Source organism: Cervus elaphus, chromosome 17 (genome assembly GCF_910594005.1).
Source record: "Cervus elaphus chromosome 17, mCerEla1.1, whole genome shotgun sequence".
NCBI lineage: Eukaryota > Metazoa > Chordata > Mammalia > Artiodactyla > Cervidae > Cervus > Cervus elaphus.
Window position 1 is genome coordinate 17,302,144 of NC_057831.1, and position 144,179 is coordinate 17,446,322.

Consider the following 144,179-nt stretch of genomic DNA (forward strand, 5'->3'; position numbering starts at 1 on the left):
GTTGGAAATCAAGATTAACAGGAAGAACTGGAATCAAATGTTTCAAAAGAATTGAGTATACCACACCTTCTATTAGGTGCTAGAAAAGAAGGCAGAATGCTCACGTTATGTGTAGTAGGCGGTGTTGTTCAGTCACCAAGTCGTGTCCAACTCCGTGACCCTGCGGACTGCAGCATGCCAGGCTTCCCTGTCCCTCACCATCCTCCAGATGTCCTTCACATCTCCCAAGTCCATGTCCAATGAATTGGTGTGTCATCCAACCATCTCATCCTCTGTCACACTCTTCTCCTCTGCCGTCAATCTTTCCCAGCAATGTAGTAGGTGACATTTAGTCAAACAGAATCACAATCAGGCATTGTGCATGAGAGCATAAGATTTAGGAAATAAAAATATTCAGTCTGAAAAAGTGCAAATCAAATATCTTAGATGAAAATGCTCTTTTTAAAAAATAGATTTTTAAAGGAGGATATTTCTGATAGAGATGTGAAGCCTCAACAAAGGAAAAGAACTCTTCAGGGTGACTTGCTGACTAAGGACACAAAATGTGTTTTTTCTGTTTTGACCAGGGAGATAGTGTTAGAGCCTGATCAATGCCACAAGCTCCCATTTTATGAGGTATCAGAGTCACTGTCCAGCTTGAAGACAACAGTTCAAAGAAAATACTATGTTATGGGCTATTATAGTCTCATGTCATCTCTTTGGTTATCATTGGAATCCTAAAAGAGATGCTAAAACACTTACATGTAATCTAAACACTTACAGTTTTTAAAATGCCCACTTTTGGAAGAAGAAAAAATATTCACACTTGGTAATATAATTTTCACATAATTGGGAGAATTATAACTATAGTTTTTCTGAGGTCTATTCACTCATTAGAGATAAATGACAAGTCTTCTGATCCTCTAGATTATCAACTGTCATAGGAAAACCAAATGCAGAAAAATCTGAATTAACTAGAGAAAAGGGTCATGCTGAGTAACTAACTAATGTAAGTTATTCTTGCCCCACGAAATCTTTACCAAAACTTTTAAGAAGTATCTACTTGAGATGTGCTTCAACTGCTTTTCATGCTGACTTCTGGTATAATCAAAATTTAAGGAGTTCAAGAGAAAGGAAAGACAAGACAAGCAAAGGGACTAGTGTTAATGCATAAATTGAATAATCCAAAGCCCCAAATGATCCACAGATAACTGTATTAAGTTTTGTAATTTGTAATAACAATGTCTCCAAGAATAATCTTTAATTGGAATACCTCGTGAAATTTTATAACAGAAAGATTTCAAATATGTTTTGCTTAAAGTAACAATAGCAAGCTGGTCAAACCACTTTGCTTTAACTCTAACATCCCCTTTAACTATAATTTATTACTTAACCAGGTATGCAATAAGATGTTTATGTCATGCACTGGTTTTATTTAAAAATTGATTGCTGTCCAAAATAAAAATAAATCAGGCAATTTGCTTACAATCTCATATTTTGAAAATAAGTAAAAATTCTGTGCAAACATACAGAGGGGGCATTTACCATTTTCATTAGAAGAAAAAATTCTGTGGGGAAAATGATAGTAATGACAGAAACAGAGAAATCTCTTGGGTAATGGTTTAAAAGTTTTCCTTCAAAGATTTTAAAATAGAAAAAATAAACCATGTAATTTTGAAGAAATAAGGTTCTAAGTAGTAGATTTTTCATTAATTTATCAAAATTCATTCTGCAAAATTACCATCATGGACCATGCCAATGATAAGTTAAAGGACTACGATGTATTATAACAGTAATTTTAATATTCTAGCAACTTCATAAGATTGAGCTAAATGTTCTGTCCAAATAAAAGAAATTATAACTGACCAAACCAGTATGATTGATTGCTTTAACCCCAGATTGCTTCTGGGCAGGAAAAAAATTTGTATTGATTATTGAACACTTGAACACAATTTATAAAGCACTATTTTCCCTATTTTGGTGTCTAATGAGATACCAAATAATTCTGCAGGTTACTTTACTTGAAAGTCTGCAGTAAGACTACTTGAAGGAAGAAGCAAAAAGCAATATATATTTGCCTTCAACTCTGAGTAGGTGATTCGTTGTAGAGATTATAGATGGAAAATCTGTATTTTTCCTCTACTTTTAAAATGAAGTATTACTGCCCGTCAATACAGTTTATTCCTTATGATCTTACTTTTAATTCAAGTTTTCACTGTGTCAGCTCCATTTGGTGTGGAGACCTTTGTTGCCACAAAGGGTAAGCTGATGGGAGAGGACAGGATTTCTCAACCCCCTCAGCAATGGGCCGAGCCCTTTCGGAGATAAGATGAAAGCTACACTTCATCCCAGGGTCACCGGAGCCTTTATCGTTGGATGATGCAATGCAGCTTCCTTGTTCTGTGCCCACATACATCTGGGGCTCCATTCTCCACGATGACTGTTCCAAGGACGCTATACAACAGAAAAAAGACATTTCAGTATTCCCATCACTTACGGTGTCCAGCAAACAAGACCCCAACAGTGGTTGGAGAGTAGACCTGAAATATGAGATACAAATAAACCTATTTTCAAGCCATTCTGAACCCAATTTTTAAAAAATTAAAATAGTTTTGGTTAGTTAAGATGATTCAAAGGACTGTGCTACCTGACATTGCTATTTAGCTTTCTCTGTGAACTCTCTCTCTTTCCATTTGGCCCATAAATGACTTGAAAACAGAGCTTGGGTTTTAAATGCAGTTGCATTCCTATTCCCTGACATGGTATTCTACCCTAACCTGCACCAGTTGATGGTGGTTTAGGTCAGTGAATAAGTAACTTTGGAGGCACTACTAGTTTAGCTTGTGGTTTAATGGGTTTTCCAGGAGTAGAGAAAGAATTGGTTCAGAGCCAATCTTGAGCTTTTATTTCATTTTCCACTCTACCTCCCCATCTCCAATCTCTACGTGCTCTTTCATAACAGGTATTAAACACTTATGAGCAGGCTAGACATGATCGGGGATGTGATGACTCATATTGGGAGACAGGTATATGAGTGGGTTATACAGAATGGGTCAAACTGTTTGCAACAGAATGAGCAAAAAGAGAGAGACTCTAACTTATTCCTGAAAATACTCAGCTAACTGAGTCCTCAGTGTTTTCTGGGCTTAACCATACTCTTTCATTTGCAAAATTATATTATATGTACCTCTAAAGAAGATGACTTTCATACCAAAAAATTATTTGCTTTTAGCTCCTCAAGAAAAAGTACTATGTGGAGGTATTCCACTACTTTCAAAAATAACAAAACCCTAAGCAACTTTTGAAAATGCCAAATATTTTCATTATCCAGGTTTAACAACACATATTAAAACTACAATAAATATTATATATAGTATATAGTTTATATGTTATTAATATATGTGTATAATATGTAAAATATTGACTGCAGTTTTAATGTTCAATTCTGAAGTATACTTTAGTATCCAGAGCCTTCCTCAAATTAGGAAATAAAGTCACACTGAATCTGGGTTACATGGCAACATGAATAAGAGGGGGGTTTGGAGTGAGTTTTTCAAAACAAGAACCCAGTGTTCTCTCTACAAGGAAGTTCTAGGAGGAGAGAATGGTAATCAGTGTATTTATAAAGGGCAAATATCAGAAAACATAAGTGGGGCTGAAGTGCCTCTCATGAGCAGAGAAACTATTGTCTCAAAGTTTTTTCTGAACTTTCTAAAGGTTTATGATACAAAGTGTATTCAACCTTGTCCTGTGAGTTAGGAAATACGACTATGATATATATCTAAGACCCAAGCCCAAGAAGCTTATCATAATGCAACTCTTGGTAAAAGTATTATGTCAAATCATATCTAACTCCATTTCTACCTGAAGCAGATTGAACTCCACAACAGCCTAAAAATGTGAGTTGATTTTATGGCCCTTCTTCTAGGGGTCTGACTGGATTTCACAGATGGCCAGGCATCTGGCTAAGGGCTAGACCCTAATAAGACTTATATAGTCCTCAATCCCTAGGAGAATCCCCAGATCCCCCAATCCCTAGGATAATCCCCAGATCAAGTTAAATTAACAAGAACCCTTTATTGTAGAACATGAAACACATTTTCTTGGAGTCATTTACAATTTCGCTGGAACCATACTGACAACAGCCAGTACAGATCCTAACCCCAAGGATGACCTCAAACTCCAGTGTAATTCAGAATAAGGAGGCCCTCACTGTGTGCTTGCTTAAAGGGATCTAGCAGGCTGCTCTGCGACCAGAGTTTTGAGTGAATGTGGTAACCTCACATAAGACAGGAATCTGGTCCAAATATATTTCTCTAAGCTCTATGGCATTCCAATACAGCCAGTTGCTCACATAGCTTATACAATTTCCCTATTGCTTCTGTGCATAGATGAGACTTTCCACACTCAGGGAAAGGTCAAGATCCAGATAAAGATACTCATTCACCAGGATCCAGGGGGGAAAACTGGCCAATATCTGCTGCCAGGCCTTCCGTGAGGGCCTCGGGTGGACTCCCATTCCCGAGGTTTTGATGTTCCTTTACAACCACGAACTGCAGAGAACAAAAGGGAGAGAGAAAACACTGTCAAAATTCATAAATTATCTCAACATACATTTAAGTCTGTGGCTTTGTAATGTTCATCCTATTGGAGGGGAAAGCCAAAAGGAAGGCCCTATCAACTTTGTTTCTCTGGCTAGTGAAGGGTTCAGTTTTCAGTGAGAAGCCTTATGTTACTCTCTGTTAAAGCAACTAGGCACTACTAATATCTTTATTGAAGAATCTATTCTAATTCTGGAATCCCAACTTTTGGGCCATGGATTCCTAGGGACTACTTTTTCCCATAAGCAACCCGTGAATCTACAAGAGGTCTAGGGGTTGCTCATAGACCAGATAAATAACGTCTCTTACATGTTTCTGCTCCAACTTTCCAAATATATGTGTAGGTGCTTAGTTAATAAAATTCACCTAAATATACTAAGATTTGAATAATTTGGGCTCATTATGGGCTCATGACTAATAAGAACACATAAATGCAGCTACTATTTTATAGGGATCCATGAAATTGTCTTCTCATGCTTGAACAGCTAGGGAACCAAAATTCTAAAAGACAGGTCCAGAAAACAACATTATTTCTTTTTGGTCAACAGAATTATCATTTATGTCATTGTTTGTACTGTCCACATTTGATTGGGACTTGCAATGCAGGCTGACCAGAGTTAATTGGCTCACATTCACAAGAGATGAATCAACCTGCAATGCAGGAGACCCTAGTCCAGTTCCTGGGCCAGGGAGATCTGCTGGAGAAGGGATAGGCTCCCCACTCCAGTATACTTGGGCTTCCCTGGTGGCTCAGGTGGTAAAGAATCCGCCTGCAATGTGGAAGACCTGGGTTTGATCCCTGGGTTGGGGAGATCCCTTGGAGAAGGGAACAGCTACCCACTCCAGTATTCTGGCCTGGAGAATTTCATGGACCATATAGTCAATGTAGTTGCAAAGAGTCAGACACGACTGAGCAACTTTCACTTGCACACAAGATAGATTAGAGATTAAAATATTAATAGGTCAAAGATAAAAGGAAAGAAAAGAAGTTACCCCATGCCCCAGGATGAAGGATGCAGTTTGGTCAAGTCCTTCCTTGCCAATCAGTAACCCAGCAGAGAGGATGCCCCTAAGACTCTGGTTGATTATGCTCCATTGGTTCAGAAACGGGCCCTCTACATAATGAGCCCCTAACTCAGAAATGTAGTGAAGAAAAGAAAAAAAAGTTTCCTTGATCATATTTCCTTTTTAGAAAAGTATAGGAAGAATAATGAATGGTTGATTAGGGAAAAAAATGTTGATGAGAGAATGGCGAATCCCCTGAACACATTTTCATCTTCTTATTTTCCACAACACTAAGCATCCTTGCCATCTCCTCCTCATCAATAGCCTCCTGCAAAAAAAAAAAAAATAGTCTCCTGCAGTAACACAATGCAAAATTAATACATGACCCACTGTTTAAGGGCACATGCCCATTTTTCTCACTGGAGAAAGGAATGGCAAACCACTCCAGTATTCTTGCCATGAGAACCCCATTAACAGTGCAAAAAGGCAAAAAGATATGACACCAGAAGATGAGCCCCCAGGTCAGGAAGTGTCCAATATGCTACTGGGGAAGAGTGGAGAAATGAATGAATGAAGAGGCTGGGCCAAAGCAGAAATGACATTCGGTTGTCTGGCTCAAGCCAGACTTCGGCCCTCTGCACTGCAAATTTTCCAACCACATGCCTCTCTGCTAGAAGAACATAGGTTCCTGGATTCTGGCCTGGGTTGGGGAAGGCAGCTGATGGAACCAGATTTGTTTCTGCTGCTTCTCCTCGTTCAGGTGCTCCCTCCCATGCTCACTGATGCCGGCAGCAGCAGTTGGTATCAAGACGGTTCTGACCACTGGGGGTCAGCCTCTCACCATGGCCCTGTGTCCGAACGCTGCTCACAGCAGCAAGTGTCTCTGAGTTTTTAAATAAGAAGACACGATGAAGTCAAAGGAACCGCTGAGCTGAGCTACAGCATGAAACAAGTGCTAGGGGCTGGTGCACTGGGAAGACCCAGAGGGATGGGGTGGGAGGGAGGCGGGAGGGGGGATTGGGATGGGGAACACATGTAAATCCATGGCTGATTCATGTCAATGTATGGCAAAAACCACTACAATATTGTAAAGTAATTAGCCTCCAACTAATAAAAATAAATGGAAAAAAAAAGAAATCAACTATTGTCATTGTAGCCATGTTCCTTGGGAAAGAAAATAAAAAGAAGATACACACAGATTGCATTTTTCCTTCTCTCCTATGATTTAAATAAAATGAACTAAACTTGCTACCTAAAACCTGAAGGAAGTACCATATAGACTAACAATGAAATCAGGGTAATGAAGGATTCCATGAGTCATGAAGCTTCAAAGATCTGAGGACATTTCTGTAACTAGGTTCACTCAGAACCGCACATTTAGGGAATCACTAGAAACAGAAGGGACCTTACAACCATGTAATCCAAATGCCTTGGAGTCCTGATGAGGAAACGGGGGTTAAGTGACTTGCTGAAAATGAGCCAATTGGTAGAAGAGTAAAGTCAGAATTCTCATTTCTTATTGCATTTCTGTACTCAAGTTCAACCAAAAAATAAGTACACATTGAATGCCTACAATGGGCAGAGACAGACGGTTGCTTGTTGGTCAAAAGCACAGCCACAGGAAAGCTATTCTCTGAAATGCATATGAGGTAGAGGCAGGAAGATGGGATTTGGGAAGGACTCCAAGTGATGCCTTTGACCTTCCAAACCCCCTTAATAAGCTTTTCTCTATGTGCCCACAGGTTTCACTTCCCCATGGGCCTGCCAGGTCCAGCTTCTTCCACAATATATACCACAAATGATACCAACAACACACACTGAACCAGTCAACGTGTCTCTGACAGGATCCTGGAAATGGAAATCCCAACCATTGCAAGAGAGCTTGTCCCATCTCTGCCCTCTAGTGTTCTAAGTTCAGTGACTGAAGAGGACGATCTATGAAGCATTTTGAACTTTGCAGTTACTATGCTTTTTGGAAAATATACAGGGTTATCAGACAAAATACAGGATATCTAGAAATATTTGAATTTAAAATTGAACTTTCAGTATTAGTATGAATTTAACTAGGTGTTCTGTATTTTTATTTGCTAAAGCTGGCAAACTCTTGCTGCTGAAGCTTAAGGACTTAAAACATGTGTAAGAAAAGAAGTTTTAAGAAAATTAGGAGCATAATCTTCAGTTTGTAAGACATCCATCTGAAAGGGATCACCTAAAAATTGGGAAAGACTTTTCACAAACACATAAAAAGCTAAGTTATAGCAAGAAAGTACATGATAGAAAAAAGGATCCCATAAACATCTTGTGCCATTACATTATGGCACTAGTTTAGCTTGTCTGATTAATTTAGGACACAGTTCCCCCAGCCCCACTGCCCACCCAGGACCTCCCAGTTGTTGTGGTGTTGGGTAATATTAACACCACCTGGAAGTTATAATAGGTTCCAGTCTCTCTCAACTCAGCAAAGAATGAGAAAAAATGAACTGGGGTTAATATAAAGCCAATTTGTTGCTTCATGCGCTTTGGTTACATTACCCAAGGTTGGGGGCAAGAAGGCATCCCAGCTTCGCCATCTGCAGGCCTGCTACGGATCACATCTCCGCTTGGTTCTTCACAAGGATTCTTTGGATTTTTCAATAGCTGCTTCTGAGTCCTGCAATAAAGTCAAAATGTGAGACGATCTCAAAACAAAACAGTAGCCCATTCAGCGATGGTCAGACAATTACTTTCGTTACTGAAATTTAGGTACCTAAGATGCATGAGAGAAGAGAAGTATTAAGGAAACTAGGAGCATAACTTCGGGTTTTAAAGCCTTCTTTCCTGCATTATTTTACAGATTATGTTTCACTATTTCCAAGGTATTGTGAGAAGGGAGGAGGAGGGCATGGGAGGCAGGGGAAGTCATGCATGCATTCATGGATGTATCGACTGAGTACTAACTATATCCTAGGCCTTGTCCTAGTACTGGAGACATAGCAATGGAAAAACAACAAAATCTCTGCTTAAATGGACTTTGAATTTGTAGAGAGGGGAGTGCCTATTTTAGAAACACTATCACAGCAATTGTGTGACACACAAACTATTAACTCCATTTTACAACTGAAGCCAGTGGGGTTGGAAGATAGTAGTGATGTACCCAAGGCACATGGCTACCAACGGCAGCCCAGGGGCTGGGTCACAGTGATGGGCCAACTACAAAGGGGCACGTGCCATCTACCTCTATAAGGATTAAGTCAAGAGCTGCTGAAGCTGCTGACCTTCAACACCCCCTGAAAGGAGTTCAGGGTGAAGAGCAGAAGTGAAACACTCTGTGCTCTGGGAAAATCTGGCAGGACACATCTTCAGAGAGTTAAAAAGTTTTTCAGGAAAAGATTTTATGAACCAAATTCTTGCATCTCCTTGTACCTAGAAAAATACTAAAATTCTTCATGGTGATGTTTGCTCCTCATGACTAGCAATAACCTTCTGCAAAAAATAGGTGCTTGATCACACGTACTCCCCCCGCCTTCACCAAAGTCACATATATTCTGACGTTCCCCTCTACCTCTTTGGAGCAGTTTCTCAGAGCTATCTGAACTGCTGTCTCCTGAGTGATAGTCTTCATTTTGCTGCAGATAAAACTCAACTCATAACTCTCCTCTTGTGCTTTGCTTTGTTTTGCTTTCAATCACCAGATATAAAGCCTAGGCTCCATCCAGGTCTATGCTAGGCATGGTGTCATGCCCTAGGGGAGGGGGTAAAAGGAAAGGAGATCTAACAGGGACCCCTGTCCTCAGAACCCACCCTCAAGAGGGAGAGAGACAGGTACATCACATCTGAGCAGCCATCTAAGGGAAGGCAATGAAGGAATGGTGGTGGGAAATACTCCAGCCAGCCTCGAGATTCCCAAACAGCGCTACTACCTCAAGGCAGATGGCAGCTCAGTTCCCTTTGGGAGTGCAGCCCTCAGCCACACAGGCCTGTCTGCCCATCTGAAAGTGAAAGTTGCTCAGTCGTGTCCAACCTCTTGGCGACCCCACGGACTTTAGAGTCCATGAAATTCTCCAGGCCAGAAAACTGGAGTGGGGAACCTTTCCCTTCTCCAGGGGATCTTCCCATCTGCCCATCTGAGGAAGGGCAATAGGAAGATAGGGGCTGCTCTGGAAGCCCATCCCAGGAGCTGTGAATTCCATGTAACAGATGGAACCCATTGGGAAATGGTGTGGGTTATTATTTTTAGCCAAAGGCATCAAGGAGAACAATTGAAATGATTAATATAAACAGTTCCAAAGTTTCAAGGTATAGTTTGTGGAACATACCACTTCCTGTTGATTTTCTTTTTTTTTTTTTTTTTTTTTTAATTTTTTTATTAGTTGGAGGCTAATTACTTCACAACATTTCAGTGGGTTTTGTCATACATTGATATGAATCAGCCATAGATTTACACTTATTCCCCATCCCGATCCCCCCTCCCACCTCCCTCTTCACCCGACTCCTCTGGGTCTTCCCAGTGCACCAGGCCCGAGCACTTGTCTCATGCATCCCACCTGGGCTGGTGATCTGTTTCACCATAGATAGTATACATGCTGTTCTTTTGAAACATCCCACCCTCACATTCTCCCACAGAGTTCAAAAGTCTGTTCTGTATTTCTGTGTCTCTTTTTCTGTTTTGCATATAGGGTTATCATTACCATCTTTCTAAATTCCATATATATGTGTTAGTATGCTGTAATGTTCTTTATCTTTCTGGCTTACTTCACTCTGTATAATGGGCTCCAGTTTCATCCATCTCATTAGGACTGATTCAAATGAATTCTTTTTGACAGCTGAGTAATATTCCATGGTGTATATGTACCACAGCTTCCTTATCCATTCATCTGCTGATGGGCATCTAGGTTGCTTCCATGTCCTGGCTATTATAAACAGTGCTGCAATGAACATTGGGGTGCACGTGTCTCTTTCAGATCTGGTTTCCTCAGTGTGTATGCCCAAAAGTGGGATTGCTGGGTCATATGGCAGTTCTATTTCCAGTTTTTTAAGGAATCTCCACACTGTTTTCCATAGTGGCTGTACTAGTTTGCATTCCCACCAACAGTGTAAGAGGGTTCCCTTTTCTCCACACCCTCTCCAGCATTTATTGCTTGTAGTCTTTTGGATAGCAGCCATCCTGACTGGCGTGTAATGGTACCTCATTGTGGTTTTGATTTGCATTTCTCTAATAATGAGTGATGTTGAGCACCTTTTCATGTGTTTGTTAGCCATCTGTATGTCTTCTTTGGAGAAATGTCTGTTTAGTTCTTTGGCCCATTTTTTGATTGGGTCATTTATTTTTCTGGAATTGAGCTTCAGGAGTTGCTTGTATATTTTTGAGATTAATCCTTTGTCTGTTTCTTCATTTGCTATTATTTTCTCCCAATCTGAGGGCTGTCTTTTCACCTTACTTCCTGTTGATTTTCTTACAAAGCAGGCCTTTCAAGAAATCAAGTTTCATGAAGTAGTTACATTACCATACTTTAAAAAATTATTTAGTTTCACAAATAGCCTTTTCAGAGATACACAAAACAAACAGTGTTTGGACAGTTAATCTAAATAAGACAGGCAAGACTGATACAAAGGGAGGAATAACTGATTTTATCTCTTTAAAGAAAATTGCTTAACACATCTAACTGACAAGCTCAGTGCTGGAGTTGTATTTACTGGTATACATCAGTGATATGGCAATGTTTAAGTTGGCAATTTTAATTTGATCCCAAGAGAATCTTACTATCTTATAGTCCATAGAATAAGAAAAAAAAAAAACTTAATAATTATAGTACATGTGGACTTAAGTTTCTTCCTTCCATTTTTTTTTAACCAGTATTTGCCAAACATCTGCTTTTCTTTTGACATTCTGTCTAATGGATGAACAGTTGATTATTCAGTATTCTGTCTACAAACATCCAACATATTGATTGAACACTAGGCTAGAAAGTACAAAGTTTACTGACGGATCACTGAATTAAAATGTCAAGTTTTTGCCCATGAATCCTGTGTCTCAAGATAGAAAAGGGTTTGGAATGTGGGACTCCGTGGGGAAGCTTACGATTCTTGGAAAATCATAACAATAAGAACAGAAAGCATTTATTAAGCCCTAAATTAGCCAGACAAGCTACAATAGTGCATAAAATGCTTTTCAATATTGAGGATAGTGGATGACACTGGCCTACTTTTTAAGAAAGTGGAAAATAAGCAAACAATGTGATGCCCAAAGTAATGGGTTGGTTTCTTTTTTTTTTGTAATAAATATGTAAATACTATTATTCCACAGTTCTAAGCTTTTAATTGGAAATGATTAAAAACACAAACTCCAAGAACCAGAAACTTCCTTCCAATTTAGGGAAGATACTGATTTTCTTGAACAGAAGTTATTATTTTGTGGGAAATCAACTCAATGGACAGGACTTATGAAAAATTATAGTTATGCAGGCTGGGGATGGGGTAAGGGGAAGCCTGTGATGCTAAAAGAAAAAGGTGGAACATAAAAATGCATGCTGTTAAATGACCACCCAATAAACTACATCGGTCTGTGGACAAAGACTGGAAAGGAACAATAAAACCACTGATGTTTTAGAGCAGTGAACCGCTGGGTCATTTTTGTTTTATTTTCTTTTTACTGTTCTTCCAGTTTTTAAGTGAAATAAGTATGTAGAAGAAGCTCATCTCCAAGAGGCCCTGCGAGGAGCTCGAAGGAGGCAGAAAGTTCCAGTGGAAGCAAATCACCTGTGGTAGTGAGCTCCGCACAGCCCCAGGAGCGGCAGGAAAGGCAGCACCACCGCGCAGACGGCCCCGGGCCGACATGGTGCAGATCCCACCAACTCAGGCTGTGTACTCACATCGCTTGCTGGTGTAGCCTACGGGAAAGCTCTGACAACACACAAACAGACGTCAGCGGTGAGCCACGGCCAAAAACGCTCATATTTTTGTACTCACTATCCAGTCATCTCTCAACCTCTATACTTCAGCCTCATATTTTGGGAAGAATATGGAAAATCCATCAGGGGTCAGTTGCTGCTGTCTTCAGTCACTCAGCTGTGTCCCACTCTTGCAACCCCATGGACTGTAGCCCACCAGGCTCCTCTGTCCATGGGATGTTCCAGGCAAGAAATACTAGAATGGGTTGCCATTTCCTTCTTCCGGGGATCTGCCCGACCCAAGGATCTAACTGTGTCTCCTGCACTGGCAGGCGGTTTCTTTACCACTGAGACACCAGGGAAGCCCAACGGGTCAGTTGAAAGCACTCTGATTTACAAGTTAATGCAGCATAGACTTCCCCATTGGTCTGTCGGCCCTGGGATTGATTCGCGGTTATTTGCATATCACCTCTATAAGGCACTGCAGAACACTGATTAAAGATCAATTTCTGTTAAAAGAACAACTGCCTCTCTCTAAGACCAACACAAAGAAACCCTGCCCTAGGAGCAAAGGGAGTTTTCAAACAAATGTTTGGCCAGATTGCAATCAGTATAAGTCAAAGGAAGGAAGAATTTGAAAGCAGAGTCTTTTACTTGAGACCAGGTTATAAAAGAATGTGAGTAGCCTCTGAACAGGAAGCAGAGGAAACCATTTTTCTTACTTTTTTTCTTAAAAGTCATAGATCCAAAAGGTCTCAGTGGTAACAAGAAGCACTTACTTTCCTCAAGAGAGAAAAACTTAAGTGCAGGGAAAAGAGGCATTCACCAACATCCTGCTGTTCATTAGTGAAATTGTTACTGGATTATTGTGTTCGTATGGGGCTTCCCTGGTGCTCAGACAGTAGGTAAAGTATCTGCCTACAATGGAGACCTGGGTTCGATCCCTGGGTTGGGAAGATACCTTGAAGAAGGGAATGGCTGCCTATTCCAGTATTCTTGCCTGGGGAATCCCGTGGACAGAGAAGCCTGGCTGGCTACAGTCCATGGGGTGTCAAGAAGTCCAAGACACAAGATGGGACAGAGTGACCAACACCATCAGCAGCCAACACATACTGTGAACGTTTATGTGGAAGTAAATGAAGCAATGCTGCCATCTACTGGGAATGCATGCTTCCAGAAACTCTCAGGATCTTGAGTAGAATTATTCTTTGAAAGAGCATAAACTTTAAAAATAGTCTATTAAACATTCTGTGATGCTCACTTGTTAGGCATTGCTTCCCCTTGGCCCTGGATCCACTAAGTATATACCCATGCCCCCATTTTATTCCAGAAGGAGATGAAGGAATGAATACACAGAGTACTGACATCAGTCCCCATGATGGGAAGAGGCAGCAAGGGACAAGCTCTAGATGAATCATGCATCTACTGCATGGATGAAGCCCCAGAAGAGATCCCAAGTCTAGTCCTAGCTGTACCTTGAGTTAGTCATAGGAGCTTTGGCAAGTCACTTTCAGAGACAGAAGGGGAAAGAAACAAGCTTTTATTATACACCTTATGTTTCTGATACTGGGATAGTTAGATAGCATCACCAACTCAAGGGGCATGAATTTGAGCAAACTCCAGGAGATAGTGTAGGACAGGGGAGCCTGGTGTGCTACAGTCCACGGGGGTTGCAAAGAGTCAGACACGACTTGGCAACTGGACACTGGGCACTTTTGTTTTGTTCTCAATGGTAGATTTCCATTTTACAGATGAGGAAAGTAAGATGCAGAGGAGTTACACAATTTGTACCAGGTCACACAGCTAGTGAATGGCAGACTTGATTCAAATGGTTCTCTGATTTCAAAGTCTGTATTCTTTCTACTACATTGGGCCACATCCAAAAAGAGTTTTAAGTTCCATGCACCTCTGAAAAACTGTTCTTCTAGAACTGACTCTGCAAGAGCATGCACGATCTGAGTATAGGACCCACGGAGGACCATCCAGTTATTCCTGGCTTTCCTGATGCTGTTTTAATTCTAGCTGTCCTTGGTTATACACATCTACTATTAACAGCTAGCAGCCATTTTTAAACTGGTGGATATTAACAGGCCACACCTCCGATCCTCCCAGAAATCGTAAAGTCTCAAGTAATAAGTCAAGCACATGATAAGAGGTCTGGAGAGCCTAGCAGGCTGTAATATCAAAGCCTTTCAGCCTTATAAGGCCCAGAGCAATCAGCCGGCATTTCACAAGGGCAGGCCACACATCACTAATTTTTTAGGTTTTGATTAATTCTTATCCTACATTAAACAGAAAATTTCCTAGCCGAGTAAGTTTGGTTCCATGGTCAAACAATTTCAAGTTCTGAACTAAACAAAGGTCAACAAGACTTTTTCACATGTTGTGGTGATCATGAATCAAGAATTGAAAGCTAGCGAATGCAGCATTTCTCAAACTTGGCCCCTCAATCCTTTTCTCATGAGACATTTCACAGCATCATAGTTCTGGCAACTTGGGCTGAAGAAGACCTGCCCTAGAGGCTGTGGGTTGGTTCAGAGCCAAACCAGAATAAATGAGGACCTCTTCTATGCTCAAGCGGTTTGGAGTCCTCTGAGAACCCCTTGAGCAGGGGCCCTCTGAGGAGGCCTGTGGGTGTGGAGACTTCCAGTTCTCATATCCTCTGCATCCCCAGGGCAGCTGGGAGTTCCTAGATCTGGGAGGGGAGCTTCCATGGCCTCCAAACAAGGGAGGAAGAAAGTTCCTTTACTAGCCTGCTCACAACTTTGTGAACAGTCTCTGGGCTTCCCAGGTGGTGCTAGTGGTAGAGAATCCCCCTGCCAATGCAGGAGATGCAGATGACCTGGGTTCGGTCCCTGGGTCGGGAAGAGCCCCTGGAGGAAGGCATGGCAAGCATTCTGGTATTCTCGCCTGAAGAATCCCATGGACAGAGGAGCTTGGTGGGCTGTGGTCCATAGGGTCGCACACAGTTGAACATGACTGAGGTAACGTAGCACTCAAGTATACATGTGCAGGATGATGCCTGTGAGATGTTGCTAATAACCGTTGGACTGGAAAGCACTCCCTAGAGATGTTTTCTTTTTATGGAATTAAAAAAATACAAGGTGAGGTCATTGGAGCACGGAAGGACAGAAGGGTTGGACATCTGATAAATCCATTAGATATAGAATTCAAAACCAAAGTTATGATCCAGATTAATGGGAACCCTGGCGATATTTTAAATATTGCTTTTGATTAAAGGTGCTTAAATTTAAGTGTTAGATCCAGTTTGTCATTTTGTAGCAACTAGTATTTAAAATATTACTAGAGGAATATGATATTTTCATCATTTTAATGACAGAAACAAAAGTAGTGTGCTAAGGAGTTCACAAGTCATTTAATGAATTGGTGCTATCAGCTCCAAGTGAAATTAATGTGCTAGCTACAATACATAATTCTGCAATACCCTTCTTCTTCTTATAATGCCTTTAATAATCCAAAGTTAAAGTGTTGGAGAGAAACATAAAGCATTGCTAGGATACTTGTTTTCATAATTTCATTATTAGGAATAATAAAAAGCCATGAACAGATGAAAACAATTTGATCCTTAATATCAAAATCAAGAATGATTATCATCAAGTACTAAATTTATCTTAGGTTAGAAAACCACAGCATGAAATATGAATATGAAAACAGATTTCTACTAGGACTGAGTCATTTTTGCTAATATTCACAAACATTTTCCACTATTTTTGTCAGGATGATGTGATTTCTAATGCAAGGCCATATTCTTCATCACAGAATATAATTTATTCTAGTAATTTAGACTATGTTTCTACTAATTATTATTAATAATCAAAGCTTTTAAACTTATAGCATCTACTCATGAGGATCAAAGTATTCTCTCACTCCATCATTAGGCACAGAGAAATTATCACTGAGTCAGGAGGCCAGCCAGAAGAGACCTATTTATTTTTCAATATCTACCCATTCCCTCAAATTGCCTTCAGATTATAAAAGTTACTAAAAGTAAGATTGGATACAGAACTAGATCTTCTGGGTGGGGTTTTACTAAAGGCTGAGGGGCACGGTTTCTGAGCGAGTGTGGTGGGAGGACCTCTGAGCTCCAGGGAGTCCTTGAACGCCCTCTTCAGGTTGACACATAACCCACCAAAACCCTCATGGGGACAAAGGCAGAGCAAAGGCAGCCAGGGCGGCATTTATCAGTTGTTAACAACAAAAATGTAAATACCAACTATTAGGATGTAGAGGGAGAGAAGTGGAAGCCCAGTGTGACAATATGTAACACTTTTTAAAATTTAGAAACATAACATTGATGCTCCCCATCTATTTGGCATAAAATAAAAGTTTAAGAAATTCTCTCAGTTTAATTCCCAGACTGTACCAGTAGTAACATCAAGTTATTCAAGTCAGAGGGAAAATCACCCAATTCCTTAAATTTTATATTTACCGCTGACAGCTGGGGTGTGTGTGAAATATTCAGAAAGAGTGTAATACACATATTTAATACACATAATACACAAATACAGATTTACATATGTGCGTGTGTGCTCAGTCATGTCAGACTCTTTGCGACCCCTTGGACTGTAAGCCCACGAGGCTCCTCTGTCCATCTCCAGGAAAGAATACTGGAGTGGGTTGCTACTGCCTCCTCCAAAGACTCTTCCCTGACCCAGGCACGGAATCCGAGTTTCCTGCATCTCCTGCACTGGCAGGCGGGTTCTTTATCTCTGCACCATGTGGGAAGCCCAGATTTACATATATAAATTACATATATTTTTCATTATGGAAAAGTTTAATTATAGAAAAATCTCAATATAATTTTTCTGAATTCACTAAAAGTTATGGGCTGCAATATCACATCTCTGGAGAAAAACAGTTTGACTTACCTGGCAGGCGAACAGGGTGTCAATGCCAAAATATATACAGAGACCACCATTGAGGCAGTACCCTTCATAATTCGGGGAACATTCAGGGAAACGATTTTTCAAAAAATTGTGTCCATTCTTCCCAAGGTGAGACAGCGGAGTAGAGTCTAGAAGAATCAAAGGCATTTCTTTTACTTTCTGAAGTGACTGGAGTCTTTCAGATATCAACATCAGGAACTAGTTTCTGTGAACAATTTGTCACATGGAACAATAATTTCACTTTCTTAACCAGACTTTATGGAATTTGCTACGGAGTCAGCCATTTTGCTTGAGGTTCAGCACTATTTGACATAAAGTATATTGGAGGCAAGAAAGAGATTGGTCAATCCTAAGACCACATGAACCCTGAGTACAGATCTCATTATAAAAGCCATCTGTCATCCATAAAAACACACCATGTAAAACAACAGTTAGCTTAAGAGGGTCTCACTGAACAACTATCTCTCTTTATGGTTTATAAACCACCCACCACTATACGGTCCATTACCCCCAGTTCCCTGGGAGTCTCAAAATTTTATCCCATAGGATACTTTCTTCTAAAAGCAATTTAACTTTCAGGTGAGCCCTCAAAGACAGGACTAGCAACTTTGACAGAGAGGAAATGTTACCATAACAGAGGGGATGCCCAAGTGGAAAAGTCCCTTTTGTTGAATGGTTCACTGCTCTTTAAAAGAAAAACATTAGGGTGTGTAGCTGACTATATAAATATTAGGAGTCTTTCAATACCTCTAAGAAGAGCAAATTATTTGAGAAAATAATATACTAAAAAACCAGAGCCCCAAGCAAGTGCTGAATTCTCCTTTTTCAGGATGTTTTCTGCTTGCAGAGCTGAGATGGGTAAATGGCTGGCAGTGAGTCAGCTGATTCTGGCTTCTGGTGTCTATGAAGCCAACTCCCCCGCCACCCTCCTTCCACCCCTCCCCATGCTGGAATGCTGATAGTGAGAAGATACTGCTCTTGCAGGGGGGTTCGGGAAGCAGAAATGGACTATAATTAACAATTTTAAAAGTTCTCATTCAGCTCAAGAAATACTGACTTTTTAAAGTAATACTTTAAAATCCTTGAAAGTGATTCAAAATGCCAGAAGTCCAGACATCCTCCCCAACCTGTCTAGCCCTGCCAAGTTCTCCCAGCGGCCCCCAAAATCAACATTACAAATCAGGAATTAGCTGAAGAGTTAAAGAGAACCACCTGTGTTCTCACCTACATTGCATTGTGAATAATAAAAAAGGATTTATTCCAGATGCTATTAAATTAAGAAAACTTAGACCATTTCATTCTCGACCCCATCATCAATCTAATCAGGAAAGGAAACTCACCAGCCTGATTGAACCAAATGATTTCTCGAAGCTCTAATGAAAACACAGTTAAGTAGAGATTTTATTTTTGGAATCAAGTCCCTCCCCTTGGATCCAAACCACACACCAACCTACCAGGGCAAATCTGTCCAGGCTCAGACAAGTTGCCAGCACACGTGTAAGTATAATTTCCCTCCATATTTGTGCAGGTGCATTTTCCCCACAGCTGTGCACGCCCAGGCAGCACGTAACAATATCTGCCAGGAAAAAGGAGTAGGAAAGAGAAAAGTGAGGTGCAGAGGAGATCAGAGGCTCATATAGTAATTGAAAAACCCAATATTCTGGAAAAGAAGCATCTTCCATTTGTGTCATGATACATGTTATCAGAGCCCTGTACATTTTTAGATTCAAAAATTCTATTATCCATGTTGGAAAGAGAGATGAACTGGGTCCCTGGGGTGCATACCCATGCAGCTAAACTCCTGATGTCAGGCTGGAAGCTTCCCTACTGTTTGGAAGGAAAGGAAACTTCCCAGCACAAATAGCTCCGTGGGAAAGTTGGAGATGGTAAACTATCTCTAGGTAAAAATTTACAAGTTCAGATCCTATTAAATAAAACCTTTTTTAACACAGATATAAATGAAATCATCTCTTTCTTTCCCAACTACCCATCTTTTCTATTCTCAGTTATCACCACCGTAACCTTTAGGTCCTTCCTCTCTTCAATTTTCCATTGGCGTAAGAGGAGTAGCCTCCCTACATTCCCCGTATCCCGTCTCTCCTCCACCCCTCTCCTAAACATCAGTGCCACATTGATCTTCCCCAACCACACCTCCCACCATTGCACCACTGACTCAAATGCCTAACAAAACGTGCCCCCAGGTTCATTCACAACAATACTTCCTCCATGAAGTCCTTCCCAATACCTCAAACATGTATTTCTACCTACCCTAAACTCCCAATTCATTTTTAGTTCCCTTATGATGCACATCTTTCTTCACTACTTATCACAGCTGCATTGATTTTAGATTATATTCTAAAGGTGGGGGACAGTGCAGAGAACAAGAACAAGCTCAGCGTTTCTATGTGGCCTGAGGACTCCTTGCCAATCAGGCAGGCTGGGCCATAACGCTCTGCTACATGAAAGGAGGTAGGTGAGTAATAGAGTGGGAATCCAGAGTATACTGACTTTAAACATCCAAGAAAGTGTACCTTCCTTTTTCTTCAAAGTAAATGAAATATAATGCCTGTTTGTCTAAATTATCTATGAGCCTGTTTAATTAGAGCAGTGACATTTTCCTGACTGACAGCCAAATATGTGCTTAAAAGAGCATTTACAGATGTTTGTGGACTCCACAAAACTAATCTGATAAAGGTCTGATTTAAATCAACCAGATCCAGAAAATTGGTAGTTATGACTGATACTTCATCTTTAACCTCAACATGTGGGGAGAAAGCAATGCCATTTCAGTTTGTTATCAGGGCATCTGCCCCTCACCGTGAAAAGATTTTCATGTTTTCAGAAGGAAAAGAAAACACTGGAAGAGACGTTTTAAAGCCCCATAAAACCTGAGATAACTATTTTACTGGGCCAGGATGGCTTCAAGTCAGGTCTTCACTTGTACTGTGACGCTGTGCAACTGACACTTGGAATGGTAAATGACATCCAGTAAGTGAACTCCCAACCCAACCAGCCACACCCAGACCTTGGCAGAGGATGGCGATCATGACAGAGGTCTTAATCATTCATTGCTTATATTTAAATGTCAGTGGCTTGAATTTATCAAGAGCCAGCCAGTGAACCCTTTCATAGAATCTTCACGCACAGCAGTGACCTCCAACAAACCCATGTCAGCTCTGAAGTTCACCACAGTTCAGCTGCCAAATTCAGTGACAAAGAAAATGCTGTTCGGTTTCCCCCACGATGGCTCAAAGTACGGAGTATTGATCAGGTACAGATGTCACTCAATTCCCAGAGAAAGAACTAGAAAGGCAGAGGGGAAAACAGCCTCTGCAGAGTGTAGGCGCTAAGCCGTGCGGTCATGGCCAAAGGGCACGGACTTGACTATTTACCAAGAACTGAAATATGTCAGTTTGAACAGATCACACAACTCCCCTTTTAGACTTAAATGTATCACTGCAGTTATATCCTGTCTTTTCTCAAACCACCACACCCAGCGTTCAGTGATTCTCCAAGGCTTGCCCCCGCCCACTTCCCTCCACACACAGCTTTCTTACCCAGACAGTGGATTCCATCTCCCTGGTAGCCTTCTGAGCACCAGCAGACTTAGCCACCTTCTGTATTGACACAGTTGGAGGACGTGGGAGGGCAAACTGAGAGACCCATCTCACATTCATCTACATCTGTGGGCAAAACGATGAGCTAGTGAAATATGTAAGTGATCCTGGTATAAATGACTATAGTAGGAAAGTGAAAGCGTTAGTCGCTCAGTTGTGTCTGACTCTTTATGAGCCCATGGACTGTAGCCTGCCAGGCTCCTCTGTCTATGGAATTCTCCAGGCAAGAATACTGGAGTGGGTAGCCATTCCCTTCTCTAGGGTATCTTTTCAACCCGGTGATCGAACCCAGGTCTCCTGTATTGCAGGCAGATTCTTTACTGTCTGAGCCAGCCAGGGAAGCCCATAGTAGGAAAGAATGGTATAACCTTACATACACACATCTAGCCATTGACAGGTACTGTTTGTAAACATAATGCAAGCCCTGCATTTGGACATAAAGTTCATTTCTGAATCAATTTTCACAGATTTCTCAGTGTTTGACTAGCTAAGTACGTGTAAGTAAATCACTTTGTGCCAGAGCTTCAAACCATAACAACATTTACAATGGCCGTCAAAATGAAAGAGAAACCTATATAGCCTGGGTGGGAGGGGAGTTTGGGGGAGAATGGACACGTATATATGCATGGCTGAGTTTCTCTGCTGCTGTGCCCCTAGAACTATCACAACATTGTCAGCTGGCTACATTCCAACATAAAATTAAAAATTAAAAAAAGAAACCTATCCAGCAAAACCTATTTAATAAATTAAAACCTATGATCTAAGCCTTTGAGGGGGAAAGTTGTTTTTATTGGAATTGGGGAGTTTATAAATTTGACTTGAACTCACATTCATGCTTCTAAAGCTAATTATGAACTCTTCTCCTTAATATCAGCTATATATATTATGGAATTCTAATATAAACTCAGTGTATTAGAGCATATACTTTATGTTTCATTTTTCTATTCATGTATCCACTACCTTTTAGCTAATATCAAATAATCTACTCACACCTGAGGATAACATAATCCTTCTGGAGATTTTGAGTCAATACAATCTGAGAGAATCTTTTTTATTCACTATTTTCCAGATATGTGTATTTGGATTTTGCTCTTACCAGAACATTGTTTTCCATCTCCAGCAAAGCCTTTCAAACACTGACATGTGACATCCTCTCCCTCTGAAATGCACTCAGCCTGTGTACTGCATCCCAGTGGCATCACAGTCTTCATTATCTGCAAACAGAGAGAACCCTGTTAGATTATTTTCAGATCTCAGAGGAAAAAAATGGACTTTAATTCTTTGCATTCTACAGAACATTCTAGAACTTCCTTTGTCAAGTTCTGGGGCAGGTTAGCCTCCAAACAGAAACACCATGTTGATCTGTAATCTGTATCTATATCAAAGGATCCATAAGCCATATGTTTCTGTTTACATGCTCTCAGCAAATCTTTAGTCTTAAAGAATTACGTGGTGTTCAAAACCCTTCTGTGAACTTATTTATAATTTTTTAAAGAATTTGCAAATTTGAACTATAACATTTCTAGGAGTAAATGGACTCACATTTTTTAAATTGTATTGCTTTATTTGAGAATTCCCAACCATCATGAAGGGGTCAACATATTCTTATCTCCCAAAGATAATATGTAGCAAGTAGGTCTATGTACCAACATAGCAAAGAGATTTGATCATAAAAAGATTTACTGTCAATTTACTAAAATTATGTTTCATATATAATAGAACATGTATGTCAAAATGTACATTTTACAATCAAGATTTACGCCGTGACTTGCAAACCTCTAGGCGCTTTTACAGAGTCATGAACCATACAAACTAAATGCTGTAAATGGATCATTTCATTTCATACTCCATTGAAATGCAAATGCCCCAGGGAACAGAGTTGCCTGTTGAACCATAAACATGAGCAAGTTTTTTTTTTTTTCCTTTAGCTACTTATGTATGAAATCATTCTCCAAATGCCTCCTCTCTGTTGTAGTTGGGGGTATCTAACATACCACAGCAGGATATAAACTATCTTCTGTCTTTTCACTGGTAAACTTGCTCATCTGAGTATAGAAGAGGTCAAGAAACCCTCCAAAGTGGCAAATAAATTAAAGAAAGTTAAATGATCTAAGTAGGACTCAAGCCCCATGTGAATGCAGACATCGGGTAATTGCATTTGACTTGCTTAGCTATTTGAGCAAAAAGATTTCTTCTGTGGGAACACATGCTTTACATGCTTGCTTGGTCACCTCCTGTCACTCGTGACTCTTTGAGATGGATAAGTTCAGCCTAAGTCAATTATCCATTGGATTCAGCATTTATTTGGAAGACTAGCTCCCGAATCACAAGGCTGTTCAGAACGTATGGTGGACAGCATCCAATTACCCAAGACATTTTAAGTCACTAGTGGAATTAGAATATGATTCAGGAATTATTTGATAACTTGCAATCCCCCAGGCAATGAAAAGCAATCGACATGCGTTTGCAGTTGGGGGGTAGACCATAGCCAAAGTTCTTTTTGCCACCCACTGGCTCCAGAAGAAGTGAATGCCTATGCTCCACGTGCCTCCTCTCTAAAATACAACGATAGTTTCTGTCCAGTCTACTTCACATGGTTGTTTTAAGAATTTGAAGAAAAAGTGATTAAAAAAAAAAACTTTTGAGAATTTTGAAATATACATATCTAGATAAGGATGATAAAGGAGTAGAGCATTGTGGTGGCCTATATCAGAATTAGCCTTATCACACTAGAAAAGACTCTGTGGTCAGTTAGTAAAACTAACAAAATTAATTCATTGCAAAATGCCTACTATGTGTCAGATCCTCATGAGGGCCAAAAATACAGTGGTGGAGAATATAGATAAGAGTTCTGCTTTCTTACATGATTAATTACTGAAGTATATGTGTAATGAGCACAATCAAAAATAATACTGGGTTCCAAGAGGGCTGAAACAGCTCTCGTATTGCCTGGTCAGGAGACTAGGGAAGTCTTTCTGAGAAAGAGCATATTATGTTGTGATATGAAGGATTCACAGGACTTGGTGGGGAGGGGATTAGAAAGAGCACTGTAAGTCAAAGAAAACAACAGCTGCACGTTACAGCAAGGCCTATGTAATGGAAGAAGGCCGTCGAAAGTGGGGATAGAAGGGCACAAACTAAGGCTGATGAGGTGGATATAAGTTAGTTTCTCTAGGGCTCAACAGGCTACATTAAGAATTTCACATTTTAGTCAGGAATTTAGAAGATTTTGTGATTTTAATAAATTTGACAATGAAACTTTCTATGATTGAATCACTTTGCCATGTGGTACACAGATCTACTTGCCACATATCATTATGTGTCTTTGGGGAATAAAAACATATTGACCTAAAATCTAATGTAAAGTTTTCAAACTCTTTTTATTATAACTACTTGCTTGAAATGAAAATTTCACTACAAAACATAATTAAGACCTCGTAACCTCTCACAGGTACAACTAAAACTTCACAGGTTAAGACAAAATAGAATACAATCCAGGGAAGGAAAGATGAGGCAATTCACCAGGACAATTTCATTCATTCTGCAGGAGGCAAAGTACAGTCTCCAGGTACGAAGCCAAACGTAGCCTATTATATGTGTATTCCAAATCTCTGGCCATTTTGTCACTCACTCATTCCACCCATGTGGCCTAGTTTACCATCTGTCATTCACCTTGGTTTTTGAGTCCCCCAAACATTAGGCTTTCAAAATATCTTCTATCAACTTAGAGGAAGGTTCTCTATGCTGCTAATATTTATTATCTATACCGTTTTATCCTCTTATATTGTTTGTCTCTGTAGCAGACTGTGACTTTGGAGGCTGGGGCTACATTTAGCTCAGCATGCTATCACCAGCACATAACACAGCATATGGCAAATAAATAGTCACCAGATGAATAATATTCCTACTATAACTATGTTTCCAGTACTTCTTTTCTTGACATGAATTACTGATAACTACTCAGTCATAATTTTAAAAATCTTTGGTCAAGTCAGTTACTTAATAATATAGCTTAGTTTCAGTTTTCAAATCTGTAAAATGATAGATTGTGATAAGGGTCAAATTAGAGAATACATTTAAAGAATCTGGTAAACTCTAAAGCTCTGTAAAAAATTGTTACTAAAAATATTTACCTCTTTGTATTATATAAAAAATCACACTGATAAATTCCTATAAAGAGGGATAAGAGGTTCCAGGGCCTTGTTAACTATAGTTTGCCAACCACAAAAGTTGTGGTTGAGTGCATATGAGGTCCTAATATGGACTTCTCCAATTGATTTTTAAGCCACATACTGTGTTAAAATTAAGACTTACTCAGAAATACAAATACATAATGTGTTTCAAAGCAGAGCTGCACTGACTGAATGGCAGAGACCTAGTATGAAGAAGAGGTGGGGTTTGCAGGAGTTTTAGGGCTGAGCTAAGCCCTGTTTGAAAACCACTGGCATCATGAGTGAACAGAGTATAAAAGAATTAGGTTCCCTAAAGTTGTTACATATTGAATATATTCTTTAGCATCTTGGTGATAAGTGTACAATAGAGAAGGATAAAATCTAACATTTGTTGTTTGTGAACTTCCTGGAGCAGCTGAAGCAACCAACCTACCACGCCCGAGGTCAGGGGCGGTGGCCGAGAGGAGCAACCCCACGTCCAAGGTCAGGAGAAGCGTGAGGAGAAACCCCTCCTCCAAGGTAAGGAGCGGTGGCTGCGCTTTGCTGGAGCAGCCGTGAAGAGATACCCCACGTCCAAGGTAAGAGAAACCCAAGTAAGAGGGTAGGTGTTGCGAGAGGACATCAGAGCGCAGACACACTAAAACCATAATCACAGAAAACTAGCCAATCTGATCACATGGACCATAACCTTGTCTAACTCAGTGAAACTAAGTCATGCCGTGTGGGGCCACCCAAGACGGTCGGGTCATGGTGGAGAGGCCTGATGGAATGTGGTCCACTGGAGAAGGGAATGGCAAACCACTTCAGTATTCTTGCCTTGAGAACCCCATGAACAGTATGAGAAGGCAAAATGATAGGATACTGAAAGAGGAACTCCCCAGGTCGGTAGGTGCCTAATATGTTACTGGAGATCAGTGGAGAAATAACTCCAGAAAGAATAAAGGGATGGAGCCAAAGCAAAAACAATACCCAGTTGTGGATGTGATGGAGATAGAAGCAAGGCCCGATGCTGTACAGAGCCATATTGCATAGGAACCTGGAATGTTAGGTCCATGAATCAAGGCAAATTGGAAGTGGTCAAACAGGAGATGGCAAGAGTGAACATCGACATTCTATGAATCAGCGAACTAAAATGGACTGGAATGGGTAAATTTAACTCAGATGATCATTATATCTATTACTGTGGGCAGGAATCCTTTAGAAGAAATGGAGCAGCAATCATGGTCAACAAAAAATTCCAAAATGCAGTACTTGGATGCAATCCCAAAAATGATAGAATGATCTCTGTTCATTTCCAAGGCAAACCATTCAATATCACAGTAATCCATGGCTGTGCCCCAACCTGTAAAGCTGAAGAAGCTGAAGTTGAACGGTTCTATGAAGACCTACAAGAACTTTTAGAACTAACAACCAAAAAAGATGTCCTTTTCATTATAGGGGACTGGAATGCAAAAGTAGGAAGTCAAAACACCTGGAGTAACAGGCAATTTTGGCCTTAGAGTACAGAATGAAGCAGGGCAAATGCTAATAGAGTTCTGACGAGAGAACGCAATGGTCATAGCAAACACCCTCTTCCAACAACACAAGAGAAGACTACACATGGACATCACCAGATGGTCGACACCAAAATCAGGTTGATTATATTCTCTGCAGCCAAAGATGGAAAAGCTCTATACAGTCAGCAAAAACAAGAATGGGAGCTGACTGTGGCTCAGATCATGAACTTATTGCCAAATTCAGACTCAAATTGAAGAAAGTGGAGAAAACCACTAGACCGTTCAGGTATGACCTAAATCAAATCCCTTAGGACTATACAGTGGAAGTGAGAAATAGATTTAAGGGACTAGATCTGATAGACAGAGTGCCTGATGAACTATGGACAGAGGTTCGGGACATTGTACAGGAGACAGGGATCAAGACCATCCCCATGGAAAAGGAATGCAAAAAAGCAAAATGACTGTCTGACGAGGCCTTACAAATAGCTGTGAAAAGAAGAGAAGTGAAAAGCAAAGGAGGAAAGGAAAGATATTCCCATCTGAATGCAGAATTCCAAAGAATAGCAAGGAGAGATAAGAAAGCCTTCCTCAGTGATCAATGCAAAGAAATAGAGGAAAACAACAGAATGGGAAAGATTGGAGATTCTTCAAGAAAATTAGAGATACCAAGGGAACATTTCAAGCAAAGATGGGCTCGATAAAGGACAGAAATGGTATGGACCTAACAGAAGCAGAAGATATTAAGAAGAGGTGGCAAGAATACACAGAAAAACTGTACAAAAAAGACCTTCGTAACCCAGATAATCATGATGGTGTGATCACTCACCTAGAGCCAGACATCCTGGAATGTGAAGTCAAGTGGGCTGTAAGAAGCATCACTATGAACAAAGCTAGTGGAGGTGATAGAATTCCAGTTGAGCTATTTCAAATCCTGAAAGATGATGCTGTGAAAGTGCTGCACTCAATATGCCAGCAAATTTGGAAAACTCAGCAGTGGCCACAGGATTGGGAAAGGTCAGTTTTCATTCTAATCCCAAAGAAAGGCAATCCCAAAGAATGCTCAAACTACCACACAATTGCACTCATCTCATACACTATTAAAGTAATGCTTAAAATTCTCCAAGCCAGGCTTCAGCAATACCTGAACCGTGAACTTTCAGATGTTCAAGCTGGTTTTAGAAAAGGCAGAGGAACCAGAGATCAAATTGCCAGCATCCGCTGGATCATCGAAAAAGCAAGAGTTCCAGAAGAACATCTATTTCTGCTTTATTGACTATCCCAAAGCTGTTGACTGTGTGGATCACAATAAACTGTGGAAAATTCTGAAAGAGATGGGAATACCAGACCACCTGACCTGCCTCTTGAGAAACCTGTATGCAGGTCAGGAAGCAACAGTTAGAACTGGACATGGAACAACAGACTGGCTCCAAGTAGGAAAAGGAGTACGTCAAGGCTGTATATTGTCACCCTGCTTATTTAACTTATATGCAGAGTACATCAAGAGAAATGCTATGCTGGTTGAAGCACAAGCTGGAATCAAGATTGCCGGGAGAAATATCAATAACCTCAGATATGCAGATGACACCACCCTTATGGCAGAAAGTGAAGAAGAACTAAAAAGCCTCTTGATGAAAGTGAAAGAGGAGAGTGAAAAAGTTGGCTTAAAGCTCAACATTCAGAAAACTAAGATCATGGCATCTGGTCCCATCACCTCATGGGAAATAGATGGGGAAACAGTGGAAACTGTGTCAGACTTTTTTTTGGGGGGCTCCAAAGTCACTGCAGATGGTGACTGCAGCCATGAAATTAAAAGACGCTTACTCCTTGGAAGGAAAGTTATGACCAACCTAGACAGCATATTAAAAAGCAGAGACATTACTTTGCCAACAAAGGTCCATCTGGTCAAGGCTATGGTTTTTCCAGTGGTCATGTATGGATGAGAGAGTTGGACTATGAAGAAAGCTGAGCACCGAAAAATTGATGCTCTTGAACTGTGGTGTTGGAGAAGACTCTTGAGAGTCCCTTGGACTGCAAGGAGATCCAACCAGTCCATCCTAAAGGATATCAGTCCTGGGTGTTCATTGGAAGGACTGGTGCTGAAGCTGAAACTCCAATACTTTGGCCACGTGATGCGAAGAGCTGACTCATTAGAAAAGACCCTGATGCTGGGAGGGACTGAGGGCAGGAGGAGAAGGGGACGACAGAGGATGAGATGGCTGGATGGCATCACCAACTCGATGAACATGAGTTTGAGTAAACTCCTGGAGTTGGTGATGGCAAGGAGTCCTGGCGTGCTGTGATTCATGGGGTCACAAAGAGCACCCCTGAGGACACCACTGAGCAAACTGAACTGAACTGCACCATCTGCTTTTCACAATGATGGAAGTAAAGCTAAATGGGTCAAATACCAAAAATACGAGGCATGGATGAGGATCCACTCAAATCTGTTCTGGCCTATTTTTCACTTTTGCCTCCAAGTTAGATTTCTTTTAAAAAAAGAAGTTCATCAACTCTCATCAAGTAAAGTTCATGTCCAGTCTAATATGGAGCCATGTAATATGGCAAACCATTGGGAAGAGAAGGACCAAAGTTTGAGTCCAAAGTCTGGCATCACTCACTTTGCATAGATTTAGTCAACATTAAGTTAAAGAGATCATTCAGGATTTTGAATGAGTAGGAGGAAACTGTTGGAACCAAAGCTGTATCCAAGATCTCCTGATTCATACCCAACACCATGATTTCAGCCACTAGCAGGAGTTGAGACTCTGTCATGTTACCTTCAAGCTCTCTGCTGCTGGCTGAGACGTCCAATGGTGTGACTCCATTACTCCGATTTGCTCCACTGCCTATGGAAGGCCAATAGATACAGCTAATTTACCATGTGTGATTTAAGAAATGTTTGAGTTAATTTATATTTATGGCTGCTTGTTGGCTATGAGTTCAGACTCATACTTAAGAGTAGGAGATTCAGTTGAGGTCTATCCCGATGGGGCTTTTTCTATAAACCTACGTCGTTGGAAACGCCTCATAGAGTAACTATGTAGTTTCCTTTACTCATAGAACTACCTGTTAGATCTGTGGGAAAGAACTACAAGACATAGCTGCCTATTAAACTATGAAAAACCTAACAATTTTTTTTTATCTTAGGTATTGGCATATCCCAATGATCTCTGTCAAGTTCTAGGGTGTGATAACATAGGAATTAATATCATTTGAACTTGATAAGCTTTTAGAGAACTAGACATCCCATCTCCTGACCCTAAACAGGAACCTATAGTGAACTGCTTGAGGAAATTGGATCTTAAAGATTACAGGTGGCAAACTTTGAAGTGCACTCCACTGAAGATCAGAGAGGCCCAACTAAAACAGCTGTGGCATCACAGCTGTGGATTGAGCAGAACTTTTTGTAGGGCTGCCTTGAAGGTGACAACTTTGGAGGAACTATGGTGACTGGCAGTGGAAAGAATCAGGACGTGTGAAAATCCTTAAAAATTTATTGACTTAAATAATAATGTTATGAATAAAAAGAAACCTTTGTGCAGAAAAAAAAAAAAAAAAAGAGTAGGAGGATTCAGAGAAGCTCGCAGGATCTAGCTTAGAAAACCTTCCCCGCCACACCACACCCTCTCAGCTTCCCTCCATGCGATTGAGGGTGGGGAGAGCCAGGAAGAAAGACAGGACTCTTAGGTACTGGCATAAATGGTAAAAGTAGAATACCAAAATCCTCATGCACAGAATCAGGTCATAATCACTGTTTGCCATTATTGAGGACACATTGACCTCCCCAACCTGCCTTCATATATACACTCTCTCCTTCAGGCTGCTTTAGACATTTATTTTAGCCTGACTTTGCCAGTATTTAGAAATGTGGAAGAGCATATATATATGTATATATATATATATATATATAAACCATAACTTAACATAGGCATGGGACCTAAGCAACTCCCCAGAACACAGGAGAAATGGATCCCCTAAAACACTGTGTGTTCTCTAAGTGTGGTCCATGGATCCCTGAGGTCTCATTGCATGCCACCTAGAAGGTCAAAACTGTTTTCATAAAAGGCAGATAACTCCATTATTATTTTCACTGTGTTGACCAATGGGGCAAAAGCAATGACGGGTAAAGTGTGCTGCCTTAGCGTGAATCAACTCATGCTTCTAGTGGCATGTCTACTGTGGTCAGGTTCTTCACTGCCACATACACACACATGCACGCATACACACACTCCAGTTCCACCTTTAAAAGACCATGATGGAGCAGTAAAATTATTAATTTTTAAAAATCTTGACTATGGACTACTTGCTGTTTAATACCCTGTATAATGAAATGGGAAGCACACATAAAAGCACACACACTGAACTCATGATGTCTATCTGTGAACTCAGATGTTTGAGCTAAAACAAGCCTCTTTTTTCCACTGAACATGATTTTTACCTGAAAGAATGTTTGATAAACTGTGTCAGTAACACTTGAGGATTTGGCATTTTTTCAAAAATGAATGAAGCGATGCTGTCTCTTCAAGGAAAATTAGCTCACAGTGCTTGTTGCCAATAATAAGATTGGAGTTTTCAAGTGAAAAGTACAATTCTACAAAATTTTCCACAAAAAGTTTTTGACAAGATCCAGACACTCAAAAACTTTTCTGATGAGTTTGATGATAATAACTCATGAACATTATTATAGGTATATTAGTATGACATTCAGAAGATGTGCATGACTCAGTCAATCAATATTTTTAAATGACCAAAACACAACAAAATCATGCATAGCAAAAGATTCATGCAAAACATAAAACAAGAATGCTGGGTTTTAATATAGCAGAGGACAAGAAGTTCACTGATATGACTTCAGATTCAACATTGCAACAGGCTCTAAGAAACTACCATCTGTCTAGTTCTGAAATTATATCAAAAGAAGATACACCAAAAGGGCATCTGAAAAGGCTATTAAGCAATCTTTCCTTTTCCAGCTCCATGTCTGTCTGAGGCCAGATTTTCTTCATAGACTCCAACCAAACAACACAGCAACAGCTTTAACAGAGAGGCAGATGGGAGAATCTGGCTGCCCTCTATTAAGTCAGACATTAAAAATATAAATGTAAAACAATGCCATGCTTCTCACTACATATTTTTGTTTTGAAAAATTGAGATTTCCTTTTTATAAAACATGTTCACATATAATAGATTACTGTAACTTTAATAGATATTAGATTTTTAGTTTTAATTTCTAATGTCATAAATCTTAATAGATAAAACCCACACAAAAAACCTTCAGTTTTTCAATCATTTTAAAAGCATAAAAAGGTCCTGAAATCAAAAAAAATTGAGAATTGTTATCCTAAGGCAACAATTAATAGATCTGAAAATCCAAAATATCCAGTTCTGGTCCATGGATAAATTAATCCATTTGCTGTCAATCTGTCATCTAACATATATCATGCTTATTGGATAAATATGAATTTTATAAACATCTAAAATAAAATTTAGGTTCTCTCTTATTAGATGTCTGTCAAGAGATGAATCCAAATACACCTTACTTGTCTGGATGCACATTCAAGGGAAGTAAAATAGAACCTCTGGTTACATGTTATATCAGATCTATTCTTCCTTGAAGTCATGTTTAGTTTTTTAAAATGTGGATCACAAGCCTTGTCAGTCTGGATTGACAAGATATACTTGTTTGGTATCCTCAATTTATTTATTATAAAGGACTTTTCTTTTCATATTAAGACAGTCATGTGGGGGGGAGTTGAATATGACTGCCTTTAAAATAGAGGCCATAAAATTTCTGGACAAAATGTCTTTGAACATTCCCTGAGTTGGTAAAATCCTGGCGTTTATTTCCAAGAGTAAGCTGTGTGTGCGTACCTAATCAGTCGTGTCCAATTCTTTGTGACCCCAGGGACTGTAGCCCACCAGGCTCCTCTGTCCTTGGGATTTCCCAGGCAAGAATATTGGAGTGGGGTGCCATTTCCTACTCCAGGGGATCTTGTAGACCCAGAGATCGAACCTGGGTCTCTTACATCATAAATGGGGGGCTGAAGCATTGGAAGACTTTGAATGTTATTTATGTTCATTAATTTTACAGTTGAAAGTGAAAGTTAAAATCACTCAGGTGTGTCCAACTCTTTGTGACCCCATGGACTATAGTCCACCAGGCTCCTCTGTCCATGGGATTCTCCAGGCAAGAAGACTGGAGTGGGTTGCCATGCCTTCCTCCCAGGGAATCTTCCAGACCCAGGGACTGAATCTGGGTCTCCTACAGTCTGAATCATCAGGGAAGGGAGGCCAGTTGAATTTAATTTGTAATGAGGAGCCCAAACTCATCAGAGAGAGAGAGGGGGAAAAAAAGACAGTTGGCATCCCTAAAAGTAAGGGAGCTTTTAATAACACAAAATATTAAAAATCACCACAAGCACAGGAATCAATATAGAATAATATTCCTGAGCCAAAGTGAGATATTTCGGCTGCACAGGTTGCCACACTATCTGTCAACATCCATGGCCATAGAGAGCCAGACACGTTTTTCCATCTGGAGCTTTCACAAAACCTGCACGACACAGCCGTTGAGCAGTTCCAAACCTCTCTTTGCAAATGTGTTCACAGCCTCCATTTCGATGGAAGCAGGGATCTGCTCCTAGCAGGGAGAAGACATGCATTCACAGATGGGCTTGCAGATGAAAAGGTTGCCACTGATGCAAACTACAGCATTCAGCTTGGGGGAGAGACACTGTATCTAAGTGGAGTTTATATCAAGAGCTATTTCAGGAGAGTTCCTATAAAGAGCCACTGGTTCTCAGATAAGCTCAGAAAGTTATTACCTTATGAGTATTTATTGAATTTAGCCAGTACTTTTGTTCGAGAAGCTATTTGGGAAGATAGGAATCCTATTTCCTGATTCATCATCCAGTCAAACTGACAAAGGGTGATTCAGAAAGAAGAGTTACAATGGAAACTAAGTGGCCTTTCCATTTTGCTTTACCTACTGCTGGCTGAAGCTTACTCACTGGCTTTCTCAGGAGGTGGGGAGAGGTCCAATGTAGGTAGAAGCTTCCACTGCCAGTTTCTAAACTGCTCCCCCACCATCGCTGCTCCTGGACTTTGCGCCTTTAACCTGAGTCTTTGAAAAGGAGCAAGTAAGTAAACACTAATTAGAAGAAAAGATGAGCTTGAAGGAATAAAGCCCAAATTCATTACTAGACTGTCTTAGTTTAAACAAAATTCAAGTCTCAGGAAATCTTAACATCTACCCAAATTAGTGAGAATTGCAACACCCCCCTCCCTGCCCTGCCATCAAGCAATTTAAACAGTTGCAGATGCCAAAGAAAGACCAGTGTACCTGGTTTTGCCAGTGGATGAACTGCAACCAGAGATGAGGGCTTCAGCATGCTGCCTTGGAGATATACACTATTTTTGCCAGTCCTCTTGTTCATCCTTGTTATCGATGGCATAGTCCAATCAGAGAACCACACGTGATCCTCAAACACAGCCACAGCAAATGGGTGACCTGGGAGCAGTCAAATCCATCACAAACATCTTGTTTTTATCATAAGTATTTTTCAAAGGACAAAGAATACCCAATTCCTACACTAAATCAATTCTTTAATAAGCTGCTAAGGAATGTAATGAGCCACCTACATCAAGGAGAACCCACACGATGAGGAAACCTGTTAGAAGGGGAGCCTGGTGGTATGAAGTCCTAGCAAAGCCTGTTGTCACTCAGCATTCAGAAGTGAGAGAATGTGGGTGATTGACATAATACCACCAAGAAGGAGACCCGGGAAGGAATGTTTCCGTGTTCAGTGATTCTATCACTATTTTTAGGCTAAACAACTTGACTGTGTAAGTTATTTTCTTCCTGTTAGTTGTAGGTTCCTTGTCTTTTTTTTTCCAGAATTTTTTTTTTTTTTTTTTACTGATTTACATAACGACCAGTAGTGATTTAAAAATGGCACTCCTTTTAATAATGAAGAAGTTGCTCTTAGGACTATATATCTGCCTACCCCGTGAAAATACATTCTTCTTAAGCTAAGTTAGTACCAATTGGAAGCCAGCTTTCCCTTTGCAATATTGTGAGAAGTATTTTGACTCTTAACTGGAGCTGAAATGGGAAGATATGGTTTACAAAAAGTAATATAAAGTAATAAGGCATTTTTATTTTCTTTAAAAAAATTTTTTTTAGGTTCCTTGTCTTTTGAATGGCAGTAATAAGTAGTAGACTAAATTCTTAGGTTTTTGTTAAAGTTTTTAAAAATGTAAGGTGACTGAATAACGGTCTCCTCAAATTCCCATCTCCAACACATTTCCATGCAGTAAACCCCTACCCCCTTTCCTACTCTAGGACCTTGTTCTGTCAATTACCCCTTTCATTTATTCACTCTCTTCATCTCTCCAGCTTCTTTCCTTTAGCTGATTAATATCTCCAGGTCTCTTCTATCTTAATTCCCTCATCCCCTTGACCTCTCTTCTTTTCGTCTCTCTCCTACCCTTTGCAGCCAAGTTCCTTGGAAGTCATTTATTATCTGCTGCTTCCATATTCATGGCTCTAATCAACCCGCAAGCGGGCTCTTCCCATCTTACCTCAACTAAACCCACCTCTCCATGCCACTGAAACTGCTCTGATAAAATATTCCAGTGTTTAGTAAGCTGGGAGATGTTTTAATATACTATCTCAGGTGGTTAGAGGCTACGGCTAACGACCCGTAGGTTTGGAAGCTTTTTATCACTGCACATACAGTCACATTTCCCAAACCAGTCATTTTTGCAAATGAGCAATGGATTTAGTGGATTAGGATGAATGTCTCCCTCTAGTGGCAGGAAACACAAATGCTTTGTCCCGGTGAAATGAGTCTCCGCCCATCATTATTGATGGGGGCCCTTAAGATTCATTTTAATATCTAGCCTTTGCTCCAAATTACAGCCATTAATGCAGGAAGGGAACTTTTTACATAACTTTTGTTTTGTTTTGCTTACTGAGATAAAAAAAAATACCTAACACAAAATTTACCCTCTAAGCCTAAGACTTAACCACAGTTTCTGTAGGGTAAAACATTCACGTTGCTGTACAACCAATTTCCAGAATTTGTTTTTATCTTGTAAAACTGAAGATCTATACTCATTAGACAACTTCTCAGTTCCTGCCCGGCCAGTCCTTTGCAAACCCTATGTTACTTTCTGTTTCTGTAAGTGTGACTATCCTATTCAATAAATACCTTGCTGCTGCTGCTGCTAAGTCGCTTCAGTCGTGTCCGACTCTGTGTGACCCCATAGACGGCAGCCCACCAGGCTCCCCCGTCCCTGGGATTCTCCAGGCAAGAACACTGGAGTGGGTTGCCATTTCCTTCTCCAATGCATGAAAGTGAAAAGTGAAAGTGAAGTTGCTCAGTCGTGTCCGACTCTTCACAACCCCATGGACTGCAGCCTACCAGGCTCCTCCGTCCATGGGATTTTCCAGACAAGAGTACTGGAGTGGGTTGCCAGTGCCTTCTCCAAATAAATACCTTAGGTTAAGTCAAATCATACAATATTTGTCTTTTGTAATTGGCTTATTTCATTTAGCCAAATGTCCTCAAGGAAATGGCAACCCACTCCAGTGTTCTTGCCTGGAGAATCGCATGAGCAGAGGAGCCTCGCAGGCTACAGTCCGTGGGGTTGCAAGAAATGGACACGACTTAGCAAATAAACAACCTCAAGGTTTATGTTGTAGTATGTGTCAGAATTAGCTATATAGTTTTTTCATCACAAACCCCACACTAGATATAATCGTCCTTATTTATTGTCTACAGGAGAGCCACAATTGTGTGTTAAATTAAGAATGAATTCCTTCAATCTTTAAATGAAAAGCCCTGAATTGGTCGTTGAGATGCTACCATTTTTATACCGGCAGGTGGCACTATAATGATGAGAATGTTTATTTAGATATTTTCATACCAAATTATTTGTATTTGTGAATGTATTTAATAGGAAGTTGCATTGGTCATAGATTAGAGCAATGCAAATTATTTATAAAATATCTGCTATACTTTTTGGCTTAGAATATGATGTCTTTACATTCTAGTTAGGAATTTTCAAATCCCTTTATATATCAAAGCTATAATTTTACATTTATTTGGAGACTCATTTTTTAACAATGTGTGTCTCCTTACTAGAATCGGTGACTTCATAGGAACCATACTGTACCCTCCACTGTATCTCTACTTCCTACAAGATTCTATAAATATCTGTTGGGCGCATGGATGATAAAGCCTATGACTACATACATGTGAAGTATGTTCATTTTTAAGAAGCTTGGAAGTAGGTAGAATTTTAAATTATATTTATCTTGATCTGTTTAATGTATAATACAAATCTAGAAATTCATTATCAAAGGGCAAAATTAAAACCTTATACAAATTATTAGTTTTGTTAGCTTTATCCTAGAAGAGATAGACCACGTTTTCTCACCTTCTCAACCAACCAGTTTCTAAATTCCTGAAGCATCTTCAACATCTCCCTGGCCTTTATTCTGACATCCAATCTGTTACTAAATCTGCTTTTCATTCACAGTGTTTTTTTTTTTTTAATACTCTAATCCTCCATTCTATTTTTAAATGGCAATGTTCTAGTTCAGGCTTCTATTAACTGTTGACTGAACAACTGTTGTAACCTCCTAACTCACTCCTTTCTCTCCAAATTCCAATCCAACCCTTGTACTGTTACCTAAGTGGCCATCCTGATATACCAATTTTATCAGATACAGTTCCTGCTCAAGAATTATGCAATGGCTCTCCAGTACGTTCCGAATGAATTTCAGTTAATGTATTCTGGCAGGACTAACATACAAAGACCAAATTTTGCAAGCTTATTTCAAATGATAATGTTTTATCAGCATTTATTTACCGCATGGTCCAGTTCAAATACTGTCAAAATGAATCCCCCACTGTTACATCATCTCATAACCATCTGTACTTCTAACAGATAGTATAATCTACCATGTTTCAAAACTATTTATGAAAATACATGACACCCTATGCAAAAGCTGAAAATATAATAGAAGGGAAAATTTATTAATCTTTGCACAGAATGGCTAAAGGGAATGTTATCACTTGTGAAAATGACATTTTATAAAACATAGGAAATGATAACAACTGAAGAAGTTCTTTAAAAAGTTTTAAAGTGTTTAATATTTTCATTCTGCTTCTAAGAAATCTTGGCAAAGAGATGATAATGCAGCACTGTTTTTTTAATCTAATATTCCAATGTTAAAATAATCTTCATAGTTTATAAGCTCCTGGAGAAATCTGTTAGCCTGTTTGTTTCTATTCCTTTCTCACCATGTGTTTAAAGGTATGTGTGTGGGTATGGGGGTGGTGAGTGTATGTGAGTGTGTGTGTGGGTGTTAACACTCGTCAACACTCAATCAAGTTAAAGAAATCACCCATTTCAAAGCCTTACCAGGGCTTCCTTGGTGGCTCAGTGGTAAAGAATTCACCTGTAATGCAGAAGTCACAGGAAACGCAGGTTGGATCCCTGGGTCAGAAAAATCCCCTGGAGGAGGGCATGGGAACCCACTCCAGTATTCTTGCCTAGAGAATCCCATGAACAGAGAAGCCTGGCGGGTTACAGTCCATGGGGATGCAGAGTCAGATACAACTGAAGTGACTTAGCATGCATGCATGCATACTGGCAAAAATATAATCAAAGCCTTACCTACATCCTTCTGGGCAAGTCTTTGACATTTTGAAACATCCAAATTGGACATTTCTATCACAGACTGCTTGGCATCACGCCAATACAATTTGTCAGTTAAGTAATCAATTGCTATTCCACTGGGCCACACCAGATCCAAGCTAGCTATAATCAGTTGGCTACTGCCTTGAAGAGAAGAACTTTCAATTCGTGGATTAATTCCCATATCAGTCCAGAATAATCTCCTTTAATCAAGAAAACATATAACAAATAAAATTTGCAAGGAAAAAATTCTTGTACTCTTTTATTATTAAAAACATCAATGTAAATCACTTTAGGATAAACTAAAGTGGTACACCAAGGAATACAGAAAACATAGCACTGTATGCTGGACAAATAATTTTCAAAATCAAAAAATTATCTTCTCTATGTACAACAACTCAGACAGAAAATGCTGAATTTAAGCTCTGATCATTAGATAAAGAGGAATTATTAGGTTTTAAAAATGTAGTATATTATATATTACAAATATACAAATACATCAAAAGTTTTTGAGTGCATATTCTTATTAGTATTTTACACTGCAAAAGACAATGGAATCTTGCTAGTCTGTCCCTTGGCTATACATATGTAAAATTCACTGGTTATGCAAAGTTACAACATAAAGGGGAGTGCATATTTATCTATTATCCAGTTTTATATGATCAACTTGGTTAACTTGGTCAGTTTTAAGTTCTGTGAGTCAGGTGCTGAGAGTTTTTTGAGTTCAATATCTTTTCACTGTTCTAGTCACATGGCTAGCTCCAAATTAATGATATATTTTCCATCAGTTTATTATTTCCCATAGACCATCATAACATTCTCATTGTAGATAAAATAGTGTTGGTTTTTATCTTCAATTTTTAACTAGGAAGGATTGTTTATTCTCTCAATTCTCTAAACATAAACCAATATTTGTCACCAATTCACAATTAACAACTAGAGCCTTCTAATCTTTCACAATTTCTCTTTCCTCTTCTCTAAATCTAGGTTCGACCTATCACTGCAACTCATGACTTTTCTAAAGAGAATTCATAAGCCATGCAATCCGAATACCACCCTCTCAGGGAATAGCATAGTTTTTAAAGAAAGGACAGTGTAATGGGCTTATGCCACATTGATCAATGAATCACAACCCATTTCTTTTCAAAAAGAAATTGAATTTGCTTAAAACGAAGGGTTTTCTAAACAATAAAATTTTAAACAAGTAAATCAAAAGGCATTAAAAGGAGGAGGAAGTCATGCTAGCCATATAGTTTCCAAACATTTGAACAAATCTCATGGGTTTTCTTGGTTTCTGATTCCACGGATTACCTGAGTTCTTAAGACAAATTTTGGACACTAGGACATCAAACATGAAGTGTTCTATGATGTAAGCAAAAAGGGCCTTATTTTCACAATTACTTCCTTGGCCTTCGGATGAACAGCAATTCCTCGTGGCTGAGAGAAATGTCCTCCTTAATGATTATTTCACGATACTTTCCATTTAAATCACTCACTTCAATGAGAGATTTCCTAAAATGCATGTAGTATAAAGGGACTTGTTACACCAACTTTACTTTTTAAACAAAAATACTGACTTTCTCTGTTGCTTATTGAAGAGCAAAACAGGCATTCTAAACAACCCCGTCACACACATGCACAAGCACATACACAGCCTCACACAGAAGTCAGGAGCGACACGCTCATAGTCTGTTTCGTTTTTTTTTAAACACAATGTTTTAATTAGTTTCTCAACATTTAACCCAAGTAATTAAAATACGCAGTGAAAGGTAAGGTAAGAGGGGCTATGTCCGTGGCCCAACAGGGTTAAAGCCAGGATGTGTAAATAAATACCACCACTCCTTTCTCTTCACAACTTCCCAGCTCCTGCTGGCACCAGTAAGAACCAGGGGAACCACCAGCCTCTGGCCACAGGTCACAGGGAGCAGGAGAGCAGACCTCTCGGGGCCACAGAGTCAGCCAACACAGAACGGGAAGGGGAGCGCTATATTGACTTTCATTTTCTTCCGTGTGATTCTAACACAAATGGGAGAATCGAAATATTATTTGCTACCCTTCACATTAAAAAATGATAACAACTCTTTGGAATCTGGCTGGGGAGAAAACTTTCGTTTTCTAAGTTTTTCCATTTGCCAAACAAGTCTTTATTATCATATAAATATTTACGAAGCACCTAATGTGTGTCAGGGATTGCCCTAAGCATTGGAGACACAGTAGTATACAAAACCCAGCTCTGTCCTTAAAGAGCTTAAAGATCCACAGAAGAGTGAGAGGGAGGGAGAGGGCCAGGAAGGAGGGCAGGAGAGAGGGGAAAGAGAGGAAGAGGAATTATGTTACGGAATGTGTAAGAATACAACTGACACAGGGGGAAGTAAGTCAGAAAGTGAAAAACAAATATCATACACTGCTTAGTCGCTCACTTGTGTTTGACTTTTTGCGACCCCATGGACTGCAGCACGCCAGGCTCCTCTGCTCATGGGGATTCTTCAGGCAAGAAGACTGGAGTGGGTTGCCATTCCCTTCTTCAGGGGATGTTTCCAATCTAGGGATCAAACCCAAGTCTCCTGCATTGCAGGCAGAGTCTTTACCATCTGAGTCAGCAAGGAAGCCCAAATATCGTATATTAATGCATATATATGGAATCTAGAAAGATGGTACTGATGAACCTGTATGCAGGGAAAGAACAGAGACACAGACATAGAGAACAGGCGTGTGGACAAAGAGGGGGCAGGAGAGGGCGGGTCACATCAAGACAGTGACATTGCCACGCATACATTCAGTTCAGTTCAGTCGCTCAGTCGTGTCTGACTCTCTGTGACTCCATGGACCGCAGCACACCAGGCCTCCCTGTCCATCACCAACTCCCGGAGTCCACCCAAACCCATGTCCATTGAGTCGGTGATGCCATCCAACCATCTCACCCTCTGTCGTCCCCTTCTCCTCCTGCCCTCAATCTTTCCCAGCATCAGGGTCTTTTCAAATGAGTCAGCTCTTCGCATCAGGTGGCCAAAGTATTGGAGTTTCAGCTTCAACATCATTAACGTGTAAAATAGATAGCTAGTGGGATGTCGCTATATAGCAGAGGGGGCTCAGCCTGGTGCTCTGTGACAACCTAGAAGGGTGGGGTGGGATGGGAGGTGGGAGGGAGTCTCAAGAGAGAGGGGACATGTGTACATGTATGGCTGATTCATGCTGCTTTGTGGCAGAAACCAACGCAACATTGTAAAGTAATTATTCTACAATTAAAAATAAAACAAGCAAACAAAAAAGAATGCAACTGGCAGATTCAGGGCCATGGCTTGGAGTGCACCATGAGCCCCAGCAGCTCCCCGGAACAGGCAGGATCACAAAGAGAGGGGATAAAAAAGAACCTCCTTTCCCTTCAATGTGAGGCCTGCTTGCCCAGTCTCCCCACAGCAACCTAGAAAGTACAGCTATATTTCATTCAATAAACATCTGGAAAGGCCTAGCCCTTGTTTTTCCAGGCAGTGTGTGCACACAACAGACCTGCCTAGAAATACAGGGCAGGACCATTCCCTCCTCCCTGTCCTACAGAACAAATGCTAAGGAGATCTTCTCCAGGTGGCTAGCTCAAGTGCCCTTTCTAGACAGGGGAAAGGGGCTTGATTTCTTCTTCCTTACATGCCATATGCAGGAGGGAGACAAACGTAACACTGGCTCCGGGCCTGGGCTGGGGCAAGCACACTTTAGGGCAGTGGATAATTGGAAATTATTTGCACTGCAGTGCCACTTTATTCCTAGATGAAGGGGTTGTAGGAAGGGTACTGCTAGGCAGAAGGCATTTTTGAACTCAATGTGTCAACTTCACTCATCACATCTGTCACTGTGCCTATGCCCTTGGTAGGAGGCAAGGAATTCTGAAGCCACTTGCTTGTGACCAGAGGAGATACAACTGTCAGTTCTGATCTCATTGTTATATCATCTCTAAATTCTCACTGTTCTGAGTGGGAGTGAGGGGATGAGAGTTGATACAGATGTAAGCTCCTGACTCTGGAGCTGTCTCAGGCAGGACAGCAGGCATTTGCTCTCAAAGCTCCCCAAGGGGGTCACCCAAAACACACTTCTGCTTGATTCAGCCAGAAAGCACGTCTTGAACGCCAGTGTGGGTCATAAGAAAGCAAAGACAAGGACGAATATTTGGGTTCACATGAGTTCAAGCATAACCCTCAATCGAGTGGAACATCTTTCTTTTTAGGGTCGTTATCTAATTGGTCTCAATGCCACCACTGGGATCCGCTAAACCAAAGGTCCCTAACCTTTAGGATCTACTGCCTGATGATCTGGGGCAGGGCTGATGTAATAGTAACAGAAATAAAGTGCACAATAAATATAACGTACTTGAATCATTCCAAAAGCATCCTTCCACCCCTGGTCCATGGAAAAATTGTCTTCTACGAAACGGGTCCTTGGTACCAAAAAGGTTGGGGATGCTGACCTAAATCCACCCTGTTTCCAGGGCAAAAGCTGTCTATCCAGAACTCTAGAAGAATGATTTTCTTACCTTATAGTGGTTTTCGTCACCTCAAAAGGATGAGCAAACGGCTACTTTGTTTTCTTCCTGATTCTTTTTACTAAGGATCTGACGTTAGGAATCGGGACCCCTTATCACTAAATAATAACGTTGCCAGGGGAATTACCAACTTCCTTCCTTCCTACAGTTAGATGTTAATATGAATCTGTCTTCTCCTAAGCCAATATAAACCATAAGCATCCATTCTGCTTTTTTTTTTTTTACTTGGTTAAGAGTTACTATATAATCTAATATCACAAGCCAGGAATCCCAGTTATTTAAATCAAATTTCTAGCTAATATCAAGGTTTTCAAACTATAAACCTCTCATTTCCAGACAAATTAAAGGTTTTCTCTTAGCAGCTGCCTTTAGAGGGAAGAGGACTTGAGAAGGGCTTGTTATTACTCAAGTCAATGAACTAGGGAATTTGAGGTCTGACACTCCAGGATAGGGTGGTGCTTGTCTATCTCCTGGAGGCACTGCCTTGGCAGTGGGTACCATACCACTATTAATCAAACACGTAAAATTAGAGGTGCCGTGCGAATGTGAGAAATGTGAGGAGACCCAGCATCCTTGGAGAGTCCAAAAGTGGCTGACATCTGCTGTCCTGATCAGCGTTTCTGAGAACAGCAGTGTAGAAGCTCTATCATTATGCACAGGTAACATTTTAAATGTCCTTTTAAGTAGGTTCAAAACAGAGAAGACCTTTATTATGATTTTTATCACTATTACAACTGAAGTTGATTTTCACTTGTTATGTGACTCTGGGTCGAGCACATTTAATCAACCCTGGTTGTTGGAGGCAGCATATACCTATGATTATTAAAAACATAAGTTTTGGAAACGGTCGCCCTTGAGTTCAAATTCCAGATCCAATACTTGCTGGCTGCTTGACCTTGGGAAAGTTGTTTTGCCTCTTTGATTCTCATTTTTTTTTTTTTTAAGCTGGGGATATGAAAACTTACCTTTTGGGGTGTCAATATGGATACAAAGCTCTTAGTGCAGTATCTGGTGCATTTCAGTTATTCAGTAAATGAATAAATACAAAAGGAATAAAGAAATGGGATGAAGGTATGGCTAAATGAATAAGCAAATAAATGAACGAATGAGTTAATTAAAATATACTCGGTCTGGACAGAGAAATACCGTATAATTCATAACTGAGCACCACATCATACATCTGGCTCATTTTTAAAAGCCTGTTTGTTTCCCATGGGTTATCCAGGCCAAAAGAGGTTTTCTGTGACATAGAAAACCTGCCCTGAAGCATTTAAACCCACTCCCTGGGATTTCTTCCTCTGTGTTGGGACCACTGATTTCAGAGGTGAAATCCCAGCTCATTCTCTCTTTTACTTTAACGTGGTTGCAGAGATGCCAGAGGTTTGAGTTGGCCACCAGGTCGCTCCATAGCTTCAAGATCCTCTGAGACAGTGTCCCAGAGCCTAGAGTCTCTAAGCCTCTCCCATGAGGTATTGTGATTGGCTCTTTCTCACTCAGAAGCAGGAAGTGGGCTCTCAGCAAACACAAGAGACGCAGCCCTCTCTTTCCTCTCCCTCCTCCCCACCTCAACTGTTCCTGGGGCTCACACAGGACGGGCACACACACACACACACACACACACACACTCAAGTTCAGCGGTGCTTCCTGCAGCCCCAAGAGCAGTGTGCCCAGAGGGCAGACACACCACAGCTTCTCTCTGGTCCTGCTGTCTCCCTGCAAAGAGAAAACACACCATCTCTCCCCCCTGAAGAGGACTTTCCTCACAACTCCAGCGTGAAGCACTTGCTCCCTCCTTCACGCTCATTTAAAAGAGCGAACATGTGAGATCCAGCAAGACTTGTCATTTGAATGTTGTACAACTTTGAATAAATCACTTAGCCCTTATGAGCTTTAGTTTCCACCCCCTCCCAACCTGTAAAATGAAGGGGAAGTTGACGGCTGAAGCCCCTTCCAGAGCCCCCTCTGGGAGCACCCACCTTCATTTGGCAATTATTTATGCATGACCTTACGACCTTTTTTATACTGAGATTCAGACCAAGTGTTTGCATGAGTTTTCCTGTGTATATGCACTTTGTCTCCCTGGCTACCCTAAGCTGACCAGAAACATGGAGCTCCCCATGCTCCTGTGTATCTTCCATGCCACCTGGGTAACAGCTGACCCACAGCAGAGCCTCAGAAAAAGCGTGCGGGTTGTATCCAGACAGGCTTTGCGTTTCTCTGATATCAACAGCCTGAAGTTCAAAAACACACGCTGCTTTCTTGGTCCTCTATTCACCCTTAATGAAAGATACAATCTTGATGAAAGGAGGAAGGCCCTGCTTGGTGGTGGGGAGGCGGGAGGGACTGTGGACAGCACTGGGGGCATCTTCCTCTGACGCCAGTCAGGGGACCAGCAACATCTCCCTGTTTTCCAAGTGAAGGATGAGGCCAACTGTATTACATGTCCCACCACTCCCATCCCATGTGACTTAACAATGAAAGAGGACACACACCCTCTGTCTGTCCAGTAGAGTTTACAGCCAATCCAGTCAACAGCAAGACCTTCCGGTAAACCTACTTCTTCCTCGAGAAGTCTTTCTTGCTGGGAACCATCCATTTTAGCTCTTTCTATTCACTTCAGGACTGTATGGGCAAAGTATATCTGCAGAAAAGAACACAGGCATATAGTCTGATTTGTTTAAAAACTAAATGTGGAATATATACAAACAGGATTAGTAAATCTTTGTATCATACAGTATAATCATTCAGAGCTTGGCTTTGGAGACAGACGCACCTGGAACTGAACTCTCTCTCTGCTGCTTCCCAGATGTATATAAACTTAAGCAAATTACTCAATGTCTCAGAAGCTCAGCTTCCTTATTGGCAAAATGGGAATAATGCTATCAAGTGCATTAATTATATATATATATATATATATATATATATATATATATATATATATATATATCCTTAGCCTTGTGCCTGGCACATATTTCTATTGCAGGTAATTTGCTTGGCTTTGATCACTGGTCAATAACAAAGCCATCATATTTAAACTCTAATGGCTTCAACAGCTTGAAAGGGAGCAAAGATGAGCAGTTTAATGGGGGTTGTAAGCTGAGCTTTATCTTCCACTGCTTCATCCACAGGACTCCACTTCACTGCAAGTCAGGGCACACAGCTTCATCTCCCTGCTTGGCATTTATTTGTTGCATCACCTTGGTTAAATCATTTTACTTATTTTTATATTTTTAAAACTGAAGTATAGCTGATGTATGATGTTATATGTTGCAGGTATATAATACAGTGATTCACCATTTTTAAAGTTTATGTTCCACTTATAGTTATGATAAAATATTGGCTATATTCCCTGTGTTGTCCAGTATATCCTGTAGCTTATTTTACTTGCTACATAATAGTTTAAACCTCTTAATCCCCTTCCCCTATATTGCCCCTCCCCGCTTCCCTCTCCCTACTGGTAATCACTAGTTTGTTGTTTTATATCTGTGAGCTTGCTTCTTCTTTGTTATTTTCACTAGTTTGTTGTATTTTTTTAGATTCCACATATAAGTTATATCATATAGTATTTTTCTTCCTCTGTCTGGCTTATTTTACTTAGCATCATAGCCTCCATATCCATCCATGTTGTTGCAAATGGCAAATTTTCATTTTTTATGGCTTATTAGTATTACATTGTTTTATTTATTTATACCACATCTTTATTCATTCATCTGTTGATGGATACTTATTTGCTTCCATATCTTGGCAATTGTAAATAATGCTGCAATGAATATTGGGGTCCATGTATCTTTTTGAATCACTGTTTTTGTTTTTTTCTGATATATACCCAGGAGTGGAATTGCTGGGTTATATTGCTGAGTTTATTTTTAGTTTATTGAGAACTCTCGATACTGTTTTCCACGGTGGTTGTACCAATTTACATCCCCAATAACAGTGTGCATGTTTCATTTAAGTCATTTAATCTCAATTTTCTCAACTATAAAAATGACAAAATCAGACAAGATATTTGCTAAAGTTCCTTTCATCTCTAACAATATATAATTCCATTTTAAATAATCAATTTTGTTCAACAGAACATACCCTGCAAGTACAAAGTTGCTTTTCAGTTTAATATTCAGACTATCAAACAAGTACAAGAATAAAAAATTGCTATGAGTGGCTGACAATTTAATGATAGCATTTGTAGAATATTAACTGTGAGTACATATATGTACATAAACTCATCAACAATAATGAGAATATTCATAAAATAATTAAATAATGAGCTATCATCTTTCTGGATAAAATAGAAAAGGTTCTATTCCACAATTCAAAAATGGGTACTTCTTATATTAAAAAATAATTCTAGTGCTCTGCTTCACCAGCTTAAGTGTGTACATGTATCATCTGGGGAATCTTGTTAAAATGCAGATTCTGATTCAGTGGTCAGGGGTGGAGCCTGAGAATCTGCAGTTCTAAAAAGCTCCAGGTTATGCTGAGGTCACTGGTCCAAGGACCACAGTTTGAGAAGCAAGAAGATGGGACCATTGACCAAAGAAATGAAAAAACATGCATAAGTCATATGATTTAGAGTTCATTTTAGGTTTTCTTGTTCACCTCATTGTAAAAATTACTGATTGTGTGGAAAAAAAATAATTTGGTAATAAACGAATCTTGAACTGATTCTATGAATTTTTTTCCTGTTATATAATTCTTCTAAGGAGTTACATAGATTCAGTTCATAGAAAAGAAATAATTATTTGCTAGTGTTAAATCACAATACTTCTATTTGCAAAAATAGTTATATTTGGCTACCAATCCATATCGATTAAACACAGAATCAATTTACTTCACTCTGTCTCTTTTGGCCATTTACTAGAATGCTTCAAATCAGAAAAAAACAGAAACATGAAATTTAAAAATTCTAGGAACAAAAGCACCATCTAGTAATAACTAAATCATTATGGAGGGAGGTTAATAACTGTATAACTTTATCATTATTGGGTGATTAATTTTCAAAAAAACACTATAACATGTCATTTCAAGCACATTCTAATCTAGCACAAAGATAACTAAGAAATTAAAGACCAAATAGCTGATTGGGTTGATAATTTAGAAATTCTAATGTTTACACAAAAACATTTCATGTAAAATTATGTAAATAACATCCTAGATTTCCATTCACACATGGACTGTAGGACTTATGTTCCTTGATTTTCATAATCAGGAGGTCACCAAATTCCTTCCCTGATGTGTGTTAGTGACTCAATCATGTCTGATTCTTTGTGACTCCATGGACTGTAGCCTGCCAGGCTCTTCTGTCCATGGAATTCTCCAGTCAAGAATACTGGAGTGGGTAGCCATTCCCTTCTACAGTGGATCTTCCCAACACAGGGATAGAACCTGGGTCTCCTACATTGCAGGCAGATTCTTTACCATCTGAGCCATGAGGAAAGCCATCCTTCCCTTAAGGCCATGTACTAAATGCAAATTAGTAATCCATACTTAATATGCTGTATCCCAACCTCCTACTTCTCCCTAAACATAAATAAATCAAAAACTATTTATGGCACTCCTCTGGTGTGTATGGTACTGTGCTAGCTTCCCATTCTCACCTCCAAAGAGGAAGCTAAACCTCAGATTCTGTTTAAATCATCCCCAAAGCTGAATCATAGTAAGGACCAGGGTGGGTTGCTTGTTTAGTTGCTAAGTCATGTCTGACTCTTGCGACCCCATGGACTATAGCCTACCAGGCTCCTGTGCCCATGGGATTCTCCAGGCAAGAATACTGGACTGGGTTCCTTCTCCTGGGCAGATTCCCAACCCAGGAATCAAACCTGGGTCTCCTGCATTGCAGGGAGATTCTTTACCAACTGAGCTACACAGTTTATGGTAACAGAATCACCCTTAAAATTTCCTCAAGTGATTTTCAATGACCATTTAAATTTTTCTTTGCCTAATCATTCCAAGCTTTGTAGCGGATTTTCAAGTAGCCCAAGTAATCTTTTATGACAAAAATCCTCTATTCTGTCCTTAAATCACAGCTACGTCTGTTCAAGTAGCAAAATCATACCTTATTTTCCACAGGGTCATGATCAAGGGCAAAAACCATTCCTATTTGTTGGTGGAGCAGGGTTCCATAATCTGTTCCATCAAAATACATGTATCGAATATCTTGAGAATTGGCAAGCATCAAAAATGGCGGTGGTCCTAATAACCAAATTTGAATATGGCAACATTTAAAATAAGCCTTGGAACCCACAAGGCACTTCCGACTCCTCCCATTCATTGCGCCCTCTTCCTTAATTCCTGCAGTACTTGTTTTCTTCATTTCCCACCAGCGTTGTGGTACCTTAAGACAGGCAAAAAGACTGCCTTTTCCATGAGTTGACATATGGTCAGAATTTTATCATTGGATTCCTCCCTACCTATGTGTCTCCTTTTAAAATGCAAATTACTTCTAGAAAGACACAGACACAGTATTAAGTAACAAATATCTCAGCTAAATGATGCAAGTCTTATGCTGCAATCTCCTTGATTCACACATATTGAAACATTAATATTATCAGATTGTATTGATTCATGTCCAAATAAATTCCCTTCTCTAGACTGGACACTTTTTATTTTTTTTTTTATTTTATTTTTTTTTATTATTATTATTTTTTTTCCAGTGGGTTTTGTCATACATTGATATGAATCAGCCATGGATTTACATGTATTCCCAATCCCGATCCCCCCTCCCACCTCCCTCTCCACCCGATTCCTCTGGGTCTTCCCAGTGCACCAGGCCGGAGCACTTGTCTCATGCATCCCACCTGGGCTGGTGATCTGTTTCACCATAGATAGTATACATGCTGTTCTTTTGAAATATCCCACCCTCACATTCTCCCACAAAGTTCAAAAGTCTGTTCTGTATTTCTGTGTCTCTTTTTCTGTTTTGCATATAGGGTTATCGTTATCACCTTTCTAAATTCCATATATATGCGTTAGTATGCTGTAATGTTCTTTATCTTTCTGGCTTACTTCACTCTGTATAATGGGCTCCAGCTTCATCCATCTCATTAGGACTGGTTCAAATGAATTCTTTTTAATGGCTGAGTAATATTCCATGGTGTATATGTACCACAGCTTCCTTATCCATTCATCTGCTGATGGGCATCTAGGTTGCTTCCATGTCCTGGCTATTATAAACAGTGCTGCGATGAACATTGGGGTGCACGTGTCTCTTTCAGATCTGGTTTCCTCAGTGTGTATGCCCAGAAGTGGGATTGCTGGGTCATATGGCAGTTCTATTTCCAGTTTTTTAAGAAATCTCCACACTGTTTTCCATAGTGGCTGTACTAGTTTGCATTCCCACCAACAGTGTAAGAGGGTTCCCTTTTCTCCACACCCTCTCCAGCATTTATTGCTTGTAGACTTTTGGATAGCAGCCATCCTGACTGGCATGTAATGGTACCTCATTGTGGTTTTGATTTGCATTTCTCTAATAATGAGTGATGTTGAGCATCTTTTCATGTGTTTGTTAGCCATCTGTATGTCTTCTTTGGAGAAATGTCTGTTTAGTTCTTTGGCCCATTTTTTGATTGGGTCATTTATTTTTCTGGAATTGAGCTGCAGGAGTTGCTTGTATATTTTTGAGATTAATCCTTTGTCCGTTTCTTCATTTGCTATTATTTTCTCCCAATCTGAGGGCTGTCTTTTCACCTTACTTATAGTTTCCTTTGTAGTGCAAAAGCTTTTAAGTTTCATTAGGTCCCATTTGTTTAGTTTTGCTTTTATTTCCAATATTCTGGGAGGTGGGTCATAGAGGATCTTGCTGTGATTTATGTCGGAGAGTGTTTTGCCTATGTTCTCCTCTAGGAGTTTTATAGTTTCTGGTCTTACATTTAGATCTTTAATCCATTTTGAGTTTATTTTTGCGTATGGTGTTAGAAAGTGTTCTAGTTTCATTCTTTTACAAGTGGTTGACCAGTTTTCCCAGCACCACTTGTTAAAGAGGTTGTCTTTTTTCCATTGTATATCCTTGCCTCCTCTGTCAAAGATAAGGTGTCCATAGGTTTGTGGATTTATCTCTGGGCTTTCTATTCTGTTCCATTGATCTATATTTCTGTCTTTGTGCCAGTACCATACTGTCTTGATGACTGTGGCTTTGTAGTAGAGTCTGAAGTCAGGCAGGTTGATTCCTCCAGTTCCATTCTTCTTTCTCAAGATTATTTTGGCTATTCGAGGTTTTTTGTATTTCCATACAAATTGTGAAATTCTTTGGTCTAGTTCTGTGAAAAATACCGTTGGTAGCTTGATAGGGATTGCATTGAATCTATAGACTGCTTTGGGTAGAATAGCCATTTTGACAATATTGATTCTTCCAATCCATGAACACGGTATGTTTCTCCATCTGTTTGTGTCCTCTTTGATTTCTTTCATCAGTGTTTTATAGTTTTCTATGTATAGGTCCTTTGTTTCTTTAGGTAGATATACTCCTAAGTATTTTATTCTTTTTGTTGCAATGGTGAATGGTATTGTTTCCTTAATTTCTCTTTCTGTTTTTTCATTGTTAGTATATAGGAATGCAAGGGATTTCTGTGTGTTAATTTTATATCCTGCAACTTTACTATATTCATTGATTAGCTCTAGTAATTTTCTGGTAGAGTCTTTAGGGTTTTCTATATAGAGGATCATGTCATCTGCAAACAGTGAGAGTTTTACTTCTTCTTTTCCTATCTGGATTCCTTTTACTTCTTTTTCTGCTCTGATTGCTGTGGCCAGAACTTCCAACACTATGTTGAATAGTAGTGGTGAGAGTGGGCACCCTTGTCTTGTTCCTGATTTCAGGGGAAATGCCTTCAATTTTTCACCATTGAGGGTGATGCTTGCTGTGGGTTTGTCATATATAGCTTTTATTATGTTGAGGTATGTTCCTTCTATTCCTGCTTTTTGGAGAGTTTTAATCATAAATGAGTGTTGAATTTTGTCAAAGGGTTTCTCTGCATCTATTGAGATAATCATATGGTTTTTATCTTTCAATTTGTTAATGTGGTGTATTACATTGATTGATTTGCGGATATTAAAGAATCCTTGCATTCCTGGGATAAAGCCCACTTGGTCATGGTGTATGATTTTTTTAATATGTTGTTGGATTCTGTTTGCTAGAATTTTGTTAAGGATTTTTGCATCTATGTTCATCAGTGATATTGGCCTGTAGTTTTCTTTTTTTGTGGCATCTTTGTCTGGTTTTGGAATTAGGGTGATGGTGGCCTCATAGAATGAGTTTGGAAGCTTACCTTCATCTGCAATTTTCTGGAAGAGTTTGAGTAAGATAGGTGTTAGCTCTTCTCTAAATTTTTGGTAGAATTCAGCTGTGAAGCCATCTGGTCCTGGGCTTTTGTTTGCTGGAAGATTTTTGATGACAGTTTCGATTTCCTTGCTTGTGATGGGTCTGTTAAGATCTTCTATTTCTTCCTGGTTCAGTTTTGGAAAGTTATACTTTTCTAAGAATTTGTCCATTTCATCCAAGTTGGACTGGACACTTTTTAAATGGAGGTAACACTGTGTGAGTTAATAATAAGACCCTTCATAATTTCAGAGCTCAGATTATGCTATATTAACTGAGAAGTTAAGACTATTGAAGTCTGAGTAAGGCAAGCTCTACAGGTTCATCATTTACGTTACCCCAGATTACAGGCATAATGAACCTCAGGAGAGATTATGTCAATTTGGGACAAATCCAGGATTTCCAAGGCTATTGAAGGACATGAGGGGTATAATATTAGAAGATGAAAAAATAGCTGGACCACACAACTTCATATTTAATTTTGTCATGGAAAGGACAGAACTTGTATTATGATTATTACATTTACTGGAGAGATGAAAATCAAATTAATCAACAAATATTTATTAAATGCCTCTTAACTATAAAGCATTTTAAGACTGTTCTTATTCTGGTTATGACTTTCATATATACTGGAATGCCATACTTGATGTTATAGCAAACCTCTGCTTAATGTTAATTAACTTCAAAATGTTTCTCAAACACATAATTATTATTTATGCAATAACAACTTATTTTATTTATACTTATGTGATCTGTTTTCAATTTCCAAAAATAAAAAAAAATTCAACTGCCTATGCAGAAGCCAAAAGCAATTTAACACTTTCTAAACTAAATGGTGTTTTTCACATAACCTTCTCACAGAGACACACTTTTGAATGTTCACAGCACTAACCTGAAGGTCTACAGCTCTTTTTGTCCAGCTGTAGGTCATACCCAGGAAGGCAGCCACATTTCCAGGATACTGGGCTGAGAGGGGTGCAGAGCTGGCTACATCCACCGTTATCAGGTGATAGCAACTCTTTGGTACTGATGCTATATCACTCAAGAATACACCAATTTTTCCTCAAAATAGTGAGGTGAACCAAATATACGTTGATTTTTAAGACCATTTCCATTGTAACAGTCATTCATACTATTACAATCAAGTTTATTTTTCAGAGATTAGGAGGAAAATGTCACTGTACTCTATTTCCCTATAACTTGACATTGTGAATGTTAAAGCTTCGCATCCCAGTGACCCTTCCCTTCTTGATCTATCACTGAGTTTGTGAACAAGTACTCTGGTAGCTGGCTGGAATAAGTAGTGTGTTTTGATGAGTTTGGCAGCTGGTCTAATTCTTCTGGCATATACGCTAAGTCGCTTCAGTCATGTCCAACTCTTTGAGACTATATGGACTGTAGCCTGCCAGGCTCCACTGTCCATGGGGTTCTCCAGGCAAGAATACTGATTAACATAATTTTTTCTCCCTCACATTTTTGGACTCTTGACTTCTCTTGCCCTTTTTGTTTAAAAAAAGTTACACGTAACTCATCTGCTAACTTTGAGTTATAACCTTCGCTCTACATACTTAAGTCTCTATGAAGATGAAAGTAGGGAGATAGTCCTAGGTACACACAACAGGCAAAGCACTCCATATCCACCATCTTGTTTAATGCTGGCCACAAATCCAGAAGGCAGATATCATTAACCTCTACAGATGAGCAAACGGAGACCAAAAGAAGGCAAGAACTAGTCCAGAACAGTATTGCTAGTATCTGATAACACTGCCTCAGAGCTGTCTAGAGTCAAAGCTCTGGCTTATAGCTACTACACTATGCTCTCTAAAAACAAGAAACAGACAGAAATCTTAGTTAATTCATATGTTAATCCATTATGTAAATATAATTCAATGTATAATGTTGGGAAATCTGTTTTCCTTTGTCAGTAGTTGTGATTTTTAGGTGTCAGTTAGAAAATAAATGCTTTCAAACAAACAAGAGGTAAACAAGCTTACCCCTGCATGTTTTTCCATCTGTGTCAAGCACTGAGCCTTCAGGACAGAAATGTATGGGACCGTCTGATGTCAGAACACAGTCATGACTGCATTCAGACACATTGCTTGGGCAGGAAATTAACTCTAATGAATGAAAAATAAGGTCAAAATTAATGATAAATCAGATTTATGGAAATTCAGTAAAATCAGTTGCTAACAAAAAAATGATCTCCTGAAAAGAATAAGTTAAATAAAGACTGAACATTTATGAGTTGCTATGGTAATGGAGATATAAAAATAAAGAAAAAATTCCAAATCTAAAGCAAATTAATGAAAGACTTCTGATTTTGAAAAAATGACTCGTTTCCTCCAAGTTTCTCTTCTGTCAAATATTATTTTTAAGTTATTAGTCATTAAAATTCCAAAATATTTTAGATAGAACTTGGGCAAATGATTCTCGAGTTCACCTAGAAAACAAATTATATGGCTATGAAAAATAAAAACATCATGTGACTGTCATTAGATGAAAGAAGAGAATGAGAGGCAGTAAATAAATATCAAAATGTATCATAAAGGTACAATAATTAAAACAGTTGGTAATGTGTAAAAATAGATCATGAGGATAATAGAATCAGATATAAAGTTCATTTTAGAGAAGACTCAAGTACAGATATTAATATAGTATGTGATAAAGCTATTTTAAGTCACTGAGCATAGGGAATATCATCCAGTAAATGGTAAATAAGTAAGTAATGATTTGGGGCAAAAATTAAATCCCTGTACTACACCACACATCAACATACATTCTAAGTAAATCAAACATTAAAATGTAAAATATATACCACAGAAGTTCTAGAAGTTTGGACAATCAAATGAGATTATGTGTGTCCTGTCTGGCATATAATGAACTCTGTAACATATTAACATCATGCACTTAAGCACAGCTGCTCATGGGTAAACCATATGGCGTTAGAAGAAGGTCGAGTTCCATAAACAATCACAAAGGTGGTGGGTAATTTCCAAGAAATTCATTACCATTCATCCATTATTCTGTGCCTCATTCAATAAGACATATGACACTTTATCATCTGTGAAGCAGTATTTTCTTGGCTACACTGACTTTTAGGACTTTAGTTCCCAGACCAGGGCCAAAGCAGGCCCTGTGGCAATAGAAGCAGGAAACCCTTACCACTGGACCACCATGGAATTCCCACATAATTTTAAACCTTTGTTTCTGCTTAGCTATGTTAGTAGATTCAACAAGAAACCTATAAGAAGTTATTTGAATATGTAATCCTAAACTTGAGTTGAGAACATCCATAAAAACTCATATTTCTCTTTTTAAAAAGTGCTTTCCTAATTTTGATGACCCCAAAGCCCTCAAAATAATAACTAACTTTGTAGCGAATTATGTTATTTAAAACAATTTCTTGTTAAAAGGAAGCTGTAGCCTTGAGAGATTGCTGATTCTAGGTCTAAAACATAATACATATAAGACAAGACAGGAAAATATGTCCTGCCAGGTAAGAGAAAACTATCAAAGACTGCTGGGATCTGGAATCCATTTGAAGAGTCTCCCATCAGCCAAAGAGGAAACAATTTGCTCATTGGTAAGCATAACAACTACATTGGATTGAAACATATAAAAAATGTTAAAAATTCAGGAGTTCATAATGATACTTACAAAAAAATTCCCAAAGTCCTTCTACAAAGACACTATCATCCTGATGCCAAAACCAGACAAAGACACTACCAAAAAAGAGTTACAGGACAGTATCTTTGATGGATATAGATGCAAAACTCTTCAAGAAAGTATTAGCAAACTGAATCCCACAACACACACAAAGGATGATCAAGTTGGTCACCATGATCAAGTTGGATTCATTTCAGGGTCACAAGGATGGTTTAAAATATATAAATCAATAGATGTGATACACCACATCATCAAAAGAAAGGACTAAAATTATATGATGCATAAAAAGCATTAGATAAAATTCAATATCTATTCATGATAAAAACTCTTGCAAAAAGTGGATATAGAAGGAACATATCTCAATAGACATGACAAAGCACAGCCAGTATAGTGGTGAAGAGCTGAAAGCCTTCCCATTAAAATACGGAAAAAGAGGATGCCCACTCTCACCACTTCTAGTCAACACAGTATCGGAAGTCCTAGCCACAACAATCAGACAAGAAATAAAAGGTATCTGAATTGGGAGGATAGAGGTAAACCTGTCAATATATGCAGATAGCATGATACTTTATATAGGAAACCCTAAAGACACCACACAAAAGCTATTAGAACCAATAAATAAATTTGTTACAAGACTAATATACAGAAATCTCTTCCATTTGTTTATACTAATGATGAAATATCAGAAAGAGAAAGTTTAAAAAATCAATACCATTTATAATTACATCAGAAAAAAAAATATGTAGGAATAAACCTAAGCAAGAAGGTGAAAGACTTATTTGCTGAGAACTATAAAACATTAGCAAAGAAGACCAAAGGTGATTCAAGGAAATGGAAAGATACCCCATGATCTTAGATTGGAAAAATTTTAACAATATTGTTAAAACGTCCAATCTACTGAAAGTAATCTACAGATTTACTGTGATCTCTATCAAATTACCCATGGTGGTTTTCAAAGAACTAGAACAAATAATCCTAAAATTTACTTGGAAACACAGAAGACCCAGAATTGACAAAGCAGTCCTGAGGGAAAAGAACAAAGCAGAAGGCATAATCCCTCCAGATTTTAGACAAAATACTATAAAGCTACAGTAATCAAAACAATGTGGTATTAGCACAAAAACAGACATGGATCACTGGTACAGAATAGAGCCCAGAAATACACCCACATACCCGTGGTCAATTAGTCTTTCACAAAGGAAGCAAGAACGTACAATGGAGAAAAGACAGTTTTTTCAGCAAGTGGTGTTCATGTGTAAATCAGTGAAGTCAGAACACTCCCTCACACCACACACAAAGATAAAAACAACATAAAGACTTAAATATAAGACATGACGTTATAAAACTCCTAGAAGGGAACACAGCAAAAACATTCTGTGACATAAACTGCATCAATGTTTTCTTAGGTCAATCTCCTAAGGCAAAAGAAATAAAGGCAAAAATAAACAAATTGGGCCTAATTAAACTTACAAGCTTTTGCACAGCAAAGGATACCATAAACAAAACCAAAAGACAACAAGCATTGCTGGTAAGGATATAAATTGATGCAGCCAGTATGGAGGTTCCTTAAGAAGTGAAAACTAGAGTTACCATGTGTGTGTGTGCTTAGTCATTAAGTCGTGTCCAACTCATTGCATGGCTCAGATGCTAAAGCTACCATATGATTCAACAACTCCACTACTGGGCGTATATCCAGAAAAACCAAAAGCTCTAATTCAAAAAGATACATGCACTCCAATGTTCATAGCAGCACTATTTGCAATAACTGAGAAATGGAAGCAATCTAAGTGTCCAGTAACAGATGAATGAATAAACAAGATGTGAGATGTATATACAATTGAATATTCAGTTCAGTTCAGTCGCTCAGTCATGTTCAACTCTTTGTGACCCCATGGATCACAGCACTCCAGGCCTCCCTGTCCATCACCAACTTGCAGAGTTTACTCAAACTCATGTCCATCGAGTTGGTGATGCCATCTAGCCATCTCATCCTCTGTCGTCCCCTTCTCCTCCTGCCCCCAGTCCCTCCCAGCATCAGGCTCTTTTCCAATGAGTCAGCTCCACATCAGGTGGCCAAAGCATTGGCGTTTCAGCTTCAGCATCAGTCCTTCCAATGAACACCCAGGACTGATCTCTTTTAGGATGGACTGATTGGATCTCCTTGCAGTCCAAGGGACTCTCAAGAGTCTTCTCCAACACCACAGTTCAAAAGCATCAATTCTTTGGTGGTCAGCTTTCTTCACAGTCCAACTCTCACATCCATACATGACCACTGGAAAAACCATAGCCTTGACTAGATGGACCTTTGTTGGCAAACTAATGTCTCTGCTTTTTAATATGCTATCTAGGTTGGTCATAACTTTCCTTCCAAGGAGTAAGCGTCTTTTAAAAATTTCATGGATGCAATCACCATCTGCAGTGATTTTCGAGCCCCCAAAAATAAAGTCAGCCACTGTTCCCACTATTTCCCCATCTATTTCCCATGAAGTGATGGGACCAGATGCTATGATCTTAGTTTTCTGAACGTTGAGCTTTAAGCCAACTTTTCCACTCTCCTCTTTCACTTTCATCAAGAGGCTTTTTAGTTCTTCTTCACTTTCTGCCATAAGGGTGGTGTCATTTGCATATCTGAGGTTATTGATATTTCTCCCGGCAATCTTGATTCCAGCTTGTGCTTCATCCAGCCCAGCGTTTCTCATGATGTACTCTGCATATAAGTTAAATACGCAGGGTGACAATATACAGCCTTGACATACTCCTTTTCCTATTTGAAACCAGTCTGTTGTTCCATCTCCAGTTCTAACTGTTGCTTTCTGACCTGCGTATAGGTTTTTCAAGAGGCAGGTCAGGCAGTCTGGTATTCCCATCTCTTTCAGAATTTTCCACAGTTTATTGTGATCCACACAGTCAAAGGCTTTGGCATAGTCAATAAAACATAAATAGATGTTTTTCTGGAACTCTCTTGCTTTTTCAATGATCCAGCAGATGTTGGCAATTTGATCTCTGGTTCCTCTGCCTTTTCTAAAACCAGCTTGAACATCTGGAGGTTCATGATTCACTGAACCTCAGTGAAGCCCAGCTTCACTTATTGCTGGGCCCAGCTTGGAGAATTTTGAACATTACTTTACTAGCGTGTGAGATGAGTGCAGTGTGTGGTAGTCTGAGCATTCTTTGGGATTCTCTTTCTTTGGGATTGGAATGAAAACACCTTTACTCAGCCATAAAAAAGAATGAAAAATGCAATTTTTAGCAACATGGATGGACCTAAAGATTATCATACTAAGTAATTCAGACAAAGACAAATATGTGATATCACTTATGTATGGAATCTAAAAAATAGTACAGATGATTTTATTTAAAAAACAGAAACAGACTCACAGACATAGAAAACAACTTAGGGTTACCAACGTGGGAAGGTGGGTAGGGATAAACTGGGAAGATGGGATTAACAGACACACACCACCATATATAAAATAGATAAACAGAAAGTACAGAGAATTGTATTTCATATCTCAATACCCAAGAAACTATAATAGAAAAGCATTTTTTTAAAAATAATGTAGATATATACATATATGTGCTGTGTCACTCAGTCGTGTCCAACTCTTTGGGATCCCAGGCTCCTCTGTTCATGAGATTCTCCAGGCAAGAATACTGGAGTGGGTTGCCATGCCCTCCTCCAGGGGATCTTCCCAACTCAGGGATCAAACTCAGGTCTCCCACATTGTAAGCGGATTCTTTACGGTCTAAGCCACCAGGGAAGCCCATATACATATATATGTATAAGAGAATCACTTAGTTAAACAGCTGTAACTAAACAATATTGCAAACCAACTATACTTCAATAAAAAATAAAATTAAAAAACCTATCAGCCACCTTTGAAAGGTGTTAAAGAACCAACCCATTATTCTAAATAAAGAAAAAAAATTCAAGACTTATACTGCCTTAACTATAAGAATGACAACTTGAAGTAACCAAATAGTTAATGAGAGTACATTTTCTTTATAAAAGTATTATAATTAATAATTTAAAAGAAATATAAGAACTAGATATCACTATTCAAATCCCTTGATGAAATAATGGATCCAGGAAATGAGTGTTCATGGCTGCTACAACCATTCCCTGAAAGATGACTAGGCTCTTTCTTGCTCCCAGCCATTGTGGCAGCTGCTCTTGGTTGGAGGCAGTCCCACACCTATGGCAGAAAAACAGTGATCCGAAAGAAGACAAAAAAGTTCCTGAAGTCAATCAGTTCTAGGCTCCCACTTGTTATAGAAAGTGGAAAGTAGGTGCTGCAGATACAAGCAGACTCTGAAAATGTTCAGATAAGGTAAGAAGAAACCAGTCATCCTCACCAACAAATCCCAAATGCCCAAAACAAATGGAAATCTGAAATAGAGTACTGCACCATATTGGTCAAAACTGGTGGCCACCACTACAGTGGCAATGATAATGAATTGGGAACAACATGTTGAAAGTCTACAGTATGTATGTCACTGGCAAAGCCCACAGGGGTCCTTGGAGGTGCTGGAGGCTGGGATAAGATAGAATCTAGGTAATAAGGTCTAACCTGGTCTTTGGGTTTATCGGATGGAACAGTGGTAAAGAATCTACCTGCCAAGCAAGAGATGTGGGTTCAATCCTTGGGTTGGGAAGATCTCCTGGAGAAGGCAATGGCAATGCACTCCAGTTTTCTTGCTTGGAAAATCCCACGGACAGAGGAACCTGGCATACACAGTTCATGGGGTTGCAAAGAGCCAGGCATGACTTAGCAACTGAGCACAAACACAACCTCTTCTTTGAGCTGGTTTTTTTTTTTTCAGTTGCCTATAGGGGGCCTTGTGCACAACACATGGTATTAGGGTTCCCAGTGAAGAACTACTGTGCCTGACACTGCAGCTCCCTGGACTGCAGGGGACCACATGCAGAAGCACTGTGTTCAACATCTCAATTCAACATGGTAGAGACAGGCCATGTACACAGACCCTAAGACCAGTAGAGAGAGCTGGAATGGGAGCACTACACCAGCCAGGGGGCCCAATGGAAACTCTATCCCCTACCCTGCTATTGAGAACCCTATAAAGCAGCCCTGCCTATTCGGGGAGCCGGTACTATGCAGGTGAGGCTCACATTTCTCCAATCTCTGATCAAATAAGGCTTTTCTTTGCTGCTGAACCAAACTGGATAGATAGTGATAGTGAAGCTGCTCAGTGGTGTCTGACTCTTTGCAACCCCATGGACTGCGGTCTACCAGGCTCCTCCGTCCATGGGATTCTCCAGGCAAGAATACTGGAGTGAGTTGCCATTTAGTTCTCCAGGGGATCTTCCTGACCCAGGGATCGAACCCAGGTCTCCTGCATTGGAAGCAGAAGCTTTTAACCTCTGAGCCACAAGGAAGCCTGCTGAACCAAACTAGGTCTCTTTCTATTGGCATTAGTGATGCTGGGCAGGAGGACTTTTGTGGGGACTGACTGAAAAGGGTTGGCAACATGCATGCTGGTTATTATTGACCCAGGTGATTCTGATATCACTAGAAGAATGCCAGAATGGACTGGTGCAAAGTAAATTGTGCATATTTTTTCTTCAGTAAAACTGAAGAGTTTAGAACAAATGCGAAAAAGAGAAACAACCAGATGTTATGTGTCTCCTAATGGAAGTGTAAATATACCAAAGAAGCATTATTGTCAAAATTGCAAAGTCTAACCTGATCAAGACTGCAGATCTAGCTACAAGTGTTCAGAAGGACAGAGACATCATAGAAGTATGTTCAATAAAATCTAGAGTATGAGAAATTCTGCAGGAAAAAATATAGTTTCTTCAGTAAATACTTGCAAGGGGGAAAAAAGAAGAGAAAGAATCTGTAGGGTAAAAGAGAGAGAGGTATTAACCTAACACAACACAAGGAACTTGTCTGCATATTTAGCCAAACAAATCAACTACTTAAAAAATCTTTTTAAGATAACTTGAAAACAGTGTTTTAGATGTAATAGTGTACTATGATTATATTTTTAACATGCTTATCTTTTAGTGATATATGATGAAATAAAATAAAATATAGATAAATAAACAGTAAAACATATAAGTACATGCTTAATGGAGGTTTTGATTTAACAGACCAGGTAGTGTCTGGTCACTTATGTTTTAAAAAAACAAACCAAAATAAAACTCCAAGTTAATTCTGAAATATACTATTGATCAAGGGCCACCAATGGAGGAAATAAAGCAGTTAACACTTGTGACTTACGGTGACACCGTTTCCCATCAGGAAGCAGAACATACCCCTAGGGCATGTGCAGTAATAAGATCCAGGGATATTTTCACAGCCCTCTGTGCAGCCATGATTCTGAAAAGCACACTCATTGACATCCACACCACGACAACAGCAAAACAGTCAGAAGGTAATTTTTGAAAATAAATTGTAGTATCATTAACATGCCAGCAATAAGTAGGGTATCTCACACCTCTATCTGCTCTGACTGACTGTAGCAAGACAGTTTTTCCTACCCTAACGAGGGGTGAAAGAAAGTCAGTTCGATTATCCTGAAAGCCACCATTTAAACTGTCACAGTTTATTCTTTCAAATATAGATTTTCATATTAGAATTACTCTTGGGATAAAGTAGCACTATTTCCCCTGAAAAGATATAGCCATTTAAGGAAGGACCATGGAAAGTTCTTGACAAGGACAAGACATCCCATGCTCTGCTCTTCAGCCCTCTCAATACTGACAGGGGCCCTTTACCTGAACGTGGGAACATTCCCCAGCAGTTCTACTCTGGCCAAAACCCAGCCTTCCAGATCACTGTTCTATGCAATCGTCTACTGGCTGTCATCTACTGGTCCCATGTAAGCAGGGGGCCACAATTAACAGGCAGATCCCAGGTTTACCTGAAGTCTCATCCCAACTAATTCCACCGAATGCTTTTTGTCAGTACTTTGCTGGCCCTCTGAGAAGGGACACACACAGCATTTCACCCTAGGTTCATTACATTGAGTCTGGAGTCTCAAAACAGGAAAAGCCTAATATAACCAGCCCCGGCACAGTCTCTCAAGATTCCGACCAAACGGTTACACGATGAGATGTGGGAATCACATACTCTGAGGATCTCTTACAAGAACTAAAAAACTTGACAATACTGACATTTTGCACATCGTCAAACCAAACCCACGGAGGTCCATGGAGTCCACTCAGAGAATTCCTGCCTTATATCCCTGAGTAGCCTCTGAAAGTATTTGATCTAGGAACAGAAGATATAAAGGAAAACTGAAAGTGCTACAAAGGCTTTAAAATTGGGGGTGGGGGGTGGGGAATAACATTCCTTTCCTGGGGGGAAAAGTATGAGAAAATTTGAGTTTGGTTTCACATTGAGGCTCTTGATGACCCACTGAAGACCAGCCACCGGCTAAGCTGAGCTGCACTTGCTCACCACAGATTACCTTCACAGATCCTTCCATCTTGGCTTAAAGTGTATCCCTCTGCTCACGTGCACACTTGGGACACAGGCTCTTGCTCACACATGCTGCCGCTGCAGTTACCTTTCTTCAGTTTGCAGAGTTTCTGATCTAAAAGAGAAGACAGTTAATTTGGAGCAGAGGTATGTTTCGACAGGGATACTACATGATCCCTGCCTGGTTCTTAAGAACTCTAATCTTCTTGCGACGTCAGCAAGAGTGTTGTTTCACAGTGGTGGCGCTGCTCTAGGGTCAAACCAAAGCCCAGATTACTCAGCATTCCAAAGCTCATTTATTTCTCTAATTGTACTCCTCCTACAGTAGCTCTCAGGATGAACAAAATGAAAGTGTTAGTAGCTCAGGCATGTCTGTCTCTTTGCAACCCCGTGGACTGTAGCCCGCCAGGCTGCTCTGTCCATGGAATTCTCCAGGCAAGAACACTGGAGTGGGTTGCCATGCCCTTCTCGAGGGGATCTTCCTGACCCAAGGACTGAACCCAGGTCTCCTGCATTGCAGACAGGTTCTTTACTGTCTGAGCAAACAGGGAAGTCCTAGTTCTCAGGTTAGGACATACAATTAAATGGAAATGTCATTCCTTGGGTTACAAACACTAAGTACAACTTAATAGCTTTATCTTTTTGACCTGCTTTTGTGAAAATATGTATTTATGTATTTATTTTAAAAAACAAGGCAAAAAACAAATGTTTTTTGTTTTTCTGATGCTGTTTCTTATTGAAAATGCTGAAAACGAAGTATCTGTTTAAGAAGCATAAAAGCTACAAAATTAAGAACACATTTTCTTAAGTATAATATTTACAGGTCAGATCTATATCTATTTTTAGGGTCATCATGTAAAGAACAGCATCTTTCAGACAATATATTCCATTGCCATATGTCATATCCTCAAATTTCTGAGTTTATTGCTGCCAGTATTCCTTGTTTCATAAAAGAGCCCAGGGTGAGTCGTAAAATCTGCTCAGTGAGGTAGGTGCTTGGGTTAAATTAGCCAAATACACTGAACAACAAATGGCCCACTTGGTACCTTTGGTTATCAGAGTCATGGGCTAAACTGGCAACACATATATCCCTATTCACAATTTGCTCTTTTTTTTTTCCTGCCAATTGCAATAACTTTATGAAATACTATGGGATAAGCTTGAGTTTGAGGGCAGCTCTCAAGGTGCATTTCGGAGGCCAGAGCTCTGGTAATAGGTGACGGCAGGGGAAGAGGATTTGGGCCATGGACCAGGAGTCCTGGCATAACTGAAATCAGTGACAGCCTGAGTAATGTGAGGAGCCAAGGACCTATGAAAAGGACCACTGAAAACCCAGCCTTCTGTGAAAGAAACAAGCCAAAGAAACAAGTCAGTGAGAGCCTATGCATGGCAGTGTGAGGCCTAAGCTGTCCTCCATGTAGGTTTGTTTCCTTGGTCTCTGTTCATCTATTAGTACTTAGAATGATGGCACCTAACTCTGACTCTGCCCCTTTCCTTCTACTTCAAGTTACTAAACACATTCCTTGACCAACAAACCATCACACATGCATATGTCACTAAGCTGTGTCCAATTCCTTGCAACCCCATGGACTGTAGCCTGCCAGGCTCCTCTGTCCATGGGATTCTTCAGGCAAGAATACCGGAGTGGGTTGTCATTTCCTTCTCCAGAGGATCTTGTGAACCCATGGATGGAACTCAGGTCTCCTGTATGGACAGGCAGGTTCTTTACCCCTGAGCCACTTGAGAAGCCCAAAGCATCACACGTTGAAAATATAGTCTTGTCCACTTGAAAATGTTTCTAATGTACATCAAGGTCTCATGGGGGGCATGTCACCTTCTAGAGATTCTGACCTGATAAATGAAGGGAAAGGCTCATCTTCACCAGAATCTAGAACAACTCTGATGGTAGAAGTCTTCACAGCACACTTTAAGAAACATTGATCTAATATGCTAAGGGAACACCCCACTTTCACCTAAGTTATAGACACTTCTTTTTAGCTAATCTGTGTTATTTCTTTGGTTATTTTAAACTTGTTTACTCAAATCTCTTGATAGAATTAAATGCACAATATTTATGATTATTTAATACTACTGCAATACCACCTACTAAGTCAGGTAAGATTTACACAGAATAGTTTTGGATATTGATTCCAAAATTTTTGTTTCTTGTCCACAGTTTTTATGCCAATTACACATTTAGTTACATTGTTCTTCATGTTCCTATATGCTTCACATATCAACATCTTAATTAAGAAAATTAAGAACCAAATGACGCCAGTTTTTAAAGTAAGTGATTAAAGTCAGAAACTCAAAGACATACTGGAGACAAAATGTACCTACTTCAATTTCTAAAAAAGAGCATGTGATTATTTTAACTGTACTTTTTATAATATTTACAAGTGAAAAATCAACAAAAATCCAGCAAGGTCTGATTCAGCCTTTTAATAGCACCAAAGTGCTACCACTTTCTTGAGGCAACAAAAAATTGAGGGATCATGCTTCCTGTAAATATCTTTTATCAAAATCTTTCCAAACCAAGCATGATATGCACTTAAGATTTGGGAAAACTGAGTTCTGTCTCAGTTCTGCTTTTACTTAAAATCACTTTATCTCTTTGACTTCAGTTTCCGTGAAATAAAAGTGTTGAAGTAGATAGCCCCTGAAATCTCTCACTGAAAAAAAATTGTGGTTCTATACCATAATCAGATATCTGTTGTAAATTCCTCTAAGTTTACATCTTTAAACATTCTCAAACTTTAATTACTGCTTATAAATGGTAAAGGATATTAAAACGGTCTTATGAAGAAAACAGTGAGTGTCTAGGATACAGGAAAGTGCTCTTTCATCCAGATCCACTGTTATTTTTCTCTTTTCTTCTTGTATGTTTCTGTTCCCTCTTACCTGTCTCCTGTGTGTTCTTATCATCACTGACATTGCCATTATCATCACAATCATATATGTATATGTATGTGCATATATGTATCTCTTCTTCATTAATCAATAAGCTTTTGAAGATATGGCATGTATCCCATTCACATATATAGTCCAAGTAGCACCTAACCTGGTGCCTTTTACCACACAGGGGTGCTATAAACATCTGGAATACATGCACAAAAATTGGTGCTAGTGAAACCTGCAACTTAACTCCCTTCCTTGGTTTCTCCGTGAATATCCAATCAACCTCAGAGTTAGAACTCAAACAGTACTCTTTTTACTATACCACAATGCTGATGGTTTTACTGATACTTATTAACAATATACATTATCATTCAGTGGTGAACATACGAGAAAAGCAATCACTATTCTACTCTGAATGGTTGTGCTAATGATGTGACCTGAATTCAGACACTCAACATCTAAAAGCCATTTTAGGAAGTGGCAAAACAGAGGATTGAGAGCTGTATTTTGCTTAATCTCCTTAATCTTCTGCTGTTCTTTAGCCTCAAATTAGGTTGAAGCCAGCACTCAGAATGCTGCTGCTGACCTCAGATAACACCTCTCCCAGAGCTCAGCAGTGCGGCCTGATTACCTTTGAGATCAAATTAAAGCTCCTTAATCATGGAATTTAATGTCCACCCCCAACTGCGCCTTCAATAACTGCCCAGCACACAAGCCCTCATGAGCTTTGCTACAGCCAAGCAAACTATAGATTTTTACCTTGGCCCAGTTCTGAAACAACACACGTGGGATTCCCGAGCCTGCTTCTTTCCACTGATCACACCTTTTTCTCAACCTCAAATTCAGTGTCAGATTCACATCATCAACAAAGCCTTTCCAGTCTCTTCCATTTGAAACCATTCATTTGAGTCATTCTTGTAACTAAATATTTAGCAACCCCAATGGTTACAAAATTTGAATAATGTTTTATAAAGCATTTATATTATCACGTTATTTTCATAACAAGTCCTTGAGCTGTGTTGAGCAATTATTGTCTTCATTTTACAGATTATGAAATAGTATCTTAAGGATCACATATAGATAATAAGGGGTAGGACTGGGACTTGAATTCCAGTCTTCTGTGATACACCCCATCTCTTTAATACAGATAACATGTGTGTATGTGTACATGTATATATGTATACTTATGTGTGTGTGTGTAGAACAATGGGTTTTATAGAAAAACACATTCATATAGTGATATTATTTACTGATATATATCAGTTATTAGCATATTAACAGATGTTATACTGTATTTTTATATAATATGTAAATTAATTGTACATAGTATATTTTTCCATAAATGTTCATGATTTTTGTTTTATTTATTTATTGTCTATTTCCTTAGTAAGTTTCCTGAATCAATGGCTCACTCCCCTTTCTCAAAAAACCTCCCAAACAGTAAAATATAGGAGTTTTTTGTTACTAGAAAAGAAAGAGGAAGAAACAAGAAAGGTTATTCTGTGCTATTACAATTCTTAATTATAGTAGAAAATCACTTAGCCAGAATTTAGCTACTTGGTATCATTATCCATCTAAACCTAAGAATCAGAAAGTAAACAAATCAGCAGCCTCTGAGCAGTTAAAAAATAAATGCCTTTCACTCACAGAAGAGCCTTAACCAAAGGCCCACTCAGTCTTTGTGTATTTTAGACCTGTTTCCGGGGAGCTTGGCCAGCCCACAACATGATGATGGTGTGCAGGCCTCCACCCATCTCCTCCCCACCACTCCTCACTCCTCTCCACCCAAGGCAGGGTGGCTACATGATTCCAGAGTTCTTTCTTGCTGAGCCCAGACACAGCCTCGGCCCAGCACTGCAGACCACTAAGGGTTAGTTACTGGTCACTCTTCCCACCACTAGATGCTTCACACCATGACTCTTCTTAAAGAAAGATGGCATAATTTAGAGTGTGAAATTTTGAGTGTGAAAATGATAACTGCAATGGATAAAAACGTCAAATATTTCTTACATCCTTGAATTTATAAAGATGCTTTAGAAAAATAAATAAATAAAAAGGTCACCTCTGGAGGATACACTAACCCTTTATTCTGAAAACAGATAAAGTAAGGGAAAGATTAAATCAAGCATTTAATTTACCTTTTTTAATAAAAGATGCTCCTCAGGGAAATCATATACCTGATTGCAAAACTTCTTCAACTAATAAGGCAGTGATAGAATTAGAATGTCATTACTTCAACACTCTAATGAAAATGGCTCTAGACAATGATAATCAATAGCTTGTAAAGCCGTTATATGAAAGGCTGAGAGGAAACTCTACAACGGACTGACCAGGCTGGTAACACCTAAATCACTGACCAATGTTTGAACATCACAAAGAGAATGGAGACCCAATCACTACATGCCCTCTGGCCTGGTCACTAGCAGCACACAGTACTACCTGCACGACCACCTATAAAGTACTCTTGCAAAAAATCTGAATCTGATCAGGCTTCTAGGCCAAAGGTACCAGTTTATACTGGTTAAATGATACCATGGGGATAGAATCTGCAAAGTCCAGAATGTGGGGAATTCTAAGGGACAAGATCTGGATTCCTCAACAAACAAATGGCAGGAAAAAGCCTCAGAGAATAAACAGAGGCCACGGCGAGGCATACGGAAGCCACCGAGAAGAGACAACAGCAAGAAAGATAGAAAAATGATGAAGAGCTATTCAAAGTATTTAAAAGGCATTTCAAACGGCAGCCATTTGGTGTCAGGGCAAACTTGCATTAAAAACCCAACTTTGCCTCAAATCAGTCCTATTCTTGCCCCAGTGGTGTGTAATCTTTGGAAATGTGATCCTTATCATTAAGAAAATATCTATAGCTATCTATAAATGTTAGGAAGATATAGAAATCCATAATTTGCTAAGATTTCTAGAAGAAATAACAGATTTGGGTACTCAAATTGATAATTTAAACTACATGAAGACAGAGAATACAAGTGTAGGTGAGGATATGGAGAAACTGGAAACCCTGGGCTCCATCAGTGGGAATGTAAAATGATGTAGTCACTGTGGAAAGCAGTGTCATGTGCCTTCAAAAAACTGAAAATAGAATTACCATGTGATCCAATAATTTGCGACTGACGATATGTTCGTAAGAATTAAAAGCAGGGTCTCAAGAAGAAATTTGTATACCCACATTTTTAGTGGCATTATTCCCAATAGCTAAAAGATGGAAGAAACCCAATTATTCATCAATGGATAAATGGGTAAGTAAAATGGAATATATACATGCAATGGGGTATTATTCAGGCTAAAAGGAAAAAAATTCTAACACATGCCTCAAAACAGAGGCATCTTCAGGACATCGTGCCGAGTAAAATAAACTAGTCACAAAAAGAGAAATACTGCATGATTACACTTATAGGAAGTACTTAGAGTAGGAGTCAAAATCCTTGAAATGGAAAGAACAATGGAATGACTGAGGAGCGGCAGAAACGGGGAGTTGTTATTTAACGGGTGGAGAGTTTCAGTTTTACAAGATGATAACATTTACACACACAAACCATAAGTGAACTTACTGCCATCTTAACTTAAAAATGGTTAAGATGAGGGACTTCCCTTGTGAGCCAGTGGTTAAGACTCTGTACTCCACTGCAGAGGGTATGGGTTCAATCCCTGGTTAGGGAACCAAGATCCTGCATGCCACACGGCACAGTAAAAAAAAAGAAAGCCTAAGATGATAAATTTTATATGTATTTTACCACAATTTTTACATTTCAGAAAAACTACATGAAAAAAATACTCATATTTATATCTAGGATGATTCTTTTCTAGAAGTTTTACAAAAACCCCAAGGTTTTATAGTAGAAACCCTAGCAATGACATAATCAAAATGAATCAGAGTTGCACCTGGACAGCTTTAGCTACACTAGCTACTTTCATAAACAGGTACACTTTTAGGCAGAAGCAATTCTCCTCTCAGAATTAATGACATTGAGCAATATTTCTGTGCATGAAATGAATGCAAAGCATTTTAAATAGTGTTGATGACAGATGTCCTATATTTTCTAAAGAATATGCTCTTGAAATTCTCTTATGCATTTTAAACTGGAATCAATATTATAAAAAATTACAGAAGAATGCAGAATTATTTGCACCTTTTACAAAAGAACATCTGTGAGCAGCAAAACTAGTTACAAATTCCCCAAATGTTGAACTTGAAATAATGTCATTGACATTATATACAAAGTTCCCACACTGGCTCTGAGATTCATATATAATCTGCCTTTCATATTTGTGCATTCCACATCTATAGATTCAACCAACCATGGATCGAAAATATTCTTTAAAAAAATTCTATAAAGTTTCAAAAAGCAAAATTTGAATTTGCCTTGCACCTGCAATGGTTTGCATAGTATTTACATTGCATGTACAGCTATTTACACAGTATTTACATTGTGCTACGTATGATAAGTAATACTGAGATAATTTAAAGTATAAGGATGTTAGGTAATATGCAAGTACTATTCTGTTTTATATGAGGGACTATCGCGGCCTTGGATTTGGTGTTGGCGAGAATCCGGGAACAAACCCCCAGGGGTAAGAGGGATGGCTGTACACAGCTGTCAGTGCAGGCACGAGAGCACTGTTGCCTCATGAGTTTAATCGTGACAACAAAAATGCAAAAATGTGAGATCGAGTCAGTCTCTTTTCAGAGAGCCAGAGGAGAAGAGAGAGAGAGAGAGAGAGACTCCGTGTGTGTGTGTGTGAGAGAGAGAGAGGGGAGAGAGAGATTGATTTTCTGAGTTCCTGTAATATAAAACATTTTCAAAAGACAAAATAAGATTTGGGTCCCATTGATAAGTGCAAACTGAAGCTTTTAACCACCAGCATGCCATGGATAGACAAGAATATGCCAAATTACAGATTTTCCCAAAACAAGTAAGGCAAATCTAAGAGATGAAATTATAGACAATAGTGAGAGAAAAGCTGAAGAGGCAGCATGGTGTCAGTCTGCCTGGGTTCAAACCCCAGGTCTACCCCAGTGTGACCTTAAACAAGCATTTGTGACATTGCTGAACCTCAGCTTCTAACCTATAAAATGGTACTAATAATCACATGATTTGTAGGGTGGTTAAGATGAAATGAGATAACATAGCCCAGAGCAGATCATTCTGCAGCCATTCTATAGTCATGACTATTATCATTATTTCTCAGAGCACTATACCCTGTGCCATTTTTCTATTTTATCTCCTATTCAGAGGTCTATGTGATCCCCAAATCTATTATTCCTAGCCCAAATCTTTTCCCTGAAACCTAGACCAATTAACTAAGGAATTAAAAAAAAAAAGTCTCTGAAGCACAAAAGAGTCTAAAAGATTGAAAAAGACTCTCACTAGAGAGTGGCTCAGACGGTAAAGAATCTGCCTGCAATGAGGCAGACCTGGGTTCGAACCCTCCAGGGAAGATCCCCTGGAGGAGGGCATGGCAACCCACTCCAATGTTCTTGCCTGGAGAATCCCGTGGACAGAGGAGCCAGGTAGGCTATACAGTCCATGAGGTCCAAAGAGTCAGACACGGCTGAGTGACTCAAGCACAGAACAGAGCTGAGCTGCAAAGACCTGTTGCAAGAAAAATGATTTAAAGCACTGGGATTAATTTATAACATACAAAAGGGAGCAGCCCCCTGTAGACTATCTGGCCAAGGGTGGGTGTAGGGCTTATAACATGTAAGGGAGGCAGCATGTACTCAGATATTAAATATCTTTAGAACTTGTTCCTTATGGTATTATTTAGGGGAGAAGGTGTCAAAGGGTGTTTTTTTAATTCTTTTTTTTTCCCCTACTACAGTTTATTAAATGTCCTCTAGGCCCTGGAAATACAATGGAGAGTTGTATTCTCTGTCCTCACAGGACTAAGGAAGCTGAGGAAGTCAGACAGTTACACCAAACCATGATAAGTGCTCTGTGATGGGAAATCTGCTACTTTCTAAAAAGAGCTACTGAGGCTCCAGTGAGCTGGTCAGGGAAGGGGTTCCTGAAAGAAGAGATATTGGAGCTATTAATATTTCTTAGAGGATGAAGGGTAAGTCACTGCTGTGAATTAGAGAGAGTGTTCCCAGGGAGTTCCTTGGTAGCCTGAAAGAAAGTGAAAGAAATTGTTCATTGCTCAGTCATGTCCAACTCTTTGTGACCCTCCATGGGATTTCCCAGGCAAGAACACTTGAATGGGTTGCCATTTCCTGCTCCAGGGGATCTTCCTGACCCAGGGATTGAACCTAGGTCTCCTGCACTGCAGGCATTCTTTACCGTCTGAACCACCAGGGAACAGTGATTAGGATAAACGGCTTTCACTGTCTCAGCCTGGGTTCAATCCCTGGTCAAGCGAGATCCTGCAAACTGTGCAGCCAAAAAAAAAAAAGAGAGAGAGAGAGAGAGAAACCATGTTCCCAATCATGCTGAAAGGCTGGAGGAGAGAGCAAGTATGCCTCCTAGAGTAAGACAAAATCAAAACTTTGAGGATGGCTGCAGCCCTGACTATAATGCATAGTAAGAGAGGAAACTGAAAAACAAAGAGGGGCGCTATGAACCAGTTCAATAAAAAAAAAGACTGGGTTTTATTATTGGCAGTTGAGAGTGTTTTAACCCAGGAATGACAAGATTGGGTTCTCCTTTTTGAAGGGTGATGCTCCCTGCAGCATGGCAGAGGGAGGCAGGGACACTAGTGAACTGGACCCCAGGGACGCAGAGCTGCCGAGAGGGGCACAAGGCGGTAGGTGCTGGAACTGCTAGGAGTTGGAGGGTGATCTCACGGGGATGGACCTGTGCCTGGGGATAGGGAGATAAAATGCCACTCACCGAGGCCTACACCTGGAGGTCTCCAACCAGACACTGGAGGGAGAAGAGCTGGGCAGAAGGGAAGGGAAAGTGAGTGAGTCAGTTATTCCTTCTGTGCCTGAAGCACTTCAAGAAATCCACGTAGAAATGCTCAGAAGGCAGATAAACATGGGCCGTGAGAGGAAAAGGTGAGCTGAGCCTGAATATGTACATCCGCTGTGCCCCCTTGCTTGGCATGTCTGAGCAACTACAGGAAGCTTTGTGTTAGAGTCCAATGAGGGGAGGAGGAAAGAATGCTAAATCAAGTTGGTCAAATATTGATAGGCCTGGTTAAATGTTAAATTACAATCTAGTTGCAAAGGAAAGCTTTTGAAGGAATTTAAGTAGAGGCGTTAACCCATCAGATTTACTGTTTACAAGCAAGAGGAGAAAATGAAAAGATTAAGTGGCTGCTCCAACAGGCCAGACAAGACATGCCGGCTGTTTGGACTATGGTGGTGGCAGTGGAAGAGAGAAGTGGACATTTGAGATGCACTAGAACGTAGAATGGAAAGGATTTGGCAGTAGGCTGAAAACAGGGGTGAGGTAGTGGGAGAAATCAGGGATGACTGCTAAATGTCTGTCTTGAGTAAGTGGATAAGCGGGGACTACATGCCGGACCCTGTTTGAGGTCAAAGATGACTCACCAGATGCCCAAGCATCACCCTCTGCCCTGGGCTGTATGAGCGGATGAACCTCTTTAATTCCACTGGGTGGCACAGATGATGAGCTGAGGGTGATTTTAACATATCCTTCCCCGCGTGCTTGTTAGCTACCCAAACTGTCTTCTTTTTCCATGTTGAATAGAAGATATGATCACCAAAGAAGGACGCTGCAAGCAGACTGTGCCTGAAACAACAGGAGAAAAGCATAAAGAATGGCAGAATATTTCTTCCTGGACTTCTTAAAGTTTCACTTCAACACATGGTCTGAATTTTAATCACCTACGTTTCTCATTTAGGGTTAGAAACAAACATTAAGTTTAAATTTGTATTTATGTAGCCATAATCTGAATTAATAGGATATATTTTTAGCTTCAGATCCATTATCTCATTTTTGTTTTTGCTACTTAACATGTAATTGTGGTGAAAATAAAATAAAGAAGAAAACAGACACAGGATAAGAGTGGATTGCTGGTTTTGTCATTTTCACATGAAAATGACAAAAGGCAGCTAGATTAGTTGCTGGCAAGATAGCAAATCAAATGAAACATAGATTTTTACAAAGCACAGGACATAATAAATTTAAAAAAAAAAACTAACCAGCATGTGAAAACTATGAGCCAAATACTCTATTATTTTTATTTATTTCTTTACTTAATCTTTACAATAATCTCAAGAAACAGGTGCTACTATTATTCCCACTGAAAAACTTCTGCTTCATTGACTATGGTAAAGCCTTTGACTGAATGAATCACAACAAACTGGAAAATTCTTAAAGAGATGGGAGTACCAGACCACCCTACCTGTTTCCTGTGAAACCTGTATGTGGGTCAAGAAGCAACAGTTAGAACCAGACATAGAACAATTGACTGGTTCAAAATTGGGAAAGGAGTACAACAAGGCTGTATATTGTCACTCTGCCTATTTAACTTATATGCAGAGTATATCATGTTAAACACCAGCCTGGATGAATCACAAGCTAGAATCAAGATTGCTGGGAGAAATATCAACAACCTCAGATATACAGATACTACTCTAAAGGCAGAAAGTGAAGAGGAACTACAGAGCCTCTTAATGAGGGTGAAGGATGAGAGAGAAAAAGTTGGCTTGAAACTCAGCATTCAAAGAACTAAGATCATGGCTTCTGGTCTCATCACTTTGTAGCAAATAGAAGGGGAAAAAGTGAAGGTAGTGACAGACTTTATTTTATTAGGCTCCAAAATCACTGCAGATGATCACTGCAGCCATGAAATTAAAAGTCCTTGGAAGGAAAGGTATGACAAATTTAGACAGCATATTAAAAAGCAAAGCTATTACTTTGCCCACAAATGTCTGTATAGTCAAAGCCATGGTTTTCCCGGGAGTCATGTACGAATATGAGAGTTGGACCATAAAGAAGGCTGAGTGCTGAAGAATTGATGCTTTTCAAACTGGGTGCTGGAGAAGACTCTGGAGAGTCCCTTGGACAGCAAGTAGATTAAACCAGTCAGTCCTAAAGGAAATCAACACTGAATATTCACTGGGAGGACTGATGTTGAAGCTCCAATACTTTGGCCACCTGATGTGAAGAGGTGACTCATTGGAAAAGACCCTGATGCTGGGAAAAAGTACAGGCAAAAGGAGAAGGGGGCAGTAGAGGATGAGATGGTTAGATAGCATCATCAACTCAATGAACATGAATTTGAGCAAACTCTAGGAGATGGTGGGAGCAGAAGAGCCTGACATACTACAGCCCATGGGGTCACAAAGAGTTGGATATGACTTAGAAACTGGGCAACAACAAATTATCCCCACTGTATGGCTGTCAGCATAACTGATAACATATCAGGCCTGTATAGTTTCTCCTGTCTTTCCACTGACCCTACCCTACTCAGGACTGTACTGTGCAGCAAATAACTTCTGTTGTCAAAGGCTTTGTAATTAATTGTTGTTGTTGTTCAGTCGCTAGGTCATGTCCAGCTCTTTGCAACCCCATGGGCAGTAGCCTGTCAGGCTCCTCTGTCAATGGGATTTCCCAGGCAAGAATATTGGAGTGGGTTGCCATTTCCTTCTCCAGTGCATCTTGTAATCAACAGATATGGTTTAATAATCATTAGGATTGAGTAGCCTCTAGGCTCTGTTCTTCACCAAAAAGTGATGAGGACCTTCACTGTTGTATTTCCAGCAACCACAAGACTAAGTTACTCATTCAAGACTCTTGACTTAGGACTTCCTGTTTCCAAGTGTGTACTCCTAGACCCTAGGTTAACTCTAAACTTGTCTCAATGGCCCCTTCACAGTATGAAGTGCAGCTACAAATGCTTTCGGATCATTGTCAACCTGATCCCACCCTGTAAATTACCCAAAAATATACTGATCCACTGATTGTATGGAGCGGCCTGCCTTCTTTTTCAATCTCAAGATACTTATTCAATTCAGTGGGCACTTCCTGTTCCCTCCATTCTCCAACACCCACATTAAAGCAAGCAGGATGAGAGAAGTCGTGTAACCTACCTAAGTCACTCACCTAATAAATAATATATCTGGGACTTGAACTCAAGTCTTTTGGACCCCCAAATCTGTGCTAAACCACTACACCAGTTTAGGTGACAAAAGTAAAATTCATTTATCACACAAACTCCAAATGGCAAGTGTTTTATTTTACACCAAAAGCAAAACTTACCGCAGGAGATATTTGCTAAAAAGGACAGAACCGCCATCATAATCACAGGAACAAATACGAGGATCACCTCCTTTTCTGTGGTACTGAATTCAAAAGAGCCGTTTATCAAGCACATCCAGTGATACAGCTGCAATTTTCTCTGATGTCTCCAACAGAAGCTCCACTTCCACACCACCAAGATCTGCTCTGTGAAGGCTGCCAGCCACCTCTGAGGACCAAAACATGAACCTGAGGGCAAACATATCACAGAGACACTTCAGTGAGTGTCGGGTCACTTAAATGGTTGACTCTCTCAGTGTTCCAGTAGTCCCCAGAGGTCTGCACAGAACGAGTTTGACTATTTGAATTAAAATTCAATTCAACAAATATTTATTGCCCTGTTACTGCAATTCCATGTGATTTCAAGTTAGAAGGAGAACTTTGCTTCTCTAGTGGGAAACCTTGGTAGTCAAGATGCTATTGATAGAGGGAGCCTGCTTCGGTTCAAATCCAGGCAAATGCCTTATTGAAAATGGGGTTTGTGCACCATAAAAGAGGGTCTTTGTCTCAATCAGGAGGCCCCTTTGAGTCAAAATGTTATGATTCCTTGACTTTTCATTAGATTTTGAAATATATTTCAATGTCCAAAGCCAACAGAATTTACCTTGCTACTGGATCAACTGCTATATTTGCAGGATATTTTAAGGCACTTACAAGAACCCGGGAATTGTTTCCTTTCATATCAGTTACTGTAATGATTCCTTCCTGTTGATTTGACCAAATAAGTTCTTCATTGATCCAATTTATTGCCATTCCTGAAACATTTTTATCTATATCACATACTTTCTGTAAAATCAAAATTTAAAATTGTTATTAGTATTTCTCCATTCACAACAAAATTTTATGTATTTTATGTATATTTATGTTTATTTTTATGTAACAAAGTTTATTGTTTTAAGTAATTGTCATTTTTGTACTTTACCAAAATTATTTAAATGATAAACTATTTGTAGATACTGTGCCATTGCTCAGATGCTGCAATATTCATTCTCCCATGTGAATATTTCTCAGCATAGAATTTATATCAGTTTTGAAATGAAAATTTACTCTCTATTTATGTAAATTAGGCAGTCAGTCATAATGTGTGAATAATTTTAACTACAGTAATGGCGGAATTTCAATTTTACCTTACGGTTAGTTTATTCAGCTCCATTTGCCAGTGGAATTTCCCAGATTCTCACCTGAATCCAATTTCAAGCTTTGCCAAATTCTAGCAAGACTCCTTGGGGTTTGTGCAGAGGGTCATGAAGTAGATTTCGCATTAGGGCCCCCACTTTTCTTCTAGCACCTCCTCCACCAGGTCCAGCTCTTTCTATAAGTCCTCACCCTTCCGGGTGGCTGTGACCCCAGGATCCTCGTAGCAGGGCTTTTCTTTATGCTTTCTCATGATAAAAACAACTTAACCAAACCTCTTCTAATTTCATGCTGTGCAAGTAAACCAGTCCTCTAACCGGGTGGAGGGTGGGAGACAGGAGGAAGCCCTGGTTTGCACCATAGCAAATTTCCATGATGGAAATAGTCCCACAATCTCTGGTTTTCAACTACCAACATGAAGTCACTGAACACAGAGTTGGGCAGAAATCAGTCTCCAGAATCTGTGCTATTCCTACATCTCATACGAAGTAATCTAGCCAATCCATTTAATCGATTGCTAATATATTAATTCATGCAGGTAAACTGTTTGCTTTTTAATGGTTGTCTCCTGTAAACAATGTTTTAACCCAAAGGAGGGACTAATACTAGTGGATTTTAGGCTTCAAGCCAATCTGTTCCTAATGATTTACCACAAATTCCCAACGATCTAATGCTTTTTTCCATTTCTCTGACAGTAAACCCTCCAGATTCTTAAACTCAAGATTTTGAAACTAGTCTATGGATGGCTGGAGAATAATGAGTAGCCATTTTGTTAAAAGTGAGATTAGCAAGTATTAGAGATGTGGTAAAACAAATTAGCACCTAATTGAAGGCTTTAGAAGGGTGAAAATTTTGCTTAAAAACAAAAATTAAACAAAAACACAAAAGCAAACAGTAGGTACTTTGTGTTGGGGATAAATACTGAAGGTGAAGCCACCTGCTCTCTATAATTCACTTCCCAGGAGAAACATTCCTACTGGGACTCATTTAAGGGTTTTACTAATTAAGAAGAAAGATTAAAGATCTTTTGTATGTGCTTGAACCAAAATATTTTGCTATCTATCACTTGCTTTATTATTTTTTTCCAGCATGCAAACACCTTGAGAAGAAAAAAATTTCTTCCTAAATTTCAGTTGCAAAAACCCATTGACAGATTTTAAACAGATAAAACAGGGCTTCTCAACCTCAACACAATTGATATTTAGGGCCTGATAATTCTCTGTTTGGGGGACTGTCCTATATAGTGTAGGATGGTTGGCAGTGCCTCTGGCCCCTTAACACATTCTCTCTTCTCCCCATTCTAGCTGTGACAACCAAAATGTTTCTAGACATTGCCAAAGGTCCCCTGGAGGCAAAACTGCCACCAGCTGAGAACCACTAGAATAGAAAATAATGGTGTAAATAATCTGTCTTTACCATAAAATGGTGATCTGGCTTACATTGACATCCTCACTTTCTCTTTTGGGGACTTCTGAATATCAATGCCACATGCATGGGCTTGTTCAATAACATGATAGCACAGATGCAGATTAAATACCTACATATGCTGGATGCATATCTGCATTGTAATAATTTTCATTTATCTGAATGTTACAAATTTTGCTTTATCATTTTTGACAGCCTGTTCAAAAAAATCCCTCAAATGACATAGGAAATGTTACTTTACCTCTTGCCTTGTCCCATTCAAATGGACTGTTTCCAAGAGTTGTCTTTGTAGATCAACCCAATAGATTCTTTCTTCATTATAATGAAAATCCACGGTCACTGATACGCCAGCATCTGCCACCAATTGTTCATAATTCATTCCTTCCAAGTCAGTCCTAAAGATACTATTTCCATGGGAGAAAATTAAGAAGGGCATAGGACCTGCATGGGAAGAAACCAAACAGTATATTTTCAATGCTCTTTTGTCTTATTTAGACAAAATACTTCCCCACGACAAATAACACAAGCAGAAATAATTTTTAAGTCATGATTTTATATTTTAAATAAATACCTCTTTACATAAATACCTCTTTAAATAAATATCCTCTTGTTTAGAGGATAAAGAATTCCTGTAGATGTTCACAATTAGTTTTGTAAATCATCTCCACAAATTGGTTGTAAGAAATGAACGTTGCCAACTTATGAAAAGAAAAACAACTGTTTGAAGAGAAAGACACTCCCTAGCTTAGTAATATTATATGTTCAAAAAGAAACCACCTACCGTTTTCTATTATATAGAGGGTCTGTATGAGTGTCAAATCTAATTATGTAAATCAGAAATAAAATTACAGATATTACTGCTTGGGAAATGAATCTCTCCCTCCTCTAGTCTTACCTTATGAATAGAGCCTCCAGGTTACTGACAGAGAAGAACATGGTGAAACCTAGAGGTCTTAAGTAGAAGCAGGAAAAACTGAAATGTCATCTATGAAAGCTCTGAAATAGTTTGTTCCTGTTAACATTGCCACATAAAATTTAGGACTCCCAATTAAACTCAAATTGCATATATATTGCATGGGACATCTTTTATCTTTAATAATTGTTCCCTGCTTACCTGAAATTCAAAACTCAAGTAACTGAGTGGCCTATATTTTTATTTGCCAAATCTGAGTAGTGGACCTCACTGGACATCTTGATTTCTACGAGGCCTTGCCCTGTATCCTAACCCCATACCTGAGACTGTTCTGTTCTAGGTGATGACCATCTACCCAGTCTGACTCCCACGTACTCAGTACCTGCTTGGGAATCTGATATCTTTCTCTGGAAATTCAGCAGAAATTCTAGCTGACTTCACACAGAGCTTGCCTGTGATGCTCCAAGACAGGGGACAATTTCAATCCCTGCAGTCAGGATTAGAAAAGGTTGGTTTTCTTGATCTTTCCTGACTGAGGGTGGGGAGGCTTCTGCCACTGTGCCTTTAGATAACAATACCAGGTAACCACAAAGATAAGTGGGGGATTAGGAAAGAATTCCAACATATTCTCACTGCCCTGCCAGGGTGACTCCATTCTGTTTTAATATTTTCACCAATAGGAACAAAGTCAAAGAAACTAGCAGACCTATCAAATTAATAAAAGCAGAATCTACCCTATGGTAGTTATTTTACCAACAATAATAATAATGAACTTTCACATCCTGATCTCATTTACCCTTAATATAACAACATGGGCTATATAGGCCATATACTACATTTGATGAATCAAAGAGGAAAAAAGAAATCTGAAAAGCACTGAAATCCATAAAAAACAAACCATAGCATTAACCTTAACAGCTTTTCAAAAATATTTATAAAAACACTAAATATAACAAATACTATCTTAAGATTTTTCTCATTCATGGGTGAATTCTAGCATCCAGGGTTTTATCCTAGCTCTCAGAACTAGAAGACCTAGACATTATCTAGCTCAGTGTTTCCCAAAATTGTTCAAAAGAATCACACAGGGTGTTGTGTGTCTTTGGCAGATCACTTCCCTGGAGATTGCAATTCAGTAAGGTTGGGCTGAGGACTAGGAATCTGGTTTTTGAATAGATAATCCAGGTGATTCTTTTATCCTACTGAATTTGAAAATCATAGATCTAGTTCAGATGAGGAACTCGACGATGCTTCCCAAAGTCCCACCAACAGTTGGTAGCGGAGTTAGATTTAGAACTCAGGTACTATCTTCCCGATCCAGCACTCTCTCCTGCCTCGCTCTGGGTTGTCATGAATTACGACATCACAATCTTCACTTTACTCAAGTAACTCACTTTAATTCTGCTCCCCTCCAAACGCCATCCCTATATTGTCAGCATTGTTTTATGTAAACCAGAGCCTAGGCTGAGTATTGTAAAAATGAATTATAATATGATTTAAAAGAAAGTTAAAAGACTAGTCCTAGTGAAATAGTCATTAGTCTGTACTATGCTGGAAATGATAAATATGTTAGCAGTTTTTAAGACCTGTCAAGGACTCGTAACACGGGTGTGTGGTACAATCTGCACATGTGTCAGCAGGATGTGCATGTCTGAACAAGTAAATTTTCCCATGTCAAAGCCTACAGCGTTTATTTTGGGTGCAGTTCAGTGAGAAGAAGTTGCATAGAAAATCACTTCTAAGCAGTGCAAACCCAAAGACTGCAAATAGGTCCCAGTAAATCAAATGGAAATTCTGACTTCTCAACCTGGGGATTAGTAGGAGATCTTCAGGAATTAGAAAGGAGTCCAGGATGTTTGGAGCACCTTGAAGATCTGGGACTTCCATAGCACAGAGGTTAATCACAAAAAGCGGGGTTTTGATTGAAAGGGGTGGGTGGGCGGCAATACTTCACAACCAGCACCCCTTCATTTGCTCTGCATCTGGGGGAGTGGCCCCACCCAGGTAAATGAGAAGAGGAATCAACTGTCTACTTTGGGCCTTGGGGGTGGAAGTTCATGGGACCAAGTGAACACATTAAGGATACTGGCAAGCATTATTAGCAAGACACCTTCGTCTTCTCAGGCCCACAAGGTCGCTTGCCGTCAACATCACAGGTTTCCTGCTTTAAATCTGGAGACAAACTGAAGAAGTCTCACAGGACAAAAGAGAAAATAGAGCTCTGGATCTTCAGGATTCAATGACACCCTGAGAAAAGAATGTAGATTTAAACTGATGGGTCTGGTGTAAAAAAGCCTGATGCCTCCTACCTGCTCCTGCCTAAGCTCCTGATAAGACTGATTTGTTTCTTCCCAGCAAGGAGCTGACTTGAATATTATCTGTGTTTTATGAAGTACAAAAGTTTTATTTCACTCTAAAAGTCTATCCTCATCTTTTTCCAATTACAGGACTTAAAAGGATATGCATTTACTTTTTGGGAAATCACAGCTTTCTTCTCAACTTATTCATTAGGGTCAAAACTCAGGACAGGTGAGAGAGAAGCTGGGTGGCTCAGAAGTCATACATTGAATACAAGCAGCTCATACAACTCAATAACCAAAAATACCCAGACAGCTCAATCGAAAAATGGGCAGAAGACCTGAATAGACATTTCTCCAGAGAAGAAATATAGATGGCCAACAGGCACAAGAAAAGATGCTCATCATTGCTAATTATTAGAGAAAAGCAAAGTAAGTAGGAAGGAGAAAGATATCAGTTCATACCAGTCAGAATGGCCATCATTAAAAAGTCTGCAAATAACAAATGCTGAAGAGAGTATAGAAAAAAGGGAGCCCTCCTACACTGTTATTGGGAATGTAAACTGGTGCTGCCACTATGGCAAAAGAGTATGGAGGGCCCTCGGAAAACTAAACATAAAATCATCATGTGATCCTGCAATCCCACTCCTGGGCATATATGCAGAGAAAACCATAATTCAAAAAGATCCATGTGCCCATATACTCATAGCAGCGCTATTCACAATAGCCAAGATACAGAATGTCCGTTAACAGATGAATGAATAAAGATGTGGTACACATATACAATGGAATACACTCAGTCATAAAAAGAATGAACTAACACCATTTGTAGCAATATAGTTGGACCTAGAGATTATCATAGTAAGCAAAGTAGGAAAAAAAAAGAAATACCACATGGTATCACTTATATGTGAAATCTAAAATACAATACAAATGAACATAACTACAAAACGGAAGCAGACTCACAGACCCAGAGAACAGACTTGTAGTTGCCAAGGCGGGGTGCTGGGGGAGGGGTGGGGAGGGAAGGATTGGGAGTTTAGGATTAGCAGATGCAAACTATTACATAAAGGATGGATAAACAACAAGGTCATACTATATAGCATGGGGAATTATATTCAATATCCTCTGATAAACCATAATGGAAGAGAGCATAAATATATATGTATAACTGAATCACTGTTGTACAAGCAGAAATTAACACAACACTGAAAATCAGCTATACTCCAATAAAATTTTTTAGAAAATAATAACACATCTAGAAAGGTGAGAAAAGAGATGTGAACTTAAATTGTTACCAAACCAAACCTGGGTCTGCTTGCCTGCGTGCAGTAAGGCCCATCTGCTGACATCAGGTTTTGGTGAAGGACTGCACAGTGTTCATTGTAGGAAGCCATACAAAGCCTGGAACAGCTAGTGCTCAAAAACCCTGTCCTCCCCATGGCTTTCTGCAGAGCATTTATAATGGAAGGTGGCGGGGGGTGGGTGTCCCAGACTGTGAGATCAGCTCACACACAATTCTCTGATTGGTGAGGTAACAGGCAGTGTCCCAGGGGTTAACAATATCAATCCTTAGGCTCCAATAGGTGTGTGTAGGGAGGGCTACGTGCTCATGATCATCAAATAATTAATTACTTCCATTTGGTGGGGGGATTAATACCTGTAAAACAGCTCAGGAAATGTGCATCAAATCTGTTATCTAGGTACTTCAGAGAGGAGCTGAAGCAAAGGGGAAAGGGTAGGGGTCTGTTGCAGGAAGGTCCCATCAGGTCCTACTCAGTTACAAAATCTTAATTCTGCAAGAAAAGCTCTGAAAAATGTGAAGATTGCCACTCTAGACCCTGAATGGTGGTAAAACGGTGGTAAAAATCACCTGATGCAACAAATAGCCCCTCCCTGACCCTCAACCACTTTCTTATTATCAGCTAAAGAGGATTCATTACCAGGTCCTCAAAACAGTAAGTGAGGCTAGCAAGTTCTACAAAATTAACTTGTTCAACAGAGTTGCTCAGTCTTTCCTATGCTGTCATACACTTTGATTGTCCAAGCGGGTGGGTGGTAACTATCACCATAATAGTAACAGCCAACCTCTTGAGTGTTACCTCTGGGGAAGCACATTAAACGCATTATTTGGTTTCACTGGGTAATGGTAGGAAGTAGGTGCTCTTGGCATCTTCATTTTACAGAAGAATAAACTGAAGTTTAGAGCCATTAACTTGCTAAAAGTCCAATAAATAACAACTGGAGATTTAAAGCCATGTCTTTCTGATCACAGAGTTTAACTTTTAAATATCATGCTTATCCTGAACTGAATTCATCAGGAACTCATTGTTTAGCATCTTGTAGATCATATCTGTCCAGACACCCACTTTGGGTCACATGTTCTAGGCATCTCACCAAAAGGCTGGGTTCTCTGCATCCATCCATGTTCTAGGAACTAAACAGAAAGTGGGTCCTTTCAATGGATTCCATAATTATATCACCTGGATATTTTTATACCTAATTCTATAATATATTGCAACCCACATATAATGTAATCCCTGCATTCATGGTCCCTTTCTCCATCTTGAAAGCCATCAGCGTAACATCTTAAAATGTCTCTCTGCAAAAAAAAAAAAAAATGTCTCTCTGCTTCGATCATCTCCCTCCTCCTCTGACATTCTGGCCTCCCTCTCATAAGGATGCTGGTGAGTACATTTGGGATCCACCAAAAGTCCAGAATAATTGCCCTATCTCAAGATCACATTTGTGAAGTCACTTTTGCTATGTCAAGTCACATTCACAAGTTCCAGGAATTAAGACATAGATATATTTGGGGTCCCTATTTAGCCTGAAACAATTAACAATGGTGAATATCTTTTCATGCACTTATTTACCATCCTTATATCCTTTTGGTGAATATATCTGTTTAAATCTTTTGCTCATGTTTAATTAGATTTTTTATTATTATTGCATTTGAAAGGTTTTTTTTTTTTTAATATATGTTGAATACAAGTCCTTTGTCAGATGTATGTGTGTGCTCAGTCCCTCAGTCATGTTCAGCCCGCCAGATTCCTCTGTCCATGGAATTTCCCAGGCAAGAATACTAGGGTTGGTTGCCATTTCCTACTCCAGGGGATCTTCCCGCCTAAGGAATCAAACCTGAGTCTCTTGTGTCTCCTGCACTGGCAGGCAGATTCTTTACCACTAAGCCACCTGGGAGCCCGCCTCTGTCAGACACAAGCTTTGCAAATGTTTTCTTCCAGCACATGGCATGTGTTTTCATCCTCTTGACATTGCCTCTTGTAGAGCAGAAGTTTTAATTTTGATGAGATACAATTTGACAAAATTTTTCCTTTGTATATATTATGCTTTTGGTGTGTCATTTCTAAGAACTCTTAATTCCAGGACATAAAGATTTCTGTTTTCTTCTAAAAGCTTTAAACTTTTACACCTTACATTTAGAGCTATGATCCATTTTGAGTTAACCTTTGTATAAGGTGTGCAGTTTAGGTTGAGGTTAATTATTTTGCTTGTGGATGCCTAATAGATTCAACATCATGTTGAAAAGACTATCCTTTTTCTGTTGAATTGCTTTGGCATCTTTGTCAAAGATCAAGTGACTATTTTTATGTAAGTCTATCTCTGGACTTTCTAGTCTGTTCCATTAATTTCTGTGTCTATCACTATGCTAATATCACAGCTCAGTATAACTTTTTAAAAAAACTAATGATAATGCAGTTCTGGGGACTTCCCTGCTGGTCCAGTGGTTAAGACGCTGCTTGCAATGCAGGGGGTCCAGGTTCAGTCTCTGGTCAGAGAAGCAGATACCACATGCTGCAACTAAAGATCCTGTATGCCACAGCAAAGACTGAAGATCCCATGCGCCACAACTAAGACCTGGCAAGGCCAAACAAATAAATAGATATTTTTAAAAATAATGCCATTTTGAAGAACAGTGAACACTGTTAGAAGGTTCCTATGCTATAGGTAATTGTTCATCTTAAGTGGGCTTATGCCTCAGCTCATCAGCATAAACTATGCTCAATTTTATTTAAAGATTGATGCTACCAGACTAAAATGCATTCCCTTAACATTAAAGCATTAGAAATTTTTCCAGATGTTATACACACACACAGCAAGACTCAGAAGTCACTATCTTGACCTATTCTCTGAGTTTTGCCCTTATATTTTCTATTTTCTGCTGGACATTTCCAATTGGGGCTGTTGCACAGCCCCAAAAGTCTTTTTGCATGTTGTAAATTGAGGGTATGTGCCACTTTCTGATTCATTTGCATCTACTGAAAAAATTAAATATGAGATGTACTTAGTCACTCAGTTGTGTCTGACTCTTTGTGACCCCATGGACTGTAGCCCGCCAGGCTCCTCTGTCCATGGGGATTCTCCAGGCAAGAATACTGGAGTGGGTTGACATGCCCTCCTCCAGGGTGAATATGATATAGGAATTCAAAATTTTGGTTTAAAGTTCATTGTGTTTTGCTATTTAGTCTTTGATAACTGTAATAGACAAAAAAGGTATTCACAATTATATCTATATCAAATACAAGAAAATGCTTCACTGGCTGTATTTACAAAATCATAAAATAGGCCTTTTAAATTATATCTATCAGCTATTCACAAACTTTATTGAATTAGACTAGCAAATTTCTGCCTTCCTATAACTTTAGTAAATATAAACTAACCAGGTGTTGCATTTTATATTTTAAGCAAGTGGAATTGAAGGGACAAAAATTCTTTATTTAGAAGTTTTTTAAAACAGTTTGGAAAATTCTGCATACAGGAATAATTTTTAAAATGCCCGACGTGAGTGTCTTTAATAAATGACATACTGACATTGATTCACCAACCAAATCACATGACCAAAAAAAACATTTCCAATGTCAGTTTTCAAACCACTTTCTTCATCATAAATTTCCTACAATCAGCAAATCACTTTCTCACCAATTAGAATGTCACCTTTAACTTGGAGGGATAAATTTCTGTTGTTTTAGTTATTTTCTGAGTAGCACACTTGTGACATCAACTTATCACAGAAAAGGTTAAAAATAATTTAAATACTTGTCTCTTTTTAAAAAGAAAAATATGTAATATTTGATTATTGTCATAAGTGCTTTACTTCCAGATACTCTGCAGAAAGTATGTAGGGCAAATATTAACATTTTCATGGTTAATCCCTATTCAATATAAAGTATTATAGACTAATCTAGTTTAGTCTTGCTTTTATAGGAGTAACGACATCAGTGACATCCCACTGCACTTTGTACAATTCCAGTTTCAGTGTTTTTTATTACCTGTTTCCCTGAAAAACTGTGGAGACTGTACTGTAGGGTCCACTAGTATCTCACCCAAGAATTTTTGTTGAGTGGCTCTACTGCCTCTGGGTACAGGTGAACTATTTTTTTCATAATATATAAAGAAGTCAAGAAGTCATTGACGACTGAAAAAATTTCTTCTCTGATGCATGTTTCTTTTATTGCCTTATGAAAAGGTATCTCGGCTCTTTGTGCATTTCATTGCTGAAATAGAGAGGTGATACGAACGTGGCCAAGATCACTGGCACTGGAGACAGAACGCCCATGTTGAGTCTTTACTGACTCTGCTATTAGTTATAATAGCCGCATGACTTTCAATTCATTACTTAACCTCTCTGTGCGTAGGTTCCTTCATCTTGGAAATGGAAATGCTAATAGTATTTACTTCATAGGGTTATTATGAAGATTAAATAAGTTCATGCCAAGTCCTTATAATTTTCCCCTACTTATAGTAAGTTCTCAGTAAATGTTCCCTAGTAGTCCCTAGAAAATACCGTAACCTGAGATACATCAGAAACATTTTTACTTTCACTCAAACTGTATTATATTTCTTAAAATTTTAGTAATGCTTTCTGTGAAGCTTTCAGTAGTATTTGCTGACAAAAGAACACATTTAATCTGTTGTTATGTGGTTTTCTATGTATTATTTTAGGCATGTTTTACCATAGTGGAAAACACGAAGAACAAGTATTTTCCTAATAGTGTGAGGCTTTACTATTTTTGCTATAAAGTCAAGAACCTCAACGAAACCTTGTAACATTTTATCAGTAAGTTTAGTAAATGTAGTCTTACATATTGTAATTTTGAACATAATTGTGAAAATCATAAAAAGTCAATTTTCACCTTCTGGATTCTCATTATTAAATATCTTGCTTGTCTTGATGGCTTCATTAGCTAATGTTTTGAGGCAAATTTTCACTTGTTTCAAGATTTATCACTAATAATATCTATAATAAGTGTAAATCCAAGACTTCCTTCTTGTTAATTTCTCGTTGTTGTTGTTGTTGTTTTTTGTCAAATCTAAACATTTTTATCTCTTATGCAGTCAAAAAGGAATAAGGGGTCAGTGCTGTTCTTCCCTCATTATCCTCTTGGGCTTATTAGCATTATCTGTCATATTTATTTCCTTTGCAGGAGGGTTTTTAAGTCACTTGTTAGATTTTGTAAGAGTTAGCTTTGATAAACATCCATAAGTCATGAGGTAAACTGTAGCCTACCCTGTACCTCACCTTCTAAGCTGGGAACCTCACTGTCCCCTCAGGATAGAGGGCATCGTCAGTGATGTCATCACTGTCAGTCCTAACATACAACTGATGTTTAATAAATATCTGTTGAGTTGATTTAAATTAATTCATTGATGTAATTGGTGTATTTATAAGAGGACATAGTCCTACTTTCCAAGTGCTTTCAATATAGAGACCTACTAAGGAACTTTCCCTAAGCCAAATTAACATTATTAATACGTTTCAGTAGAAAGAAGTAATGAAATCATTATATTGGTGGGCTTTCAATAATCAGTTGTGGGAGGCAGCATGTTCTTGGTAAATTCTGTACAATGAATTGAGGGTCCTGGGTTCTAGTTCTCTTAGGATCCTGGTGAGTTACCTCATCTCTCTGGATTTGAACCTCTCATCTGTAACATAAGGCAGTTGAGTTAGATGATTCTGAAGATCCTTTCTAATCTAACACATCAATTCCTAATCTGCCTGTCTTATAGAACTCAATAGTTTCCCTGTTTGCAGCATTTTTGTAAAGAAGCCTAAGCTTGTGGTAAATCGTAAATAGATGTTATCCATCTTAACCCCTATTTTCTGTGAAAGGTTTCCTCTCTCTGCTTCTCTAAACTTCAAATACCAAATCAATAATGTGTCATTATGAGCTCTGATAAAATAAAATAATAACCTAAAACAAACAACCTCCCCCAAAAGACAAAAAAAGGTCAACTCTCTTAAAGAAGTCTACAAAATTAACTGATTGATTAAATCTGTAAAAATTTATTAAAGGTAAAAAATTTGATATTGGTCTTATTTATAACTACACAATTATCTTCTCCTCCTACCTTTACAACAATATTCCCCACATCGAAAGGTTGAACAATTATTTGCCTATAGGTAATACATTCTGAGTGTTTCTAGACAGACAGAAACAAAAAGAAAATAAGAAGTGTTGGAATTCAGGTATTTCCTAAGTTACCACTTCCATTGTTCATATTCTACCAGAGAACACCCAGGATAAGATGATTGCTATGACCTGGCTCATGCCAAGAAACAAACTTCACATTTCTCTAAGAATTGTTGAAAATCTGAATAAACAGGTATTAGAAAACTTACACAAAGCAAAGGTGTTTCTAATATGCCTTATCTTACACTGTTTGGTAGCACGATAGATAATATTTAGTGGGAACACGCTGTGTGTCAGGCAAGATTCTAAGCACCTTATGCAAATTTATTTAGTCTTCACAACAATCCTGTGAGCTAAGTATTAGCATCTCATATCAACTACATAATTAGACCTTATCCATTTCAAGAGTTGAGTCCTAGCAGGACCTGCCAGGCATGGTGCACTGACCAGGCATGAGAGGATTCCTTCACACAGTGCAAAGCGATAAGCGAGTGGGACACGGGAGCCACCACCTGTCTGAAACAGCTTCAGCTTTTCCCAGGACAAAATCAATCCACTTGTGTAAAGCACCAACCAAAACTCACTCTGTCGAAAATATATCCTCTGTTTGAAAATGGCACTTTATCCTGTCTCTTTAGTAGCAAAAAACCTGGGCATTTCACATGTGTCAACATAATCTGCATTAAAGAGGAATATCCACGCAGAAGGTGCTTCTGTTTACCTTTCTGTTGCAGAAGATAACACCTTGATGTTGAAAGACAATCTCCTGTTATCCTTTCATGAACCTTGTTGAGTGCTTTTTGAATGCACTGAGGCTCACAGTGGAAAGTTTTCTTCACATACCTTATTTTTTTTCCCCTCTTACATGAAATTTTTGCCATGATTAGAAGAGCCAAGAAATATAAAAGATTCAGAATTTTTTTCAAATGTGTTTTCCAAAACATAATAAGACTTTTAATCCACTTAGCGCTTTTAAAATTCTCAACAACGTTGGTTGAATCTTAAAAGATATACATTTCCACACACTGTGTAGATTACCATTAATGATAGTAACCTTTGTAATTTCCCTGCAAACCAAGAAAAAGTTAAGTTCCTACAGTAAACAGAATAATTGTAAGCTTCAGGGGGAAGGAAAGAAACACCAAAAGATCCCTAGTAGGTTCTACCTCTGGGCATATTTTGAAACCTCATTAGGGAAGGACCCAAAATGCAGAAGATTGGTGTCAGCCATCATATATTATGACAGTGTTGAGTTTCAAGAATCTTCCATCTTTGACCTGTTTATTCAAGGATAGTTTATAGAAGAAGAAAGATTCTTCTTCAAACTTCTGAAATTTTAACCGGAAAAGCATTGAAATGAATGAAATAAAATACTATTTCTCAACTGACAAACCAGGTGCTAAAGAATAAGATAGCTGCTCTGAGGTTGTTCGGGCTGTCTGTAACCTAGCTACCAGGCATCCACAAGAAGAACCACCTCATGAATGAGATCTACTTACTACACACAAAGCTGGTCCGTAGCACCCTGATAGGCAGCTCTGAAGTGAGAAGCAGGTAATGTGTTTCTCTGAAAGCCTTCATCTATTCTACACTGGACGGGGCTCAGCAGTTAAATCAGTGCACACCATGAATCACTCACACGAACTCCAGGGCACTAAGTATCCTGGAAAATGCAGGCGCTGAGTGACATCAGCATGGCTAGGCTTGGGGGAATCCCAAAATCAAGGTCATAAGTGAGGACAACTGCATACACCAGTTCAAACTCCAGGCTTAGAAAGGCCAAGAGGTGACGAGAACAGACATTCCCTCCCCGTATTTAGCTAAAAAGACTGAAATTTCTACACATTAACTAATTTCCAGCATCAAAGGAAAGCTTTGAGAGATGATGTTAAGGAAAAAGATCTCCTAAAGAAAAACACATTTGTATGTTTTAGTCTACAACTGCCCGCAGAGGTTAGTAACTTTGGCCATATAAAATAAATAAAATATTTTCTGATACAGCAAGACCTTTTAAGAAATATAATGGTCCCTTCTATTTAAAGTAATTCTTTCTTCTTCTACACCTGAAAACAACATCACTTATCCTTCCAGGCCCAGATCTCAGTCATCTTCTTGTTATGGATCCCAACAACTGGGACAGCTGGGGACGTGCCTGGAGTGATGGTGTACAAAGCCAATATTTATTAACATTATTGTTAAAAAAGAATCTCTACAAAATGAATCTTCATTCCTGGTTCACCTAATATCCAGGTAATACTGACTTCATGGTGAGTAGTATTAGCATTCTGGATGAAAGTACTGACCTGTAGGCAAGAAGTAAATAGACAGTGGGGACAATTATGCTCTGATGATCAAGGTTTTTGTTGTTGCTGCTATTTTTGTTCCTGGTTCTTTCTTACAGTTAATTTTAACATTAGAAACTATAACATAATGGAACTCACATTTTGTTCCCTAGCTCTAGGGTTGCTCAAATTTGGAGTTATTACTAAAACCTAACACTAAGCTGTTTTATGGAATTTAAGAGTGTCTTGAAAAATATTGAGGAATTCCTTGAAGAAAAGTACATTGTTTAATACTGGCCTGGACATTCTGAAAAAGTTTTCTAGCTATTCAGGCTAGTTATTGAGTCTTTTTTTGTTCAGAACAAACAAAACTGCTTCATTAAAATAACTGCTGAAATAGATTAGGCAATTTACATATATTGGAAAATTACTAGTTTCTTCTCCAGTTTTTCTCCACTACAATCAAACTGACTAAAATATTAAGAATGTTGGACTGATTTTAGAAGACTTATTTTCCAATTAAGGAATTTTTGTTTCCTTTCATCTGAGGTATAATGTTTGATTTTTTTAACTGTCTGGATTAAGAGACAATATGTAAAGTTAGTCTAAATAAATTAGCACAGTAGAACCTACACGTCAATGATAAAACTTGAGAGGAGCCATAGTAATTGCTTTGTAACCCAAACTGCTTGATTCCCCTAATAGTAGACCACTGACTAGGGAATACCCTGCCTCTCTCAGCTTCACCCATTGGCACTCTCATCCGTTCTTCTCGCACGCTGACCATAACTCTGTGAGGGCCACGGCGCTTGTGGAAGACAGTCCCTCCTACCTGCACCCATTCTACCATTTCATCTGAAATGTGCGACTAGCCTTTTTCTTGTTTTCCTCAGTACAAGTGAGATCAGTCTCTAACTTTTCATAAAATCATCTTTAAAAACTAGTGACTAATAGAAAGGGGCTTCCCTGAGGGTTCAGGAGTAAAGAATCTGCCTGCAAGGCAGGAGACTCAGGTTCAACCCCTGGGTCAGGAATATCCCCTAGAGGAGGAAATGGCAACCCATTCTAGTGTACTTCCCTGGAAAATCCCATGCATAGAGGGGCCTAGGGGGCTACAGTCCATGGAGTCACAGTCAGACACGCACCACACTGGTTTAATGGAAAATAAGAACAACCCACCTTAAAATGGCTGGCTAAGACCAGACTCCTGAAGGTCTCCTCCATGGCAGTGCCCTGCCCCTTTTCTGATGTGTCCACCAGGCCAGAGAAAGGACTCCCCCAACCCCGGAACTCACAGCCCCTTCCTAGCCCAAGAGTTCAGGAAAGGTCTCCTCTTCAGGTGGTATTCCCAACACCTGGGTTCTGTCTCCAAGATCTCCTCTGTTGTATCAAACTTAACCTTCTCCCATTGTGGAAAGAAAATTGTCAAGACTGGTTTAATCTGTGGCCAGAACTTCTGAAAAACGCCTGATTTGTTTTTACTACAACACTTCAGCGTACTATTTAGTAATTTAAGGTTTTAAAATGATTATTTATAAATAGAGGCCTAGGATATGGTTTAAAAAAAAAAAAGTAGAGTTGGGGGAAGAAGATATCTACAATGGTCTACATAAGGATGTAAGTCATCTGAAATAGATGAAGAAGACCAAGATAAGAGAAATAGACGTAGACCAAGAGTCACTGAGAGCGAAAGAGGGGTGAGTAATATGGCAGGAGGGTCACACTCGAGAGAGATGACTGGTAACTAAGTCTTTTCCACAGAAAACAATGACTTGACTTTTAAGTACAAGAATGAAAACCATTTTGTTCTAGTTGTTTCATGTGCTGGATCAGGATGTGACCATGACTGTTTGTCTTGCCCTCAGCCTTCAGTTAAAGTCTGTACCCTCACAACCCAAAGCTCTTTTAAGAAATCAAGCAGGATGATGTGGGCATCAGGTGCTGGAGTGGGAAAACGACATGAAGGAAACAAGCCACAGAGGCATGAGTGATCAGTGGAAGGACCAAGTGGACACAACCTTTCCTTCCACATCACCATCCCTGCCCAGCAATCCTCCAAGACAGAGGAGGGGAGAGGGGCTGGAGATGAGACTGTTCTTATTTAAAAATTCTAAGATACTATGGCCCCCGCAGGCCATAGAGCTTTGGAATTTATGAAACGCCAGTCCATTCTTAGGGATGTAGTCTGTTCTTCTGACCCTTACGGCAGAATTTCAGTGCGACCCTACCGTATGCAAGAGGGATCCTGGGGCGCTAAGTTAGGCAACTGGGGAGATCTTAATTGCCACAATGACACACTGTGAGAAAAGGTATTCACTATAAATAACCCCCCTTTACTTGAAAAATAATTAGCAGTCCTCTTGCTTTTCTCTTCATGCTTGAGTGAAAGGAGCTGAGCTAATAAAGAAGGATGTAACATTCATTCCATCATTCTACTACTTCTCTGAAACAGTCTCTCTCAAGTAGGATGTGCACCACTTAGAGACTGGAACATTATTCTGTGGGGAAAAAAATGTTAGAAATGTTACGTGCTTCATAATATTCATAATATCAGTGTATATAGCTAATGTAAGTGATAAATAAAAGTGTATCGGGAGCATATGTCCACATTTTAACTTTTTTAAAGTGGAAGGGAGTTTGGAGGTTATGGAAGGTAAAACAAACAAAAAAAAAACCCCAGCCATTTATACTATACAGGAAATATGTCACTAGATTTTCATGAAGGCAAATCTGTAAATGATAAAGTAAGATTTTGAATTTAAAGCCAAATTACAGATCAATTTACCTTTGATGGGAAGCACTTGCTCTACCCAAATAAGCAAATATTTCTCACCTTCTAACTTCTAAATTGAACACCAGATAAAAGGGACAGCCCACGACAAGCCCCAAAATGTAAATTCATTTAAAGAACTAATTTGTTGTTTCTTTATATGCCCTCAACAATTTTACAAATCTTAAAAAAATTGGTTCCAAACATAGGAAAGAATACATAAGAGATTTAAATATATAGTGGCTTGTTTTTGCCGCTGTTTAAGTGACCACTGGTAAGAAGCCTAACAAGCAGGCTCACTTAGCACTCAGTGAAACTTTTTATCAGTTGATGTCACAGAAAGACAAACGCTGGAGCTGCAGCTCCACGAGGGCGCTCACTCAAACCAGTTTGATTTGGTTTTGGGTTTTTAATAAACATTTCTTCTGAGCACAAAAATACAAGCTATGTATGTTGAAATTATTTTGAATACAAACTGTAATGTTATAGAACTATTATCAGGTTTTTCAACATGGCATTTTTCCATGTGTAAAAGAAATTTAATTATTATAGAAGAAACTAAGTCATGTCTATAAACTTGCTGTTGCTCAGTCATGTCTGATGCTTTGCGACCCCACGGATTGCAGCACGCCAGGCTTCCTGTCCTTCACTATCTCCCAGAATTTGCTCAAACTCACGTCCATTGAGTCGATGATGTCATCCAACCACCTCATCCTCTGTCGTCCCCTTTTCCTTCTGCCCTCAATCTTTCCCAGCATCAGGATCTTTACCAATGCGTTGGTTCTTCACATCAGGTGGCCAAAGTATTGGAGCTTTAGAGAACACTACTCCTCTTACCACCAATAAAATAACGTTAACTACAATAAAAATATTAATAGAAGCTAAGATTTATCAAGGGGCTTCCTAGGTGGCACTACTGGTAAAGAACCTGCCTACCATTGCAGGAGACCCAAGAGACATGGGTTTGATCCATGGGTGAGGAAGATACCCTAGAGGAGGGCATGGCAACCCACTCCAGTATTCTTGCCTGGAGAATCCCATGGATGGAGGAGCCTGGCGGGCTGCAGTGCGTATGGTCGCGAAGAGTTGGACACAACTGAAGTGACTTGGCATGCATGCACACAAGACTTATTGGGTGCTCATTACATGCCAGGCTCCATTTTATGCACTTTACCATTTTTATGCACTTCAGTCAGTTACGTGATAACTGAGCGGTCCTGAGCCCAGACTGCCCATTATGTCTGTTAGAAGCACCAAGGGAGGGTAATAAAAAAAAAAAAAAACCACCAGAGGAGACTGTGACTCACATTGACCTGGTGCTAACCCCGTTGGTGGTTTAACATGCAGCCAGAATTGAAAACAAATGCTTTAACACAATCCTGACAACATCCTGGGAGGAAGGGGTAATTATCTTTATTTTACAATGAGGACAATGAGACACACAGTTCACAAACAGCAGAACTGGGATCTGAACTCAGGCCGGCAGACTCCAAAATTGAAGCTCTTTACCACTAAGCTCTGCTACCCACTCAAAGACCGGGAACCACTGAGGACTTAGGGGATGGTTTTATTCATGTGGTATGCATGAAAGATCATTCCTGTAATTTCTGAGCAGTTAGATTTTTTTTTTTAAAGCTTTTGCATAACTCTAGCTGAAAAAATAAACCAGATTTTGATCATGGAATTACTCTGATTTGCACGTGACCGGGAAGCTGACCAAACCCTAGCCGGTGCTGAAATCAGTGATTTCACTGTTTACTGCTAAAGATGACCTTCCCAAATGGCTGACTAGTGCTGAGGTTTGGCCTGCACTTCTTCGTCACTCCATTTACCAGGGAAGTTCATATAAATAATGCAGGCAGAGCCATCAAACAGGAAAAGTTCCTCTTCAATTGCTATTTCTCCTCCAAGGAAAATAGGCTTGAAAGTTCAAAAGCCACTCGACAGCACTTTTCCTTATTGCTCTCCTTTTGCACTGTAGCCCAAACGAAGCTAACAGAATACTCAGTGATTAAAATAAAAGAAGAAGCAGCAATAGCAGTAGGAGGCATGGGGGAGGGGAGAAATGAAAAGAAAACCCATGTCTGTGTTATCACTTGGCTTATCAGGCTCATAGTCACATGCAAGACAACATGGCATAAAGTTACCTGAATCAGACCACAAGGGATTCTTCCTCCTGGGTCAGGCTGGCCACAGGTGGTCTGTCTCAATGCCAAGGGTGAGGAATAAGGCAAGTAGAATTTAATTAGAGGAAAAATAGATGATGGCACCATATCTATTTAGAGAGGAGAAATACTATCCTCTGAAATGCATGGGCATAGGGTGTGACCTGGGCAGTTATTGGCTAATATAAGACATGGAGCGTCAAGTAGAGGCTTTAAACCTTTGATCTGCAAGGAATGAGGGAGCAAAGAGTCAGAGTCACAAAGTGGCATCCAGACATTCCACCCTCCATGGGGTCTGTGCCATGTCACTGCAGTGTTCAAATAAGGCATCTTGTGACATGATTTGATCAAGGAGATTTAGCCAAGATATGGAGCCAAGAGGATATTTATTAAACACAATCTGCCAGACTCTGTGGTAAGTGCATTTCCCATATTATCCCATGGGATCCCCACAACAATTCCAAAAGGGGGTATTATTATTTTTCAGCAATATTCCACTATGTGGTTGTGGTTTAGTCGCTAAGTCGTTTCTGACTGTTGCGATCCCATGGACTGCAGCCCACAGGCTCCTCTGTCCCTGGTATTCTCCAGGCAAGAATACTGCAGTGGATTGCCATTTCCTTCTCCAGGGAATCTTCCAGACCCAGGGATCGAACCCCGGTCACCTGTGCTGCAGGCGGTCTCCTGCATTGCAGATAGATCCTTTACTTGACTGAGCCACCAGGGAATTAGAATATAGTCCACTATAGCTCCAGTATTAACTAGGTAGCATAGATTTGAAATGAGGTATGTTTGCATCTAAAACCTCGGTTCCTTCCATTTTGTGACACAGTCCTCCTAACTCATTGTCTCTATCCTGGGCTTCAGGTTTGTTTCTTCAACCAGCCTCAGTGAAGGCACTTTTGAGCCACCAGCAGGGACTAGTGAGAAGCATGAGGTGTAGGTTCCCTTGTTAGCAGTGAGTTCCTTGAGACTCTAAAGCCACGTACAGAAGTTCATTTGCATCTTATTCTTTCTCTCTCAGTTTCTGCTTCTTGACTGGTTCCCACTCTCTCTGTGCATCCATGCAGATGCCTGGCTATGGTCACTTGCCAATTACTCTCTCCCAACCCAAAGAGGGTCCAGGCCACCTGACAAAACTATGCTGAAAAGCTCTGCCTCCAACAGCTGAGTCACTGGCTCATGGGGTTATTTTGCTTTTTGTCATCTTTTTTTTTTTTTTGGCTGCACTGCACAACATGTGGAATTTTAGTTCCCCAATGAGACTAAGGGTGGAACCTGAGCCCCCTGCAGTGGAAGCATAGAGAATAACCACTGGACCTCCAGGAAATCCCTGTCATTCCTTTTTTGCCTTTATTGTTTAGGACGTGGATTATCACGCCAGGGATACTCATTCATTCAGCAAGAATTTACTGAGTATAAACTATGACAGTGGATATGTTCTAGGTGCTGGGGACCCAGAGATAATCAGAACTCAGTCCTTCCTTCCATACCCTTGGGTTCTGCTCACCCGTTCCAGTGCGTGCTGCCTGGTGACAGAGCCTTGACTTCCTCATCCCCATAATTTCCTTTACAGGAGAGCCAGGACAGGAGCCCAATGTCAGCAGTTTGGCTCAGAACTGTTCCCTTTATTCCCATTACTTTGTGCTAATTTCCCGAGGCTTCTCTTTCTCTTCTGGAAAATTTACTGTTTCCCTCAATCTACCTCTTTTGGGGAGCCAGACCTCTTCTCAGAAGGGTAAAATGACAAGAAAGGAATATCAGGGCAGTTTGTGCCTTTTAGTGAATGGAAGTGACTGCCTTGTTTGAGCAACAGGTTGCAGAGCAACCAAGGATTAAAATAAATTCTTACTCAGGATTGCTATTTTGCATTCAGTAGAATTCCCATTTCCTCTTGATTAAGAACCCGTTCAATATGAGAGGGGTTGTGTCATATTATCATTTCTTAGCAGTTCCCAAAGTTACAATGCACCTGTTACTAACACTGGCGCTGCATCAGAGCTTCAGAAACAGCTGTGGGGGAGAATGCAAGGAGGTTTAATTTGAAATGTAGCTTAACTTTCACAATGAAGGAATCACATTTGTTCCCAATTCCCTCCCCATTTTTCACTGGTTTTTAGCAACCTCTTAGCTCCTACACAAAGTTATCCAAAGGATGATATTTTTTTCAGTTTCAAAATTTTTTAACAAGTCATCTGTTTCCCCAATTTCCCATATAAAGCTGATCAACTAAGTATTTAATCACTCCTCATGTCAGAATCAAGACAGAGGTTTAACTAGTTAAAAATGAGACCTATTCACTCACACACAGAAGAATAGTTTGAATTATTATAGTTAGTCCTAACAGCCAATAGGATGTTATAGTCCTAACAGCCAATAAGGAAATAAACATGCATTGAAAACAAAAAGGAAGCAAATACACACATCCAAAGACAAATCAGAAACAAATGCCAAGTATACAAGATGGAATGAATAGGTATCAGAAGGTAGTTTCCGGGAAGACATGAACTCCTTTTTTTTTTTTCCCATTTATATTTATTAGTTGGAGGGTAATTACTTTACAACATTGTAGTGGTTTTTGTCATACATTGACATGAATCAGCCATGGATTTACATGTATTCCCCATCCCGATCCCCCCTTCCACCTCCCTCTCCACCCAATCCCTCTGGGTCTTCCAGTGCACCAGGCCCGAGCACTTGTCTCACGCATCCAACCTGGGCTGGTGATCTGTTTCACGTGAACTCCTTTTGATTAGATTACTTACCCGCACAAGTAGAATTCTCATTTCTGGAGGGAGAACCTTCAGGACAGTTCCAGTGCTGCAGGGTTGAGAGGCTAACAAAACTAAATTTGAGAACTACCAGCAACACAACGGCAAGGAAATGCAGCATGATGTTGATGGGCTTGAACTCTCAATAGAAAACAAGCTGACGTTGCTTGAGCACAGCCCGGGCCAGGTAGGTACATCTGACTCCCGGTGTGTCCACTCAGGTCGGCCTGCAGCCCTGGGGTATCTTTTCCTCTGTTGCTCTGCTGTTGCTCTCTCGCTCCTTCTCCTTCAACTCAAGACAGCATCCAAATGCAGCCTGAGGGGAAAGATTCAGTTTTGGGGAAGCTGGTAAGAAATACCTGACACCCTTATGACACATTTCACAGAGTTGAGCAGGCATGCACTGGAGGCCTGCCTCTGTCTTCACTGTGACAAGGCAGAGTTGCAAGGCCAAGGCTAGGAAAAGGAAAATAGGGAAGAATTGGTGGAAAGTTCCAACCATGACCCTTGATGAAATAAGGACATATGATTCCTCCCCAAACATGGTTTCGCCAGTCCAGGTTGGATGCATGAGACAAGTGCTCGGGGCTGGTGCACTGGGAAGACCCAGAGGGATGGGATGGGGAGGGAGGTGGGAGGGGGGTTCAGGGTGGGGAACACATGTAAATCCATGGCTGATTCATGTCACTGTATGGCAAAAACCACTACAATATTGTAAAATAATTAGCCCCCAACTAATAAAAATAAATGGAAAAAATATAATATGACACAGAAAAAAATAAAATAAAATAAAAAAGAAAAGTAGAATGACTTCTCTTTTCCTTTTTAAAGCCTCTTTGGCTTCCCCCTCTCCTTTAGTAACACTCGAGTGAGCCTCTGTTTGCAAATACGAATGTAGGCAATTCCATGCTCCAGGAAAGCGGGGACCACTGCCAAGGAGACAGCTGACTGTTCACCATGAGCATTCCAGGCAAAACCAGGGGAAGAGCCATGAGGGGGCTGTGGAGTTGCTTCTGGTGTCTTGGAGGTACCTGCTGAATATTGGCTATGTTTTAAACGTCTGGCAGGATGGAGACAACATTAAATCACGTCGTATAAATCAGTGGTGAACAGCACTGCTGTTAATGCAGGCTTAGAGCAATTGATCATTCATCTGAGCAATACTAAAGAAAATTGACCTTCAGTTCATTATGTGAGTGAATGTCAACACCAGTGCTCATTCCTGGAGCTTTATCTTTCTCCTTCCCGTACATTTTATAGCGGAATTTGAAAGATTATTCTTTCCAAATCAAAGGGAAATCCCTGATGCCAGATGAAGAGTTACAATATGCATAGTCACCCTTTCTTGCAGCAGGACCATAATAAAACACCCTGAGGGGCCAGGAGTGCAGGGAAAGGAGGGGACTGTTATCATAGAGCAGTGTTGGAAAAAAAAACAAGCTAATAGCACTGTTCTCTGGAAGTTTTACTTTTGTTACTTTACGGTAGGCAGAGAGGAGGATCCAGCCTCTCCAACCCAGCACAGTACGTTCTTATCCTTTCTCAGGTGACACAAGTTACAAACATTCAATAACTTCTAACAGTTTGGCCCACTCTAATTCGGGGCCCCAATTCTCACACAATCCAGTGGATATGATCTATTCAGTAGCTAGCGAGCAGTAAGGCAAATCTTCCTACCTGGGAGTAAAAATTTGAATAGTCTTAACCTCTTTCTTTTTAAAGAGTAGCATTTTGTTTCACGAATCCTGCTCACAGTGCCAGTTTATGTTTTGCCAACATTTTTATTTTGTTTTAGGTTCAAAGGATTCGTTAACAAAAGAAATCACTTGTTACACACAAATATACAATTTCAATATGTAATAGAGGATTATTTGACTTAATTTCAATATACAGTCATTAAAAGAAGACAAATACAAACAATAGAGAAAAGTAACAGCCCATACATCACCAAATTGGGATGACAAACATCCAGACTTAGACAGCACTGGGAAGTCTCTCATTAACAGCAATCTGGAGTTCCAGTTGGGAAGGGGCCCCAGGGTGCATCCACCCCATGGGTGAGACTTCAAATTGCAGTTTCAGGGACTCCCCATTTATAATCCCAAGCTGCAATCTGATATCGTTATCAGTTTGCATGTAAAAATGCAGCTCTGTTTTTTTTTAACTTTTATAATGCCATATATTTCACTTTGTGAATCACAAAACTTCTGAGTTCCTAGGGGTTGGCCAGACCCTCAGGGGCTCAAGAATTCCAAGATCCACTCCCTTGCTTATTATCTAAAGTTCCGCCTGACTTGCTATGCATGTATGCAGGTATGGAATCCAGGCAATGTCCAGGCAGGTCCAAGGCAGGTCAGAGTCCTGCTCTCCTGCCTTTGAAGCCTGAACAAGAGTTCCTCCATTTTAATTTCCCTAACAGCTGGCCTTAGGATTATTTAAGTTAAATAACATAGGAATAAGGCAAAATAAAATGGGCAGTCTTAATTCTGTAAGTCAAATAACAATTCCAGATAGTCAAAAGAAATAAAGTGATCAAAGAAACAAGTAATGAATTATACAATGCAGAAAACAGTTTTTGAGCAGTAGGGGATTTAGTAAAGAAAAAGTGCCACCATGAATGGGAAGTATGCTTTTTACATCAACTTCTACATCCATTAACTTATTGGCAGCAATGGTAGTAACAACAGAATGTTCTATCAAGGTACGATTATGTTTACCTATGAAATTTTGTAACTCTTTGGTTCCTTGCAAAATCTTACGTAACAGTTCTAAGAAGAAGCCAATATTAGGAACAGACAAAGTAGGGAATATATTTGGGTCCATAATACCTAAGTTCTCATGGGGGGAAAGTAATAAGTGGTCCCCCTCTGATATAAATGATCAACATACGTTAGATATGTGTTTGTGCAGCGTTGCTGGTATAGTGGTGACCATAGCTGCCTTCCAAGCAGTTGACCCTGGTTCGTTTCCTGGCCAAAGCAGTGGGCCAACCTTTGGGCTTACCTGATAGCTCAGTTGGTAAAGAATCTGTCTGAAATGCAGGAGACCCCAGTTCAATTCCTGCATCAGGAGGATCCGCTGGAGAAGGGATAGGCTACCCACTCCAGTATTCTTGGGCTTCCCTTGTGGCTCAGCTGGTAAAGAATTTGCCTGCAATGTGGGAGACCTGCGTTCGATCCCTGGGTTGGGAAGATCCCAGAGAAGGGAAAGGCTACCCACTCCAGTATTCTGGCCTGGAGAATTCCAAGGACTGTATAGCTCATGTGGTTGTAAAGAGTCAGACACGACTGAGCAACTTGAAAAAAAAAAATGTGCTAGACATCTGGAAAAAGGAGTTACTAATTGATATATAGAAGTTGTGTTTACATTATCAGTTACGATACATACTAATCGAGGGGCTATTTTTAAAAATTCTTACAGGATTTAGGGAAGATAATTCATTCACAATGATTGGTTGGTTTCCCCAAAGGCAAGAAGTTGGTCCACATAGCAGTTCCTCGATAGTCTTGTCACAGTCTATCAATAGGTGGATACAACTGTTAAAGTAAATCCGCACAATAATATTAGTGTCTGGGGCTTGAGCTATATCTTTATCAGTGCTGCGTAATCTAGCAGACAGACAAATGTTGTCCATAGAAAGTCTAGGTTAAGAAAGGACAGACCTTGTCTACTAGGAAGGCAAAATTATCCTGAGTCTAGGTCTGGCTCATGTTTCAAAGACTTAGAACTGGACACAACTTAGTGACCAAACAACAACACAACAACAACTCTTGTGATAGATTATTCTTGGAAACCTGACTATAATGTGGATTGTCACTCACACCTCAGCCTTCAAGGATATGCTACAAGTAAAAGAAAAATATGAAGAAACCTATTTGGGACACCTCTCTTTATATTTTTCTCTTAACTGTAGCATATCCCTAAAGATTGAGGCGTGAATGACAATCCACATTATAGGCAGGCTTCCAAGAATAATCTATTCACAAGAGTTGTTGTTGTATAGTCACTAAGTCATATCCAACTCGAAGTCTTTGACTCTTTGAGACCGCATGGACTATATAGCCTGCCAGGCTCCTATCTCATTGCGATTTCCCAGGCAAGAATATTGGAGTGGGTTGCCATTTCCTTCTCTAAGGGATCTTCCTGACGCAGGGATCAAACCTGAAGTTCTTGTGTCTCTTGCTTGACAGGCAGATTCTTCACCACTGTGCCACCTGGGAAGCCCCATTCTTTACCCATAGGGGAAGCCAAGTGGCCAATCCATTGGCTACTCACCAAGAATCTGTGTATATGTATCAGTCAAATTTTCTTCCTTTAAAGCCTACTGTTGACAGGGTTTCCCAGGTGGCACTAGTGTTAAAGAACCTGCCTGCCAAGGCAGGAGATGTGAGACATGGGTTCAGTTCCTGGGTAGGGAAGATCTCCTGGAGAAAGGCATGGCAACCCACGCCAGTATTCTTGTCTGGGGGATCCCATGGACAGAGGAGCCTGGCAGACTACAGTCCATATGGTCGCACAGAGTTGGACATGACTGAAGTGACTTAGCACACATGCATGCATATACTGTTGACACTTGAATTGTGGTGCTGGAGAAGACTCTTGGGAGTCCCTCGGACAGCAAGGACGTCAAACCAGTCAATCCCAAAGGAAATCAACCCTGAATATTCACTGGAAGGACTGATGTTGAAGCTGAAGATCCAATACTTTGATCAATTGATGTGAAGAGCCAACTCATTGGAAAAGACCCTGATGCTGGGAAAGACTGAGGGCAGAAGGAGAAGAGGGCCAAAGAGGATGAGATGGTTGGATGGCATCATCGACTCAGTGGTCATGAGTTTGAGCAAATTCAAGGAGATAGTGAAGTTCAGGGAAGCCTGGCCTGCTGCAGTTCATGGGTTTGCAAAAGACTCAGACACTACTTAGCAACTGAACAACAACAGCATACTGCGTATAATTCAACAAATTGACTACTCTTGGCTTACTTCTTTCCAGCTTCTGGAAACTTCGTATTCCAGACACCCAAGGACATTATTTTGTCTTATTTTTTCCATAAGCTCTAATTAGCACACAGTTCATTGATAGATACATGTAATTTCATAATCCCTGGGTGTAGCTCATGGGGTAGTTTTAGTCACTAAGTTGTATCCAACTCTTGCAAACCCATGAACTGTAGCCTGCCAGGCTTCTCTGACTATGGCATTTCCCAAGCAAGAATATTGGAGTGGGTAGCCTTTTCCTTCTCCAGAGGATCTTGCCAACCCAGGGATAGAACCTGGGTCTCCTGAATTGCAGGTGGATTCTTTATCAACTAAGCCACCAGGGGAGCTAATCTCTAACCAAAGACAGATTACTGAGATGAGCTTTAGAATAATTTAATTAAACTTTTTAGTAATCAAACATAACAGAAAGTAACTATCTGAGAAGTGAGTCTTCCCAATATAGATCTCAATTAACAAAACTAGAATTTACTATTCAGTGAAACAGAAATTTTTTGTGAGGACATTAACCCTGCAGCCAGGGAAGGCTTTATCCCATCAAATAAAAAATGAGGTTTGTCAGTGAACCAGGAAAAACCAAGCAGTCTTGGATTTCCTATAGCCCTGGCTGTTTGATTTACAGCTATTGTTTACCCATTTTAAATTCCTTGATTTAGTAGTAGACTCTTGCCATGTCCTAAGGACATTAGGAAAGCAAAAGTCTGACAATGAAGGTTAATTTTTTTAGACACACAAGGAGCTTTATCTATGTGTGTCACAAACTTCACAGATCATTGTGAAATAATATTTATTTACCAAAAGATTTTAAAAACAAGTATAAATCATTTAAAGGCAAAGAAATTCATATATTCTGTTATCAAAAGCTACTTGATTAAGGAAACTTCTTTTTCTCTTAACAGAGAGAGAAAACCAAATCCAGTCCAATACAAGTTTACTGTTAATAACAAAATTTGCTTATCTAATTTTAATTTAATCTTAAGAAATCCTTTCTATAAATCTTGAAGAGGTAGTATTTTTGCAAAGGCATCAGAGTGAAACCCATAGCTCTCTATAATGACAAAAAAGGCTTTAAAAGGTATGTTTAAAGTCTGATTACAGAGGTTTCCCTGGTGGCTCAGTGGTAAAGAATCCATCCACCAATGCAGGAGACTTAGAATTTGATCCCTCATTCAGGAAGATCTCACACGCCTTAGAGCAACTTAGAGCAAGCCCATGTGCCGCCACTACTGGGCCTGTGCTCTGGAGCCTGGGAAGCCCAACAGTTGAGCCCACGTGCCACAACCGCTGAAGCTCAGCACCCTTGATCTTGTGCTCCATGGCAAAAGAAGCCTCTGCAGTAAGAAGCCTGTGCAGCGCAATGAACTGCTCACTTCAACTAGAGAGAAGCCCGAGCAGCAACAAAGACCCAGTACAGCCAAAAATAAATAAATTTTTTAAATTATTTTTTTAAAAGTCTGATTACAACACAATTGACAAAGTAACTTGGTTACTGCTGTGACATGGAACATTTTAAGATAGCAATTAGAATTATGACTGATAATGTTTTACCAGGGCATGTCAGATCTTTATGAAATCTATATAATTTCTAGAATATCTATATGGATAACATATTCCATACAACATAACCTGAGAAGATTTATTACTCATTTGACAATTTGTTACTATTCAGTCACAAAGTCATGTCCAACTCTTTTCAATTCCATGAACTGAAGCACACCAGACTCCTCTGTCCTTCACCATCTCCCCAAGATTGCTCAGATTCGTGTCCATTGAATCAGTGATCTCATCCTCTTTGGCCCCCTTCTCCTCCTGCCCTCAATCTTTCCCAGAATCAGGGTCTTTCCCAATGAGTCAGCTCTTCACATCAGGTGGCCAAAGTATTGGAGCTTCAGCTTCAACATCAGTCTTTCCAGTGAATATTCAGGGCTGATTTCCTTTAGAATTGACTGAGTTGATCTTCTTGCAGCTGAAGGGACTCTCAAGAGTCTTCTCCAGCACCACAATTTGAAAGCACCAGTTCTTTGACACTCAGCTTTCTTTATGGTCTAACTCTAACATCTGTGTATGACTACCAGAAAGACCATAGCTTTGATATAAGCACCTTTGTTGGTAAAGTAATGTCTCTGCTTTTTAATACACTGTCTAGGTCTGTCACAGCTTTCCTTCCAAGGAGCGTTTAACAATATTTCCCATGAACCTAACTAGTTTAATATCTCTCTTAGCGATGTTCTACAGGCTGTTTGAGGGCTTCCCTGTTGGCTCAAATGGTAAAGAATCTGCCTGCAATGCGGGAGAACTGAATTCAATCTCTGGGTCAGGAAGATCCCCTGGAGAAGGGAATGGCAACTCACTCCAGTATTCTTGCCTGGAGAATTCCATGGGTAGAGGAGCCCAGGGAGCTAAAGTCCATGGGGAAAGAATCAGACAGGACTGAGTGACTAACACACACAGGGGCTCTCTGAAGTATCCCAGAGTCAGCTAGAGGTCAAAAGGGCTTCATTAGAATTTGATTTAAGTTATGTCAATAAATCAAAGGGATCTTGTCTCTTCCAAGATGACCAGGAAAAGAAGGAACAATGGTTCCAAAAAGGGCCACAGCTTCATGCAGCCTATTCGCTGCACCCACTGTGCCTGCTGTGTGCCCAAGGACAAGGCCATTAAGAAGTTCATCGTTCGGAATATGGTAGAGGCCGCAGCCATCAGCGACATTTCTGAAGCAAGTGTTTTTGACGCCTACTTGCTTCCCAAGCTGTATGTGAAACTACATTACCATGTGAGTTGTGCCATTCACAGCAAGGTAGTCAGTAATCACTCTCCAGAAGCCTGGAAAAACAGAACACCTCCACCCCAATTTAGACCTGCGGGTGCTGCTCCACGTCCTCCACCAAAGCCCATGTAAGAATCCAAGTCCTTAAAGACTGAAGAAATACTGGTTTTTCTGAAAAGACAATAAAATGAATATTATACTTAAAATATATATCAAAAGGGTGTAGAACACTCAAGATCAAAGGTCACAATCTGTTATCATTATCAGATTGTGTGCAAAAATGCAGCTATGATTTTACCTTAACCGTTTTACAATGCTGTTTGTTTCACCTTGTGAGTCAGAAGACTTCTTAGACCCCAGGGGTTGGCCTGACCTTCAGGGGTTCGGTACTTCCAAGACCCACTCCCTCTCTTATCTGAGGTACCACCTGACTTGCTATGCACGCAAGTAGGTGTCCAGGCAGGTCAGAGTCCTGCTCTCCTGCGTCTGAATCCTGAACAAGACTTCCTCCATTTTAACTTCCCCAAAAGCACAAAATCTGGGAAGCATTGGGAATCCAGCATTGCTAAACGCTGTTCCTTCTCAAACAAATTTGGCTGTCTTTTCACAGATCAGTGATAGAAAATAAAAGCTCCAAGTTTCCTGGACCACTTTCTACTTCGAACAACAGCAGTTATTTCTTCAGGAGCGAATCCAGGACCCAGAAATATCTGGCTCAGGCAAATCATCTACAACAGATTTGATGAACAATGGAAATTTCTGCCAATTTGCTTCAAGCTGTAAAACAAGCTTTCATTTAAGTTGCCCAGAGGTAGCGTTCCAAGTGCTAGTCAAAACATAGATGAAGCAATAGTCAGAGAAATAACAGTCACAGTAGTGAACACCCCTTATAGAGAATGGGAACAACTCCAAGTCTTTCTACTCATATTTAATTATGTCCTCCTCATTTCTCACATCCTAGGTCACTTTTCTGAAAGTCAGGATTCTTCTGATTTCAGCTAGCCTCCGCCAGGTAGCTCTGACCTTTTATATGAGAAATAGACCCCAGGGGCAGCAGGAGTTGTGTGTGGGGGATACACGGAATATTCCATTGCTTTCTGGACTCACAAACTCAAGACTCAGAATGAACGTCCTACAGATACACTGCATAAGATACTAACCTTGTTGATAAGCTTTCCATCCAACAAACACATTGTTGTCGCCACAGGTGACACCGCAGTAGAAGGAACTTAGAAGACAGTGCGTGTTAGTGGAGGAGAGGAGAATAAGAGGAACACAGATATAATCCACAACTACATTCTGTTTGGAGTTTGAATCTCTCATATTACTTTTGGTTTTAAAAAGCCTTGCTTTCCGCATTACATGGCACTTGGGCTAGTGTTGCCATGTTGAGTGTAAGCTCCTTAGGAGATGATGGAGTCACCATGGATAGAGCAGATGTGAAGACTGGTGACTCATGTTAAAGGTCAACCCCAGCTCATCCACAGACAGCCAAGGGTTGCCCAGATGGCAAAGACATAAGACAGAGCAATCCACCTAGAAAGGACATCCAGAGATATTTAATAAATTCACATTCTTCCTTCTAAATAAAACTGAATCTCTCCTGGACAAATGAATGTCTTTTTACAGTTGCCTAGAAAGCTATATAAGCTTTATGGTTTGAGCTGCCTAACACCTTTTAGTTTCTGTGACTGAATCAAATTAACTAATTCAGTGATAATTAAAGAGCTCTATGTGACAGGGTGCTGTATGGAATACAAGAAATGGAAGTCATATTCCCTAAGTTCAAGATGTTGCTGAGATTGATTAACACTACAAAAGGAAGAGTTTATGAGTAATGAGCTAATGAATGGCCAGTCCCTAAGTATTCTGGGGGTGTCAGGAAAGAAGGGGAACTTCACCAATTCTGTGGACCAGAACATGCAGCAAAGTTTCCTGGAGTAACTAAAAGCCTCAGATAGGCATGGAAAAGGAGGAAGGCCATGCAGACAACAGGACTGGGACAGGACAAGGTCAATAATGGCTTATTTATTAGATCCATAGATCCTGAGGTGACACAGCTGGATAAGAGGAAACTGCTGGCCCGTCCTGAGAGAATTAGATGTTAATGACAAGTGAACAGTTCTGAATGTTTTAAAATGTGAGTGGGCATCAATAGGTGAAAGACAGCTCTGAGAGACATCTTTATGTGTGCCAGTCATCCTTCCAACTCTTCAGATAAAATTTCCTACTGAAGCTCAAAGCATTTCATTCTCCTGGGATATATATTGGCCATACACACAACTGCTATTAATCATTGCCATCAATGACTGCCACCAACAGATTGCTTCCAGCGTGTCAGGCAGAGAGGAAGCGCAGATGCTTTATTCACATCACTTCCATTCCTCAACACCACCTTGCAAGGTGGACGTTATTGCCCCATCTCACAAGTGAGGATACTGAAGACCAGAAAGGCTGAGAATTTTCCTTCATAAATTACACATTTATGAAGAATATGAATTCTGAAATCATGATTCTCTCCTCAATAGATGGTGTTTTTGATCAGAATGATCAGGCTAGGACATCATTAAAAGAAATATGTATATGACTGTCAGAACCAGAAGTAACAAGACAATGTGTTTTGTTAGGCACGACTATTAAATATCCACCCACAGAAAGAGTACACAGGCTATTTCTATTAATAAGGGTCAATTGCATCAGGACAGTTCCCACGAGATTTGAAAACATTCCCTTATTTTTCAGAAAGAAAACTGTTGACATGTGTTGCATTCTTAATGATACATACATGCCAGAAACTGAAATAGTATTAAGGGAAAGAAATTAGGACCTCAGGCACAGGAGTTAGCTATGAAGAGTGGTTTAGTTGCTAAGTCGTGTCCAATCCTTGCAACCCCATGGACTATAGCCTGCCAGGCTTCTTTGTCCATGGGATCTTCTAAACAAGAATACTGGAGTGGGTTGCCATTTCCTTCTCCAGGGGATCTTCCAAACCCAGGAATCAAACCCGGGTCTCCTGTATTGCAGGAAGATTCTTTACCAACTGAGCTATGAGGGGGCAAATTACAATTTATCAAGATATAAATAACAGATATAAAAATTGTGCTGAAAAAGGAGGTCAGTTGTGCTCCTGGGTTTTTACCAAAATGAGCTGAAACTTATATTTACTACAGCTTTATTCATAATTTCCAAAATATGGAAGATGACCTTCAATAGATGCATGGATAAAAAAAATTGTGGTACATGCATACAATGACATATCATTCAGGAATAACATGAAATGAACATCAAGCCACTAAAGGTACGAGGGAATCATAAATGCATTTGCTAAGTGAAAGAAGCCAATCTGAAAGGCTAAATACTGTATGAATTTAACTATATGGCATTCTGGAAAAGGCAATGCCTGAGGAAGCATTACAATGAACAAAGTTAGTGGAGGTGCTGGAATTTCAGTGAGCTATTTCAAATCCTAAAAGATGATGCAGCTAAAGTGCTGCACTCAATATCCAGCAATTTGGAAAACAGCTGTGACCACAGGACTGGAAAAGGTCAGTTTTAATTCCAATCCCAAAGAAGGGCAATGCCAAAGAAGGTTCAAACTACCATACAATTTTACTCATTTCACACGCTAGCAAGGTTGTGTTCAAAATCCTCAAGCTAGCCTTCAACAGTATGTGAACTGAGAATTTCCAGATATGCAAGCTGGGTTTAGAAAAGACAGAGGAACCAGAGATCAAATTGCCAACATCCACTGGATCATAGAAAAAGCAAGGGAATTCCCGGAAAGCATCTACTTCTGCTTCAATGACTACACTACAGTCTTTGACTGTGTGGATCACAACAAACTGTGGAAAATTCTTAAAGACAAGGGAATACCAGACCACTTTACCTGACTCCTGAGAAACTTGTATGCAGGTCAAGAAGCAACAGTTAGAACTGGACATGGAACAATGGATTGGTTCAAAATTGGGAAAGGAGTACATCCAAGCTGTATATTGTCACTCTGCTTATTTAACTTCTATGCAGAGTACATTATGCAAAATGCCACCCTGGATGACTCACAAGCTGGAATCAAGATTGCCAAGAGAAATATCAATAACCTGATATATGCAGATATCATCCTAATGGCAGAAAGTGAAGAGGAACTAAAAAGTCTCTTGATGAGGGTGAAAGAAGAGACTGAAAAAGTTGGCTTAAAACTCGACTTTCAAAAAACTAAGATCATGGCATCTGGCCCCATCACTTCATGGAAACAGTGGAAACAGTGACAGACTTTATTTCCTTGGGCTTTAAAATCACTGCAGACTGTAGCCATGAAGATGCTTGCTCCTTGGAAGGAAAGCTATGACAAACCTAGACAGTGTATTTAAAAGCAAAGACATTACTTTGCCAACAAATGTATAGTCAAAGATATGGTATTTTCAGTAGTCATGAACAGATGTGAAAGCTGGACCATAAAGAAGGCTAAGAACTAAAGAACTGATGCTTTCGAATTGTGGTGCTGGAGAAGACTCTTGAGAGTCCCTTGAACTGCAAGAAGTTCAAGCCAGTCAATCCGAAAGAAAATCAACCCTGAATACCCATTGGAAGGACTGATGCTGAAGCTGAAGCTCCAATACTTTGGCCAACTGACGTGAAGAGCCAATTCACTGGAAAAGACCCTGATGCTGGGAAAGATTGAAGGCAAAAGGAGGAGGGGCGGCAGAGGATGAGAAGGTTAGATAGCATCACTGACTCAGTGGACATGAATTTGAGCAAATTTGGGGAGATAGTGAAGGACAGGGGAACTTGGCATGCTGCACTCCATGGGGTCGCAAAGAGTCAGACATGACTTAGTGACTGAACAAAAACAACATGGAGATAATAAAATCAGTGATTTCCAGGGTTTGGGATGAAGGAGAGATGAATGGGGGAGCACAAAGGACTTTTAGGGCAGGGAAACTATTCTGTATGATATGATAATATTGGATACATGTCATTACACCTTTACTGCAACCCACAGAATGTACAACAAGAGTTGTAAACGGTGGGCTTTGGTTGATAATAATAATGCATCAATATTGGCTCATTAATTGTAGCAAATGGACCACATTAATGCAAAGTATTAATAATAAGAGACACTTGAGGGAAGAGGAGGGAAGGCAATATGTGGACATTCTTTGTACTCTGCGCAACTTTTTTATAAACCTTAACCTGCTTTTAAGAAAATGTCTATTAATTTTTTTTTTTAAAGAAGGGGACTCACTATCCAATTAAGTAAATCTATGCTTAATGCACAGGTTAAGTAGTTCCATGCTTCAAACAAATCAAACCAGATTTTTTAAAGTACTTGGTAAACAAGAAGTAAAAGATAAGCCCTACCCATGTTCCGTCTTTCAGCTAAGTTGCCTCCAGTCACCTAGAATGGTTCCTCTGACCAAGAGGAAGAAAGAAGCCCCCAGAAACTGGGTTGTTATTGTTGTTGTTCAGTCGCTCAGTTGTATCCGACTTTCTGCAACCCCATGGACTGCAGCACTCCAGGCCTCCCTGCTCCTCTCTATCTCCCGGAGTTTGCCCAAATTTATGTTCATGGAGTCAGTGATGCTATCAAACCATGTCATCCTCTGCCACCCTCTTCTTCCACCTTCAATCTTTCCCAGCATAAGGGTCTTTTCCAATGAGTTGGCTGTTCAAAACTGGGTAATTATTTTTGAAACAGCATTAACAATCTGCAGTATATAATTCCTAATTCTATGAAGCTGCAACAAAATTTAAATTAAAAAAAGAAATATCCTTTTAGATTGCATAATTACATAATCTCAGCATGCCTATTGGTTTGCAGCCTTGGAAGTTCTCTGGGAGAAACTTGAAAACTGGCCTCTGAACACGGAGGGCGGGAAGAAGCCAAAGAAAGAGGCAGACCACTCTTAACTGGTAGGTGGCAGGTTTAATAAGGGAACTTAGTTATGAGGTTTGTCTTGGATGTCCATAAAATGATTAAGTCTTCACACCTATCCCATAGAATCTTAAATTTTTATGTAGAGGCCTTAACTGAGTTCAGTCACATATTCATCCAAATGATCTAAATAGCACATTGTTCTCTCAAGACTGTGTCCTTGAAATGGCTCCAGCTGTGAGAATGGTGGGCAGAACATAACATTCCAAGGGCAAGGGAAGGGTTGAAGAGCCTCTGGTCAACTGGTGGTCACATCCTCCTGAAGACCTCCTTCAACAATCCCTCCTTCATTTTAACTTCTAAAAATGTCAAAGGTTAATGGAAAGAACTCTTCTATCACCCACAGGTCTGCCGTCCCTAGGTATCTGAAAGGGATTGGTTCTAGGACCCCTGAGATAGCAAAAGCCAAGGATGCTCAAGTCCCTTATATAAAATGGCATCATGTTTGCATATAACCTACATACATTCTCTCCCATACCTTAAATCATATCTAGATTACTTATAATACCTAATACAATGGAAACAGTTGCCTTCATGAGGCAAGTTCAAGTTTGGCTTTTTGGAACTTTCTGAAATTTTTTTTTCAAAATCTTTTCCATACAGGATTGGTTGAATATGCAGATGTGGAATCCACAGATATGAGGGGTCAACTGTAGAATCTTTCCCTGACCTTCAGTTCTGCTGAATCTATAGAAAGCACCATCGCATTTGATGGCTTGACAACATTACTAGAGATGCTATAAATTACATATAATTTCACATAATTAAAACTACTTTCTGGGAACTATTGAAAATGCAAACCATAGTTTGCGGCTCTTCCTCTGTTTTTATCTATTCAGTTCAGTTCAGTCACTCAGTCGTGTCCGACTCTTTGAGATCCCATGGACTGCAGCATGCCGGGCCTCCCTATCCATCACCAACTCCCGGAGTCCACCCAAACCCATGTCCATTGAGTCAGTGATGCCATCCAACCATCTCATCCTCTGTCATTCCCTTCTCCTCCTGCCTTCAATCTTTCCCTGCATCAGGGTCTTTTCAAATGAGTCAGCTCTTTGCATCAGGTGGCCAAAATATTACATAAATAAATATAAGTATTACATAAATAAAAATAAAAATATTTTATATATTATGTGCATTATATAAATTATATATTATCTATATATAATCAATATATTTTATTATATAAATAAATATAAATTATATAATAAATATAAATGCTTATCTTTATTAAACTGTGAAGTAATATCTTTGATCCTTTCCTTTTTACCTTCAGACAGAAATTATTTGTGTAAAAATCATCATGGTTTACAACTTAAAATTGGAAAGATGTATGAAATGGATGGTGAAGAGAAAATACCCAAGTAAACGATGTATTTTTAAATCTTCAAATACCAGAGAAACAAAATAAAATTGCTTTCATTTGGTTTACCCAGCCTGACTCCCCACTGAGATGCATTCACTTTTATTTTTAATAAAGTAAAATTTATTAAAAGTGAACAGGTTTTAAGTATAAACTCTTATGAGTTTTGGCAAATATATATACACAGTAAACCAACACCTCAACCAAGATAAAATGTTTCTGCTACTGCCAAAATTTCCCTTGTGGTCCCTCCAGTCAATCCCACCCATATCCACAGACAGCCATTGTTCTGATTTCTTTGATCACAGGTGGTTTTGTCTGCTCATGAACTTAGGTTTGCTTTTATGTCTGACTTCTTTTGTTCAGCATAATGCTTTTGGTATTCACTCCTGTTGTTGTGTGTTCATTCTTTTCTTTTCTTTTTTTAATCTCCAGGAACTATTCTCTTGTATGAATAGATCAAAATTTGTTTATCCATTCTCCTGCTGATGGACATTTGGATTGTTTCCAGGCTTGGCTGAATGAATGTTTTCATTTCTTTTCAGTTAATACCTAAGTACTGGTTCATAGGGTAATTATATCGGGGCTTCCCAGGTGGTGCTAGTGGTGAAGAAACTGCCTGCCAATGCAGGTGATGTAAGAGACTCAGGTTTGATCCCTGGATCGGGAAGATCCCCTGGAGAAGGATTCCCTGGAGATCCCCACTCCAGTATTCTTGCCTGGAGAATCATGTAGCCTGGCCGGCTACAGTCCACAGGGTCGCACAGAATCTGACACAGCTGAAGTTCCTGGGCATGGCACAGGTTAGGTATATGTTTAACTTCATAAGAAGCTGCCAAACATTTCCAAAGTGACTATTCCATTTTATATTCTCATAAGCAATGCATGTGAGTTCCAGTTGTTCCACAGCCTCATGCGTACTTAGTATTGGCAGTCTTTTTAATATTAAACATTTTAGTAGGTGTAACATAGTACCACATTGCAATTTTAATTTGCCTTTCCCTGATGCTGACCATCTTTTCAGATGTCAATTGATGATCATGTATCTTCTTTTGTGAGATGTCTATTTAAATCTTTTGCCCATATTTATTATATTTTAAATTTTTTATTGATTTGTAAAAGTTCTTTACACATATTCTGGATGCAAATCTGATCTATGTATCACATATATGTAAATATGTATGTCAGACCTTTGAGTTACACATATTTCCTCCCAGTTCATGTCTTATCTGTTCATTTTCTTAACAGTATCTTTTTTTAATCTTAAAACATTTATCTTTCCATAACTCAGATCAAACACCTTCAATTATGCTTGTTTACATAATTACGTCACCAACCTGCTAAGTCTTTTTAAAATAAGGCCCCAATCACATCTCTGACTGTATTTCATAAGACTGTTACTCTGTTCAACATTAAAAGCAAGTAACAGCTGAAAATATAATAAAATTCAGTGCAATAAAAAGAAGAATGAGGCAAATGTATCCCTGGCAATATAGAAAAGTTCTCCAAAATAAGAATGAAAAGGCACTTTTAGGAGTGTGTGTTTGTGTATGGTATTGTACAGTTAAGCATCTCTCAATTTAAAAAATTTTGGAAGATTACACCCCAAGCTGACCATTTGTTGTTATTTGTTGTTGTTTAGTCACCAAGTTGTGTCTGTTTTTCTTTAATTAACAGTAAATTTTTTGATGGTCTGACTACCTGGTTTTTGTTACAAGAACTAGACATCCCAACCCACTCCAGTATTCCTACCTGGAGAATCCCATGGACAGAGGAGCCTGGTGGGCTATAATCCATGGGGTTGCAGAAGAGTTGGATACAACTTAGTGATTCACAGTATCTTTTGATGAGCAAAAATTTTACTTTTAATGAAGTCCAGTTCATCATTTTTTCCTTTATGGTTATATTTTTGTCTGTGTTATCAATTATTGCCTACTCCAAGCTCTCAATATAGTCTCCTATTTTCTTCTAGGCACTTTTAGAGTTTTAGCTTTTATGTTGGGGTTTGTGATTCATTTTTATTATTGTTTATATATTATATGAAGTTGAAGTTTATTTTTCTCTACATCTATATTCACTGCATAGATAGTTCAATTGGGAACGGACTGACGTTTTATCAATATTAAGCCTCCCAATCTAAGAATATTACATATTTCTCCATTTATTTAGGTTTTCTTTAATTTCTCTCATCAATGTTTTTGACTTTTCAGATTAATGTTTTAAAAATCTTTTGTTAAATTTATTTGTATTATATGTTTTTGAATGCTCTTAAAAATGAATAGATTTTTATTTTATTTTCTAGTTGTTTGTTGCTCTTTTTTTAAATTTTTTATTTTATTTTATTATTTTTTTCATTTATTTTTATTAGTTGGAGGCTAATTGCTTTACAGTATTGTAGTGGTTTTTGACATACATGGACATGAATCAGCCATGGATTTACATGTGTTCCCCATCCCGATCCCCCTTCCCGCCTCCCTCCCCACCCCATCCCTCTGGGTCTTCCCAGTGCACCAGCCCTGAGCACTTGTCTCATGCATCCAACCTGGGCTGGTGATCTGTTTCACCCTTGATAGTATACATCAAGGTGTATACTTGAACCTTGTATACAGAACCTTGATGCTGTTCTGGAATATTACTCAGCCACTAAAAAGAATTCATTTGAATCAGTTCTAATGAGATGGATGAAACTGGAGCCCATTATACAGAGTGAAGTAAGCCAGAAACATAAAGACCAATACAGTATACTAATGCATATATATGTTTGTTGCTCTTTTATATTTATAGAGATAAAACTGAATTTTATATATGGACTTGGTCCTGTTACCATACTAAACATTTCATACATGAGTAGTTTTTTCATTGAGTCCAAACCCTAATGTTTTACTCATAAGACTGGAGGTAAAATTTAAAATGTGAACAAAATCATGTGTGTTTTTTTTCCTTCAAACATTAGCTATCTTTACTTGCCATCAGTTAGGAGCAACCATCAGAAAGTTACCTCTAGCGCCACCTGGGAAGTCTCACATGGAGATAACAGTGAGTCTTACTATTCAAGGCTAAATAAATCGTAGCATACAGGGTGCCCTGGCAGAGGTGGATTAGCAAACACCAAGTGGACTCAAGCCAAAAAGACGCTTTATGCTTCCCCACTTCTAGCCTTGGAAGCCACCCAGACAAAGAACTGGATCCACAAAGAGAATGAGCTAGAGGGAGACCACAAGCTGCCTCAGCAGCCACCCAGGCACCCACAGCGCAGACAAGTAGACCTGTCTTCTGTCCCAGCCTGGATCTGACCACCACAGGAGACCAGATACCATGCGAGATGTTTGGTCCCGACCAGTCCACAAGGTTGGCTGGGGCTCAGGTTTGCGAAGCTGCTGCTGGAGCCTGGGACCAGCTGATGCCTGACTTCCGCCAGTCACATTAGCAGCCCCTCTTCCTTTGAAGAAAAGGCTTAGAGGGAAATAACAAACACAAAGAAAAAAACAACAAGACAGCTCATTTTTATACCTCTTTGAATGAAAATATCAACACGGAAGAATATATTTTCTCCACTTGAGAGGCCATTATTAAGTTGTGAAGAATTAAAATCAAATAAAATGTTTAAAATAAAATCCTTTTTAATAGAATACTACTTAAATGGCCATATTGGCTTTACAAAATGAAAGTTATTAAGAATATTTGGCTGATTTATAGAGGTCCATTATGAATTTTTAATTAGTTTATATATTACTTTCCCCCTATAGAAGTAATACATGATTATGCTAGAAAACTTGGAAAAGAGGAAAAAAACAGCAAGAAGGAAAAAATTAGTTGCCTAAGGTCCTAACCATCTGGAGACAACTTATAACAAATGCATTCTTTCAGAATATTTTTTTAGAGTTGCAATTGTATGATACAAATGCAAATTTTAACTTAAAAAATAGCATGTATATTTTCAATGATAAAAGTAATATGTATTCATTATACAAAAACTTCTTGACAAATATAAAAAATAAAAATCACTCTGCATGTGTGCTCAATCACTTCAGTTGCGTCCGACTCTTTGCAACCCCATGTACTGTAGCCCTCCAGACTCCTCTGTCCACAGGATTCTGCAAGCAAGAATACTGAAGTGGGTTGCCATGCCCTTCTCCAGGGGATCTTCCTGATCCAGGGATCGAACCTGCATCTTCTGTGTCTCCTGCATTGCAGATGGATTCTTTACCACTGAGCTACCAGGGAAGCCCCCCAAATCACTCTAAAATCCACAATTAGCATAGTACTTTATAAAAAGGAAAATGAAAAATGACCACATCTGTGCCAAAGTTTTACTTTACAAAGTTCTCACAAATGTCTCTGATTTTGAATCTGAAAAGAAAGTAGTAGTAGAAGGTAATAGTTCTAAGATGAGCTTCTATAGTTATACTTCTAAGATAAATTTATAGCTTCTAAATTCTCTCTTTTGTGGGAAATTATTCTGAAAACTTTTTAGCACATCATTCTCAAATTTCTTAAACCCATTGTCTACATAATGCACCTAGAAGTAAATGAAGATTATATTCAACCCAATAACAAGTCCTAGTGGTTTTTCTGGGCTGTAATCTGAACTGATTAAAACCCAGAGATGCAGGGCTTTAAACTAAAATCAAAAGACACAACTTTAGTTAAATCACAGCTAAGTATTTAGCAAATAATACCACTTAGGCATCATTAAGCAGCTCTAAGGCAGTGGTCTCAACCTCAGCTGTGCATTGTAAAACTACCCAGGAAGTTTTTAAAATTTCAGATAGGTAGGCCCAGTCCAGTGAAACAAAAATCTTTGGGGTCTGGTAGTAGCACATTTAAAAGCAGCTGATTCAAATTTATATAGGTCCATTATGACTTTTTAATTAGTTTAAGTAAATATTATTATCCCCTTATAGAAGTAATATATGATTATGGTAGAAAACTTGGAAAATAGAAAAAAAAAACAAGAAGAGGGGAAAAAATGTACATTCAAGCTTGGGAACACTGCTGAAGGGAAAAAAACATTGCATCTTTACCCCCAGTAGTGCTTAGAAATGTATAGAATGTCTTTCATCTAAATGGCAAAATATGTTGCCCACTTGTCCCATGGGGTAGAGATAACCAGAAATGAAGTGCATTTTTTTCTCCTAATTTTTATTATAAATGTATTATATTTCAAACATACATAGTCTGATTCTCTTATTATAAACTTACAAGGAGTATTTTTAAATTTTCAAAACTAGTTCAGTTCAGTTCAGTTGCTCAGTCGTGTCCAACTCTTTGTGACCCCATGAACGGCAGCAGGCCAGGCCTCCCTGTCCATCACCAACTCCTGGAGTTTACTCAAACTCATGTCCATTGAGTCGGTGATGCCATCTAACCATCTTCTCCTCTGTCGTCCCCTTCTCCTCCTGCCTAAAATCTTTCCCAGGATCAGGGTCTTTTCAAATGAGTCAGCTCTCCACATCAGGTGGCCAAAATATTGGAGTTTCAGCTTCAACATCAGTCCTTCCAATGAACACCCAGGACTAATTTCCTTTAGGATGGACTGGTTGGATCTCCTTGCAGTCAAAACTAAATTAATATTAATTCACTGAAAATTTGTATTGTATCTGTTCTCTACTTCACATCATACATACATTAAAATTGTCTAGAAATTAAGAACTCAAAGTAGGGGGAGGAAGTAGAGGGTAGGAGTATGGAGATGGTAACATGGAAACACACATTACCATATGTAAAATAGATAGCCAATGGGAATTTGCAGTATGACTCAGGGAACACAAACTGGGGCTCTGTGACACCTCGAGGGGTGGGTGGGGCGGGTGGTGAGAGGGAGGTGAGAGAGAGGGGCATGTGTATAGCTAAGGCTGATGCGTGTTGATGTTTGGCAGAAACCAACATAACACTGTAAAGCAACTATCCTTCAATTAAAAATAAATAAATTTTAAAAACCTGAAAGTAAAATATAGCTATAATAAGTGCAGGAGAGCAGTTTGAAAATGTATATGCAATTTGGGGATGGGGGTGATTTTTAATCACAATAAGGCCAGAAATGAAAAAAAAGTGTGAGTATGACTGATTTAACTATGTGACAAACTTCTATGCAAAACACCATAAATAAAGCTAAAAGACATATATAAAAAGCCAGGTAAGAAGAATATTTCTGATATATACATTTAGCAGATAAACAGTTAATATCTTCAGTATTTAACTATTCTTGGGCAAATTAAAAAGGCAAAGACCACCAATCCACATTAGAAGAACGTAAAAGTCAAAATAATAAGCTATTCACAAAAGAAACATAGACAATCAAAATATATAGACAGATGTTCAATCTCAGTGAGGAAAAAATTTCTTGAAATTGAAATCATAAAGAAATGTTTGGCCATTTACAGGACTGTGAGGAGACCTTGATTATCTTGGCAGGGAGCTAACTCCCCAAATAGTCTTTATTCACATTCACCAGTTGTTAACATTTTGCCACATGTGCATCATTAATCTCTTGCTCTCTTGAAATATATATTGAAGAATAGACTGCATACATCATAATACATCACACCCCTCCACTGCTCAGTACTACTGAGTACTCCACTACACAGGCATTCTTTGTAAGGATTTTGTTTACTGCCATTGAGAAAAAGATGATAATCTAGTTCATACTTAGTAAATATATTAGTGGATATCAGAATCACAAAACTATTCTCCAGAAGAATTTCATTGGTCATCAAAACACTCATTAAACGCCTGGCAAATGGACAGACATGGTTGTCTCCTTCTGAGAGTCTGACCTCTAAAACATGACCACAGTGAAGAAACTTGTATCCATACATCAAGAACTTTATTTGAATTCCAAGAGAGCAGCACAGGACCAGTTTATCTAGGAGCAGACTGTCATGTATGCACATAAGCACGAACACACAGATGCACATGCATATTTAAAGAAGTCAAGAATCTGGGATACACCACTTGAGCAATGTTTTGAACACTAAAACCCTAGGTGTCCAATTTTACAAATGTACAAATTGCTAAAGTGAAATAAGATTCTGCTAAAAGTAAAAAGATATCAGGATTGGCAGTGGTGCGTGGGAAGGGAGGTGAAGTAGTCCTAAGGAAAGAGAATTCAATGAATGTTGAATTTGTAAGTATTCCCTTGGGATAAGGAAACTACTCCATTTGTCCAGAAGAAAGAGAATCAGTTGCTGTGTTTGGACCCTAACATATGGCAAAGATCATATTAAAACAAATACCAAAAAAATGCCTGCCTAAAGCAGTCATATTCTAATAATATATATGTACCATGAATTCTATCTGAAGATTCACCTTAATTGCACTGATATCAGAGTCAATTTTCACTACTTTTCCTTAAATGTTCATCTTTCCTTAAGCTTAGGAACCTGATCTAATTGCCTATGTTCATTTAAGCTCTGGTGTATTTTCTAGTTCAGGTTGAACGTATGAAAAATGATGATAATCATAAGCTCTGCCAAGCTGAAAAAATAGTTTCATAACAGATTTCTGTCTGTAATTCAGAGGTGAAGCTTTAGATGGGTTTCTATTTCCTATTTCATTCTAATCTTTTATCAACTAGCCTGTATTTCTTTTTTTCCTTTTTTAAAAAATAATTTTTCTTATTTTTGGAAACAATTTCAAACACACAAAAAGGTTGCAAATGAACTCCAAAAGATCCTGTATCCACACTCACCAGTTGCTGGTATTTTGCCACGTGTGCACTACCAATCTCTTATTTCCTCCAAACAAATGTTGAAGTCTGGGTTGCATAAAGCATAACACGGCACCCTCCTCTACTCTTCAATAGTATATATGCATCTCCTAAGAACACAAATGGGCTTCCTAGGTAGTTCAGTGGCAAAGATACGCCTGCCAATGCAGGAGACCAGAGTTCAATTCCTAGATTGAGAAGATCCCCTGGAGAAGGTAAAGGCAATCTACTCTAGTATTCTTGCCTGGAAAATCCCATGGACAGAGGAGCCTGGTGGGCTACAGTTCACGGGGTCTCCAAAAGAGTCAGACATGACTTAGTTACTAAACAAGGAACACAAATATTGACCTTTTTCTCTTTTATAACCTTAGTATAGCTATTAAATTCAAAGAATTTAATATTAATACATTGCTTTTACCTAATCAATCTGCCTTATCCCCATTTCATCAATTATCTCAATAATGTCCTACATACTTTTACACTTCAGAGTCCAGGATCCAGTCCAGGATAATATATTGCATTTAGTTGTTATTCAGTCTTTGTTCTCCTTTAATCTGGAATAATTCTTATTATTTTTGAGAATGTTCTTCAATTGGGGTTTATCTGCTATTTTCTCATGATTAGATTCAGTCTATTGCATCCCCATCCAGAAACACTACATAAGTGATATTGTGTCCTTCTCATGAAATGATATAGGGGCAGGTTATGTCTGGTGTCTCCCATCAGTGACATTCATTTTGCTATCCAGTCAAAGGATTCTGCTCATCCACTGTATAGTAAGTATTTTTTCCCATTGCAGCAGTGAGCAAGCTGTGGGGAGGCATTTAGAGACCATGAAAATATCCTGATCCTCCTCAAAAAGTTCCCCTGGACTTATTACCCATTGATGATTCCCACCCAAACCATCTTTACCATAATGATTACAAAATGGTGACTCCTGATTTATCAGTCAGCTTTCTGCTATAAGGAAGAGCTTTCACTTCACACCTCTGTCTACCTACCTACCTATCTATCTACCTAACACCTACCTACTGTCTACTATAAACTATCAGTAATGACTCATGGATTTCTATTTTATCCAGTGGCTTATAAACTATCACTGTCTTTATTTCTGTTTGCTTAAATTTTTCCAGTTTTAGCCAGGAGAGCCTTCAAGCTAGATTTATTGACCTATCATTTGAGTACCTCCTAATATTCCGGCACAAAAAGATGTCATCTTCCCCATCACAGTCTTGAAATTAGCTACTTCTCCAAGGAAACGTGGGTTTCTCTGAGTGTGGCATAGTACTAGAAAAAGGGACTTTGGTGCTGGGTGTGCTCATTATCACTGGAGTGTAATTGCCTCTAGCTGTTCAAAAGATAGCGCTAAGAGAGGAAAAACATGCGTACACAGACAGACGATATTGATAGACAGACGTGAAACAATCAGTTCATACCTTCAATTTCAAATTTCAATCCACCTCACAGGGTTGTTTCTTGCCTGTCCCTATCCTGTATTTGTATCTTTCTGCACAGTAAAAATCCTGGTTTCCAAGAATATGAACCCATTCACTCATTTATTTATTCCTACAACTCATAAGAAATAACTTCAGAATTGCTACTCTTCTAATACTCTGAAAAGCAAATCTGAGGGAAAAAAAAAAATTCAACATTCATTTGCGGGTCATTTTCTCCCCCTAGACAGAGTATATATAAAGAGCTATATTCAAAAGACATTTGAGGGGAAATTTCACTTCTAGAAAGATAGGATAAACATGCTTATCTTTATTTCTTCTGTTCAGTACAATTAAAAACCCTGGATTTTATATATAAATCAAACATAAGAAAACTGAAAGGTGGAGAGAAGACCCAAGGAATGACATGATGGTGAGTACTTTCTGTATCCCACACTTGAAAGTGAAGAAGCTGGCAATCCAGAAATTTCAATAGGCATAGATAAACACAATAAGAACAAAAACCGGCTCTCTTAGCCAAAGAACTAGAAATCATAGCCTAGCAAGATGGAAATCGTCTGGATAATAAGTGCCCTCCTCCAACAAAATATCACAGAAAAACCTGGGTCCCACCCCAACCCCATGCCAGCAAAGACCAACTGGGAACCCTGGATTTTCACCCTTTCTGGGCTGAAAAGAGATATCCCCACACTTCCCCAATTACAACTACATGTAAATCTATAATTATCTCAAAATGAGAAGGGTTTATAAAGAAATGCAAAGATGATTCAATGTTAGAAAATCTATTAATACAAATATATTAATGCATTCATTTTTCTGAAAAAGCCTCTGAAAAATTTCAACATTCATTTCTAATAAAAACATTGAGGAAAATAAAAATTGGTGAATACTGCCTTTATGTACAATATTCTGATATCACAGATCATTGATTAGGAAATGTCAAATACCATTGATATGACATACCGCCGCATAGGAGTCTGACCACGACAGACCACATGCAGAGCCCTGAAACCACAGAGAAGGAAAGGGACTCAGCCTTCCACGCCTCATTCCCACCAAGGCACCGGACATGCTTGGAGAAGCCATCTTTGAAGTGTATCATCCAACCAATCTATCCCAGCTGACACCATAGGATCAGAAATGAACCAACCAGTAGAGCTTTTTCCAAATTCCTCACCCACAAAATCATGTGCAAAATATAATGCTTTAAACCACTAAATTTCAAGTCACAAAGTTTAAACCTCTTAGGAAATAGAGAAAACAGGTTTTTTTTTTTTTTATCTCTTCTAGTCTTAAAAGGCAGCATAGCTGTACAGAAGAGTTTTGGCTTGCATTTTCTCTGGTCTAAGTACTAACCAGGCTTGACCCTGCTTAGCATTTGAGATTAGATGAGATCGGGCACATTCAAGATGGTATAGTGGTAGACTGTATCTTCTTTCCTTGAATTTTCTGAAAATACAGCTCCGCTGTAGTTTGTTTTATATGTGGCTTTTTAGAAGTCCAATGGCAGCCTAATTTCCTTAACCTCATAACTAATTTGATTTTTTTTTTTTTTTTTTTTTTGCTTGGAGGCCCTGAGGATGTTTTTCGTTGTCTTTAAAGAGTAATGGTTTTAATCTTTCTGCACTTGGTGGCTTGCTTGCCTTTTTGTCTTAATTTCCCTTGTTTTTTAAGGAAGGCATGCATTTTGTTTTTGTTGCTTTAAAGAATCTTTTTAAATGCCTTTAAATCTTTCCCCCCACTGCTGCTAAGTCACTTCAGTCGTGTCTGACTCTGTGCAACCCCATAGACAGCAGCCCACCAGGCTCCCCCGTCCCTGGGATTCTCCAGGCAAGAGCACTGGAGTGGGGTGCCATTTCCTTCTCCAATGTGTGAAAGTGAAAAGTGAAAGTGAAATCTCTCAGTCGTGCCCGACTCTTAGTGACCCCATGGACCACAGCCTACCAGGCTCCTCCATCCATGGGATTTTCCAGACAAGAGTACTGGAGTGGGGTGCCATTGCCTTCTCCATTCCCCCCACTACTTAACATTTTACTATCTGATCTATACGCTTTCCAAGTGGTGCTAGTGGTAAAGAACCCACCTGCCAATGCAGGAGACAAGAGACATTTGATCCCTGGGTCAGGAAGATCCCCTGGAGAACCCACTCCATTATTCTTCCTGGAGAATCCCATGCACGGGGGAGCCTGGAGGGCTACAGTCTGTAGGGTCATAGAGTCAGACACACTGAAGTGACTGAGCAAACACACATCTGATCTATAATTCTTAAATGGCGTCCTTTGGCTCTCACCTTCCTTCTCTTTCTTCTCTTGCTCTCCAGGCTTGCAGCGATGGCAAGACATCTTTGGAATTTGATGTTTATTTCTCTTACAAACACAGCAAATTTCATGGTATTCTCTAGCTCCTATTAATGCTAAAAATGTGGTAATATGAAGGGGTTTTGAATTTTTAGTTAAACTAATAGATTCTTTTGAAGGACGAATGCATGAAAACAACAGGATTCAGGTGGCTACCGTTACCCTCCCGATTGCTATCTTGTTTTTTGAGATGCTTTCTTTCAAAATTCTTCTGTACTTTTACCCTTCTTTCTTTGTCCCTAGAAATCACAGAGAATATGATAAGAAACCCAGCATCAGTGGATATCTATGTAATTACTTCAAGAATTTAACTCCTCACTATTGTCACAGTGTTAAATACTTTGGAAATTCCTTAAAATAAAAACTATCACACTTAATAAATGGTATATTAAAATAATGCCAATGATTGGAAAATTGCTGCTTTGCTGTAAGGACTTAACTGTGTTTATAAATTATATCAAATTAATTCATAAAAATATTGGGCTTTTTTTCTGAACAGTTAAGGAATGAATCATCTGTGTTATAACCTGTATCAAGGAAAAGAAAAATTACAGTGACTCTCATCAAACCACTTTGGAGAATGAAATGGCAACCCACTCCAGTGCTCTTGCCTGGAGAATCCCATGGATGGAGAAGCCTGGTGGGTTACAGTCCATGGGGTCGTGAAGAGTCGGAAACAACTGAGCGACTTCACTTTCACTTTTCACTTTCATGCATTGGAGAAGGAGATGGCAACCCACTCCAGTGTTCTTGCCTGGAGAATCCCAGGGACGGGGGAGCCTGGTGGGCTCCCGTCTATGGGGTTGCACAGAGTCGGACACAACTGAAGCGACTTAGCTGCTGCATCCAACCACTTAGTTGAAATTAATTGCATAAAAAGAGGACGACACAAACCTACCCAATAGTTTGTAGCCTAATTTTTCCACTATTTAAACAAATTAAGACTCAGATGTTTACATATGAAACAAAGTTTATTATAATTAAACAAAAGAGGCTACTTAATACAAATATTAGCATTCTCTTCCACTGAAACCAAAGGATACAACTTTATTGATATTCCTTTCTTTCTGCTACAGTCCAAATGACTGAACTTTTTAGTCCACAGTGTCCTTTAGGGTATCTTTCATCATTCCTGACTTCTGGAATATCTATGAAAGTCCTGAGTAATATTATGACAATATGACTTACTCCACTGTTTTGTAATTCTGTTAGCAAAAAAAAAAAAGTTTGTTTTTAATGTGGAGTAGTTCTGCTTCTTTGTCATCCCAATATTGCTTCTATATCCATTGCACAAAACAGTGTTTCTCAAAGTCATTACATCACCTTCATCATTCCCCTGGGTTGAGTATCAAAGTGCAGTTCCCAAGACCCCAGGCAGCTGAATTCATATTTCTACTTGTAGAACCTAGTAGCCTCCATTTTAACAACCCAAGCAGATGGTCCTAAACACAGTCCTCCAGGGAAGAGTCAGCACCCTGTGATGCACTAAGCTAGTCTGCTCTCCTCAGAGTCTGTGCTCCAGATCCTTACCCCTTTCATGCATGATCAAGGTACCACATGCTTGGTGATCTTAGTTGCTTTCTAATGAACAGCCCATAGTTGTAATCAAGGTTCATAATTACTTAAATTTGGCACCCAAAATTAAATCTGATCCTGTAGAAATGGTCTATTAATGCAGAGGATAACAGACCACTTGCCTTCTTTGCTCTGTTCCTTACACTAGAGTAACCTAATGCTGGCATTTTCAGCAGTAACCATACATAACTTGGGGAAGCCCAGGTGGTGCAGTGGTGAAGAATCCACCTGCCACTGCAGGAGATGCGGGTTCCACCCCAGGTCAGGAAGATTCCCTGGAGTAGGAAATGCCAACCCACTCCAGCATTCTTGCACTTCCCTGATAGCTCAGTTGGTAAAGAATCCTCCTGCAATGCAGGAGACCTGGCTTAGAACCCTAAGTCTGGAAGATCCCCTGGGAAGGGAATGTGTGTGTGTATGTGTGTGTGTGTGTGTTTAAAATCTCTCTTTGTTAGCCATAATTCCTTTTTGGATTCAAATCTCTGGGTCAAAAGTTTCTTCTTTGAACTTTTTGCAAAAGTTTCCCAAGGCATCTCTTTGACTCTCTTCAGGGTTTGCTTTTCCGGACACTATGAACAATTTGCTTGGTGTTCTCAATATTTTTTATGTCACAGCACATCACTGATGATAGCCTCACATGTGACACACCCTCACCATGTATTCCAAGTTTTACAACTTCAAATATATTTTGTCTGAAAGTAATATATTGTAATCATATTTAATTACCAGATATATTACTATATATTATTTATGACTGCTCTTCACAATGCATATATGTCAGTTGCTCAGTTGTATCTGACTGTTTGTGACCCCATGGACTGTAGCCTGCCAGGCTCCTCTGTCCATGGAATTTTCCAGGCAAGAGTACTGGAGCGGGTTGCCATGCTCTCCTCCAAGGGATCCCAGGGATCAAACCCCAGTCTCCTGCATTGCAGGCAGACTCTTTACCGTCTGAGCCACCAGCATATAGTGAGAGTGAAAAACAGGCTGCTGCTTGTGTGGCATTCCAGGCTGCTTGCTACAATATCAGCCTTTCCCTCCCACTCAAGGAAGCACATACTTGTAAGAACATAAGAGCAGTGATACCATCAGGATAACCCTATGTTCAAACAGATGTGTTTTTAGAAACTAAATGAGTTACAATTTGCTCTTACTATGAGTAACAAGTTGCTTGTGACTCACCTCATGTGCCAAGTCCAAGTTGAGGATGACAAAGGTGCTTTCTCCAGCCATTCCAATCCCCTCTCCACCACCAATTAGCTTTTCCTTGCTGGGCAAAATTAAGTCCAGGCTGCACTTGATTTTAATTATGAGAGCGGTCAGTAATTCATTTCATCAGGATGATCCAAGTATCTTTCTTGACAAATAGCTTGCCTTTGTACAATTTGGGTGTCTTTTGGCTCAGCAGTCTGTAACATTCTCCCACAGCTATATTATTTCTAAGGTGGTAGTATTTTGGCAGTCTGTTTATATGAACTTTTTAAATATGGCAATGAAATCCCATGATGTCTTTAGAGTAAAGAAATGCACGTTTTTGCAGTTATTAAATTTAAAATAAATCATCTAACATAAGTTGAACACAAAACTGTCTTTAAAAGGTATTTTTAAAAAAATCCAAAAAATGAATACAGAATTTAAAACTGTTAGATCATTAGACAATGCACATAGTGATGAAAGCACCAAGGTCAAACAGGTTGCAAAGGACAGGAAAGAGGATAAGAAGGGGAGGTCTGGGAGTTCTGAGCAAGACATCCACCCATGCTAATCTTCTAATACAGATTACAGTGAAACTAGATTTCTCTTTTTCTTTTTAATTAAAAGCCATTTGGAATGAGAAGTTTTTCATCCTCTGGCTGCTTATATTATGATTTCCACAATGTGTTACATTAAAGCCTATTTGTTTCTTATGTAAAATATAATATTTTCTTAGAACTTGCTTCTCAGTATATTTCAGGACTCATAACACATCTTTATAAATCTGTTCTATACTCCAAAATCTTCAATGTAGAGAATATAATATTTAGTAAATATGGTTTAAAAAATTTCTTTAGAAAAACTAAATTTTATTTATCAATTCCCTTTCCTATCTAATCATGTGGCCCACTCCAATCAAATTTCCCTGATGTTTTTAACCTAGAGTTTGACTAAATAAATCCACTCTTGCTCATTCAAATTGCTCTTTCAACATCCTAAGACATCCTTTTTGGATCTAAAAGACTTTCAAAGATCATTCCTTTATCCAGGCAATCAAAATATGACATGGCAAAAGACAAACTCTTTAGCTATGGTCCTTTGGCTGCATGAATATTTTCTGACAAAGCAGAAGGAAAAAAAAAGTGAAGGAAGTAAGGACGGGGAGGGAGAGAAGAAAAGAGGGACTGGGAAAAGAAGAGTAAATATAAAACTATTAAAGAGATTGTTTTAAAATGAGTACATTTTTTAAAAAGACCCCACACAGTCTTTTAGCAGATGTATTAGAATGCAACCATTACTATCTTCTCAGAATGGTCTTACTATTTGCCATGATCCTCTTTTTAACTTATTTTTGCTAGTATCCATATTTCTAAGGACAAGGGAAAATTTTTTCATACTTTCAATATGAATACCACTATACTATATTAAAATGCATAATGGTACTAAGAGCTGGAGCCCTCCCGTCCACTGGGTTGCATTTAACCACAGTGAAAGCAAAATTATGCACTATTCCACTCTACCAGGCAATGGCAGCAAACGTGCACAGCAAATGCCATAAAGCACTTTGAACAAGAATGAACATCAAGGCTTAGCTGGTTATACTAATCTTTCTTCACTGCCCCAAAAAGCTATCTTTTTAAAATTCAGAATTAACTTTTTATGACTATTTTCACCTGAATTTATTTTTAAGAACTAAAGTATTATCTTAAAATATATTATTAACTGACTTTAGCACTACCCTAAAAATGATTTCTATGGACATTTTCTACAGAAAAAATATCAAAATTATTTGTCTTTTCAGTTCAGACGTCTCATGATTTTTTTAAAACACACTTAAAAGCACTCCACGTGTGACTTTTTTCATAAAGGATGTGAAAAGTGTCCAAAAGTCATCCAAACAGAGGGTCAACTATACCCCTAGATCCTTAATTTTGTGAAAGAAATTCTGTGGAGCTCACCTGTGCCTGAGCTGTAAAACCTTAGCAGTAATACTCCAATCCAGAACCCTCACTTTTAATAGTCAGGAGACTCCACACTTGACCTAGAGCAAAGTGGCAGTTTTTCTGATTCGGCTCTGGGCCTTCGCGTCCACAGTTCCCCTACACTTTGAGACCTGGGGGACAGCGTCTCAAACTGGATATAAGTCTCTTTTGCCAAATCATCTTCCCAGAGGGAGTCTGGCTTACACTGAAGTTTGCAAACTTTGTACAACAGGAAAAAAATCAACGGCAAGACAGCAACGCAGGCAGCGCCACTCACCACCATCAGGAAAGACTCTTGAGAATCACCTTCTTCTTCACCTCTGCCAGTAGAAAAGGTGATACACTGGTCTTTCTGGGGAGGCATTCCCTTTGGACAGACACACGCTATATATTGCCAACCAGGCAGCAAGCCATTTATGGTGACTTGGTTCTTGCTGGCGTTCACATTAAGCAGCAGCAGGTCCTTCTCACCATATTTGGAATAAAACACGGTCACTTCTGAGTTCTGGGTGGTGTTAACAGTGTCCCACATCAAAATCACGCTTCCTTCTGTTTCTCTGACCACCTGGAGGTTTTCTATCGTGGCATTCGTTTCCATGGGCAGGGCTCGATCCAGCGGTGCCAGCTCTTCCCTTCTACTGGCACTAGCTGGGGGAAGCTTCCCGCCACCCATCTCTGCCTTGGCACTTCTTTTCCCATCTGGGCGGAGTGACGGTCGGCTAGCTGTGGCGGTGCTTGTGGATATTCTAGTGCTTGGAGTTGTAGCTGAAGAAACAGTGGAGGAGAAGAAAGGAGACAAGAAGGAGGAAGCAGTGGAGGGAGGAGATGAAGCTGAAGTAGGAGGAAAAGTGGGAGAAGAGGAGGAATAAGGCCAGGGAGACGATGATGAACCAGGCAGAGATGCGGGTTGTCTAGATCCTGGCTGGACCTCTTGTTCAGGGTGATCCCCAGTCCTTCTTTCAGAAGTATCTGATGAGATGGTGGCTGTGACAACACCGGCCACTGTCACAGTGACCACAGCTTCTGACATCCCAGCCAAATTTTTGGCCTTACATTTGTAATCCCCAGCATCCATGTAAGAAATGCCCGTCAAGCTTATTATGGACCATCTGACTCCCTCCCCTGGAGATTCCTGAATTACTGGAATAAAGAAAAATGCATACTCTGTGAGAAAAAAGAAAGAAAAGACTCAAGCAACATGCCAACTGAAAAATAAACAATTTCTGGTCCTACACGCATACCTCTCACATAAGCGGAGAGAGAAGTGGTACGCTGCAAGTCTCTGAAGGCAGGTGATGGTTCTGTAAATGGTTTATATGGAAATCTTGGACATGCCAGGTGACATGAGGTTTGTATGGGAAATAGTATTTTAAAAATACATGGGGCTGAGAATTAAGAAACTTTGGCCTTAGTAAACTTTTGTCACTAAATAACATGTTATTCTAGACAAGCTATCAGTTTTTAGACCTCTGTTTCCACGTTTTTTAAATAAAGGGATAAGACAAAGTGATCTCAGATATCCCTTCCAATTTTAACCCACTGTGATTCTATAAAATGTTTATCAGAAGACATTACTTCAATATTTCTCAAAATATTTTTTTCATTGTGATAAAATGCTAACTATCCACACAGTCAGAAGGCATCATGGATCATTTTCTAGCATGGATGAGTCATAATTTCTGTTCCTTTCTTTCACAGTATATTTCACTTAAATAACCTGGTAAACCATGAGTTGCTTTTTTTATATTTTCCTCTGATGGAGGGAAGTTAAGGACAGAGGCCTATCTGCAACCATCCAGATGCTGAATCATGTTGTTTTCCATCTAAGAAAAAGAAAAAAATCAGATTGTCTAATTTCATCTATGTGGTTAATCAGACAAACTGAGGAAAATACTAATCAGTAAAGTGTACCTTTCAAAATTTTTCCATTCAACACTCTTAGCAATATTTTATTAGAAATAGACAGCCAATCTCAAACCATACAAAAACACAAGATTAAGTTCAGACATTTGTAAACACCTTATTTCAAAGGCCTGAATTAAGGAGATACCTGTATAATTAACTGGCGAGTTATCTGGTCTGATCCACGTGAGCTGCGGGGTGGGGTAGCCAGTGGCATCACACCGCAGCAGGACATTGCTGCCCAGAGCAGATGTGATCTGGGTAGCCGAGGTCATCACTGATGGCTTCAGACACTGCTCCAGCTCAGCCCGCTGAAATGAAATCCCTGTGAGGCGCTCCGGTTCACTACACACCATCATCGGATCAAGAAGTACTATTGCAGGGTCAGCGACTTTTGACAATGACATTATTTTGGAAATGTGACAGTCACAGAACCATGGGTTGTCCTGCAGACCTAGACCAGAAGGGAGGAAAAGGGTGATAAAGTTTTTCCTGACGACATCCGTCTACTCACAGCCTCGTGGGGTGGCATTTCTGCACTCTGGCCCTAAAAACAGAAGTACTTTGAGGGGTCAGAGTCACCGCTCTGTCAGTTTTACCCTGCACTCCAGCCGCCAAATTCAATCTGTCCTGTCAGTTCAGATCATCAATGATCATGTGTGTGTGTGTGCGTACTCAGCTGTGTCTGCCTCTGTGACCCCACAAATTTGTAGCCCACCAGGCTTCTGTCTATCGGACTTTCCTGGCAAGAATACTGGAGTGGGTTGCCATTTCCTTCTCCAGGGGATCATCCCAAGCCAGGGATCAAACCCGAGTTTCCTGCATTGCAGGCAGACTCTTTACCATTGAGCCACCTATGAATCCTTTAATGATCATAGCTAATAGTTATTGAACATTTATTATATACTAGGCTCTGTTCTAAGCACTTACCTGTTATTATTTTATTTAATCCCTACAGTTCTAAGAAAAGAATATTATTTCCCCCATTTTAAAAATGAAGAAGCTGAGACACAGAGAAACCAAATAACTTGACCAAGGTCATGTAGCTGATTAGTGTCAAAGTCAAGATCTGAATCCAAATATCACAGAATGTCATAAATATGGTGACAGATTTCTAGAGTGCCAGAAAGTTTTATATTATTATAAATATTATTCTAGGATGCTAAGAGGCACCTAACTCAGCCTGCAGTATGTCAATATTTTGTGTGTGACTTTGCGGTAGTACAATTTCTGTGTAACAAAAGCATAGAGTGAGACATAGGCAAAGTTAGGTGACAAGGTTGGAAAAAAGTGGTAGAACATGGCTTGGCATGAATGTCACATGTGGTGGCCATGGAGGTACACTGCTCACATCCCTCTTCAAGAGAGACTCAGCGGCAGGAAATACAGTTAGCTGACAGCTTCCAGTTGCCAGCGCCTGCAGGATCTGCCTTGGCTTTCAGAACTGTTAGCCAAAGTATTGTACCCTTCAACGAGGCTGTCAGTGAAAGCTTAAAGAAAAGTGAGAAAAATATGATTGGAAAGTAGAGAAAAGGGCACACCCTTGTTATGAAGTAGCAGCAAGTTTAGCAACACTGTCACTGGTGGTTAACACGGAAAGTAGAAAATGTACTTGATGAAATGAATGTTCTAGCTAAGGATACTTCCACATGGTGTTGAAACTGCTGCCTGCTGTCTTCTTGCTGCTTATAGTAAAACATAAAGGAGAGACAACAGCTAAAGGAAGAATCGCTAAATGTAAAGGAGCTAAACCCGATAAAACTGCTTCTTACACCACCCTCTCCAAAATTCTCCAATGAAGGAAGGGTCTCAGAGCAAAAGTCAAATTCAGGTGGGTGGTTCTATACAATTAGTTGCTAGGATCTCAGAAAGATCTAAGATGGTGACTTCAGAGCATTCAGTCAGACAGAAATCTCCTTAAGGACCTTACGAGTGATGTCCCATACCAGCCTTACAAAAAAAGCCCAAGCTTAGAAAAGATTTATGTCAAAGAGATTTGTGGTTGTGGAGTGGATTTGTATTGATTTTTAAGAAGAAAAAACAGAACTGCAAGTTTAAAAAAAGTCTAACCATGGTGGAAGACTTAACCATTCATAAATTCCAGATTTCTATCTATGCCTATTTTTATTATAACAGGACTTTGTGAGTGGTTCATATTTCTCTGCCAGTTTGGTAAAGCTTGCTGTCTCTACTATCTTCTATATTAGAAATTTCTTTTCTTTCATGGATGAATTACCTTAACCTTCTTCTCACATTTAGTCCCATAAATCTATAATCAGTTCTCTAATACTGATTTAAATTCTACTCAACCTGTCGATAAATATCAAATTCATTCTCTCATACAATATAATATGTGTAGAATACTCATACTTTCAAAAGACTTTGACTTGGTATGCCAGATTTTTTTCTTTATAAAATAATAACAAAAACAGACTTGCAGATATAGAGAACAGACGTATGGTTGTCAGGGGGAGAGTGGAGGACGGGAGGGAAAGACTGGGAGTTTGGGATTAGCAGATGCAAACTATTACATATAGGATGGATAGACAACAAGGTCCTACTGTCCAGCACAGGAAACTACATTCAATATCCTGTGATAAACCATGAAAAGAATAGATACATGTATAACTGAGTTACTTTGCTATACAGCAGAAATTAAGCGCACTGTAAGTCAATTATACTTTAATAAAGTTAAAATTAAAATAATAACAACACAAAACAGCAGTTATTGGTTGCTTCCTATGTGACAAATACTGCACTTATCAAAAACTGTAAAGGGTCTACATTTTACCCTGCTTTAGCTGACCTGGTAGCTCAGCTGGTAAAGAATCCACCTATTCAGGAGACCTGGGTTCGATCCCTGGGTCGAGAAAATCCCCTGGAGAAGGGTATGGCTACCCACTCCAGTTTTCTGGCTTGGAGAATTCCATGGGGTCACAAAGAGTCGGACACGACTGAGCAACTTTCACTTTCACTATCCTGATCTTAAAGTTCTCATCCTTAACAACCATATATATGTCTTTATACTGACCTCAGGAAGCTAGTATGGTTCTTCCAATTTCTTACCAGAAGACATTAAGGCACAAAGAATTTACTGCCTTGACATTGTAAGTAGCTTAGAGTCCCAAGTCCTAGGTGTTTGAGCCTCTTAGTCTAATGCTTCTTCCACGACAACTCACTTATCTCTTTGCCACCTAAAAGCATCTAGAGTATGGGTAGCAGCTGTAAGTGCTGTCATCTACAAATAACAAGTGTTAAAACAGCAATGTCTGCAGCATAACAGGCTATATGGGGAAAGACCAAGAGCTATAAAATTAAGAGTTTCATTTATACTTTGAAACTGTTAAAAAAAAGAAGTGTTAATGGTAAAACAAAATTCCTTAAAAATTAATCCAAAGGATTGCATCTAAAAGCGATGTGTTTATTTTTAAACCCCTCAAAAATAAAATACTTATTCATGCTATGAACATCTAAAGTTAAGGGTACAACTTTTAAAGCCTTAATAATAATAGTAACCTAGAGCGGAACACATTCAAGTGTTTTTTTTTCTTCTGGGGACAAAGATACAAGAACTGTCTGAAAGTTAAACTATTACTTGTACTGCATTCCTTGGCTAAGCACCAACCACAACCAGCAATTTGCATTAATTAATTTTAAACTACTCTTGGATAGGGGTAAATGAACTTTGCCTTGTCCCATTTCTCAAAGGATAATGTTTTTTGTGCATCACAGTAGTCAGATATGCTATTCTTTATGAAAACTCAGCAATAAATTCCAGTACAAAAGTTATTCTGTAGACTATAAGCTCTTGAAGGCAGTACCATGCCTTAGTCAACTTTGGGAGGTAGTTTTACTTAACAATTCAAAACGTAAAGTAAAGCCTTTTTAACAACTGGTGCTAGAACTACTGGACTTCTATTTGGGAACAAATAGACCTTAACCCCTACCTCACACTATACTCAAAAACTGTTTTGAGCTAGGTCATAGTCGTAAACATAAAAGCTAAGCATATAAAGCTAAAAACTGAATATAAAAGTTAAGACTACAAAGAAAGACTATCTCTGTGACTTGTGAAAGTGAAGTCGCTCAGTCACGTCTGACTCTTTGCGACCCCATGGACTGTACCTGACAGGCTCCTCTATCCATGAGATTTTCCAGGCAAGAGTACTGGAGTGGGGTGCCATTGCCTTCTCCAGGGGATCTTCCCAACCCAGGGATCGAACCTGGGTCTCCTGCATTGCACGCAGACTCTTTACCGTCTGAGCCACAAGGGGGCTTCCTATGACCTGTAGGTATGCAAATATTTCTTAGATGGCATACAGAAATCACTAAAAATAAAAGGAAAAACTGATAAATCAGACGTCATCAAAATTTTAAGCTTTCTTACAAAAGACATCATGAAGAAAATTTTTTTAAAAACACATCATGAAGGAAATCAATAGGCAAGTCACAGACTTGAGAAAATAGTCATAATACATGTAATTAATGAAGACTTATACTCAGTAATAAAAAGATGAACAACATTAAAAATTATAAATATACCAATGGTCAATAAGTAAAGGTAAATGGTCAACACCATTACTCATCAGGGAAATGCAAACTAAAATGACAATGTTTTACCACTCCCTTGGCATAACCACTCCCAAGAATAACGAAAATAATAAAGACTGACAATGTCAAGTGCTGCTGAGGATGTGGAACAAACAGACTGTGCTAATGGAAGTTTAGAACAGTACAATCTCTGGAAAACTGGCAGTTTCTTTCTTAAAAAGTTATATATCTAGCTATCCTATGACTTAACAATTTCTTTCCTAGGAATTTATCCAAGAGAAATGAGAACATAGCCACAAAAACTTTACACAAAAATGTTAATAGCAGTTTAATTCATAATAAAGCTAAAAACTGGAAACAGTCCATCTGTCCAACAACAGGAAAAAAGATGAATAACTGGTACACTTATACAATTGAATAGACTGAGCAATAAGAAACTACCAGCATGTGCAATGACATGGTTGACTCTCAACAAAATACATAATGTTGAGTGAAAGAAGCCAAGCACAAGAGCACTTCAAATGAAATTACAGAATAGGCAAAATTAACTTATGGTCATAGAAATAAAAGTAGTAGTTGTCTGGGGTGGGGGGAGGCTGATGAGAAAGGGCACAGGGAAGCTTTCCAGGGTGATGAGAATACTCTGCATCTTGATGAGGCTGTGTGTTTTGTGCAGGTATAGGTTTACCATCATTTGCTAAATTGTACACTTAAGATTCATGGTATGCATATGATATCTCAATTCCTCAAATTAAAAAATAGTTTAAGAAGTTCCCTGATCGCCTAGTGGTTAGGATTCCCGGCTTTCACTGCCATGGCCTGGGCTCAATCGCCGGTCAGGGAACTGAGATCCCATAAGCCATATGGTGCAGCCGAAAAAAATTTTTTAACTAAATTTTTAAAGATAAAAAATTTTTTAAAGTTTAAAAAATAAAAGTGATGTCTCTGGAGATGGACAGTGAAGTTGAAACTTGACTCTGCCTCTTTACCAGCTGGAAAAAGAAGGTGATGACAGTCACAGACCCACATCATGGGGTTGTCCTAGAGGCTGAGATACTGCCAGGCAGTCTTCAAATGAATGTCTGGCAAAGGGTAAGCCTTAATTGTACGGATTTGTCTCCTCTCTGCCTAGGAAAGAGCAGGTAAGCCAACAGAGTCAGAAGTATTTGTCAAACTAAATTAATGCCGTTTTACAGAATTCGGTGGGAATACTCAGGGTTACCACTACCCTTTGGCAAACTCCATTCTGAATTTTTTGTTGTTTAGTTGCTAAATTGTGTCTGACTCTTTTATGACTACATAGACTGTAGCCCACCAGACTCCTCTGTCCATGGGGTTTCCCAGGCAAAAACACTGGAGTGGGTCTCCAAGGGATTTTCCCGACCCAGGGATCAAATCCATCTCCTGCATCGGCAGGCAGATTCTTTACTCCTGAGCCACCAAGGAAGCCATTCTGAATAGAAGAGCCCTTTACAACTACGCAACTTTAGGTTCCAGTAAGAAGAACACAAAAAAGCAATTTATACTCTTCTACTACAGAGTTTTTCCTCCAAGATAAACAGTGTTAGGCCTTACAGACTTTGCCTGTGTAAATATTTCTTTATTCTTGAGAAAGAGGTCATGGAAATTTACCTGTACTGCAAATCAATCTAGTTTCACAGTTAATTTAAATGCTTATTTGCAGGACACTACTTTACATTTTTATAACTACATTAAAGGACAATTTCATTAGGTTGGTATTTTTATTCACACAGAGGAGAAATGGAGTAACTGAAAAGCCTCTCCCTAAATTCTTTTTTATTAAATAAATATTTGATTTAAATAGATCAGTAAAATAATATATATGAGGAAAATAACTCTGGTACTACTACATACCTTGCATTACAAAGCAGTGAGAGCATGGGTTCCACAACCAAATGGCTTGTATTCAAACCCTACCTCCATCACTATGGAATAAATGGATCTGGGCAAGTGTTTTAACTGTGCCTCATTTCTCCATCTATAAAATAGGGATGAAACTGTACTTATCATGGGGTTAATGTGAGATTAGAAGAGGTTACATCCATAAACTATAAGAACTAGGCCTGGCCTAGCATCCATCGGTATTAGCTACTATTACTATTATAAATAGAATCCATTAACAACAATAAACACAGGGTAATAAAAATGAAATGAAAAGAGAATGTATCCCACTATAATAGTATAAAAGTAAATTCTACAGGGCACCTGGAAAGATATAATTTGCTACAGTTAAGCACTTGATTCTAAATAATCTAGAGCTGGTTCTCACTGCCATATTTTAACAATTAAATTGGAAGACTTAGGTACATTATAGTTAAACTAACAAAAAAGTCAAACTAGAGAAGTCCTTCTTTGTAATATACTCACATCTCAGTCACAACTGCTATGGATTGTTGTTGATCTAAAATCATAGCCTCAGAAACTGTCCAGTTATATTCAAAAAGACTGTCACATAAACTGCATTCTCATTACATTTCTATTAGCAAGATGGAGTAAATCCTGTTATCTCCATTTTCCAGATGTGAAAACTGAGTTTTCCGTGTGTGGTGCGCATACATGAACTAGACTTCTTTTCAGGGGGTAGCACTTCTTTCCCCATTTTGTTACGCAGCAGTCACGACTTTGCTTTGGTCAGCTGCCACACATGGCTGGACATGTTTCAAAATATCTTTTGTTGCTTATTATCACGATTATAAAAAATAATGCATGATCATTGCAGCACATTTTGAAAATACAGAAAAGCAGAAAGATGTCAAAGAGAACAGTTAATCAATTAGTATAACTTTTAGTCTTTTTCTTTGCAAATTGTAAAGTACTCATGATCATGCATTATGTAAAATTACATAAATTTAATGTTATACTAAAAGTATTCTTGTGTAAGTTTTTAAATAATCTGAACTGTTCCTCAATAAAATATTAGCAAACCAAATCCCAGAATACAATAAAAGGATCATATACCATAATCAAGTGGGATTTATTCCAAGGATGCAAGGATGGTTTAACATCCACAATTTAATCAGTGTAATATATCATTTAATAAATTGAAGGATGAAACACATGATCATCTCAATAGATACAAAAAAAGCATCTGACAAAATTCAACATCTATTTATGATAAAAAAAAAACCTCTCAACAAAATGGGTATAGAGGGAATGTACCTCAACATAGTAAAAGTCATATATGACAAACTCATAGTTAACATCATACTCAAGGATGGAAAGCTGAAAGCTTTCCACTAAGACCAGAAACAAGAGAAGGATGCTTAGTCTCACCACTTTTAGTATATGTGCTGCCGAAGCGAGCACTAGTCTCACCACTTTTATTCAACAGTATACTGGACTGAAGTGACTCAGCAGCAGCAGCAGCATACTGGAAGTCCTAGCCAAAAAATTTAGGCAAAAAAAAAAGGAAAAGAAAGAAAAGGCACTTGTATCTAAAAAGGAAGAAGCAAAACTGTCACTATTTGCAGATGACATGAAACTATATATAGAAAACACTAAAAATAATCACCAAAAAAAGAAACATGAATTCAATAAACTCACATGATACTAAATCAATATACAGAAATCTGTGGCATTTCTATACACTAACAACAAGCAATCAGAAAGAAAAATTAAGAAAACAGTCCCATTTATAATTGCAACAAAAAGAATAAAATATCTAGAAATAAATTTAACTAAGAAGATGAAAGATCTGTACACTAAAAACTATAAGACACTAATGAAAGAAATTGAGGATGATGAAAATAAATGGAATGATATACTGTACTCATAGGTTGAAAGAATTAATATTTTTAAAATAACTATATTACCCAAAGTAATCTATATATTCAATGCTATCTAATCAAAATTCCAATGGCATAGTTCACAGAACGACAACAAATAATTCTAAAGTTTGTATTGGACCACAGAAGATCCCAAATAGCCAGAACAATCTTGAGAAAGAAAAAAGCTGGAGATATTATGGTTCCTGACTTCAAATTATACTACAAAGCTGTAAAAATCAAAGAGTGTAGCACTAGCACAAAAACAGGCACACAGATCAGCGGAACAGAACTGAGAGCCTAGAAACAATCCACACAGGTGCAGACAATTTACTACAAAGGACGAAAGAACATGAAGAGGAGACAGGGCAGTCTCTTCAGTCAGTGGTGTGGGGAAAGCTGGACAGCCACATGAAAAAGAATGAAACTAGACCACCCCCTTACACTATACACAAAAGTTAACTCAAAAGGGATTAAAGACTGGAATATAAGACTTCAAACCATAAAATTTCTAGAAGAAAATACAGGTGATAACCTCACTGACTTTGGTCTAAGTGATGTTTTGTGGATCTGACTCTAAAGGCAAGGAAAGAAAAAAGGAAAATATTAATGTTCTATAAAATTATTTCTTCACATTAATATTAGGAACTAATCTTTAGAGAGCTATTAATAGCCATTTAGTAATTTGATTTTATTTTCTAGTCTATATCTCCATTGGGTAATTTTATTAGAATCAGGAATTGCATTCAAAGAAACTTTTAAAAATACATAGTGAAATAAAATTCCAATGTTATCGAATTTTAAGTTATGAAAATTTCTAGCCATTAGTGTTACTCATAAGAATCAAATCAGTCACTAGAATAAAGTAATTAAGTACTACAGTATGGTTTTGCATGGCTATCACAGTATATATATTAATATTTAAGGAGTCCACAACTATTGCTAAATTAAACTATTTTTTTCTCTAACCCACCCTAAAATGCTTCTCTTATTATATAAACAAAAATATCTGAAGGATAGATAGTGGTCAAAAAATGAAACAGCTGTGCAAGAGAAATTTTGTGACTTTTTCTCTATTTGGTTCTTATGGAGAAAATATTTTTACTTTCATAAGCACCAAAATGCATATACATTTCAACAAAAGTAATGCTAAAGCCATTTAAGTGCTATCACAGTATTTCTTTTTTTTTCCAGTTAAAACACTTTTTATTGAAGTGTAGTTGAGATACTATATGTTATAGGTGTACGATATAGTGACTCAAAATTTTTAAAGGTTATACTCCATTTACAGTTATTATAAAATACATAGTACTTTCCTGTCTATAAAAACTATCAAATTTATCTTTCATTTATACTTTATTTCAGAAAATATTTAGCCAGTGATATTGGTCAGTAGAAATTTCTGGCACAATTTCTGGGAATCCAGTTGCTTCTCATTCAAAAGTCTTATAAGTAATTTCACTGACCAAACACTCAAAATTTCTTTCATTTTTCTGAGAATTACAACTTCTTCTGCAGCCATGATGAACATATCTTGTACAATTCAAAAAAGCCTTATGGGGTGAACAAAACTTTAGCAAATTAAATTGCTTTGTCAAAGCTTCAGGTCTGTGTCTCATACAAAAGTGGGACAAGGCCTCACTGCTCACAGATACTGTTGAGAAGGGTCTCAGTTCACTGACTTCAGCTGGGCAGTCACATTTACTGGGCATTCACCAGAGCACTGTGCAAGCACTATAGGAAGACAGACAAAAAGAAGAGAAGGGCTTGCTAGAAGGAGTTTATATGTTAAGAATCCAAGATAAATATCCATAGAATCTAAACAAATTCAGGATCAAAATACACAAGGTTAATCACAGCTAAACTAAGAGAATAAATCCATCAGGAGACCCATATAGGGTCAGTACAATAACTGGGGTTTAGTTTATTTGTTTGTCTTTTAAGACTATATGGAGGCTACAGGGCTTTCCTGGTGACTCAGATGGTAAAGAATCTGCCTGCAATGCAGGAGACCTGGCTTCGAACCCTAGGTTGGGAAGATCCCTTGGGAAGGGAATGGATACACACTCAGTATTCTTGCCTGGAGAATCCCATGGACAAAGAAGCCTGGTCCGTGGGGTCGTCCATGGGGTCACAACAAGCTGGACACAACTGAGCGACTCACATACATACACACACATCTGGAAGCTATACTTCCGAACCAACTAAACCACTGCTACTAAATAAAGATGCAGCTGCCCTTCCCTCACTCCTGAAGACCCTGATAAAGGGCTGAAAAGAGACCAGAGCAAAAGATCAGTTGTGGCAGAGTATGGAGCACTGATGTGCTCATGAGAATCAGAGCAGGTTGACAGATTCTGTCATTCTTCCCCAGGTTCTCTAAGAGCAGCATTTGTCTCTCAGTCTATGAGGCAAATTTCCTTCCCTCCCCTCACACGCACACACAAACACTTCCTGCCCTCAGCCCACAAACATGGATGCACTCACGCTCATACACATACACACATGATGTGCACGTATACAGTCACAAAAAGAGTCATTATACCTTACACAGGGCAGACCAATAGACTGACCTCAGTCAAATGATAAAGTACTGCTCCATCAAAAGTGCAAGTACAGAGTAAAACACCAAATTCAACAGATGCAAAAGTAGTGGACAACTGAAGCAGGTACACAGAGCAAACCACCTGGACCGGAAAAGCCCAGAGGCTGTGAGCTTACCGAGAATAATTTTTCTTGGTGGAAGGTCCAGGCTTCTGGATGATGCTGTCACCAAGTGGGACCAGCTTTCCAGGAAATCTGGTGGCAGTGTGGTTAATCTGTTGCTTGATAAATCCAAGTAGGTGAGGTTCTTCAGGTACCTGACTGCCTCATTTGGCACGTTGACTATTCTGTTATTGTGCAAATCCAGGGTCCTCAGGCCAGGCATGTCCCTCAGAGATGTCCAAGGGAAAGCAGTCAGAGAATTTCCATCCAAGCGCAATTCATGCA

At 39.2% G+C, this 144,179-nt stretch overlaps 3 protein-coding genes and 1 non-coding gene across 5 annotated transcripts in view; 2 read left to right on the forward strand and 2 right to left on the reverse strand.

Annotated features, from left to right (window-relative positions):
* Positions 1–1,403: 1,403 nt before the first annotated feature.
* Positions 1,404–99,745, reverse strand: EGF (epidermal growth factor). The gene is given in 29 exon segments (XM_043870762.1): positions 1,404–2,433; positions 4,427–4,532; positions 8,118–8,235; positions 12,321–12,451; positions 17,341–17,486; positions 18,813–18,887; positions 18,890–18,934; positions 20,916–21,041; positions 22,072–22,174; positions 22,176–22,189; positions 29,370–29,489; positions 33,143–33,283; positions 33,986–34,153; positions 38,335–38,558; positions 39,761–39,798; positions 39,801–39,867; positions 45,379–45,527; positions 48,939–49,075; positions 53,089–53,214; positions 54,191–54,313; positions 62,108–62,146; positions 62,149–62,231; positions 63,302–63,425; positions 73,719–73,817; positions 73,820–73,920; positions 76,396–76,623; positions 77,039–77,220; positions 79,235–79,434; positions 99,619–99,745. Coding segments are annotated over 29 exon segments (3,582 nt in total). The 3' UTR covers positions 1,404–2,191.
* Positions 29,614–29,744, forward strand: LOC122673653. The gene has a single exon (XR_006334775.1). It is a non-coding gene; the product is annotated as a small nucleolar RNA SNORA18 (small nucleolar RNA).
* A 7,430-nt stretch (positions 99,746–107,175) lies between the features above and the next one.
* LOC122673579 (40S ribosomal protein S26-like) lies at positions 107,176–107,544 on the forward strand. Its single transcript, XM_043871477.1, has one exon. It carries the CDS (start codon positions 107,176–107,178, stop codon positions 107,518–107,520), a length of 345 nt encoding a protein of 114 aa, XP_043727412.1. The 3' UTR covers positions 107,521–107,544.
* A 19,653-nt stretch (positions 107,545–127,197) lies between these two features.
* LRIT3 (leucine rich repeat, Ig-like and transmembrane domains 3) overlaps positions 127,198–144,179 on the reverse strand; it is a 19,999-nt gene continuing 3,017 nt past the window's right edge. Inside the window, exons 2-5 of one of the 2 annotated variants that reach the window (XR_006334732.1) lie at positions 143,910–144,179; positions 133,001–133,306; positions 128,957–132,090; positions 127,198–127,404 (exon numbers count right to left, since the gene is read on the reverse strand). The exon at positions 143,910–144,179 is cut by the window's right edge and continues 203 nt beyond it. Coding sequence is in view for 1 of the 2 variants with exons in the window: in XM_043871489.1 (XP_043727424.1) it covers positions 130,982–132,090; positions 133,001–133,306; positions 143,910–144,179 (1,685 nt within the window). In the remaining variant the exon portion in view is untranslated. Of the gene's footprint in view, positions 127,405–128,110; positions 132,091–133,000; positions 133,307–143,909 lie in introns of those variants that run through there. The other variant, XM_043871489.1, reaches the window with a different exon arrangement.

Coding starts and splice junctions, on each gene's coding strand:
- LOC122673579 (XM_043871477.1), top strand. CDS start 107,176: ATGACCAGGAAAAGAAGGAACAATGGTTCCAAAAAGGGCCACAGCTTC.